Source organism: Microtus pennsylvanicus, chromosome 13 (assembly GCF_037038515.1).
Source record: "Microtus pennsylvanicus isolate mMicPen1 chromosome 13, mMicPen1.hap1, whole genome shotgun sequence".
Lineage (NCBI taxonomy): Eukaryota > Metazoa > Chordata > Mammalia > Rodentia > Cricetidae > Microtus > Microtus pennsylvanicus.
The window spans coordinates 55,735,895-55,879,168 of NC_134591.1; the positions used below are offsets into that span (position 1 = coordinate 55,735,895).

The following is a 143,274-nucleotide window of genomic DNA, read 5'->3' on the forward strand; positions in this document are numbered from 1 at the left end:
AAAACAGATTTCAACTACTCTTCCCCACTCCACTTCACAGAGAAGGGAAAACAGGAGGTGGTGGCCCAAGAAGAAAGCTATGAAAACGTCCTGCCAATGACATGATTCCAGCAGCTGCCAGGAGTCCTTCGAGTTCTTCCTGTCCCTTTGCAGTCAGCATGCTGGGAATAGCAAAACGTGTCTTTTTCTCCAGGCTCGTTTCCACACAGTGTTGTTTTGTCTAAAAATCTAATGTTTGCCATTATTAATATTATAGGGTGGAAAGCCAGGCAGTGGTGGCACATGCCTTTAATCCCAGCTCCCGGGAGGCAGAGGCAGGAGGATCTCTGTGAGTTCGAGGCCAACCTGGTCTATAAGAGCTAGTTCCAGGACAGACTCCAAAGCTACAGAGAAACCCTGTCTCGAAAAACCAAAGACCCAAAGCAAAAACCCCAAAATACTATAGGGTGGAGACGATGAGAATCTAGGAGCACAGAGATTAAAGGATAAACAACTTCCAAGTGTTGGTTTTCCCCTACCTCTGAGAGCTACTGAGAACTAACTCAGGTTTTCAGGTTTGTGTGACAAGCCCTCTTACATTCAGGGTCTTCTGATCCTTCTTAGGGACAAAGCCTCTGTGCTGGCAGCCCTAACAAGCCAGGCCAAGCCAACCATCCCGTGACTCCCCAAGAGAACTCCTTCACACCCAGTGATCTGCCTGGCAGAGCTCACTTCTCGCCTGGCCACACCACGTCTGTGCCCTCCGTGAACCACATCTTCCTAGACACTGACACTTCTAACACCAGCAGACACAGGGCCCAAGGCTACCCTGCTTATGGAGGTCAGCCCAGGTCACAGCCACTTTTCCTCTAGCCCCGCCCATTGCATCATAGACAGGCAAGGTAGCTAAAGTAGTGACTAAAGAGAGTTCACTTTCTCCAAACCTAGGGCAACAGCGGAATGCAGGTGGCAGAGGCTGGTGAACTTGGAAGTGTATTTATCTTGTAGACCGATAGGGCTGAGAGATCTTATAGAGAAATAGTGCGGGATCGATCAGGGACAAAGCCCTGGTCCCCAGGAGCGTGACAGGGAAAATGAAGGGCCAAGAGCTTGGCTCACACAGGAGACTGGAGGCGACCGAAAGGACCCAAAGATGGAGCAGTTCTACGATTTGGCCAAGCGCTGGGGCACATCCTGTTCAGGAAGTGAAAAAAATCCGGAGGTCCCAATCCAAGAGTAGAAGCCAAACAGAGTCACTTCCCCTTTCCCAGAAACCAAGGAAAGGAGAACATCATCACCCCCACCACGCAAGCTCTGCTGCCGAGTGCTGGGACCGTGCCACTGAGGACTTTTCTGCATCCCTCATCACAGAGATGTTACAAAGTGGCTCCATCACTAAACGTCTGGAGTTAGGGACCAGAAGAAGCTCCCTTCCAAATCCAAAGGAGGCGTGGACAGAGAAAAATCCTGAGGCCACAGCCCCGATAGAGACTCAGGGAAAAGGGAGGACAACGGCCTTTCCTAATCAGGGGAATAATCAAGCAGAAAAACCTCAAATACCACAAGTTCAGGGCTGCCAGGACTTGTGGAAGGACATAACCTTAAACTATGGCATTGTGTCACCAAGGAGAGGCCTACAAATGGTGTCCCTATACCCCAAACTAACTGATAATCTTGAAGGGCATGTCCTGGAGGGAAGAAAGATCCACCTGAGATCAAGGCCACCAGCACAGGAAATGTTGTCCTTTTGTGGTGTGGAGGGGGGCCAGGAGGAGGAAGTACAGGCACCAAAGAGGGAGAAAACAAAGACTAAGAGAGCTAGGGAAAGGGAGGCTCAGTACCAGTTCTCGAGAGAAAAGGCTTTCCTCCAGAGAAAACTGAGGGAACTGGGCCCTGTGCCTGGGGGAGGAGCAAGTCTGCTGGACAAGAAAAAGGCCCAGGCCTTAGAGCTGTCAACCAAAGACAACTGTCTGAAGTCAGACCCCAGAGTGCCCAGACGAAACATACAGACGCTTGCTCAGGATGAGAGCGCTAAGGAGACCACAAGAAAACAGTCAAAGATGGAGAAAAGAAAGCTGAGGACAGAGTGGTGGGATCCCACACTCTGGGGTGACCCAGTCACACTGACCAAGCGTGAACAATCTCCTCACAAGACCTGTTCAAGATTCCAGAGTGACCCGTGGAAGCCGAGCTTTCCCATAGGCAGACTAAGTTATAAAAACGCCATTTTGGTGCCTCGAGAAGATTAAAGGTCCTCATTAAGGCCCCGGGGCTGTGGTTTCTGGCCAGGGCAACAGTCTGCTGAAATCCAAAGTTCTCCTAGACACCACCTACAGGGCACCCTCCCTTTCTCCCTCCTGTGTCTCCTGGCTGGCCCTCCTGAGACTATGTCCATCATCCCTCTAGGGATTTCCTGGGACATCACGCTGGTGAGTCTCCCGTTACCCTGGTCTTTCTTTGCCTGTAACCACTGGCTTGAGATGAGGTCCCTAGAGGACACCCCACTCCTGAAGTCCCTTCAAAAAGAAGGTCTTTCTGAAAGTCTGTCCTCCAGACTCTGATCCTCAGGCAAGCTTTATGTGTTATAACACAAGCGAACTATCGCCATAGGAAATCCTTTGGTCCAGTGTCGGGAAATCCTTTGAGGGAAGGACGCCTACTCAGAAGTTGGACCTTGAGACCTGTGCCAGCATTTTCAGACCCTTCTTGTGGAAGGATACCGTTAGGAATGACAGTCTGTGACCCTCTCTCTACAGGACACGGGCCCCTTGGGCCCATCCCTTCAGAGCCATCCTTCTGATTTATTGGGAAGGCCTCAGATGAGTTTAATTCTCAGACCCTGATGAAAGTCACTGTTTCAGGCCTTTGGCTCTCAATGGAGCTGGAGCCTCTTTTTGCTTGCTTTCCTCATTCCTTCTGGACCCTCCCTCAGATTGTGTACTGTGGTGGACGTCTCAGCAAAGGCTGCAGCGCAGCCAGGGCAGGGCAGAGCCCTGAAGGCAGAGCAAATCAGTTGTTTAAGCTGTTCACTGGTCTCTCCCGGAGCAGACTAGAGAGCCACTCTGAGGCCTTCGGACTGACAACATGGTGCTGGCGAGTCCCCAAACCAAGGGCTTGGCTGCTGGGGCTTGGTTGCTTCTGCATTTGGAGCAGGCCAGTGCTTTGTTGCCACTCAGGAGCAAGGAGTGGATGGATACACCAGGCGCACTGTAGTGGGTGGAGTCCTGGGCCACTTCAAGCTGAAGCAGCTCCCTGTCCTGACTTTTAGCTTGAAGTGATGGAGCACTTAGAAAACCCAGCGGCGTGAAAAAAAAGAAAGAAGCTGAGACCACTGCCTATATCGTCAGGCGAGAAGTATGCCTTAGGGGGGTGGCCACAGGTCTGTTGCATCGACCCATTGCTATCCATCACACAAAGTCAGGGCTCCAGCAGCTTTGATGATGGAAACAGCTCATTCAGTGGATGGATACAGTGCTGTGACAGTGGCAGGGTGGCTTCTCACACTGAGGTCACAGGGGGGAATGGATGTGGATGATGCTTGTTCCAGAAGGAAATTTTAAAGTGCCTGCCTGGGATCAGGTGATTCTTTCCTTCCTTTCTTTCTTTCTTTCTTTCTTTCTTTCTTTCTTTCTTTCTTTCTTTCTTTCTTTCCTTTCTTTTCTTCCTTCCTTCCTTCCTTCCTTCCTTCCTTCCTTCCTTCCTTCCTTCCTTCCTTTTCTTTTTTGAGACAGGCTTTCTCTGTGTGTAACATTTCTAGGTATCCTGGAACTTGCTTCATAGACCAGACTGGCTTCAAACTCACAGAGATCCACCTGCATCTGCCTCTCAAGTGCTGGGATTAAAAGCATGTGCCACCACTGCCCGGCTTGGGTGATTCTTCTAAACTCAAATAGGTCAACTCCTAAGTCTCTTGCCTTGCCAGCCCTTCCTGACTTTGCTTTGGGGACTCTCTTGGGAGGTTGGTTCCTCTGGGGTGGAAGTGGGAGCTGACCTCTGTTAGTCACTTTCTTTGAAAGGTGGACTGGCTCCACACGCATATTTTTGTGTGCAATCATTGCTGAACTATTTTTAATATTAGTTGGATATAGTTGTGTTTTTTTTTTTTTTTTTTTTTTGGTTTTTCGAGACAGGGTTTCTCTGTGGTTTTGGAGCCTGTCCTGGAACTAGCTCTGTAGACCAGGCTGGTCTCGAACTCACAGAGATCCGCCTGCCTCTGCCTCCCGAGTGCTGGGTTGGATATAGTTGTGTACATCTACATGCATAATTTAACCATTCAGAGTCTTTCCGGTCCCCTCGGTCATATCTGTACTAACACAGTATCTTATTTTGTGTTTTTAGGGGTGATAGATTGGACACGCTGATTTCGTAGCAAATCGTGGGCATGGAGACTTGATGACATAGTTTTCAGTATGGACCTAGTACTTGACTAAAGAGTTTTTGGTGCAATCTTCTTGTATCCCAGGCCTGAAATTTGGAAGCTTAATAAATCATTCTGACAGTATAAGTGTACCAGTTTGTTCTCTACTATCAATTCCTTAGTACTTAAAGGATATTTTTTCCTGTTAATTCTCTTTTTAAAGAAATGGCTTTTTCCCTTGTTCACTTTTTAAAGATTTATTATGTTTAATTTGCTCAGGTCGGGGGCCTCTGTTGTTCATTTTATTCCTCAGTCAATTCTTTTTTTATGACAGGGCCCTACGGAGCCTAGCCTGGCCTTGAACGAGAAATGTGACTATGTAGCTGTGGATGATTTTGGCTTCCTGATCCTTCTGCCCCTACCTACCAAGTGCTGAGACCCTGAGGTGTGCCACTTTGCCCACGTTCTCTGATTCTGGGGATGGAACCACGGGGTTTCTTTCATAGATGCCCACACCCTTCCCACTAAGGCTTATGTCCAGCAACCTGTCTGGTAATTCTTGACTTTGCCTTTACACAGCCACTAGGGGGCGAGCCTGGTTCCTGGCACCTCTGATAAGCTGGTCTTAACAGCCTGTCCTCAGCAAACCAAAAGACACAGTGAAGTGCAGATAAAGAAAAAAAATTATTTTTCAAGTGTCATTGCTGAAAAGACAGGGATACAACTCCATCGACAGGAGCCCAGGGACTTCCCCTAGACCAGTGGTTCTCAACCTTCCTAACGCTGCTAATGTTTAATACAGTTCCTCATGTTTGATGACCCTGACCACAAAATCATGTTCACTGACATTTCATAACCGTGATTTTGCTACTGTTATGAGCTGTAATGTGAATAGTTGTGGAGAGAGAGGCTTAGGCTTGCCAAAGGAGTCATGACCCACATGTTGAGAACCATTGCCCTAGATTTTAGGGACCTAGAGATTTATGGCTTGGTGCTGAATTTCAGGACTAACCAGTATTAAGGGTTTGAAAGTTTTTAAAGATATGTATATTTTAAAGATTTATTTATTCTATGTGGACAGGTATTTTACCTGCATGTATTCACGTACATCCCTGGTGCCTGGGGAGGTCAGAAGATGGCCTTGGATCCCCTGGAACTGGAGTTGCACCTGGTTGTGAGTTTTCATGTGGGTGCTGGGAACCAAGACTGAGTCCTCTGCAGGAGCAGTGAGCATGCTCTTTACCTGGGAGCCCTCCCTCCACCCCCACTGCAGGAGCAGTGAGCACCCTCTTTACCTGGGAGCCCTCTCTCCACCCCCACTGCAGGAGCAGTGAGCACGCTCTACCTGGGTGCCTTCTCTCCAGTCCCTACAAAAGATCCTTGAGTATAGGCTTCCTTGGCCTACACTTCCAAGTGTCTTTCTCTTAACCCTCAAGCCCCAAGTGAGTGAAGTCCTGAGAGAACGTGTGCTGTGGATATGTGCGTGACCAAGACTCCACCCCACCCCACCCCACCCCCTCCTGCCACGAGGCTCAGAGGGATGGCAAAGGCTTTTGTTGATGTTTGTGTGGATGTTCACAGCATGTACAGAAAATGCCCCCCATGGCTTTCTCCCTCTTGACTCCAGCCTGAACGCTGCTCCCCCACAGAGACCGCTCTGCTCCCACCTTAGATTAGCTAGACTTTACTTCTGCATACCATAAAGCCTGCCTTCTTATTTGGCTGTATGCAATAACCCTATTCTCTGTTCAACTCTATGTAAGGAACACACTGAGCCTCCAGGGTAGTCTGGTTTTATCAGAAAATCCAGACCACCTGATCCCAGCTTTTCTGTGTGTCTGTCTGTGTTCGTCATTTTTTTTTTCTTTCATTCCTTACCACCCTGAGTCAGGTCCAAGTTCCTGAAGCTATGCGAGGATTCAGCACAGAGCATAGGATGACGCATGAACCCCAAGTGAGAGCCAGTGAGAAAGGAAGGCTTTCCCAAGCACGGCGCCATCTCCTTGAGGGATCCCTTGTCATAGCAGCAGCACACATCCTGGCAGTGACTCTCAAACCTCAAAAGTCTGCTAAGAGCTGGGTGGTGGTGGCGCACACCTTTAATCCCAGCACTCGGGGGCAGAGGTGAGGTGGGCAGATCTCTGGGAATTCAAGGCCAGCCTGGTCTACAAGAGCTAGTTCCAGGACAGGAACCAAAACTACAGAGAAACCCTGTCTCGAAAAACCAAAAAAAAAAAAAGTCTGCTAAGAAGTCTTTTCTCTCCTCTCCTGGGACGTGGTTCCGGAGCTGCCCTGGAAGAACTGACAACCTTACTAAGTGAAAGCCGAAGACACCAGTGTCAGGCACGTCCTTTCCCTGGAGGCAGGCAGGTCTCTGGTGAGAGTTCTAGAAAAGTGCAGGTTTGTGGCAATTTTACAGCTCAAGGGCAGAAAGGCCTTTGGCAGCAGATAATTGTGCTAGAATTCTTGCTCAATTCCTGCCTGAGGCTGCAATCCGATTCCAGAGTCAGGGTTTCCCACATACACTGACCTTCACTCCTACCTCAAACAGTCAAAGACGCGTAAGGACGGTCGTACTGGTCATTTTTCTATCGCTGTGATGAAACACCATGACCGAGGCAACTTACAGGAGAAAGAATTTATTTTGGATGTAAACTTCAGAGGGTTGGAGTCCATGGTGGGCTGGGGCAGCAGCTGAGAGCTCACATCTTGAATTGCAATCAGGAGGCAGAGAGTCAGGTGTGTCTCTTTTGCTCTCCAAGCAGGGCCCTAGTGACATACTTCCTCTAGCAAGGCCATACCTTCTAATCTTTCCAAAATAACTCTACCAACTGGGACCGAGCATTCAAACACATGAGCCTAGGGAGGTTCTCATTCAAACCACCACAGCACCCTAAATGAGGATCCAGGGTTCAGACATGATGTTTCAGTGTTGTAGAAACACACATGTATAGTTTGTCCAGCTTTTCTTAAGGAAACACCAATTTCACATTTTCTTTCTTCTTTCTTTTTTTCTTTTTTTCTTTCTTCTTTTCTTCCTTTCTTTTTTCTTTGTGTTATGAAGATTGGTCACTGTGGTGGTTTGAAAGAAAATGGCCCCCAAAGGAAGTGGCACTATTAGGAGGTGAGGCCTCATTCGAGTAGGGGTGGAGGAAGTGTCTCATTATGGGGGTGAACTTTGAGATCTACACTCAAGATCCCACCCTGTGTAACAGACCACTTCCTAGTGCCTGCCTATCAAAATGTAGGGTTTTCATCACCAGCACCATGTCTGCCTGCATGCTACCCTGTTGCACCACGATGAACATAAGCTAAACCTCTGAGAATATAAGCCACCCTAATTAAATGTGTTTCTCTTATAAGAGTTGCTGTGGTCACGGTGTCTCTTCACAGCAACAGAAGCCCTCAGTAAGATAGTCACTTTTGAGCACATCCTGAGGAGTCTGCATGCCCTATGCATGTTCCCTGGATACAACCAGAGAGGTGACTATGCTCTATGTATAAAAAAAAATAGGGGAAGCTGGGCAGTGGTGGTGCACAACTTTAATCCCAGCACTCGGGAGGCAGAGGCAGGTGAATCTCTGTGAGTTTGAGGCCAGCCTGGTCTTTAAGAGCTAGTTCCAGGACAGGCTCCAAAGCTACAAAGAAACCCTGTCTCAAAAAACCAAAAAAAAAGGGGGGGGAATGGTCCCTCATGTGCCTTCCACTTAACTCCTTTCATCTAGCTAACTCCTGTCTAACATTGCTCACTTGAGAGAATTCCTACAGACAGGGGTGATACCTGTCTGGCTGCTGCTTGTTGCTTGGGAACGATAGCAAAGGCTGGCAGCTGATCTAGAGGCCCGTGGCAGAAGCTGGGAGGAGTTTCCATATCTGCTCCCATTGTCAAGCCGACCACAAGAGACAAAGCTGGTTGTCAGGTAGAGCGCTGGGACATCCTCACCAGCAGGCCTAGGAAAGACAGGGGCCCAGTTAGCTTAGGGATCAATGAAGGTACTGAGGTAGTGACTTTTGCAGGGTTGAATGTGTGCCTTTTTATTGTAATATGAGAGGAGCTGACGAGGTTACTGCCCCCTTTTAAAAATAGATTATGCACTAATGGAGAAGTCTTAATATCAGAAGGAGCTGGGAAGTCAAGTCAGAGTAAATCTTCTAGGAAATTCACAAGATAAGCCCCAAGTAAAAGTCTTCAGATAAAGATATGTAGTGGTACGAGCGGCAGGGCTGCATCCCCAACACCCCAGCCGCCTGCTAGCTTATGGCCGAAATAACAACACACAAACGGTATTCATTTAAACACTGCTTGGCCCATTTCTATCTAGCCTCTTCTAGGCCAACTCTCGCACCTGGACTAGCCCATTTCTAATATTCTATGTAGCACAGCTAGGTGCGCTTACCGGGAAGATTCTAGCCTACGTCCATCCTGGGTCGGAGCTTCATCGCGTGTGTCTGCCCAGGAGCGGGGAGCATGGCATCTCTCTGAGGCGTCTGCCCCTGAGAGGAGAGCTGTGGAGTCTGAGCTCACTTCCTCTTCCTCCCAGCAGTCTGTTCTGTTTACTCCTCCCACCTATGTTTTAACCTATGAGGGCCAGCCAAGCAGTTTCTTTATTTTTTTTAACCAATGACCTTCCTCCATCAAAGATACCACCTATGTTTTAACCTATGAGGGCCAGCCAAGCAGTTTCTTTATTTTTTTTAACCAATGACCTTCCTCCATCAAAGATACCACCCATTAACCTTGTTTGAGGTAGTTATAGCACTTAGGAGCAATAGGCTCAAAGATGCAGCAGATGAGGCCGTAAGAGGTAGGGGTAAGGGAATAAGAAAAAGGTCAACATTCCTTGGGCTGGAGAGATGACTCAGTGGTTTGAGGACCTGGGTCCTATAATAATCTCCCTGTGATGTGGAAGCCTGGTCCCACCCAGAGTCACAGCGACTTGAGTGAGATGGGGAGACCCACGCCCACGCCTGGAGCTGTCCACTCTGGGCACCGAGGAGAAAACATGGACCTACCTGGTGCCTTGTAGCTCCAGAGTGGACAGAGGTACGAATGGTTCAGGTCCTATGGACAGAGGTACGATATGGTGTGTTATGGGAGAGAGACAGTCAGACAGACAGACAGAATGGTTCAGGTCCTATGGACAGAGGCAGATCTGAAGAAATTAGAGAGCTAGGGAGCGGGCTGGCACGGTGGGGGAGCTGACCCCGCGATCAGCAGCCACACGCGGGGAAGTGAGCCCTGCACTTGGCCTGGACAGCACAGCAGAGATGATCCTGTTGGTAAGAGCACAGGCGAGCAAACTCTGATGATGGGAGCACCGGCAACCTAACCCCACCCCCGTCTGCAACATAGGAACATGGACTGGGGAGAGATACCCTCCCCCTAAATCAACACCCGGGGCAGGTGGGACTGATGGCCCTGACCCCCACCAGCTGCAGCGCTCGGGGGAGCAGGCACGGCAGCTTGCCAGGGCAGCATTATAGAGTCAACACCGTTAGTGCAGATGTGGCAGAGCCAGCGGCGGAACTCTGGCAATGGGATAGCTGTCCCCACTTCCCATCTGGCAGACCAACCCTAAAGCTGCCCAGGCCCAGACAGAGGGTTACAACTTGGCGCGCCCCAACATCCACCCCATCTATGATCTGCTTGAGCCTGACCCGCAGACCCAAAGCTGCAGATCTCCACAGCACAGGGCATCAACAGAGATGTCCAGGAAGAGTCTTAGTGAGGGTCTTGCATCGATTGTGTAGTGGAGACCAGGGGCCTCGAAGTGGACCAATGAACAGTTGCAAATAGAGCTGTTTGAACAAAACTGTATAGTTTCCAGAGTTATCAGCACCAGACCGAATCCATTTCACAACGAAGCAGACACAAAACCAGTGCTTCAATTAGATGACAATTCAGATAGGCCTCCTTGAAGTCAAATCCTATAAAGCTGGTTTTCATTTTAGTTTCTAAATTCACCCATTTTCACTCACCATGTTTTCAGAGAGAGAGAGAACAATATAAAGACAGTAGTTGCAATTTATTAACTGTCCAAAACTGTCTCCCAAAGACTCACATTTAAACATATATACATATGCTTACACACATACGCCTTTCAAACAGACACATTGAGAATGGAAATTTTAGTTTGCAGATAAGGAAAAATTCACAAATCAGGTGGCCTGGGTTGAGTAGTAAGTTATCTGTGGGCAAGATTGGCTTGGCCCCATGTTGCTTTAGAAATTAGCATAGATTATCAAAGGCTAGTCAGAATTTTTTCTAGGGGGCACTGAGAGTAGGCTTAATATTTTTCATGTTTACATCACTGCAACAGAAATGTCCTCTAAACTCTCATTTCTCTCTCAAATGTGTTAAGGAAGGGGTGCAGGGGGTTGGCTTGGGAAAGGAGCGGCCAACAAATAACCCTTCAGGAATGAGCTTTAGCGGGAGAGGTCTCCATCAAATCAGCAGCATGTTATATCAGAGGACATGACGGGCCTGAAAGGGAAGGAGAGGCTGCCCTTCCAAACTCGAGTGGAGCACCATGAAAAGATAGCTTAAAACACAAGAGTTATTGTGGCCAGGATGGTGCAGGGTTGCAGAACAGAGTTGTGAGATCCCCCCCCCCCCCAAGTGGGTGGTGGTAAGTTTCACACCGTGGGATTTAGTCTGGGATAGCCTACCTGACTATTTGGTCTGGGATAGCCTTCCTTAGCATGGAAGAGCCAGGTATGGGGGAAAACCATAAATTAGGGGATGTAAAAAAAAATTGTAGCACAGTATGACTTCTTCACACTCGATTTTGGAGACATGACATGAGCTATGCCTTAAAAAGTGGTCAAGGAAGACGGTAACAGTAAACGCTGTTTGGTCCCCGTTGCATAAAGTTGCCTAAATCTAGCAAGAAGTAAAAGTCACAGCTTTTCAGTCATTATCATGAGACTCTGAGAAATGAGTCCGATTTCGGGCAGAAAGCTGCAGGGGGGCGTGGTCTGAGTTTTTTAGCCCGTGAGATTTGGCCAGCTTAGGTCTCCAGTGTCTTCCAAAGCCATGCCCGTGATCTAATATGATGACTCGGAGAAGCACAGTGCTCTGAGCAAACCTAACCCGGCTGCTTCTGTCCCACACCAGAAGCCCAAACTTAGCTCTACAAAACTCAAACGGCTCAGATGAACTAGGAAAGATAAAGCTAATCACCACGTGGCAGTCACCAAAAATGGTTTAGATAGCACCCAAAGTGCACAAAAGCGCTCTGACCCAAAGGAAAGCCAAAGCCCAACAGGGGAAAGATGTGGTAAGGGGTCAAGCTTCCTAAAATATTCAAAACGAAGTCCCAATGCTCGCTTCTCTGCTTTACCTAACAGAGCAGATGATGCTGGCTGAAACTGGAGGCTCTAAAAAATCCCTGGAAAAAAGCAATTCTAGAAGCTGTTTGGGGCAGTTCAACTTTTGGTTCTCCATCTGGGGTCAGCTTGCTGCCAGTGGCTGCCACACAAAATGTGTCTTTCCTCCAGGCTGGCTTGACAGCTGTCACTGAGGTTACCAAAGCCAGAGCCTTTGTCCTGGCGGCAATGACTAGTCAGGCTTGGCCACCCACCCTCTAGGTCCCCTGAGAACTCCTTCTCTTGTCCCTGGCCTTCTGCTTGCTATAGCTCCCCTCAGCTACCTATGCCTGCGCCTTGCCACATACAGCTATTAACAGATGCCGTCAGGAGATAGAGGAGCTGAAGATCCAGAGATGAGGAAGTGAAGGTCGCACCAACCTTCGAGGAAAAGGTAGACTTGCTCGTAGGGCAAAGAATCATGAACCTTACAGAAAGCTTTAATAAATAAATAAATTAAAAAAAATAAAAAAAATAAAAAATAAGAGAGATCATAATAACAATGCAAAAAAAAAAAAAAAAGAATCATGAACCTTGTTCCTAGGTAGCTCTGAGCATCCCCTACCCCTGAAACCAAGGGTCAGGTGGCCAAGGATGGACAGGCGCCCTTGCAGTAAAGGAACTCATTTCTTTGAAAGCTGGTGATACTCAAAATTTTATAAAAATATTGGCGTGGATCTCCTAATGAAATTAGTTTTTTTGATGATGTTGGGAGTCTATTTGGCAAATACTTGGATGCCAAGGTACCAAAGCCGTGGGTATGGGAGAAGCAGTGCCCATCATGTGCGTCCTGAGCATGAGGAGAGCCATGCCATCAGGCAGATTTGATGAGGGCTGAGACACTGCCTGGTAGAACGATGCCAACAAGGAAAGGCACTGCCTGTGACTTCTGTGCTCTTGAGCTTCGCTGTCCTTCCTCCCTTTGTCTGAAAAGGACACAGCTGCTTTCTGTTGTTATAACCAGGTCCCTCCTAACTATTTCCACTGTGTGCTGGAGGATTTCTTGCTCCACAGCTTGACAGGACCCCTGGAGCTCAAGACTTTTGCAAGTCCTGTGGTGCACAAACCCTTGGGCAAGAGTGGGTTGCGCAGCAAGGGGCTGTTCCATCCTGAGGGCAATTTAAGGCCTACAGCTTGACAGGGTGGCCACTCAGCATACCTCACAGAGATCATGGCCAAGGGGGTGAATGTGGACTCACTTGCTCTGAACAGAAAATTTTAAATGCCAGGGAATAGCCATTGGGAGGAAATGTTTTAGAGGGTTTTTTCCATTGTATTTTTTTAAATGTGTATGGGTGTTTTGCTTGCATGTATGTTTGTGCACCAAATGCATGCAGTGTCTGTGTAAGCCAGAATAGGATATTAGATTCCCTGGGATTGGAGTTGCAGATAGCTGTGAGTTGCCACGGGAACTGCAGAAATTGAACCTGGGTCTTCTAGAAGAGCAGTCAGGGCTCTTAACCACTGAGCCACCTCCCCAGCCCTCTTCTGCTCATTCTTGATATATACTTTTATGTTCTGGAGCTATTAGGCTAGTGCCTTAGCAGCCCAACAAAGCAGGCTTAGTAATGCATCTTCAAAGCATATTAAAGACAGACTTGATAGTGAAAAGTAGAAAAAGATTTATTCAATGTGGCAGTGTTGGGACATAGGACAAGGGGATGCACTGACCTGGGTCCTTAATGGGTGTCCCGACACGAAGTTTAGGTATAAGAAGTCATGCGCAGCTAAGCCATCCTGGCAGAAGGATGGGTCCATCCAGCACTGACCCTTCCCTGTTTTGGTGGAAGTCTCTTTGCAAGGCGGTCAGACAAGATGTCAGAACGGTGAGAGATCCCTTTCCCTACCCTCAGACAAGTCCCTCCTCCTGTGGGATCCAGGCGTCAATCTCCCGAGTGAAATTTCTAGGGTTAGTCCAGTTTCTTGGCATAGCCTGATGAGGAGGAAGACTGAGGTGGACGCACATGTTTCTTCAGCGGTACACTCCCAGGGGCCTGAAGAAACCTGTCAAGCGGTGGTGGTTTTATCTCTGCCTGGTGTCCTTCCAATAATGGGCTGAGTTTTACCCCTCCAGAAGCAGTGCTTGTGGTTGCTCAGAGAGTTGTTATGTCCTTGTCTTTCTGTTTGTTCATCTTGCCATAGCTGACAAAATATTTCTGGAGAAAGAGTTATACCCTGGCGCTCGCTCTGTAGACCAGATGGCTTTGAACTCACAGAATCTGCTGCCTCTGCCCCTTGAGGGCTGGGATTAAAGGCGTTTGACATCAAGTGTACTTTTTTTTTTTTAATGAGAATTTACCTCAACATTGTGCTAAGTAGTTCTAGAAGAAATGGTTTGTGCTTAACGGTGTATTTGTTCATTTGAGCTGCTTAGAATTTTCCATACGACTTTTTTTAATTTGGTTTGTTTGATTTGTTTGAAATGACTTGTTACAAATAATGGTTGTATTTTATTCTTAACACTAATTGCAGGTTTTAAAATACATATTTTTTTAATTTTTGAGATTATAATTACATCATTTTCCTCTCCCATTAACTGCATTATATATTTTCAGAGCAGGTTTAAAAAATTGTTTTCATGCTGTGCCCCGCCCCCATACCGCCCCTTACAGATGATGCGCCATCTGCTGGCAGAACGGCAGCATAGCTTCAAGATGGTTAGAATGCACCATGCTTAGGTTCATGCGGTCAGGATTGGCAGTTTTGTCAACAAAATTCGAGCACATCTGGACGTTGTACATTTGTTTGTAACCGCAATGAGCTTCCACAGAGATGTGAGCTAATAACCTTCGTCCTCTTCCTGCAGGAGGTGTGCAAAGGGAAACTGCTATGCACGGCTGAGGAAGAGGCCCAGCTAGCTATTACAAGCAATGGACATACTATGTACACTGGCATTTTAGGTACAAACTGCAAATCAAGACGTGTGTTCTGCATGGTTAGAATATTTGTACATCATGTCTCGTCTTTAAAAAAATCAGTAGCCCTCCTGTATACAGATGACAAAAGGGCTGGGGAAGAAATAAGAGAATCAACACCCTTCACAATAGCCACAAATAGCATAAAATATCTTGAAGTAACTCTAACCAAACAAGTGGAAGACTTGTGTGACAAGAACTTTAAATCCTTGAAGAAAAAAACTGAAGAAGACACCAGAAAATGGAAAGACCTCCAATGCTCTTGGGTAGGCAGAATTAATATAGTCAATGGTGACGCACGCCTTTAATCCCAGCACTTGGGAGGCAGAGACAGGTGGATCTCTGTGAGTTCGAGACCAGCCTGGTCTACAGAGCTAGTTCCAGGACAGGCTCCAAAGGCACAGAGAAACCCTGTCTTGAAAAACCAAAAAAAAAAAAAAAAAAAAAAAAAAAAAAAAGCAATCTAAAGATTCAACGCAATACCCAGCAAAATTCTTCAAAGACCTCGAAAGAACGGTACTCCATTTGGAAAAGCAAAAAAAAAAAAAAACAAAAAAAAAACAAAAAAAAAAACAAAAAAAAAACCAAAAAACAAAAAACCAGGACAGCCAAAACAATCCTGGGCAATAAAAGAACTTCTGGAGGCATCACAATCCCTGACTTCAAACTCTACTACAGAGCTACAGTACTGAAAACAGCCTGGTACTGGCACAAGAACAGATAAGAGGACCAATGGAACTGAATAGAAGACCCGGATATCAATCCACACATCTTTGAACACCTGATCTTTGATAAAGAAGCAAAAAATATCAAATGGAAAAAAGAAAGCATAGTTAACAAGTGGTGCTGGCATAACTGGATATCAACATGTAGGAAAATGAAAATAGACCCATATCTATCACCATGCACAAAACTCAAGTCCAAAAGGATCAAAGACCTCAATATAAAGCCAGCCACACTGAACCTTATAGAAGAGAAAGTGGGAAGTACACTTGAACGCATTGGCACAGGGGAACCACTTCCTAAATAGAACCCCAGCTGCACAGACACTGAGAGAAACAATTAATAAATGGGACCTTCTGAAGCTGATAAAGCTTCTGTAAAGCAAAGGACACGGTCAACAAGACGAAACAACAACCTACAGAATGGGAAAAGTTCTTCACTAACCCCACATCAGACAGAGGTCTGATCTCCAAAATATACAAAGAACTCAAGAAATTGGACACCAAAAGATCACATAATCTAATAAAAAATGGAGTACAGACCTAAACAGAGACCTCTCAACAGAGGAATCTAAAATGGTTGAAAGATACTTATGGAAATGTTCAACATCCTTAGTCATCAGAGAAATGCAAATCAAAACAACTCTTGAGATTCCATCTTACACATGTCATAATGGCCAAGATCAAAAACATTGATGACAACTTATGCTGGAGAGGTTGTGGGGAAAAGAGAAGACTTCTACATTGCTGGTGGGAATGCAAGCTGGTACAACCCCTTTGGAGGTAAGTGTGGCGATTTCTCAGAAAATTAGGAAACAACCTTTCTCAAGACCCAGTAATACCACTTTTGGGTATATATCCAAAGGATGCTCAATCGTGCCACGAGGTCATGTGCTCAACTATGTTCATAACAGCTTTGTTTGTCATAGCCAGAACCTGGAAACAACCTAAATGCCCTTCTACTGAAGTATGGATAAGGAAAATGTGGTACATTTACACGATGGAGTACTACACAGGAGAAAAAAATATCGACAGCTTAAAATTTGCAGAAATATGGATGGAGCTAGAAAACATTATTTTGAGTGAGTGAGGTAACCTAGACACAGAAAGACAATTATCACATGTACTCACTCATAGGTGGCTTTTAAACACAAAGCAATGAAAGCCAGCCTACAAACCACAATCCCAGAGAAGTTAGACAACAATGAGGAACCTAAGAGAGACTTACATAGATCTAATCTACATGGAAAGTATAAAGTATAAAAAGACAAGATCTCCTGAGTAAATTGGGAGCATGGGGACTTTGGGGGAGGGTTGAAGAGGGGAGGAAGCAGAGAAAAATGTAGAGCTCAATAAATATCAATAAAAAAAGAGGGGGGAAAGGGAAAAGTTAAATTTTTAAGACTCAGGTGACAGGTTTAGCTGTGAAGATCTGTCAACAACTGTCTCAAGAGAGGGGCTCCTGGGATGATCAAACATTATCTCATTAAGGGAATAATTATTCCTCTCATCTCCTTAGCATGTCTTCAGGCATACTGGCTTTCCTGAGGAGTGGTCTCTTGCTCAAGTGATAGGTTGAACTCACCCTTAAAGCAAGAGACGATAGTATTTACTATTTCAGTTTCTCAAAGATTAAATTATCACGTCTCCAATTAGGGCCAGTGGTCAAAGTCAGATTCCATTCTTTTGACCAGAGGGACACACTTCCCTTTAATGGGCCCCAAGCAAGCCCTGATCTGTCTACCCTTCCTTTCTTCTCCTTTCAGGTCAAACTGCTTTATTACATCTCAAATAATTTAACAGTTTAATACAGCATCTATCTTGCATCTAGTCTCCTTTCAGTACACTAACTTTATCATTAAGTATAAGAGACGAGGGGAGCCCTAGGGAGATAGCTCAGTGGGGGAGGGTGCTTTCTGTCCAAGCATGAGGAGTTCATTACAGGTGAGAGCGTAAGACTCCTGCAGTCTTCAGACCTCCAGCTCTGCCATGGCAGGAATTCCCTTCTCCATCCCATCCCCCAAAAGGAATAAAAAAAATTCCATCTAGATTTTTCTTTGAAATCTAGATAGTGGGGCTTGGGAGACAATATGTATTGAAACATGAATAGACTTAAATCTATTTTTTTAAAATAAATTTTTTGTTTGTTGGTTTTTGAGACAAGGTTTGTGTAGTTCTGGCTGTCCTGGACCAGGCTGGGCTAGAACTCAAATTAGTCTGCCTCCGCCTCCCTAGTGGTGGAATTAAATGCATGTGCCATCACAGCCCAGCGAATAGAATGAATTCTACGCAAAGGAGTCAAAATAAAATCTAGCCAAGTAATGGGTACATCTGCGCCTAGGAAAGTTCTCAGTAGAAAAACAGCAGAAGACCTACGTTTAAATTTATCTTCTGCATTTCCGGAAGCTCCTGAGGATCACAGGATAAAGTGGGACAAGCATTTTGGATGAAGCAAAAGAAACTAAAGAGATATACATGCTTAATACTACCTGTAATTATTTTCAACATATTGGCTCAGATAATAACAAAAACACGCATATTATGTATGGAAAAGAAGTAAACGTTAAATACTGGGGGTAACTAATAATAAAGGTAGGACCACGACTTTTAGAGGTCATTGTTCTAAACCAACATTGCTATAGATAGAAGTCAGCCCGCAGCCCACAAAGCTTTCTCCCAGCTAGCTGTATCTGCAAACCTCACTGGGCTTAGTGCTTACATGTGGGCCCTGAATGTGGAGCCCAACCTAGATTTAAACTCTTTGCGTAGCCGAGGGTGACCTTGAACGTTTCCCTGGTCCTCTTGCTTTCACCACCCCCCCCCCCCCCCATGTTGGGTTTTTTCTTTTCTTTTTTTTTGAGACAGGGTTTCTCTCTGGCTTTGGAGCCTGTCCTGGAACTAGCTCTGTAGACCAGGCTGGTCTCGAACTCACAGAGATCCGCCTGCCTCTGCCTCCCGAGTGCTGGAATTAAAGGCGTGCGCCACCACCGCCCGGATGGTTTTTTTCTGAGAGTCAAGAAACGGGCGTTGGCCGGTCGCCACCAATTCCAAAGACCCTAACAGACAAGGAGTGTGCCCATTACCACGTGGGGGAGGAGTTCGGCAAAGAGCCGCTGACTCCAGGCCACAGCACACAGGACGCTCGCCAGGATTCACCAAAACCTCGCCTCTTGCTAGGCAACAGAATCTCCACGGCGACCGGAAAAGGAAGATGCAGGGCTGCCCGGAACCGCGTAGGGCGGGCGCACGCAGTCTCCCTGGGCTCCGCGGAGACAGGGACACACAGCGTCCCGGTCGCCATGAAAACAGGCCACACCCCGGCTATCCCGGCCCGTGCCTGCCCAGTGCGCAGACGCACATGCCGTCCCGCGCATGAGCAGTGCGGCTTGGAGCCCGCCAGCCCGTGTCTCCGGCGCCAGCTACGCCGCTGTGGCTGTCACTATGGCCCATTACAAAGTGAGGGGGGCGCGGCGTGGCTCGGGGCGTGCGGGCGGCGCCGGGTGGGAGTTGGGGCGCGTGCAGGGCTTGGGGGCGGCGGCGGGGCGCGCCGTCTTCCTGCTCCGGCCCCGGGCTCCGGTCCCTGACCCGCCGTGTCTCCTCAGGCCGCGGACTCGAAGCGCGAGCAGTTCCGGAGGTACTTGGAGAAGTCGGGGGTGCTGGACACGCTGACGAAAGGTGAGCCGGGGCGGGCGGTGGCTGCCAGCACCCGCGCGCTCCCGGCCAGGTGGGGCCCTCCTGGGGACCGGCGAGGCCTTGGGGTCCCGCGGGTCGGGCGCACGCCGGCGGCGGGACGTCGCTCTCAGCCCGGGACTGAAACTCTTGCAGCTGTTGCAAAGTCTCTCCAACTTCCGTTGCTTTCCCTCGAGCAGCCGCAGTGGACACGTTAGCAAGAGACCTTGAGATCCCAATTTCTCCCGCCTTATAGTGTGCGGGACCTCATACATTTTCCTTTGGACGAAAGGCACCTAAGAAAATGACTGGATTTGAAGGAGGGTTACTATTAGTCCTCAAAGCTGGGGATTCATAGACAAGTTGGGTCGTGGCCTTTCCACTCTTTCAAACTGTAGTATTCCTACACTGTATAGATTTTATAATTAAAGTAGAATTAGATTTTGAAGCGCTTCAGAGCACATAAAAATGACTATATTATTCACCTTAAAAAATGGAAGCTCACTGTGAAAGTGAACCTGCATCCCTTCCTTTTTGGGTGTAAGGTTAGAGTGTGGTGGCTGAAACCAGAGGGTCCTCAGAAAGAATACAGCTAAACTAGCCTGACCGTATATTGAATACCTGCTACATGTTACTCAACAAAACGTTGCCCGGTGTTTTCAAGGGAGTAGAATGGAATTCTTGGCAGGGACTGAAACCTTGGTCCTTTTGAGCATGGGAAGTGTCTGGGAAATTATTTGCATCTGCTTTTTAGGGAAACAAAGGCTGGCTAGGGGATATTCTGGGAGAATTTAGCTTCTAATTCCTTCACTTGGATGAGCGGACAGGTTTGAATTACTACCTATTCTCGACTCAGATTTAATTTCCTCTGTCTTTGCAAGTCAGTGTGAGCAAACTGTAAGAACTACTCTGGGAAACCTACTCTGTGGCCTCGGAAGTGTCTCAGATGCTTGGAATTTTGGTAAAAAGCCCCTCATATTTGTTTCTTCCATGGAATGATCTTATCCCAGCCTTGTGTTTTGGGCACCAAGGGTTAGAGCCATGGAAATGTCCCCACTGTCAGGAGCCTGTAACATAGGGATGCACACACCAGAACACAGTGCCAGCGAGTGGTAAATGTATAACTCAAACCATAGCGAGGCTGGGTGATAAAGCTGTGACACTTCACATTGAGTGGAAAGGAAAGACCTTTGAACAGAAGCTAACGTACAGATAAGTAGCCTTAATCTGAAAATTTGAAATCTAAATTGCTCCAAAGCCTGTAATTTGATGTGGAAACTCCCATACCTGACTGCATAAGTTATGTCAGTCAAAATATGGCAGCCGAGAAATATTTGCTTGTACAAGGCCATGCTCACATTATGTGTATTAGGTCCATATGGAACGTAAATAGATTTCATGTTTAGGCTTGGATCTCATCCCCAAGATATCTCATTATGTATGTGTAGATATTCCAAACTTGAGATAAACACTGAAATGCTTTTGGTCCCAGGTATTCTGTGTATGGGGTAGGGTAGGGTTGGATGCAGCAAGGGGACAGAGACGCAGTAAAAGGCAGTGGAGGAGTTGGAGATAACTGAATACAGAGAAGATGTGCAGCTTTCAGGCCGTGTAAGAGACTGGAAACCTTTGCATGCTTCCTTCCTCACGCTTTTTAAATTCTACTTTCCTAAATAACATCAGGCAACATAGATACTATCTATTAATATGATTTAAAACTTAATTTTAAAGGGTCAAACAGATGATTTATATGAATTTACATTTTTCCTATCCAGCAAACATTTCAGAGAGGATTTAAAATGGTTTTTAAGGTCAAAACACTGTAAGAAGCCAGGCATGGCAGCACATTTTTTAGTGCTCTAGTGAGGGAAGGTGGATCTTGCATTTACTGCTTGTCTGGGGTACATAAAAAGACCATTTCAAAAAAGCAAACTAGAGCTAGGAAGGAGCGATAGCTCAGAGCTTCAGACCACCTGATGCACAACCATAAATATCAGAGTTCCCATACGAGCGCTTGTGTAGTAAGTCAGGCAGGGCCTCTGTGTAATCTCAGTGCTGGGAGGGGTGGGGGTGGAGGCAGACACAGGATGATCTCTAAGGCTTGTTGGCTGCTAGTTTAGCAAAATGCAAGCTCCAGGTTCAGTGAGAGACCTTGCCTCAAAGGTCTAAGGCACATGCAGAAGACCATGGTGTCTTGTTTTATTTCTAATTGTACTTGATAGACTGAAGTAGGACGAGTGCTTGAGTCTGAGACCAACCTTGGCTACAGAGTGAGACTACATCTTATAAACAAAAACCAAACCAACCCATCAACTGATAACCAAAAGAGCATCGAGTAAAAAACATAAAGTGATGATGACAAATCATCTGGAGCAGCATTTTATTATTTTGAGCAGGGTATCAACCTATAAAATGCCTGGTTTAAAATAATCTGGCTGCTGGGACCGGCAAGAAGACGGAGCAGGTGAAGATGCTAGCTGCTAAGCCAGAGGGACCTGAGTTTGATTCCTGGAACTCATACCTTAGGAGGCGAGTGTAGAACGTGTCCTCTGACCTGCCCAATCTTCCCCTCCCCCATGTAACTAATAAAAATAAATCTAGCTGCTAGAGCAAAGGGAATATAATTTGGTCAAATTCTCTTCAGATAAAAAATACAGTCATCCCACCGAAAAGCACAAGAAACGTAACACTTTGTAGCATCAGTCTTGCACGAACTGCTGACAGGAATTTGGAAGGAGAAGGCGAGAGCCTTGATAGTCACACCTACAAAGTGTAAATTCTGGCTGACCGGGTACGCTTGGGTGCAGCGCTCACAGAGACAGGCAGTCTCTCCAAGCTAAGGCCATCCTATTTTACATAGTTCCAGGACTACCAGGGCTACATGGAGAGATGCAGTCTTTCAAAACCAGTAAATACAGGTTACAATTCAGTACAGATCAGTGGCAGTAAGTGGAAGAAACACTTTTGAATATATAATTTTTAAAAAAGTAAGTAGGGATTTGAGTATTGTTAGATAAGATGATTGGAAGATAGTGGTGATATAAATGCAATTGCTCAAAAAATTTTTGTGTATTTTGGTGTAAGTTAAAAGTACCTGTTCACTGGCTGTTTTTCATACTGTATTTAATTTATTAAAACTCTTAAAAACCAGAAGAGGACATGTAAATTGGTTTAGAACAGAACTTTTTTGCTTTGTTTTTCGAGACAGGGTTTCTTTGTAGCTTTGGAGCCTGCCCTGAAACTAGCTCTTGTAGACCAGGCTAATTTCAAGCTCACAGAGATGCACCTGTCTCTGCCTCCTGAGTGCTGGGATTAAAGGTTTGTGTCCCGCAGAACAGGACTTCTTAATTTGGACTTTTAAAGTTATACACACTGAACAGTTACACTTTTTGCTTTTGTCAGATTTTCAAAGTTGGGTGTGGTAACACACACCTGTATGGGAGAACTGAGGCAGGAGGACTGCCACAAGTTTGAGGCCAGCCTGGGCTACATAGTAAATTCTAGGCCAGCTTGGGTTACCTGTCATATTTGTTTTTTGAGACAGGGTTTCTCTGTAGCATTGGAGCCTGTCCTGGAACTTGTTCTGTAGACCAAGCTGGCCTCAAACTCACAGAGATCCACCCATCTCTGCCTCCCGAGTGCTGGGATTAAAGGTGTGCACCACTATCGCCTGGTGGGTTATCTGTCTCTACATATAGATTCAGGTGTCTGCAAGCTCAGGAGATGTTTTTAAAGGGTCCTCAGCACCAGTCTGGAGAACTTGCCATGTGAATACTGAGTTGCAAGAGAACTTGTTTGGTAAATGAGTGAGACAGTGTTCACGTGAGGCACTAGTATATTTTTAAATGCCAATCTGAGCATGTTGATTACTGGGAACATTTTGGTTGGTGCCTAGCCTATCATACATAAAACTTAATTCTTGAATATTCTGAATGGAACACTGCAGTTAATTACATAAAATTTCTTTAGTTGGATTACATAGACTTTTTAAAGACAGGGTTCCTTGTAGCTCAGGTCTGTAGTTCACTGCTTTTCCACAAATGAATGACCTCAAACTCCTTATCCCCCTGCCTCACCTCCTAGGTCCTGAGATCACAGGCGTGGGCCACCACACCCAGCTTTCTGAATTGTTCTGCCGTTTTCCATGTCCCACTTCAGTCAGTCTTACAGCCTTCAGAAGTGATCTTGCCACCCCCTGCTTTAAAACTGGTGAAATATTTGTAGCTCCTAGGATCATTTTTCCATCGTCTGACCCTAGCTACCTTTCTGTTTATTACTCACAACATTCTTGACACGTTAATTCCCTAGTATGTGCTCTGAGTGTTCCCGTTTTTATCTGAAACACAGCTAGGTCTCAGGTCTGCCTCTGATGCTAAGCATTTCTCCAGTCTCACTGCGAAACTCAGTAACTACTATTGCAGTTCAATACTCTCTGTGTTCCTTATCTTTTGCAATGGACTGTAAATTTGTTGCAAGCAAGAACACTGAGTATTCACCACTGTATGGACAATCTTAGCAGTCTGCTTGCCCTCTAGCAGGCAGATAGTATTTACTGAGTTTCTGAATATTCAGCCATCTACACTGAACACCTCATTCTTTTCTTTCTCTTTGGTTTGCAGTGTTGGTAGCCTTATATGAAGAGCCAGAGAAGCCCACCAGTGCTCTGGAGTATCCTTTTCATCTCTGAAGTCAAAAAGGCCATATTTTTGACATTTTAATTTATTCAAATATATAATAAGCTTTAAATACTTTGGTTTATTGAAAAGTTCTTTTGAATCTTGACATGACCTTGGATAACTACTGGTGTGTGGTGGGTGACTGTCCCCAGCCTCATTCTCTGTGAGTACATTCTTAACACTGATGTTAGTTTTTTAAAGCATCACTTAGGAGCTGCTACCCCGGAAAGCCCAGAAATAGAGCTGCTTCGCCTAGAATTGGCAGAAATGAAAGAGAAATATGAAGCTACTGTAGAAGAAAATAAAAAACTGAAAGCAAAGGTAAATTTAAAAAAGAAATTCAAATTAAAAACCAATCTTGTCTCTGATGATTATCTGACCAAATCCTCACTACAGGCCAGGGATGTAGGTCAGTGGTAGAGCATCTGTCTGGCATGTGCGAAGGTCCTGGGTTCCATCTGCAGCCTGATAAAACCAGAGTAAACAACTTAACCCAACACTTCACTAAATGGGCAGCAGGGAAGGACAGTTGAGTATAGTTTGAATCAGATACATGGCAAACTTAAGCCTCATCTAGAAAAATCCCAAGACCAACAATAAATAGGGTAAGCAAAGTGTGATCAAGAAGAGGGAATTGAGAACCTGCATCAATAAGAAGGCTGGAATACTTGTTAATACTGCTTAAAGTAAATGGATAATTTTAAGGTTCTTAGGCAGTTCAGGTCAGTCTAGGCCACTGCTTTAAGGGCATCTAGAATGGGACAGTGCACAGTCTGCACTGTCTCAAGCATGCTAGCTCTAGGTACAAGGACAGAAGTAAACTGCCCTCTATAGCTGAAGTTTTCCCTTTGTTCAAACTCTCAAACTTGAACGTCAACGCAGTCTTTGAGGCTTACCACAGTCTGAACTACACAACGCACTTTCCATGTCTGACAGCTAATTGAAAGAAGTCAAATCTTATGAAGGCTAATGTTCTTGTAAAGAGCCATAAGCTTTTTTAAAAGAAAATGTCTTAGATTATCAAAGATGCTGAGATACACTTGGTGTCTCTCTGTGTAGATTAGGCTAGCTTTGAACTCAGATCTGCCTGCCTCTTCCTCCTCAGTGCTCGGATTAAAGGCATGCGCCATGCCAGGGCCCTTCTGGGACTTTTTAAAAGTCAGGCATTAGTTACTTTTCATTGACTATGCTAGTAGAAGTCATGTGACTCTTTGATTTTTTTTAAGGCAAGACAGCTCCATATTACACAGCACAGCAGTTTTAGAAAGCTAGACTGTTATGTACCTAGTATCTGAACAGTTGAGTCATAAATTGAAATTAAAGTTTAGTTCCCCAGCAATGCTAAAGGTTTACATGAAAAGGGATTTTGTTAGGCTTAATTGTGCTCAATCTTAAGTAAGCAAATGGTTTAAGAAGGATAAGTTCAGAAACTGATTACTGACTCAATAACTAAGTTGAATATAATATCTAATTTCATTGTGTTACTAAGTTTTTTACCCAATTTAAATAAAATTCATCTAAATCCTCTGTCTTTGCCCCATAGCTTGCTCAGTATGAGCCACCTCAGGAGGAGAAGCGTGCTGAATAGGATTCTTCTCAGTTGAAAAGACACTGAAAACTGGTTTTGTATCACTTGAATAGCTTGTATAGTATATAATCTTTCCTGAAAAGATGCTATAAACTTTTAATATGTAAAATCCACTCATCACACTTTAATGTTATAAACACATATACATAGAATCACCAATAAAAACTCAATATAACTTTCTTTGGGTCTTAAAGGAGGAGAATCCAAAGTAGATCTCGAAGAAAAGCTAAAGAGCCATGTAACTTTTCACCTTCAAAGACATTTTATTTATTATCCAGTTAGGAATGATGGTACTGGTTGTATTTTAGCTAGGAGATTTAGCATGGAGCTATTCCTTGGTTGAGGACTTGAGCATAGTAGGCACACTCATTCTTGACAGTGTATTCCAAGTAGACAGCTGGACAGATGTGTGATGTAGGATGCTTCTGCATGGGTTCCCATGCGTCTTCTGCTCCCTTATATAATATGGAACAAAGAACTCTTTGCCACCACTTTGCCTTAGATAACTGTGTGCGTGCCAGTGTGAACTCTGACACCACGTTTTCTTTCTATGCAATCCCGCCCATCTGATAATGCTGCCTTGCTGTGCTGTGTGCTTTAGTGCGTCCTGGTTGCACATTAGTCTGTGCTGTTTTCAGTTTGCCCAATGCTGCAGTTACCTTGATTGTAATTTACATAGCTTCCAGTAGGACTACACTCTTACCCTGCCTTACTTAGTTCCTTAGTTGAACACAGAAGAGAGATAATATAAAATTCTGGGTTCATGCACAAGCTGGGATGGGAAGGAGGATGAACCATTATGTCACAGATGATTATAATATGTAATTATATAGTGCTTTTTTCCCCCTTAAAGGTATTTTTTTGAGCCTTGAATTAATTTTATCTTTATTATCCCTGTGAAGGAGGTAGGGCAAGTATGAGGGGACGTTGGGTGCTGAATTTTTAGGCCAAAGACTGACATTTATATGAATTTGTTACTGTTGGCCTCTGGGCAGGTCAGTTAATGGCTTGGAGATTCACTTTCCTTGTCTGTACTATGACCACATGTGCTGCCTACCTCACAGGGTTGTTGTGAGGTCAAATGAGATCATGTACATGAAAGATCTGTAAATGGTAAAGTACCACGTTTTGTTAGTCCTCTTCTTTCTTTTTGGGTAGGGGACAGTCTCACGTCCCCCAGGCTGGCCTTGACGTTCTGATCTTCTTGCCCCCAGCTTCTGGGATTATAGGCCTTCACCACTCCATCTGGCCCTAATCAGTCAGATGTGTTGTTGGTTACTTCCTTTCCTCCCTCACAGTGAAATCCTTCTAGTTCATGTCTTCTGTCCTTATTGTTAGGGAGCTTGTCCTTAAACAGCACACATCCAATCAAAGCTGGTTTAACCAGCGGAGGCACTGGCACCTGCTGGAAACTCTGACCAAGCCATTTACAAGGGCATTGTAATCAGTCATGGCAGGATTGTGGCAATGGTCTGTGTTTCTGCCAGTCTCAAGTTTGTTTCTGGAGGGTGGCCAGCTACTACTGGAAGAACATTCAGCTTAACAGATTCTCTTTACTAAAGTGCCTCCTAGATGGACAGCACTGGGCTAAGTGCTGGTTTGGTAAGGATTCGTTTATTATGAGACATGTATGTAAGCAATGTGCTGGGAACTGTGGAATAGCTAGACAGGCTCATGAAGATTTGGAAGAGAGGCGACTTAGCTTCTTTAGGCAGTTTGTATGGCAGCCGTTTTGTTGAAACAGACAACTAATTTTGTTTTCTGGCAGTTTTCTTCTCTCACAACACTACTGTTATTTATTTATTTATCTAACTATTTATTTATTTATTTATTTATTTATTTATTTATTTATTTATTTATTTATTTATTCTAAGACAGGGCTAACTGTATGTAGCTGTAACTGGCCTGGAACTTACTATGTAGCAGATGGTAGCCTTGAACTCAGGATCCTCCTGCCTCTGCTTCCCAAGTGCTAGGATTAAAGGTGTGTGCCACCATGCCTGGTCTAATGTTCTATTACTCAGTTGTTCTGTGACTGCCTCTTGAATCACCTTTTTGCACATTAGTTACAGTATGTGAGTTAGATTACCACCTGTAGGTGCAACTGACCTGGGCCAGCCATTGATAGTGAAGAATTCAAGGTCCGGGGCTGGAGCAGTGGCTCTGGTTCAGAGCACTGGCTGTTTGCTCTTCCAGAGGTCCTGAGTTCAATTCCCAGCAACCATATGGTGGCTCACAATGTGGAGTACATACAGAGTACTCAGATTTAACAAACATACATCCCCCCCAAAAAACCCCTCCACAAATAAATCCTAAAAAAGAAAAAAAGATTTCAGGGTCACTGGGCATGGTGAGCCACCTGACATGGGTGCTGGGAACCAAATTTGGGTCCTCTCCAAAAGCAGCGCATGAACCCCTTTTCCATCATTTCTATCAATGACTTGAATGAATATTGTATACAAGATGATGCTAAATGGAGTAGGAAATGTAAGTCATCTCTTCAGTTCCTGCTACACTTCTGCTGCTTCATCTAGAATATAAAAATTATGGGCTACAGACATGGGCTAAGTAAGTAGAGGTGTGTGGGCATAGGCCTGAAGAACTCAGCGTAATCCCTGGATCCCACAAGGTGGCAGAAAAATCAGCTTCCAAGAGTTGTCCTTCCACATGTGCTCACAATACATATTAAACAGTTCTGAACAGGTGGGTGGATGGCCCATGCCTGTAATCCTAGCACCTGGAGGGGAGAGCGTGAGGACTTAGTCATCTCTGACTACACAGTAAGTTAAGTGTGTAGCCTTGTCTACGTAAGACCCTGGCTCAATCCCCCCCGATGTGTGTATGTGTACTTTCGCATCTTACCCACCTTACAAAGTTACTGTCAGGATCAGATTAAATACAGTGAGTATCAAAGTGCCTTGCAGACTACAGGGCTCCCTACAGGTGAGTTGTAGTAGTGCCACATCTGTAAATACCATGGAATTGGAAAGGCTGGCTACTTTGGAACAGGTTTTAACCTGATAATCTGGAGTACCTAAGCTGCTGGGCACAAACAAAAAAAGTTACAAATACCAAGTCATATAGCAGTTACAAAATGTAGTTACATAAGCTTACAGAGTAGAGTTTCTGGCAAAATTCTAGTCATAGTGATCACTAATGTGAACCATTTACAGTCCAAGGAAACAAACATCTGGAGAACAAATGTCCAGGTGCTAAAAGAAGTCTGCTTGGAAGCCCTGCTGGTCACTGTGTAGGCACCAGGTAGCTGAGGGACGCTGACGAGCATGAATGCATTTTAAGGAAGAATGATCAACAGGGAGAAGGGATGTGAAAGCATGGCTGAGTGGTTCAGTGTGGTTACCACTAGTTACACAGGGCAGTTCACTCAAAAACAAAAGCTCAGTTCCTCAATCACACCAGCAGCGTTTCTGGCATTCATTCATGTGGCTATCTCGAACAGTACAGACAAAATGGTTCTACTCAAAAGTCGTCTTGAACCGTACTGTAGAAGCAACGACAGAGCAACTGAGGATAGCAGGGAACAGAGAAGACTAGGAGCGCCTGGAGCTCTCTTCTGTGAGGCTGAGAAGACTGGGTGTGTAATGAAGGCTGCCCTGGAATAGCAGAAGGGCTGTTGTGAAGAATTGACTATTTTGTTCCACTTCAGGCACTGAGGAGTATGACTTGGCTTGAAGCCTTTTTTGAGACTGACTGATATTATAGCAGAGAATAACCTTGAACTTCTTTCTGGTCCTCTTGTACTTCCTTGGTACTGTGATTACAGACAGGCATGTGCTACCAGGCCTGGGGTATGCAGTGCTGAGGACAGAATCTAGGATTTCATAAACCTAGGCCAGCATTCCAACAACTACATCTCCAGCCCCTTAAATAAGAAACTTGATAAAGATGTATTTTTATTTTATGTGTATGAGTGTTTTGCCTGCTTGTATGTATGTGTACCCTGTGTGTGTACCTGGTATCCCTGGAGGTCAGAAGAGAGCACTGGATCCCTGACATGGAGTTATGGATGGTTGTGAGCCATTACACGGGAGCTGGGACTGAATGTGGGTTCTCTGCCAGAGCACCAACTGCTTTAATCATTGAGCCATCTCTCCAGTCCAGAATAAAAATTTGAGCTGGCAGAGCTTTGGAGATGGTTCAGTGGGTTAAAGCACTTGTCACATAAATGTGAGGACTTGAGTCTGAATCCCCAGAACTCACGTAAAATTGAGCAGACTAGTGTAATTTCTATAATCCCAGGGCTCCCGTTGTGAGCCGGGAGGTAGACAGGAGTCAACCCAGAAATTTGCAGGCTAGCTAGCTTTGCAAATGTAATGCTCTAAACACCAAAGAAGAAACTGTCCCCAAACTCAAGGTGAAAGGTAAGAAACTATCTGAAGTTGTCCTCTGACCTCTACCTCACCCAAAACTGCTAAAATTTATACCACAGCTACCCTTAAATTTGATTTCCCCTGGCAAACAGTTGGTTCTCTGAATCCATGGACTCAGCCAACTGAATTGGAAATTTTTTTGGGGGGGTGGAGGGAATTGTACTGAGCATAGGTAGACTTTATTCTTGCCCTTATCTATGCAATATGGCATAACAAAGTTACATTTTCCCCCATGACTCCTAGAAAAGTGTTTAGCTCAGGCTGTCCAGGAACTTCATGTGTAGAGCAGGCTGACTTTGAACTAATTGAGGGATTCTGTATCTGCCTCTAAAGTGCTAGGATTTACAGGTGTGTGCCATTGCCATCATACCTGGCTAAGACACCAGTCGTATTTATTGGGTATTATAACTAATGCAGAGCTGACATGAAGTACAGGAGTTGTGTGCATAGGTTCACATGCAAATAGTCTATACAAGGAACTTGACTGTCTTCCAGTCTGACTGTTCATGGGTTTGGATTGTCCTGTAAGCAGTCTTCCATGGACAGTGAGGGACGTGCGCATTTTTCTGTTTGGTTTTTCGAGACAGTTTCTCTGTGAAGTTTTGGAGTGTGTTCTGGAACTCTGTAGCACAGGATGGCTTCAACTCAGATCCACCTGCCTCTGCCTTCAGAGTACTGGGATTAAAGGCGTGCACCACCACCGCCCAGCGGATTTAAGTACATTTAAGTTCATTCTGCCTGCCTGTTAGATACTGCCTTTAACTTACTAGGATCGGGCATAACCAATGTGCCAGGCGTACACCAGCTTACTTTTTTTCTTCACTATCAAGTCTGTCTCTGAGTAGGGCATAAGGCTATGTGGTAGAATTTGCCTAGCATACACAAAAGGCCCAGAATTCTATCCCTGGCCCTGCAAACGACACAGCCACCTTGTAAAACCGAGACCCCTACCCCAACTCCACAGGGCTGTACTTTAAGGCCTGTCAAAATTCCACTTCTGGATTTCAAAACATGAAAACGCTCATACGGCTTTCTGAAGCACATGTTGACAGCAAACATTTGCCGTCATTGTTCCCAATTCCTCTGGTCTCTAATCACAGGGAAGTCAAAGATGTGGCAGTACTCAGTTGCTGGATGGGATAGTGGAGGAGCACTGCCTAGTTGGGAACGGGAAGCTAGAGTCTGCCGACTATAAAGACAGCAGGAACTTATCCGCGATCTCCTTGCAGATACGGTGTTTTAGCACGCTTGTATTTGTTTTCCTTATCGGCTTCAGCTACCAGCTAGGGCAAGTTATCACCGGAACTTATAACTGTCTCTGCCTTCTGACTGGCTCCTACTTTATACACTTTTTCGCACATGCCCACCGCATCATCGGTCAGGACCGGCTCACGACCTCCTGTGGACTTCCTCGCCCAATTCTCGAGCGGTTCATCTGTGCTCATGGCCTTCTCACATATAAAATCTGTACTGAGTCTAGTTACACAGATGTCCAATCTCTGTTAACCTTCAAGCAACTCGAGGGCAGGCAGGGGCAATGCGGTTTCAGTTTCGAGTGCCTTCCGGGTGGTACCCAGGACCTGGCAGGCATCCTATAAATACTGGCTGGGCAGCTGCAACCGGAGGAGGGGGGGGGCAAGGAACTCTTACCCAGACGCCCAGAAGCATCTTCCCTGAGGTGCTCTCGGAGCCCGAAAGGAGGCGGGGAGCGGCGAGCAGCGCGATGCGCGCCGGGCAGGCCGAGGCGGTAGAGGGATGCACCCAGGGCGAAGGCCCGGAGCCCGACAAGAGGCGCGGCCGGGCCGCTCTCCTCGTGACTCCTCCTTCCCCCTCCCCGCAGCAGTCGCTGCAAGTCAGGTGATTCCAGGCACGTGATGCACACCACCTACCCTGCTGCTCCGGAGTGACAACCCATTCAGCCAATAAGGAGCCGGTTCTCGGCGGCAGTCCAATTATCCGGTTTGGGGGCGGGCCCAGCGGCGGCAGCGGCTGCCGGGGGCGGCGGCACCAGCGGCAGCAGGGGGAGGCGGCGGCCTGGCCTGGCCTGGCCTGTCAGGGCGCGGGCGGCGGCGGTCCAGCACCATGTCCCTGCAGTACGGGGCGGAGGAGACGCCCCTGGCCGGCAGTTACGGAGCAGCCGACTCGTTCCCCAAGGACTTCGGCTACGGCGTGGAAGAGGAGGAAGAGGAGGCAGCGGCGGGCGGCGGCGGGGGCGCGGGGGCCAGCGGTGGCTGCGGCCCGGGCGGCGCTGACAGCTCCAAGCCCAGGATCCTACTCATGGGGCTGCGGCGCAGCGGCAAGTCCTCCATCCAGAAGGTGAGCGCCCCGCGCCGGGCCTCCCGCCCTCGGTCTCGCTCCGCCCGCGGCGCTCAGGTGGCGGCCGCCCGGGAGGCCTGAAGAGGGTGGCGGCCTGGCCCTGCGTCCCGGCGCACGGTCCACGCCTGCAAGTGCGGAGCTTGGGCGCCACCCGCCCGGGGTCCCCGACCTGGGCCTCCAACGCCCGACTCCGCGGGCCGAGGGCCGAGCGGGGCAAGGAGGCGACGCTGGCTGGAGGGTGGAGGCAGGTGCCGGGCACCGCCCTACATCTCCGCCCTCTGGGTCGCAGCCCCTGTGGCGTTGAGGAAACCGACTCGTCCTCTCCGGTTCTCACGTGGAGAACTTGGTGAGCGTGCTCCCCTGCAGCTCCTCACTTAGGTGACCCGAGTTTTCAGGGAGTCCCCGCCCAAGCTGCGGGCCGCGGCAACTCCAGAAAGAGTTGTGGCAAAGACATTGGGCAGCGAAGTACCTGCTGTTATTAGTCTGGTGAAGACTTCCGTGACGTTTATTTAGGGGGGGGGGAAGGGAGAGGGTCCCATCACTGCACCGACTTTTAGTTCTTGTTGCCCGGTGATTGCAGCTACAGGTGACAGTCCCCTGTAACTGGTCACACACAGTGCATTCGTTTTCACCTTGGGTCTGTCAAGATCGAGTAGAATGCCTAAGGCGTTTTATTTTCCTTGAACAGGAAAATAGAGGCAGGATTGATTTTATTTCATCAATCGTTCCCATTACAAACTGCGAACTTCTGATAAAACTGGTATCGCTGACACCCAGGCTTTTCCCGTTTCCACTCTGACACAAGGTTTATCCAGATCTTTCTGGTATTTTGTAGATGCGGTGTTTTTTGTTTTTTTGTTTTTGTTTTTTAAGTCGCTACCCTAGCTCTAGCTGGACCGTAGTGGCGCACGCCTTTAGTCCCAGCACTCGAGGCAGAGGCAGGTGGATCTCTGTGAGTTCGAGGCCAGCCTGGTCTACAGCGCTGGTTCCAGGACAGCTAGGGCTGCTACACAGAAAACCCTGTCTCGAAAAAAATAAATAACAGTGACTACCCCCTCCCCCTGCATTTGCTGAACTATTTTATTTACCTTAATTCTTTTGTCAGTCTCAAAATTTGGGCTTTTGGGGGGAAGAAAGGTGCGGACAGTACTTTGTAGGCTTGAACACAGGCCTTACTTTGTAGGTAAGCAAACTGGTACTGCGAATTTTTGTCTCTCTTCCAAGTTAACACTGAGAGGCAAGTTTGCTATATGTTAGGGATTGTATCAGGCAAGCCTTAAAAACTACATCTCCAGCCCTGCTGGTTCCCTCTGTCCCTCCTTCCTTCCAACTTCCTTTTCTTTTTTACATATCTCTGGCTAGCCTTGATTGAATTTCTGGTCCTGAGTCTACCTCCGAGTGCTGAGAGATTACAGGTGTGAGCACGGTGAAGGTTTTACCTGGTGCTCGTTCCCAGCTGTGAGGCTTAACATTTCTTTTCTTGTGCAGCTGCCGCTTCCCTCCTCCCACAGGCCTCCCCACTTCTCACTCTGGACAATTTTGCATTCTGTTCAGATTGGTTTTTTGTTTGTTTGGTTTTTCTTTTTCCTATTTTTTCTTTTCTTTTTTTCTTTTTCTTTTCTTTTTCTAGACAGGGTTTTTCTGTATCTTTGGAGCCTGTCCTGGAACTATCTCGAACTCCCGGAGCTCTGCCTGCCTCTGCCTCTCTAGTGTTGGGATTAAAGGCATGTGCTGTCACCGCCCGGCTCATTCTGTTCAGATTGTGAACTCAGTGAGGGCAGGATCCAATCTATTTTTTTTCTTGTTCCTTACAGGCGGAGGTAAGCATCTGTGTTATTTTTGAATGAGTTAGTTTTAAACTTCATCTAGAATAGTTTCATGATCTTAAAGCAGGTGTTGACAAGTTTAAAACAGTAGAGCCTGATGAAATGGCACTGATTTCAGTACTGGAGGAAGCAAAGAGAATTGAATTTTGAGTCTGGGCTACAGTATAGCTAAGACCCCTTTTCAAAACAAAACCCCTTCCCTCCCAGAATAAAAAATTACAAATACCCTGAATGAAAACCAAACACATGGGAACAGCATAAGCAAGAGATGGTGCCACTAGTAGTAACGTAGTTAAGATAGTAAAAGAAAACTCATTTTACAGTGGGTGAGGGGAGCTGACTCAGCGTCTTCTGTCAGAAATAGAAGAACATTACCAGTGATTTAGCCTCCAATTATTATTTCTTTGGTTTTTGTTGTTGTTATAGGTCAAAATTTTACTGTCAATGATATGGGATTTTTAATATAAATTCTGTAGTTAAATAGTTGTGAAATCGTTTCTGTTTCTCTTAACAGGTGGTGTTTCATAAGATGTCACCAAATGAGACTCTCTTTTTGGAAAGTACAAACAAGATTTATAAAGATGACATTTCCAATAGCTCCTTTGTGAACTTCCAGATTTGGGATTTTCCTGGACAGATGGACTTCTTTGACCCAACCTTTGACTACGAAATGATCTTCAGGGGGACAGGAGCATTGATATATGTCATTGATGCGCAGGTAGTCAGGCATGATATGTGTGCTTTCTTCTCTGGTGGCAAAAAGATGTAGGAACAGAGGAAATTTGTTTGTTTCCTTTGTCACATGCTTGAAGCTTGTCTCTTCCCAGTAGATCCCCTGACAGTGTAAGACAGTCAGCTACAGAGGGATTTTTGGGAGCAGACCTGTTATTGTACAATTCCAGACTCTCAGGTGCTTAGAAGATGTCATTTACATTTCTTGAGTCCCACTTAATGAGCAGTTACCATTGACTTTGTATGTTTATTGGTTAATAGTAGCTGTTGCTGTAGATAGTAGATATTACAGTGGTCACCTCATCCATTGAAGTATCCCCATCAGTGGCCACAGGAAGACTATGAGAAATGAGTCCATTCTACTTTTCCTGATTTAAGTTGAACTTAATCTAGCAGCACACACTAAGGGCCCACTGCATGGTAGGGAGTCAGATGGGCGGGCTGTGTCCCCACCCTTCAGCTTACCTTTTGTAAGCGGAGTTTAGCATCTTAGGGAACGAATGCTTTCTGAGCGCTGCCAGCTCCGTGGTGCGTGCCTTCTCTTATACCATCTGATTTATGGAGTAGTGTGGGTAGTTACCCTTGATTTGAGGTCAGGGTTTAAGCAGTTTACTTAGAGCCACACACCTGACAAATGGCAGAGCTGGGATTACTTTAACAGTTCTATTGGGGAAAATGTGCATTTTGCCTTTCCTTCTGTTATAGTAACAGCATTAAAACTTGAGGCATTGACTTGGTGTTTGATTTTCTATCTTAAGAAATGGAAGAGCTATTTACTGGTTATATGTCAGCACGTCTGAATATTTATGAGTAATTAGGATAGCCTATTTTCTGTGGTTGGGGAAAGAGGTGGTTTGAGGCTTTCTTAACTTGTTACTTCTGTTTTATAAGATTTCTTGTTAAAAATATTTTGTTCTGACTTTCAGGATGACTACATGGAGGCTTTAACACGACTTCACATTACTGTTTCTAAAGCCTACAAAGTTAACCCAGACATGAATTTTGAGGTTTTTATTCACAAAGTTGATGGTCTGTCTGATGATCACAAAATAGAAACACAGAGGGACATTCATCAAAGGGCCAATGATGACCTTGCAGATGCTGGGCTAGAAAAGCTCCATCTTAGGTAACAACATGCGTGTTTGATATGAGAGCCCTGTAAATGTATTCCCATCTCTGTCATTACGCACACCAGCTTTCTGTGACTGGTGGACCCTTCCCCAATTCTGTAATCATTTTGATCTCTTCTTTGTTGAATTCCAAGCTGTTTTGTAAGCTTTGTGTTACTGAGAGATTACTTTCCCCCTTTTCATTTTCCTGGTGGTTGAAGTCATGTGAAGTATTTCCATTGGTGCTTTTGCAAACTCATCTCGAGGGACTGGAATCAGGCTCTTTCCTCATGGCGTGAGTCTGCCTTGGGACTTCTCCCCCTCTTGGTTTCTTCACCTTTTAACCCCAGTTGGCTTTGTGCAAGAAATCTGTCATAATTTTTGTGAAAGTTGAGTTTGGGTCTTGTCAGTGTCTCAGTAGGAAGAGCCCAAGTGTGGACTGATTCTGGTGTGTCTTAGCTTTTCAGACAGCTGTGGTTCTTAGACAGTCTGAGTTAGGTAAGTTGTCTTCTGCGCTTACATAGTGCTGCTACTGAGTTTGAAGGACTGCTGCTTTGCAGTTAAATATCAAGAACTTACCCTAAAGAACACATACTAATATGGAATGATGGTTATGTATTTTGTGTATTTGTATTCTAAAAGTGTATGAGGAATGTTATTGTCTATCTTTTGTGATAATGGAAAGAAATGAATATTTACAGTACATGGGAGGATGTCCACTTGATCATAAAAACAGCTTAAAGGGGAAACCGAGAAGAGTTGCAAGTGTAGTTTCCTTATCCCTGCTCTATTATAAAAACTTCCTTCTGTATTCCAGCCAGTTGTCCTATTCCTAAAGTATCTGGGCCTTAGGCTGTAGAATATTTCAGGTAGTTCTAAGGAAACATGGTAGGGAAAATCCCATTGATCCTCTTAGATTAAAATTGTAAAACATTTCTAGGTAATTTATGCTTAAAAAGAATAAAGTAGAGTCTTTATCAGAGTTGGGCATGGTGTTGTACCTTTGTAATCCCAGCACTTGGGAAACAGAGGCAGGATGATTGTGCAAACTTGAAGTCATCCAACCAAGGCTACTTAGTAAGATCCTGTCTTGAAAGGCAAAAGTAAATACATGTTCATAAGAGAAAGTAAAAGTGCCATCCCATAAAATCTTAGGGATCTGGTAATATAGGTTTTTTTTTTTTAAATTTTATTTTTTGCCAGAACTTAAAGCCTGCTTCCTTATACTGGTGAGGAACCACTGTTATTCTGTCTGCTCCTTGTCAACTCCTGTCGAGCTCTCCAGGACATTCCATGTTTTCCCCTGTACTTAGAAGGCACTACAATAAGCCTAGCCTCGGCAGAATTTTGCATCAGGCTTTTACTGTTTATGTGTGTTGGGAATTGAATCCAGGACCTTGTACATACTCTCTGTAAGCATTTTGCCCTTGAGCTTCTGCCAGCACATCCCAAACCTCTGTTTAGTACCAGCAGTTATATGGGTGAGGTACAGCTTGCTTTTCCATTTCTAGGAACTCAGCTTCTGAACATGATCTGTGCCTTGCAGGTTCTGTGAGTCCCCACCATCTCCAGTCCTCACAGGTCCTGATGACTCTAACATTTCTCAAGTTTTTGCCTAAAGGAAACACTGAAATGCCCCTTCTTTGCTAGTGTCAGGAGTCACGTAGCCTTACTGCCACCTTTAGAGTAGAGCCCCTTCTTGATTAAGTTCTTATGTACTTCCTTCAAATTTTCTTTACATCTGTAAAGTACAAACACAGTTCCTCATTTCTGATGTAATGTTTATATAAAATAGATCATGAATGCAATTAAATAAAAAAATGTCCTTAATGAAAAAAAACAAGTGGAATTGTCCATAGTGTTTAAGGACAAATTTGTGTTTTATTAAATCTACATGAGATTTCTTCACTATAATCCCTTTAGAGTCCAACTCCTACTCTTTATAGTTCTCAGTCTTCCCTAGACTAATTACTTAATCCTGAGGACCAGTGTAGTCATGCAATCAGAAGAGGTCAGGTGTTTCAGGGTGTTATGGCTGCAGACTGATTTGTTTACTCAGCAAATCCTGAACACTATTCAGGCAATGGGCTTGCAACTGTGAGAGATGACAGCTGCTTTTCTCCTGGGGCGCACGATTGAAAGGACACAGCTCGTAAGAAATGTATGGTGGAGTTTAAGTACTTACCAGTGCTGTGAAGAACAAATTATGGCAGAAGGGTAGCAGGAACAGGTTAACTATGTATGTAGGCTGGTAGTGGGAGGAGAGGAAATAACAGGATTTAACTGTATAGTCCTGGAACTCTGTTATGTAGACCAGGCTGGCCTCAAACTCAGAGATCCATCTGCCTTTTCCCAAGGCTGGGATTACAGACTTATATACCACAATGGCTGACAGGAAAGAACTTTTTGAGGTGATGTTTAGTTGAAATGTGAATTGTATTATTTAATAAATACCACATAACTCTGCTTGGTGTGGTGACAAAGGACTGTAATCCCAGCTTTACTTGGGGATGTGGAAGATTAGAAATTCAGGGTCATCCTCAGCTATATAGTGGGCTTGAAGCCAACCTGGGTTCCTGCTACTCTGTCTAAAATAAATAAATACATACATAGATAAAAACAAATGACCCTGTCTCTATCTTGAATTTTAGTCTTGGCTTTTGTCTCGGTTTTGTGCTTGTGAAGTAAGCTTTAAGGGGTGGTTTGCAAAGCGTGTGTGACCCTCTGGGTTTCTCTTTTGATGAGCCTTCTTGGGTGCTCCCTTAATTGCCCTCTGTGTAGTGCAGTCAAGGGGGTGATTGGCACGGCCAGGTTGGGAAATGGTCTTAGCTATCAGAAATGATGGGGATATGAGACAGGATACATCTGAGTGTTAAGAAACGGAAATTATAGGCATTGTGACAGTAGTTGTTGAATTTATGAAGTAACCATCTGGTGTTGAATTTTCCAGCTTTTATTTGACTAGCATCTATGACCATTCAATATTTGAAGCCTTCAGTAAGGTGGTACAGAAACTCATTCCACAACTGCCAACTTTGGAAAACCTATTAAATATTTTTATATCAGTAAGTGAACTATTTACTTTTGATATGATTTTTCAATTCTGTCATCGTTATTAAATGTGTTTGCATTTAATTCTCCACAAAAATGGTACTTGAAATAAAGATCAGTGACTCAATATGTCGGATAGGATAAATAATAGCATAAAGTATAGCTTCAGTTGTTTTCTTGTGTGTTGTTGTTGATGATGGTGGTAGTTGGTGTTTGTTTGTTTGTCTTTTAGGTAAAGTTCCCTGTACTTTTTTAATTGTAAGCTTATTTAATTGAAGGTTGGGATGTAGTTTTGTGGTAGGGCACTGCTTAGTATGTGAAAAGCCATAGGAACAGTTTCTAGCACCGCATACACACAAAAGTAATAATAATAATAATGAATCCTTGCTGGATGTGCTGTGTACACCTGTATTTCCAAAACACAAGACACAGAAGCAGGATGATTGAGATACATGCTTTGTAAGGCTCTGTTTAAGGTCTCCCAACCAAGCATCATTTGTTTTTGGGATGTTTAATTGTATTCTTAAAGGTGATAGGAAGGGTTCAGGTAGAGTTCATTAGTAGAGCATTTATTGAACTCTGCATTCATTATCCCAGAACCATTAAAAAAATGTGGAATATTACTTTTAAAATTAAGAATGTTTTTTCAGTAATTTAAGGCCTTTAAAAAATTGCAAATTGTGATTCCTAAAAGAAACTGAACACTTATCCAATTTTGTTTTCCCAAGAATTCAGGTATTGAAAAAGCTTTTCTCTTTGATGTTGTCAGCAAAATCTACATTGCAACAGACAGTTCTCCTGTGGATATGCAGTCTTACGAACTTTGCTGTGACATGATTGATGTTGTAATTGATGTGTCTTGTATATATGGGTAAGTGCTTACAACTTCCTGCAAGATCCCAGGTAGGCGGGAACCTTATCTAATTCCTACCTCGGGCTTACACTGAATGAAATGTGGAGGCAGAGGCAGGCAGATCTCTGAGTTTGAGGCCAGCCTCATCTACATAGTGAATTTCAGGACAGCCAGGGCTACAAAGTGAGATCTACATCTCTAACTGTCCCCAAGATGTCTGAACAGCCATGTGAGAATCTCAGCCCTGGGAGGATCAGAAGTCGAAGGTAGCCCTATATAACCAAATAACAGTAAATAAAACACACTAAAATGGTGTGAATAAATGCTGTTTCCTAATTTAAACTCAGGTTTCATGGAATGAGGGACTTTGGGATTTGGTTGTTTGGTTGGTTGAGATGGTTTTAATATGTAGCCCTGACTGGCCTATAACTCACTATGTAGACCAGACTGACCTCACAGAGATTCTCCGACCTCTGCTTTCTGAGTGTTGGAACTTAAGGCACATAGCACCACACCTGGTAAAAGGGAGGATTCTTAATCTTAACAGTGTCATAAAAAAAAAAAAATCAGAATTTTAGCTGGGCATGGTGATGCACCCCTTTAACTCCAGCACTCGGGAAGCAAGGGCAGTCCGATCTCTGAATTTGAGTGAGTTCTAGGACAACCAGGGCTACATCATTAATGAGACAGACCATGTTTCAAACAGATAAGCAAAAAAAAAAAAAAAAAAAAAAATCGGAACTTTAGTTGGTAGAAGGACTTGCACATAAAATATCTGATGTATGCATGAGATTCCTGAAATAAGTCTCTTACCATGCACACCTGCCCATCCTGTCTGCGTGCCTGGTTTGTCAGCACCTTCCTTCAGCTGCCTGTGAACAGAATGCCTTACCTTGTCTGTTTCTATCTACTCTCGCTGATTATATGCTGTCCCTTGTACTATTTTCTGTAATAAAACTGAGGTGGTCTGTTACTCAGTAAACTTTCATGTTTTCCATTCTTAAAAATAGATGATCAGAGCATATTGCTTTTAAAAAAAAGAAAACTAGCCAAAAATTTAAAAGCCAGTTTACATTTTTCTAACATTTATTTATTTATTTTGTGTGTGCGTCCTCCATGGTGCTCAATGTGAAGGTCAGATGGCAACTTTCAGGAGTGGGTTCTCACCTTCTGCCTGTTGAGACAGGGTCTCACTGGTTTCTTCCTTGCTTCCTTCCTTCCTTCCTTCCTTCCTTCCTTCCTTCCTTCCTTTCTTTTCTTTCTTTTCTTTCTTTGTTTTGTTTCGAGACAGGGTTTCTCTGTAGCTTTGGAGCCTGTCCTGACACTCGCTTTGCAGACCAGGCTGGTCTCCCACTCACAGAGATCCGCCTGCCTCTGCCTCCCGAGTGCTGGGATTAAAGGCGTGCGCCACCACCGCCCGCCACTCTCTGGTTTCTTATGTGCAGTGTACTCCAGGCTCGATTGGCCCTCGTGTGCTGAACTTCCTGTCTCCACCTTTCCATCTCATCATGCAGCTGTGATGTCAGGCTTTTACAAGCTGAGACAGCTCTGGCCCTGTCATTTGGTTTGTTTGTTTGTTTTGGTTTTGGTTTTTATTTTTTGTTTGGTTTTTCTAGTCAGGGTTTCTCTGTGGAGCCTATCCTGGAACTGGAACTAGCTCTTGTAGAGCAGACTGTCACCTGGGTTTTTTGTGCCCCCCCCCCCTTTTTAAACAAAACAAAACAAAACAAAAAACTACTGTCAGTTTTCATATTTTAGATCTCTCATTTGGAAACTATGTCAGTACAAATAAATATGAGGGAAGGTTTGAAGTCTGCTGTGTGCATCTTCTGTAAGCATGCAAGTGGGATACCGGATACTGCTGGGTCATAGGAGAGATGTGTGTTGACACTTGGCATTCGTTCTTCTAAGGGTATCTGCCGCAGCAGTCTTTTCATTGAGAATTTCAGCACCTGTCAGGTTCCCTTTCCTCTTCTCTCAGCTGAGTTCCTTTAGGTCTTGTTGCTTCTAAATCTTCCTCTTGTCTGGGACCTTCCTGCTTCTGCTTAGACATATTTTGATTAAAATTCGAGTAAGCATACTTGCTTCAAAGGGTTTTTTGTTGTTGTTGTTGGTTTTGTTTTGTTTGTTTTTTGGGAGTCAGGGTCTCAAGTAGCCCAGGCTAGCCTCAAACTTGGTATATTTAGTTGAGGGTGACTTTGGACTTCTGATCCTCCTGTCTCCACCTCCCAAGTGCTAGGATTACAGGTGTCTATCACCACACACACGTGCTTTTCTGTGGTGCTGGGGATGGAAGTCAGCTACATCCCTAATTTAGGCACCTCAAAGTCTTACATAGAGAGTTTGACCCAAAACAGAAACAAACAAAAAAAAACCCTGTAAGTTTTAAGTCTACTTTTTAAGGTCATTAGCATATTTTATTTCTTAACTTTATTAATCATCAAAATCTGTCTAATCTAGACATAAATAGCTGTCTAGATGTCTCTCTTGTTCTCTCTGCCCCTATAGCCTTGCATTTGCTAAGCAAAGTAAGTGCTTATAAATCTGTGTCCCCAGTCAAGGATGTACTTGTAACATTTTTTTTTAATTAAAAAGATTAATGTGTGTGTGTTGTGACACACACATGGAGGTCAGAGGGCAACTTTGGAGTTACTTTTTTTCTTTTACCTTAATGTGGGTTCCAGGGATTGAACTCAGGGCTTCATGACATAACTTTCTCATGTTAGTGTGTGACTTGGAATCATGTGGCTCCACACCGGAGACTGCAACTGCTGGCTATGAGTCCAGCCACAGATGTCCATGCACGTCTGAACTGGCTTGTTGTCAGCTGGTGCCTGCTCTCACTTCCTGTGTGGCACAGAATAGGATCTCCTTGACCTCTGACTATCAGCTGACAGCACAGAGCGTTTCCTCTTCTTCCATCAGGAGGAAGCGGTTTCCTTTTATACTGTGCTCTAAAGCATATGGATCAGACTTCCCTACTGCTTGGGACTGAATGAAAACCCTAAGTTTGAGTCCAGACCTTGCCAGACATATTTTTATTTTTTATGAACTAGAGTTTTATGACTTTATTTGTATTTAGGTTGCTATGTTTTGCTCCACCCCTATGTTAAAGTGGTTAAATAAGGCAGCAGTAACAATTTGTCTCTGGGCTGTGGGAATCAAATTAATTAATGTATGAAAAGGTGAGCTGTAAGATTTAGAGCAATTTGAAAAATAAGTCCTTCTTCATGAGAACAATACATTAGATGGTAAATGCAAGAGAAAACAGGAGGGGAGCCTTGTTTCCTTCCAGATACCTGTTGATAGCATTTTCTTTGTATGTTTCCTTCACTTTTTTTTTTAAACAATTTTTTTGGATTGCTTTTTTTCTGTCTTTGAAACAGTCTTATTTTAGGCCAGGCTTGCCTTGAATTTGTCATCCTCTTCCCTAGACTCTTGAGTGCTGGGCCTTTCATCCTCCTTTGGAAGGCAAAAATACTTCTTTTAAGATGTGTTTTGTTTATTATGAGTATGTGTCTGTGTGCCTGCATGAGTTTATGTGCACCGTGTATGTGTGTGTCCTTGAGACCAGAGGACACCTCAGATTGCTGAAACTGGAATGGCAGGATTCTGAGCTGTCTGATGTGTGTGATGGGAACCAAACCTGGGTCCTCTAGAAGAGAAGTGAGTACTTTTAACTAGTGGGCCATCTTTCCAGCCCCCAAAGAGGCAGTTTTGACGACTGTCAGTTCTGAGCAGGCACGGGTGCATGCATGCTATGGTGCCATGGGTGCCACGGAGGACAAGTGGCAGGAGTCATTCCTGTGTTTCTATTTGTGGCTCAAACTCCACTTGTCAAGCTTAGCACCAAAAACTTTACCTGATAAGTTGCCTCACCAGCCCTGAAACTCCATCTAAAAGTTCTTGATTTTTAACATAATTCCTGTCTGGGACTAGTCTTCTATAGACTTTATGAATTTTCTTGAATTTTTATTTTTGGGGTGGTGAGGATTGAGAAAACAACAAAAGATGTCAGAGAAAGTGTGATTGGATTGACCTGTAGAATATATCCTACAGTAGCTGGCTGACCACCTTACACCAGCTTGAGGGACGTGAGAGAAAGCACGGTCTGGGCAGGCAAGTGGCCTGGCCAGCATGATTTTGGAAATGTCTGTGGTTCAGAGCTACATCATTGCTACCTTTGTTTCTAAATGCTTGATGATGGTAATGCAGAAGGACATGCATAGCTTTGCTGCTAGCAGAGGCTCCTGGGTTATAGTAGGAATCTCTCCCTAAAGTGATGGCTGCCCCAGTATTCAAGGCAGTATTGTTCCTTGTCAAAGGATGTTTAGGATGGGGTGGAAAGGTTTGCTCCTGTACAAAATGCCTAGTTGGGAAACTTGTAATAAATGGTGCTTTCTTTTAAAATAGATTGAAGGAAGACGGAAGTGGAAGTGCCTATGACAAAGAATCGATGGCCATTATCAAGCTGAATAACACAACTGTCCTTTATTTAAAGGAAGTCACTAAATTTTTGGCACTGGTTTGCATTCTTAGGGAAGAAAGCTTTGAACGAAAAGGTAAAGTTTTTTTTCAAGATTTTTAAAAAACTATATTTATTATTCATTGTTTAAATTTCTTTCCTTTTTATTTTTTTACTGTGTGTATGTGTGTGTCTAGGTATACATGTACATGTGCATGTCTATGTATCACATATATGCAGTGCTGGTGGAGGCCAGAAAAAAGCATTGGCTCCCTTTGAACTGGAATTGCAGAGTGTAGGGTTTTGTGAACTATCATTAAAAAGAAAAAAGGCCTGTGGTAGCACACACCTTTAGTTCCAGCATTCAGGAGGCAGAGGCAGGGGAGTCTTTGTGAATTCCAGGGCAGCCAGAGCTGTTGCACAGAGAAACTCTGTCTTAGAAAACTTAAAAAAAAAAAAGGCTTATTATTTTATATGTTTGTATGTATGCCTGAGTATATGTATGAGTACCACAGGGATGCAGGAACCCAAGGTGGGCAAAAGAAGCCATTGGAGCCGCTGGAATGCTGGAGCTATAGGTGCTTTTGAGGCTCCGTTGGGTGCTGGTAATTAAATTTGGTTAAATTTGGGTTCTGTACAAGAGCAGCAAGCACTTTTAACTGTTGAACCATTTCTCTAGCCCTCAAAGAGTTGCTTGTTTGTTTCTCTTTTTTAATTTTTATTATTTTATGTACATATTTTGCTTGCATGTATGTCTGTGAACTACTTGTATGCAGTACCCACAGAAGCCAGAAGCAGGTGTCAGATGCCCTGGAACTGGAATTACAGATGGTTGTAGCCACCATGTGTGTACTAGAAATCAAATCCTGGTCCTCTGGGAAAGCAGCCAGAGCTCTTAACCTCTGAGCCATCTCCAGTTTAAAGAGCTGTTCTTTTGCTGTTGTTTTGAGTTTTGAGGCAGGGTCTCTATCATGGTACTCTGGCTGTTCTTGAACTTGTTACGTAGACCAGGCCAGCCTTGAACTCACAGAAACTCATCTGCCTACTGAATGCTGGTGTTAAAAGCATGGGCCAAAACTCCCAGCTAAAAAGCTGTTAAATTACATTTTTTGTTATGATTTCTCAGGTTCTTGAAAGTAGTATTATGCCATAATACTAATTACTATCATACAAGTGATACTTAAATACTTCCATGCCTTCTGTCTATATATTGCTGTAGCATGATTAATAAAAACCCAGAGTCAGACTTTGGGGTTCAACTTGAAGGTCAGAAAAGCAAAAACAGCCAGCCACTGGCTCTTACCACTACCTTGACCTCAGTCCAAAAATGGCAATCCTGCCTCCAGGAATCTCAGAATGAGACTGTTTCCTCCTGTCTTACTCTCTAGGGCTGGGATTAAAGGTGTGTACCACTACTGCCCAGTTTCTGTGGCAAACTAGTGTGGCTACTGGGATTAAAGGTGTGTCACCACTGCCTGGTCTCTAAGGCTGACCAGTGGGGCTGTTTTACTCTCTGATCTTCAGACAAGCTTTATTTATTAAAATAAAAAATGAAATATCACTCACTACACATAGCCCAGACATTCTCTTTCCTTTTAATCTTATGCTTTAAATCAAGGTTTGATCCCATCCCCTCTTCCTCCATGTACTTGTGTTGGCTGTTCTTGCCTGTGGTTTGTTTTCCATCCGAATCAGTCCTCAGCTATCTTCTCTTGTTTCATCGATGGCCTTTTCTTCTGCAGCCTCCCCAGTCTTCTGGAGCGTGTGGCTGTCAGTCCTTCCTTGAGCAATCACGGCTTTCTTCTCTGGATCACCTTGTGAATTTTTTCTGTTTCCTAATCCTTTCTGGCTGGTTTCTTTTGTCCTTATCCCATGTTCTTCAGAGTCAAATCTTTCTGCTTGCTTCTGTCTCTTCAGGTCAGCTCCTTCAGTAGATGGCTGGAGAGTTTGTTTTCTCCTGCCGTGGGCTCCAGGGATTGAATTTAGGTTGTTAGGCTTAAATGGGGTAGTGCTTTTGCCCATTAAGCTGGCTCTCCAGCCCTAGTTCATGGCTTGGGTTAGTCAGTTTGTGACTGAAAATTTACACCTGCAACTTTATGGAGCTTGTGTTGTAGAACTGTGTGTGGACCTATTAGTGAAGCATCCCCGCTTCAGTATTTGCCAGTGTTCTGGCCGTTGTGTGCATCATCTTTGATGATGACCCCCCACATCTTCTTTTCCCTTCTGATGCTTACCTACCCTGCTTTTGACATACCTTATGTCATTTTTCTCATGTTTAAACTTCAGTTTCTTATGGTAGGTAATTGGTGTTTTTAAGATTTCTTTGTAGATTGGTGTCCATAGATGGGGTTTCATAGTTCCTTTTTTCATTCTTCTGCATTTCTCACATTGAGTTTTTATCAATTATTTCTTTTTTTCTTTTGGCTTTTTCAAGACAGGGTTTCTTGGAACTCACTTTGTAGGCCAGGCTGGCTTTGAACTCACAGAGATCTGCCAGCCTCTGCCTCTGCCTCTGCCTCCTGAATGCTAGAATTCCAGGACAGCTAGAGCTGTTATATAGAGAAACCCTGTCTCAAAAAACACATAAAAAATCTCATTCTTCTGCCTGATCCTTAAAGATTTATATATAAATTTTCCCCATATTAAACAAATTATGTGCATTCATATTAAGAACCAGTGTGGAGTCTGGAGAGGTAGTTGAGTGGTTAAGATCACGTCCTGCTCTTTCAAATGACCCTAGCAGCCAGGCAGGGTAGCTCACAACCACCTATAACTGTAGCTCCAGAATCTGATGCCTCCTGGCCTATATGGGCACTGCATTCAAGTGCATAAATCCACATACACATATGCACATAGCTAAGAAAAGAGCTGGCATGACATTCACCTGCAGTCTTCTGTATATTTTTCTTGATCTAGATTCCTTTTTTGGTGCTGTGTATTTTATTTTTCCTATGCATAATTTATTCTGTTTCGTACCTATCCATAAGCAATATTGTTCAAATGATGCGGAATTGAAGTTAGTTTTTGCAACATCTGTTTTTCTCCTTGTTCAAGGTTATTTTTGAGATTTCCTACCGTTGCATTTTGAAGTTTGTTTTTGTTGCTAGACATTTTAATTTTGTTTTGTTTTGGAGACAGGGTTTCTCTGTGTGGTCTGGGAACTCACTTGTAGACTCACTTGCCTCTGCCTTCCAAGTGCTGGGATAACAAGCTTGCACTACCACTGTCCAGTTCCCATTTGGATTATTTTAAAGGTACAACTAATTTTGTGACAAATACCCATGAGTAAGCTGTATATGATGGCTCATCTCTTTAGTTCCAGCCTTGGAAGGCAGAAGCAGGAGGGTTGTTGTACGCCTAAGGCCAGCTAGGTGTATTAGGGTCTCTGTGCTGTGATCAACACCATGACCATGAACAGCTTTGGGAAGAAAGGGTTTGTTTCAGCTCACAGTTCCAATCACAGTCCATCACTGAGAAAAGTTAGTGCAGGAACTTAAACAGGGCAAGAGCTGATGGCAGAAGTCATTGAGGGGTGTTGCTTACTGGCTTGCTTTGCATGATTTGGTCAGTCTGCTTTCTTATAGAACCCAGGACTACCAGCCCAGGAATGGCACCACCACAAAGGTGGGCCCTCAATCATCAATCAGGAAAGTGTTGTACATACTTTCTACAGGCATCTCCTCAGACAGCATTTTCTTGATAAGATCCCTTCTTTCCAGGAGCAATCGTGTCTCACACCAATAGAACCCTAAACCGGGCGGTGGTGGCACACGCCTTTAATCCCAGCACTTGGGAGGCAGAGGCAGGTGGATCTCTGTGAGTTCGAGACCAGCCTGGTCTACAAGAGCTAGTTCTAGGATAGGCTCCAAAGCCACTGAGAAACCCTGTCTCGAAAAACCCAAAAAAAAAAAAAAAAAAAAACCAAAAACAGAACCCTAAGTTATTTAAATGTCATATTCTACAGTTATTTGGTTATTTGAAGTGTTTGAAGATTATCTACCTATGTAGAATACAATCTCTATGCATCTAAAGAACTTGATTAGTCTAACTATAAGCATGACAAACATGGATGACTATTGGCCTGTATTTCTTAATACCTATATAGCTTAAAGACTAAGACTTCATATTAGAATATTAAACAATCTTTAAACAAATGTGCAGCAAATGAGGAAAGTGACCTCAAAATCTAAACAATATATAAGTATTTTGATCAGAGGTAAAAATGTGTCATATAATATGATAAATATATTCTAAAATTGTATCACTATGCAAAATATCTTAAGCAGAGGTAGAAATATGCATGCATAAAATAGACAAAATAACTTTGCACGGGTGCACAAATGTTATTGACAGAAATAGGAGCATATCCAATATAACAAATATAATTTGAATTTGTATCAATATACAAGAATCTATACTAATGTAAATTATCTATAAATAATAGCTCACAAGTGATCTCACTATTATTCCCTATTATTATTATTGGTTTGAGTAAGCTCACAGTAATCTACCTATTATCCCATCCCATCCATTCCTTTTTTTCTTTTTTCAAGAGAGATCCTTGAGCCTACTTCATTTCCACACCCAACCCCATACCAGTTATAACCAACCCCTAATAATATCCCTAGCCCCGAGGACAAACTTTGTTGGGAGAGGGGACATTGTTTTCTTGAATTACTTCCAGCTCTCATGAAGGTGATGTTCTTTCTATGGGATTACCACGTTAGGCACCATTTTGTAAGCAGAGACTACTTGTTTGTTTCCCAGATGCCCAGACCTGAATAATCACTCAGAAACTGTATTAATTACAACCCGGTTTGGCTAATTACCCAGGCATATTTCTAACTAACTCTTACATCTGAAATTAACTCATTTAATCTATGTATCACCATGAGACTGGCCTACCGGTAGGTTCTTGTGGGTGTCTTTCTCTTTTGGCAGCTACAGGGCATCTCTTTGGCGCCTCCTACTCTCTCTCTATATCTTCCAGCTTGGCTGTATTCTGCCTTGTCATAGACCAAATCAGCTTTATTCGTTAACCAATAAAAGCAACACATATACAGAAGGACCTCCCATTTCAGCTGAGAATGTAACTCCACTGTTAGAGTGTTTCTGTAGCATGTAGGGTTCACAGTCCCTAGCACCACATGAACTGGGTATGGTGGTGCACACCTATAATTCCAGCACGTGGGAGATGGAGATGGGATCAGGAGTTTAAGTCATCCTTGGCTACTTAATGAATTTGAGGCCAGCCTGTGCTGCATGAGACACTGCTCAAAAAAAAAAAAAAAAAAAAAAAGAACAAACAGCAGTAACAGCAACAAACCCCAAGCCAAAGCCAATGTCCATGACCAGATTTGCTTTGTGCCACATCATCTGTTTCTAGGGTGAGTATGCAGGAACAGAATGTGTAGACACATTGACAAAGGGCTCTCCCAAATGACTTCTCCATTTTCACCTTTGCAGCAATGTGAGGGAGTCTCATCATGTTATGTCCTTGATAAGGCTTGATACTGTTGGACTTCCATGTTCTCAGTCTGTAGGTGTGAAATGGTGTCTCTTGTCTACATAGTTAATCTTCAGTTATCTTTTCATAGACAGTCAGCTTTCTTTGGTAACTTGTTTTTGTTTTTAGAATTTTGTTACATTTGTTGATGTGTATGTGTGCACATGTACAAAAGTGAGAGGACTTACTGAAATCTAGCCAGTATATCCAAAGTTCAGCCCCATCTAGGAAGTTTTCACTGCCAGCTTTGCCCTGCCTGCATTTAGCTCTCCCTTCTGTGGACTTGAGCTGGCAGATTGTTTTGATTTGTTGTGTTTTGGCTTTCTGCCCCGGCTAGCATATGCTCGAAAGTGTGGACCTGATGCTGCTGCTTTTGACACGTTACATCCGCTGTCATGCTGTCAATAGGGTTCAGTGACTTATCCAGTCTGCCATAAATTACTGAAAGGTCACATGATGTTTAGGTAGGCCATAGAGTGCTTTTTGGTGTTTGATATGGACAAGTGCAGGTGGGTGGTCTTGCTACGCCAGTGGGTGTATATTGGTGGTTCTAAGAATTGAAGAGCTTGCTGTTCAGTTTGGGCATTTCAGAATTTTAAGCCAAGTGCCTGATGTAGCTCGGGAGGCTGAGAAATGGAGTGTTTTAAGCTCAATATCAGCTGCTCATTCAGAATTGGGGTTCCACATGTAAAAAAAGGCAGGGGGAGACTGTTGACCTGCTTTTCTGTCACAGGAGAAACCTTTGTCCCCCAAAGCCTCAAGTGGATGTTCAGTTTCTAAAACAAATGGAGAGGAAGTCTCCCCTCCTGAAGCTGGGTGCAGGCTGCTGGGTCCTGATGAGCTGCACTCATGCTGCCTCCTGCTTCCTGCATCCCTCACTTCAGGTTTCATTAACGCATCCATCTTCCCACTTGATTATTTATTTTTTTTTCATTTCATTTAATTTGGTTTTTTAGAGACAGGGTTTCTCTGTGTAACAGCTCTGGCTATCTAGGAACAAGCTGGCCTTCAACTCACAGAGATCTGCCTGCCTCTGCTCCTTCCAAGTGCTGGGATTAAAGGTGTGCGCCACCAGCGCAGGGCCCCTCTTGATTTGTTATATTACTGGTCCTTCTTGTCCACTCCTGCTTTAAATTCAACAGTGTCAGCAGCCGAGTTCTTGGTTTATCATGATTGCAGTGTACAGAGTTTCAGAGAGTGGAGAGCTTCACAGTTGACATTAAACAGACGGGCTTTTTTGCTCTCTCACAGGTTTGATAGACTACAACTTCCACTGTTTCCGAAAAGCTATCCATGAGGTGTTTGAGGTGGGTGTGACGTCTCACAGGACTTGCAGTCACCAGACCAGTGCCCCGAGCCTGAAAGCATTGGCACACAATGGCACGCCGCGGAATGCCATCTAGTCTGAATCTCAGCGATCAAGGCCCAGTGCCAGCCCACTCCTCCCTCCAGAGTCGGATGCCATGTGCTACAGGACACGGGAGCTGCTGCCTATGGGAGTCTAGAGACGGTGGTGGAGTTTCTCGTTTAGATGAAAGGCCTTCAGCCTGTGCACCTGAAACTACTATCTCTTTAAAATACGGCACAAAAGAATTACAGAGACCTCAGAACTCAGTGTGTCTTTCTCCTCTTTGGGTCCAACCTTAAATAGTTGGAATAATTTGGACCTGGAGATGATACCAGTTATCCATCTTTACCAGTGAATGTTGCTGTCAGTTCCAGCCTAAAACTATAGGAAAACTGAGTTTTGTATGCTTCCCTTAGGCTCTCACTTGAGTAGTGGCTAAAGACCTTGCTTTGCTTACGTTCTAACACTGCCTCTCAGAGCTCAGGTTTCACTGTACCTCGCAGCCTGTGGAAATGCGTTAACTTGCTGCCTTGGAAGATACTGCAAAGGGTGTTTCTGTGTTTGTCCTGAAGGAGAGAAGAGAGGAGGTGTCTGTGCAGCATCGGGGAGAGCCAGGCTCAACAAGGGCTGCATCAGTTCCCTGGATGTGTCGAGGAAAAAACTGAAACAAGAGGATTTCCACACCCGTGTTTTGGTGGCAGACGGATGTGCTCTCTTTGTGTGGTCGGGGTCATGCACAGTGTAACAAAGGGAATTTAGGACAGAAGGGTTTTCCCCACAGTCCCCGCAGAGAGGGGCAAACTCATTATGTCACTGAAGTGCTTAACTCACTTTTCTTTAATTTTGATGCCCTGTCTTTTATTCTGTGCTCTGTAGGCTCTTTAAGAATTGTTTTTGACGCAGGTGGCCCTGAGGCTCGGGTGGACTGTCCACTGTGGCTTGGACGAAGCATGCAGTGGGCAGTGTGTGTTACTCTACATCCCTGTCTCCGGAGTCCTGACACTAAGTGTCAGCTGAGGGACTTTCCTTTGCCTGGAATATGAATTCATAATTCTTTCTCTTGTTCATGGCTGATACCCTTCCCATTGATTTAGACTTCCACATTGTCTTTGCTGCAGATGCCCAGTAGCCACAGTCCAGGACCGCTGGGCCACATGAGTGCATCAGTGCCGCTGCTGAGTGACGCTCAGGTCTGTACCTAGGCAGTGAGACTGGGAGCGCTTCCTGCAGGTGGCTGACTGTTGAGTATTTACATGGACCATGGTGATATCCAAAGGAAAAATGCTTTTATATTTATAGATTATTTCATTGAACTATATGTAAAATGGGTATCAATAAATGTATTTACTCCAAAAACAGTTTTCCTTGTGTGAAGTGTGAGAATGCTTAGTGGTCAGACATGATGGCTCTCATTCTCTATTAGCCCCTGTCCTTTACTGCCATGTATGGTTACCATTCCTTCTGTTTGAGCACTTTGGGCTCTGTCTTGATGTCCTTTCCATTTCTGCTGTGGGTAGGAGGTGTAGGTTCGGGTGAGAACGTGTTTGGATTTGGGACTTTATGTCACCAGTCCCACTGGTGGTGGGGAGTGTCCAGAACCTGGCATGGCTTGTACATTGCGTGCAAGCTGAGGTGAGGAGACTGAGGTAGAGCAGGAGTCGAGAACCAGGTGAGAGGGCTCAGCTGGGGAAGGTGCTTGCCACCAAGCCTGGTTGCCTAAATTTAGTCCCCAGGACCCACATGGTGGAAGGCAAGAACACACTCATGTCTTTTGACCTCCACACATACACTATAGCTCATGTGTGCCTTTACCCCCCCCCCCCAACAGACACAAGAGAACTCCTAAAATAATGGTACCAAGTCTCCTGGATACTCATTGACCTGGATGTCAGTGTTTACATAAAAGCATAGTTAGGTGAGCCTAAGCTGATTGAAGAGATACTGTTAACCAGAAGAAAGTATTGTTTGAAGGATATTTAATTTCATAATTAGACTAATCAGAATCTTCATAATCAGAAGTTAAGTTTTGAAACTTCAAAAATAGAAGTCACAAGCTGTCTGAAACAAAAAGCTATTAGATGTATGTAACCATTCCCTGTCTCACAGTAGAAACAGGAGAGCTGTGGATCGGATGGTGTGTACCTCAACTCCATGCAGGGATGTCCTTCCTCATGCCTAAGCCACAGTTGTAAAGTGGTGCCAGGGTAAACCAAGATGGCCAGACACCATAGATGCCACTGGTGGCCGGCAGAGCATGGACGGCAGCCTGGCCCCCGTACGTGTTGCCTCTTGCCAGGGCTGGAGATGCTGCTCAAGATTTGCATCGTGCAGCTGTTGTGGCAGAAAGGCCACTTGAGCCAGGAGCTCAAGTCCTCCTCCCCCAAACTGAGATGACAGCAACAACGAGAAGCATAGTTTAATGCTCCGAGGTAGGAGAATTGGAGTTTGAAGCAGCCTGTTGTGCATAGCTCTAGGAAAGCCTGAGTTACAAAGTGGAGACTGTCTTAAAAAACAAACTAATAAGCTATGCACATTATTTAGGGGCTCAATAAATTATTTTTTCTAACTTAACGAAATTAGAAGTGTAGGGGTGATTTAAGAAAGGAAAAGAGTGAAAAATAGTTAAAAAAAAAAAGACGTTTAAAAGAAGGGTGACCTGAAATGTGTGGGTCCCCAGTGGCTGTTTCTCTACAGCTATCTCCAAACTGGGATGGTCGGCCAAGCACCTTTAACTTCCTCTGCAGTGAGGCCGTTAGTTCTCAAAGTGTTGCTTTTCCTGTGCCCACATTCACAGGTGCACAGATGTAAATGCTATATATGGCCATACAGGTTTCAGGTGTTACATTTATAGGTGTGCACATACATAGATGCACACATTATAAATGTATGTATGATATATGTTTTGCATGTGTGCCTATATCAGGATCATCTGTGATGGTTGTTGATTTTACAGAAGCTCTGTGCTGATACAGAGAAATGAATTTAAAAGACATTTTCAACACTTATTTGGAAAAGCCCTGAGATTCATGGACTTTGGGAAGTTTCTGTTTGTCTTTTTTCTTGTTTTGCTTAGGCCAGCTTGGTCTCGAACTCAGACAGCTGCTTGCCTAAGCCTCCCAAGTGCTGGGAATAAAGCAGGGTGTTTCTCTTAACCAGAGGCTTCTCAGTGTTAAGAACTGCCTTATCAGTGTTACAAGACACCCAAGGACATGAGGGAATGGCAACTACCAATCATCTTCATAATGTGAAGTAGCTACTCCATTCCTATTGCACAGATGGGGAAACTGAGGCACAGAGAAGGCAAATTGAAGTGCTGGAGTTAGAATTGGAACTCTGCAGAGTCTCTATCCTTACGCTAATGCATGACCTTGCTGGCTTCAGAGAGAGGGTTTGTTCATGTGGTAGGGCAGAAAAAGAATTCTACAATTCAGGCTGGAGAGATGGCGCAGTGGTTAAGAGCACTGACTGCTCTTCTGGGTGACCCGAGTTCAATTCCCAGCACCTACATGGCAGCTAACAACTGTCTCTAACTCCAAGATCTGACACACTCACCTTGGTGCATCTTCTTAGGCCTGGCTATGCTTTGCATTTCCTAACACACAAGGCCACACTGAAACATTCAGATGGGAGTGGAATTTGACTTTTATCTTTGGCGCTAGGGTGAGGTGAGGGTAGCATACTCACGGAGGCGAGTGCTCGCCCTCTACCTTTGCTCTACACCCCCAACCTGGGACTGATATTTTAATACCATTTTCCAAGTGTCTTGCCTTAAGCAAACTTGTTTCTTGGCTGACTGGTTCTGCACCAGTCTTTGTAGGCAATGAAGGGACGGGCTTATTTGACTAGCCTTTTCTCAACATGCCGAGACTGAGGAAAAGCCTTTGCACACGTGAGCTGCCTCACACTAAGGCTTTGCTTTGAAGGCAAGGTCTCTGCCCTGGTCTGGACAGTAAGTAAATAGCATGCTTCGTGTTTTGTTTGCCCTGTCTGGTGCCTCAGCATCTGGCCTCTAGGTGGCGGTGTTGTACTACGTTAGCACATAGTTTCTTGGCTCCACGCATTTGCTGAGTTCTCTAAGTTTTTATTGCCTGTACTTTCAAGGGCTCACCTAACAGAAACCCAAAGGTTTTCTGATGTTGTTCCTCTGGGAAGATATTCAAGATTTATCTGAGAAATTTTATCGGAAGTGGAGCAGTTTGCAGCTTTCTGTTTTTTAACAAGAGTTAGCTAGGATGAAGGTCACACAATCTTGATTGTGTGTTCAGTTACAAAGGGTCCTTAAGAAGATAGCTCTATCAGAATTCCCATAGGGACCAGAACCTGCTGTGCTCTAAGCTGTTTGTTGTAGATGTGCTGTGAGCGTACTTAAAGACACCCACGGGAGGAAATGCCACATGTTTAAATTAAAATACCAGCTTCCATCGTGTTGCTTTGCCTAAGATGAGGCTTATTGAAATTATTTCACACTTGAACTTGAGAGATAAAAATCCCATAAAGTAAAAGGCCAGCATCACATGACACACTCCAGTGCCTGCCATCGTCCAGGGCTGGTCCTTGCTCTACAACCTGTGCAGTGACTTTGTTCTGCAAAGACAAACTTTAATGTAAAGGAAATAGATAGACCAGTGCACCTCCAGATCTGCTTAAATAGAACTTAGAATATTGTACATGCAGCAACCCCTGTTAAACCCAATGGGGCAGAGACACACACATGAAGGTAGAAGGGGGCCTAGTTGGAAAAGAAGGGGTTCGGAGGTAAGGGAGACAAGAAAAGATAATGGGTGAACAGGAACAAAATACATTTCATATAAAATTGCCAAAAATATACTCCTCTGAGACAATTTCAAAGGACAGAATAAGGGACTGAATGACAGGAAACCACTTTCACTGTCCCCCCATCTCGCCCCCCCACCCCCGCCAACTTCAAAGTGTCTGCATCTACCAACCGCGGCTCACAAGGTGTCACAACGTTCTCCAGAAGTTTCTTACACTTTAAAAAGCACACCTGAGCTAACGTGATCAAACACCGAGGCATCTGGGAGATGATTGGTTTGGTTTGTTGTAACAACCTAAATGACGGACAGAAGTACAGACTGTAAAAACAGAATATTAATGTTCTGCAATACCTTTTCCTCTTCCTTTTTTTTTTTTTTTGAGACAAGCTTTCTCCGTGGTTTTGGAGCCTGTCCTGGAACTAGCTCTTGTAGACCAGGCTGGCCTCAAACTCACAGAGATCCGCCTGCCTCTGCCTCCCGAGTGCTGGGATTAAAGGCATGTGCCACTACTGGCCGGCTGTGTTTGTTTCTTTTTAAATGATTTACTTGGCTTTGTGTGTGTACCTGAGTGTATGTATGTGTGCCATGTGTGTCTGGAGAGGTCAGGTGAGGCGTAGGATCCCCTGGAACTGAAGCTATCTATCGATGGTTGAGAGGTGCCATGTGAGTGCTGGGAACCAAACCTGGGTCCTCTGCAAGAGCAGTAAGTGCTCTTAATTGCTGAGCATCTCTCCAGCTCCGTGTGTCCGGGCACATGCAGTTTGGGTAAGCGGTGCACATCTCTTTCAGCATCCTCTCCTGGCTCCATCCAAATTGCCACACTTTGCATTCTTCGTAATGAGCCAACTCAAAAGGGAATGCTAGTTTATTTGAGCAGACCGGGCCTATATCATTTCAAAAATGCAGTGCTGGAATGCTCTGAATGGAGGCTTTGTTCCAGAAAAGGCCCTAGTTTGGCAGCTGTGGGAGATGGACAGAGGATCAGCCCAGAGCTCCACCCAGAGTTCGTGGACTCTATGTCCCTACTGTATGCCCCTGTGGTAGCCTCTTGGCAGAAATGGGGTAACTGAGAAAGGCATGCTGTTTGGCAAAATGGAATTCCTGTGAGGTCTAGGTGCTGAATTGCAATAGGAATGTCTTTTGACCAGCTGTTTGAGATGAGACTACCTGGTACCACACTGAGAACTGGCCAGACTTGTACTGGGTCAGCAGGTGAAAATGCTATGAGGCAGGAAGCCTTCTTGCCAGGCAGTGGTGGCACACGCCTTTAATCGCAGCACTTAAGAGGCAGAGGCATGCGGATCTCTGTGAGTTAGAGGCCAGCCTGATCTGCAAAGTGATGTCCCAGCACACCCAGAGCTGTAACACACAGAGAAACCCTGTCTTGGGAAAAAAAAAAAAGAAGGAAAGAAAGCCGGGCGGTGGTGGCACATGCCTTTAATCCCAGCACTCGGGAGTCAGAGGCAGGCAGATCTCTGTGAGTTCGAGACCAGCCTGGTCTACAAGAGCTAGTTCCAGGACAGGCTCCAAAACCACAGAGAAACCCTGTCTCGAAAAAAACCAAAAAAAAAAAAAAAAAACCAAAAAAAAAAAAAAAAGAAGGAAAGAAAGAAATGTCCTCTGAGGACCAGAGTGGTGGGAGAAGGCTTTGCCGAGGGTGGACGGTCGCACTGAGCAAGGCAGGCCGTGTACATGCAGGGTAGGCTTAGGGAGGCCTGTGGTCTCACCTGGTAGAAGGAGGGTGACTGGGATAGTAGTTAGGATGCTCTCGATGATAGTGAGGGAAACCAGATGGCTGGAAAGGGATGCTTACCACCAAGTTCAGAGAGCAAGAGCAAATAACAGATCCTAATTTTGACTAGGGATTTTAGTGACCTCAAAAGTCCTTCAAGCCAGAGACCTGGGCTACTGTATGTACCTGGCTGTCTGTATGTGCGCCTCTGGAGGTCCCTCACTCTCCTCTTTCCAGGCACTGTTAGGTCATGAGTTACATATTTTTGACTTTTTTTGCAGGTTCAAGATAATGGTCAGAAAAATGCTTGTTGGCTTGGTATACTCATTCACCCCTAGTCTGTCCCCAAAGCTCCTTTCTTTAGATTATTTTCTTTGATTAAAAATTGCAGAGTCGGGTTGGAGAAATCACTCAGTTGTTAGAGTGCTTGCCGAGCATGCGTGAGGCCCTGGACCTGCTCTTAGCATCACATAAAACTGGGCTTGGTGGTGCACATCTGCAATCTCACCTTGGGAGAAGTGAAGGCAGGTAGATCTCTGAGTTCGAGGCCAGCCTGGTCTACAGAGTGAGTTCCAGGTCAGCCCGGCAGACGCAGTGACATCCTGTCTCGGGGGAAATCCAGGCTAAGTTCTAATGACAGTCACACTATTGTATTATTATAAACAATAGTGCCGAGGGCTCTGCTCCTATCTTTTTACTCCATTTAGCTGAAACCATTGTTACAGGCTATATTACAGATGAGTGAACTGGAACATCTAGAGGAGGAAAGTATTTCCAGGTGTGTGCGTGTGCACGCATACATGTGTATGTGTGTGTTTGAAGCACAATCTCATGTATCCCACCTTAGAGCTGAAACTAAAGACGTGTCACCACAGCCAGCTTCATATTGTTAGATTTTTCTTTTCTTTTTTTCCCATGATGTTAATTTTATTGGCAGAGATTGGGCTTCAAGTCTCATCTGTCGGAGGTTGGGTAGATGGCTCAGAGGTTAAGAGAACTGGCTGCTCTTCCAGAGGTGCCAAGTTCAGTTCCCAGCAACTACATGGTGGCTCACAACCATCTAAGATCTGGTGCCTTCTTCTGGCCTGCAGGCATACATGCAAGCAGAACACTGTGTACATAATAAATAAATAAATCTTTAAAAAAGTCTCATCTGTCCAATGCCAGAGCAAAGCTGCGCCTTCTTGGTAGCAGAAGCTCTACATACAGCGCATCTTGAAACTCTTTGAGGTGGTTGCACCACCCAGGACAGAGGCCCAGCGTCTGGTCGACAAACGCTCCTTTGTCACAAGGAGGGACCTGTGACCAAGTTAGGTGTTCTCAGCCTCTCTTGTAACTAGGAGCTGCTGTTCAAGTTCTAGCAACACATCAGGGATGAAGCAATTCAAACTGCTTCAAGGTCCAGCCCCCAGTCCTGATCCCTCTGCCTAGAGTGTTGCAGATGAGCCCAAAATGCTAAAACTTCAGTTTCCGTGTAGAAGGACCCTAGATATCTGGATTTACTATGGAAGGCCCATCCTAAACCCTCACATTGGATGGATATGTATGCAGGGCAGATTGCTCTGGTGGTGAGCCTTCAAGACCAAGGTCATTGTTACAGCAGCTGGTCTCTGCCTGACAGATAAATCTGCACCCTGTAACCCTCCGTTTGGGTCATGCTCTTGGCTGGGAACTCAGGCAGGTAGTAGGTGGGAAAGGAAGTGATCATTGCCAAGAATCAGGCACAGTGGTGCCTGTAATCTCAACACTCAGGAGGTGGAGGCAGGGGGATTGTGAGTTCAAGGCGAGCTTAGACTATTCAGACCCTGTCCCCTCCATTTTTTAATTTTTCTTTTTTTTGCAAAGAAATGAACTTGAAAGATCCAGTTTTTGTGTCAAGTTAAACACATTCAACACAACGTTAACTCCATGTTTCTCAAATCACAGAATTTGAAGTCCGAGGTCAGGGAAATGCTCTTTAGGATAAACATCTAGTGCAGGGGATTCACCACGTGAGTATAGGGATCAACGGACAGGGTAGAGGGTTTCTGAAAGCCCCCGGACTTGTGTGCAGCATCGTCTGCAGCAGCTAGCCAGACCCTGTTTAGCTTCCCTTGCATTGAGAAGGATGGAGAGCTAGCCATAAGCCTGAACATGAGCCGTCCACAAGGCTCCTCTCAACCGGAAATACAAAATCAGACTTGGCTGCACGTTTAGGATTTGACTTTTTTTTTTCTCCCTTGAGGTTTCCAATTCTGCCCCTATCTATGTAAGATCTATAAAAGGAGAGTTTCTCTTGAAGCTGGTACACTAGCACTTGGCACAAGTGTCATTGAGCAAGTGCAATAGCCTGGGGGAGGAAGTCATGAGTCTAAAACCAACTGTCCTGTGGTCAAGTAGAGCTTTAAGCCCATAGTCTTAGGGACCAAAGCAAGCTTCTGTCATTGCTTTACTTCTTAGCCAACAGCTTCTTCCCCTCTAGATGTCTGAGGTCTTTGTCAGTTTGTTCAGGTCCCTGGCTGGGTTCTTCCCCTAGTGAGCCTTTTAGACTCTGTGTTCCCTTCTTGATTTCTCTTAGTAAGTCTCCTGGTTTACATCTCTGTTTCTCTTTCCCTCCTTCCCTCCTTCCCTCCTTCCCTCCCTCCCTCCTTCCCTTCCTCCCTCCCTCCCTCCCTCCCTCCCTCCCTCCCTCCCTCCCTCCCTCTCTCTCCAATTCCCCTCCTTCCCTCTCTCTTTCTCTCTCCCTCTGTAGGAGGGAGATGATGATGTAGGTCAGATATTACAGTCTTTCTCCTCACTGCTTGAGACTAAGATTCGCTGGACCTGGAGTTCCTTGATCCAGCTAGACCAGTGCAGCCTTCCTAAGGCTGTGGCCCTTTAACACAGTTCCTCATGCTGTGCTGATCCCAACCATAAAATAATTTTCGTTGCTACTTCCTAGTTGTCATTTTGCTACTGTTATGAATCATAATGTAAATACCTGTGTTTTCTGATGGTTTTAAGCGACCCCTGTGAAAGGGTCATTCGACCTTCAAAGGGTCGCAACAACCAGGGTGAAAACCGCAGCAGCCCCAGGGATCCACCTGCCTCTACTTCCCCAGTGCTGAGGTTACAGGTGCATGCTGCCACATCTGGCTTTTTATATGGATGTGGTGAGGCCTAATTTATATCTTCAAGCTTGTAGAGCAAGCACTTAACCTGCTGAGTACCTTCCTAGTTTCTATTAGGTAGTCTACGCTTGCTTGGACCTGCAGTCTTCCTGCCTCGGCCTCCCAAGTGTTAGGATTACAAGTGTACCTTACTGTAGCGAGCTGCGTGGAATCACAACTGATGGAGATGTATAATCAACTCTTATGGCTAAAGTCTGACCTATGCTATGATCACGCAATGATTATCAGCTGCCTGCATATGCGTGAACCTATGGGCAGTGCCCACCTGGCAATCCGGGATTGGCAGCCCATGCCTACTTAAGGGCTGGGAGAGGTTTGCCCAGAGAGAGGAAAAAAGGAGAGAGGTCAAAGAGAGAGGGGAAGAGAGAGAGAAGTGTAAAAAGTCCTGGAATAAAACTGCAGTGAGAAGAGCTTCGGTGGTCACTTCATCCTTGCGGGACGAGGGTGGCCGTGACACCTTACCGTGTCTGGCTCAGCCCCTCTTTTGATGGTATTGATGGCTAAGAAAACCAAACAACCATTTTGTTGGAATATGCTAATTACACATAATAACGGTTTCATTATGACATTTCCATACATGCGCGTAATGTATTTTGCTCATATTCCCCATTGTCTCTTTCCCCGCTTCCACTGATCCTCTTCTCCTACCCAATCAGACCCCTTTCTAGTTTATGTCTTTTTTCTTTCTCTTTTCTCTCTCTCCTTTTTGCTTTTTGAGATGGGATTTCTTTGTGTAGCTCTGACTGTCCTGGAACTTGCTCTGTAGACCAGGCTGGTCTTGAACTCAGAGATCTGCTTGCCTCTGCCTCTAGAGTGCTGGGATTAAAAGCTTGTGCCACTCCCACCCACCTAGTTTGTGTGTGTGTGTGTGTGTGTGTGTGTCTGTATCCATGAATTTAATCAGTTACTTATAGAAGCTTGCCGAGGGCTGTTTCTGGGAGCATGGGCACATTTCCAGGGGTTACACCCCTGAAGGAAGTATCTTTTCCTCCCACAGAAATATTAACTGCTTGTAAGTTCTCAGGGAGGGCTGGGTCTTCACGAACATCCTCCTCCATGACAGAATGTCCATGGAATGAATTCTGTGCACGTAATCACAGCCCGCTGTGGAGAGTCAGACCATGCTCACGCCTGCGTCCTACAACACGCCGCCTTTCCTGCTTTCCTCTGGCTCCTACATTCTTTCTGTTCCCACATCCCCGATGTTTCAGAAGCCTTGGAAGAGCAGAGTGTCCCCCTCAGCGGTCACTTGTGGCATTCTGGGGCTGTGCATTTAATGAAGTCCTAGAAGGTTTAGCACTAGATGGAAAGGCTCCCCTCTCTGCTGCCCTCAGAGCTGGGCTCCCACTTCACATTCAGTCCAGACCTCACTTTACTGAGCTTGGGGGTGATGGGACCACCGTAAACAGGGCTGCCAGAGGTGGCTCCTGCGCGGTGGGAGACCGCTTAGGAGTCGTGATTTCTGGGCTCTGCTGGGGACGACAGTCAGGCTCAATCACAAGTACTGACTTGTCTGCTGTGGGCTAGGATAGAGCCAGATAATTATTCACGCACCCATCATGTATTTATGGAGTGCCTACTGATTGCAGGGCTCTGTTCTGGGCTCTCTCTATATATATCCGCGTGATAAAAGTTAGGATGCAGAGGGGCAAGACAGGGACTCTGGAGAAGCAGCGTGACTTCCCCTACACCACGCAGTGGCTGAGTGAGTGTGGATGTTCTGATTCTGAGTCTTCCAGGCTTACCAACCTACCAAGAGGGGTAGGGGAAGCAAGCTGGGAGAGGGGCCTGAACAACCGTGTTGACTGTGTGTTTGTGTTTATGTAAGAACGAAAGCTTCTTCCTGTCAGGATGTATTATAAACAAAACAAGGGAAGCTGGGAGGAATGTTTGCGGCGCATAATAGACAAAGTTAATATTTTTATACACTTTCACAAATCAGTAAGAATTACACTCCAAAAATAAAACAGGGAAGGGTATTAGTATGTGATATGCATGGATAAAGTAGAAGAGACCAAAAATACGAAGAACCATAAACTCAATAGTGATAGAAGAAAACGCTAACTAGAATAATGAGCGTTCCTTCCCCTTGATCAAATGGGCACCTGTTCAAAGGACGAGACTCATGCCGATGGAGCACAGAGCGGCATCTTTCAGACAAGCTTCGGCAACCAATTTTAGGGTGTTCTTAAATAGATCGATTCTTCTACTTTTTTTTAAAATAACATAGATTTGAAAAGCTTTATAACTTTTGGTTTTTTTAACCATATTAACAGCGTCTTCCAGTTTTTCTGGAGTAAATGAATATGTATCCTTTTTATAATTAACAATATACATATATTCATTTTTTAAAAAAAAGACTACAAAAATAGAAAAGAAAATGAAGGAGATGTTTATTGGTTTTACACGCGTCAGAATAAAGGCTCTCAACTCAGTAGGGGGCAGAGTTTATCATCTGCAGTTTCCAAAGTATCACACTGCCCTTTCTCTGTGTGTCCTTGACTGTCCCTCTGTCAGTCTTTCAGCTCCCGGGTGGAGTCCCACCATCAAAGCCTAGAGTCCTGTGCCTGGGCCATGCAGGGCTCATTCTGTCATTGTTCATGCCTTCCCTGGCTACATGATCCTACCTAGCTGTATTCCCTGGTATCTTGGGGGTGACTTAGATGTAGTGATACAAGGTCATCCCCCGCCAGCCTAGCAAGGCTGTTGCCATGTGACTTACAATGATTTAGTGTAGAGAACTACTGACCTCAGACTGCATCTAGCCATTGTTCTGTGCCCAGGCCTCAGTGGTGGAACAGAAGGTAGGCTTGCTGAGATCAGTGCATCTGACTTCCAGTACTTCAAGCACAAAGGATCAATGTGTGTGTGTGTGTGTGTGTGTGTGTGTGTGTGTGTTTAGTTAGACTAGAGGGTAACTGCAGGAATCAGTTCTGTCTTTCTACCATGTGAGTCCCCGAATGGTGTGTGTGTATGTGTGTGTGTTTAGGTTAGTGGATAATTTGCAGAAGTTGGTTCTGTCCTTCCACCATGGTGTGTGTGTGTGTGTGTGTGTGTGTGTGTGTGTTTATTTAGGTTAGTGGATAATTTGCAGAAGTTGGTTCTGTCCTTCCACCATGGGATGTGTGTGTGTGTGTGTGTGTGTGTGTGTGTGTGTGTGTATTTTTAGGTTAGTGAATAATTTGCAGAAGTTGGTTCTGTCCTTCCACCATGGAATGTGTGTGTGTGTATGTGTTTAGTTAGGTTAGTGGATAACTTGCAGAAGTTGGTTCTGTCCTTCCACCATGGAATGTGTGTGTGTGTGCGTGCGTGTGTGTGTGTGACCCCAAACGGATGCACATGAGGCATCAGATGTGTGCGTGTTAATCAGTACATAGCTCTGTTTTCTTCTAAATTCCTGAGTTGTGACAGCTCACGGTACCAAGAGTTAGTACAGGGGTTATTGCGAAAATTTCAAAGCAAGATGAATTTTGACACACTTAATTAAACAAAGAAATACGCTACATGGCATTACATTGACAGAAGCAATAATTATCCGCCAAGGGTAGCGAACCTCCTCGTTGTTGGCACTGGGTAGGTAACCACTAAACACAGGGTGGATGCATGCATGAGAAGCTGAGCCAGGGTGGATGGCACTCTCCCTTCCTACTTGTGCCTTACTAGACTCTCTAGCCCCTTCAGCCGCTTCAATTCCACGTGGCACCATCAGCTTTCACTTGGGACATAGCTGAATGTCACTGTTTTTTTTTGCCGGGGGTGGGGTGGGGTGGGGAGTAGGGTGTTGTACCTAAGCAACTGGCAAACGCTAAATAATCTTCAAAGTAAACCAACTATGGGCTGAATGTTCAAGAACGTTCATTAAAGAACCTGGGTCTGTGTAGATGGCTGTCATTGTCATTGTCTCCCGATGGGGTGTGTGTGTGTGTGTGTGTTGTTTGTTTTGTTTTTGCTCTTTTTTTGGCAGGGCTGGGTGACAGGGTTTTATATAATCTAGGCTGGCCTCAGACTCTGATGTAGCTAAGGATGACCTTGAACTTTTCATTCTTATGTTCTACTTTTTTTTTTTTTTTTTTTTTTTTTTGCTTTTTTGAGACAGGATTTCTCTGTGGTTTTGGAGCCTGTCCTGGAACTAGCTCTGTAGACCAGGCTGGTCTCCAACTCACAGAGATCCGCCTGCCTCTGCCTCCCCAGTGCTGGGATTAAAGGCGTGCGCCACCACTGCCCGGCAAAAACGTGTAGCCCAGGCTGGCCTCGAACTCGTGATCCTTCTGCCTCTGCCTCCTTCAGCAAATCCTACTGGCGTGCGCTACCACAACCGGCTCTTATGTTTTACTTTCGAGTTAGGGGTATAGGTTATAGGTACCACACCCACTTTCTGCGGTGCTGATCAGCCCAGGGCTTCGTGTATTCCAGGCCAACACCCTCCCAACTGAGCCTCATTCCCGGCTTTTCCTAGTGCTTGTTTAATTTATTATTATTATTATTTTGTGCACCCGCTTTTACTTCCGGGCAACCCTCCTCCCCCTTTCCTTTCTCCTCTGACTGAGGACCCGGAGACACAGGTGGGCACCTCCATAACTTCTCCAGTTGCATCTGCTCTGTAGGCAGGAATGAGAGTATGAAGCAAATGTCACCGCTGCAGCCATAATTTAAGACGTCCTTTAAAAAAAAATTCCAATTTCATCATTTCACAGAAGAATAGATCAATATTTCTACAGTTAAGAGTTTAGTTAAAAACCCTGCTGTGCAATGAAATAATGCATCTGCTATTGGCGTAGAGCAACTGGGATGTTAATTCCTTGGTTTTGTGTCAGTTAAGGGCAAATTAGCCTTCCAGCACTAGTCATGACTCATTATGTCATTATGTAGAAGGCACTTACTGTACCTCCACTACTATGCAATTTAGATCCAATAAAAATTGTGACAGCGTTTTTATCCACTTCATTAAGCTACTAATTTCTTGTAAAAAAATGTACATTAATCTTTTTATAGCTTCATGCAGAGTGGCATATTTTTAGACTCTAACATTGATTAGGTCCTGGTTAAGAATAATTTTCACAGTACTTTTAAGAAATGTAAATAAAGTTACAATAATTTAATTTTTCAACATAGTTATGACAGTATTGATCTTCAAATGAACATGTTGGCTGAATTAAATGTGTAGCCCAAATGAAATACAGGCTGAATATTTAAGCACGCAACAAATTACAAAGCCGGGCTGAGCAATGCCCTGCAAACGGAATGGGGGGAAGAAGCGTGAACCTCGGCAGAACATATTAATTGCTCATATTTGAAAAGATGTAAATGGGGACTTTCTTCTTTGACATCTGACTTTTCTTACCCAAATGTTTAAAAAATACAGTGAAGCAAGTCTCCCCCCTTTGATTTTTCATTCCCTATGAAGTATTAATGGTGCTCCCGTCTCGCCCGCGTGAAGGAAAATACGCTGGGTTCAGAGGAGACAATGTCCAGGGTGTTCAGTGGGCACTGCAGGTGGTCAAGTGGTCAAGGGCAGGCTTGGGCACATGTGCCCTTGGTGTCAGAGCGGTTTCTCTCTGCTCCAAGGACACCGTGTTTGCACAGTGCTGACAGAGCTGTGAGTCACATCCTCACGTCTTCAGTGCTGGAAAGGTGAGCTTGGGTGGGTGGGTGGGTGTGAGCCGCATCCGATGAGCTCACTTCTCAGATCCCCATCCGCCTCTCTCCGCCTATAGCCTTGCTCTCATTGCTGTGGGCTAGGCTCTGACTTTGCCCCGCTCTGCCAACCCAGCTCTGTCTTGTTCCAGGCAGCACAAGTCTGCTGTGTTGCTCCAAGGGCCATGGAAGTTGCTACAGGGCTGATGGCTGGTTAGGCTCTACAGTGGGAGACAGACACTGTATGAATAACATCATATTGAATTCAAAGACCCAGGGTCCCAGAGGGTAGAGGGTCCCCTTTCTCAGCCCGTAGCTGTCTTCTCTAGGAAGGCTTTGTGCTGGGTCATAGCCAAGCGCCCCTCTAGACTCTAGTTCTAGTCTTCCTGGAGGGAGTCTCCGCCTCAAGTACCACAAAGAAAGATCACTTCTTTTAATCTTCTGAATTTTCCCAACCTGTGTGTTTTCAGAAAGGGTGTTTTGTTTTGTTTTTGTTTGTTTGTTTGATTGTTTTGGTTTTTCGAGACAGGGTTTCTCTGTGTAGTTCTGGCTGTTCTGGAACTCACTCTGTAGACCAGGCTGGTCTTGGACTCACTGAGATCTGCCTGCCTCTGCCTCCCGAGTGCTGGGATTAAAAGCGTGCGCCATCATCGCCTGGTAAGAAAGGGTTGAAGGTGAGGGTAGAAAGCGTTTCCTGCCTCATAGCATCTTCTCCTCTGCCCACCCAGTGCAAGTCTGAACAGATCTCAGTGTGGTGCCAACCAGTCCCATCTCAATATGAAAGAGGCTGTAACAGCCAGTAGAGATAGCGACTGTATCCTCTGTGTTCTTTGATTGGGTACCTAATTCTAGAGGTGCGACTTATTTAGGGGCAGAGGCCTTTCCTCAGCATATAGCCCAAGCGTTTCTTTGGACTCTGAGTATTTTCTTGAAAGCCTGTTGGGCTGGCACTGGGTGCCCTGCTTTTGGTCTTACCCCAGAGCCTTGCTTGCCCAGTCCCTTTCCCTGACACTATCTAAAGCCACCCCTTTTTGCCACCAACCCCTTGTCTCTCAGCCATGTTCCTGTGTGTGAAGCCAGATATGACTGGTGTTTTGGTGTTTTCATCTGTAAAATTTGCCCTCCCCCCTTTTTTCTTTTTTAAGGCAGTGTCATGTAGCTCAATCTGGCCTCAGATTCCCTATTTACTTGTACAGCTAATACGGATGACTTTGAAGCTCCTGGTCCTCCTGCCTTTATCTTAAGGGCTGAGATTAGGCATGAGCCCTCACACTGGGTTTATGCAGTATTTGGGGCTGAACCCAGGTTTCTATGCACGTTAGTCGAGCTCTCTACTAACTGAGCTACATCCCTGACTCTCATCTGTATAGTCTTTCCCTGGAGGAAGGCACAGGCTGCCTCAGCCCTCACTGCAGAAGGGCACCCTCGCTGCTGAGAGGCAGAGATGTCCCAGAGAGGCAAAGCAATTCAGTCACGCAGGTGGAACATGGTAGAGTCAGAACCAGGGTCTTGTGCTGCAGACATCAGAGCTTCCACAATGCTTTTGAGTGGGACAGAAAAACGGCTTGGTGCTCAGCACTTGAGTTCAATAGGTGAAGTCTCAAACTCCTTCTCCCCTGCTTCTATGTTAGCTGATTTCTCAGAATCTCTCCTTGTCTTTTTTCTTTTCTTTTTAAATGGGAATAACTACCTTTTAACCTCATGTGATTATGAGGACTAAGCAGAAAAATGTGAATTGATCTTGTGTGTTGAGTAAGGTAGCTGTGCCTGTTTTTATCACGATCCTCCTCACTGTCCTCCTCGCCGTCCATCACTGCTTGTTCTTCTGCATGCCCCAAACCCCCATGCTGCAGGCATGTGTTCCCGGGGAAATTAACTAGCTAACATCCACAGGGGGCAATGCTTAGTGGGATCTCCTCGAAGCTTGCTCCTGAGTTGCTTTCTGTCTGTGCCCAGCAGCATTTCACCAGGGTTCCAGCCTTCTCCCTTCCCTGCAGGAGCCCAGGCTTGAGGATGCTGAGTCTCCTGGCTAGTTGGTTGGTCTCGCGGTCTCAAGGGTTGACCTGATGTGGTGACTGAAGACATAGTTCCAGTCTACAAGAGGAGCCCAGTAGTGCCCCGGGCACCTAACCTCTCCCTCCAGGAAGAGCTGGTGTTCTGGGGTCACAAAGTTATCCCCCACAGAGAGCTCTTCCTGCTTGCTTAAGCACAGGGTTTGGAGTGTGCCGTCTTCAAGGCAGCCCAGGGACTGGCAGGAGGTTAAGTTCTGTTTCTTTGCAAAACAGTGACTCCTCGGAGGTTTCTATAAATACTCAATCAGTTCCCTATTATGACAACAGGAAGGAGTAGTTGGTTGCATCTTCATAATTAAGACTTGAAGAGAAGCCAATGGCAACGGAAAACACTCTACTTCTGTGCTTTTCTCTCTCCCGCAGCCTCCTTTCCCTTGCATTCTGTGGTCCTCTTCCCAGGGCACCACCGTTAGCTTGGGCCCAAGGTCTTCAGGCAGGCCTGGAGCCTCATGCATTGAGCATCAGTGGAGGGAGGAGGAAGCTGTGGGCTGCCCCTCCCCGCCAAGCTGGGAAGTCCCAGAGAAGGAGAGGTTTCAGTCTGTGGGCTCCTTTGCCAGATGGCATTTGATACGAATATTGATGTTAATGGCGTTTGTATAATGACACTGTCTGTGGCGAGGGCTTTATTACCGTTATGAACAGCACAGTCCTGGGGGGAGCCATTCCGTTTAGTTACCTTTGTGTGTGTGTGTGTGTGTGTGTGTGTGTGTTGCAAATGTTTAACAGACAATTACCAGGAGGCTGTGTTCTAGGGGGTTTGTGTGATTGCTGGTTTCTCAGGTAGGTCCTGGAGTCAGTCCAAATGGCAGAGCTGAGGTGTCGTGGAGGGGACTAATGACCGAGGCCACCCACTTTCTTTTCGTGCACCGATGGGTCCCCCAAAGCTTTCCCCAGCACTGCCATTCTTGGAGGGTGAACTCTGTGGCAACCTCTCTCCATAGCCAGATACATCAAAACCCTACCTTTCACACTTCTGGGGGTGGGGGGCTTGAGGTTCTTCCTATTAAAAATGAATAATAAAATCCTCCACTTTCATCCTAATGGGGTTAGTAGGAGGTGCTTAGCTCTTTATAGCAACCTAGCTGATCGAAAAAGGCAGACGAAGCCATCACAAAATTAAGGAAGAGGTCATCGTTAGAAGACCAGAGACGGGGGTCTTTTAAAAGCTTTGCTGGTCTTAATTCAAAGCTCTTCTCTGGAGTGCTCTGGGAAGTAGGCCCGTGCGTTTCCTTTGCTGAACCAAAGCTTTGGTAAGGTGAGGACCATGTAACAGGCTCTTCTCAGAGTTCTGCAGAAGGATTGGTCCCTTCAGAGCAGAGACGACACTTCCAAGACCAATTGTCTGGCGGATGGTTGGGCGTGTTTTCCTACATCCTGCAAAAGCTCGGCCCTTGTGAGAAATGAGGGAACGAATGAATGGGACCTCAGGTGTTTCTGGAGCCTCGTCAAATGGCTTCAGAGCCGGAACTGGTGGTTGCTATGGCCCAAATGCTCCCGGGATCTTAGCTGTCCGGAGACATGGGAAATCAGGAGGCTGGGCAGAACTTCTGGAAATAGCTTGGAAATGGATTGTTGTGAGAGCTCTTGCTGTGGACGGCCTGGCTCTGAATCAGAATACAAAACAGACGGGATGCTCTTTTACCCCTTTCAGACTAATGATTTTGTCCTTTCTCCCTCTCCTCCTCACTTTATTTCTTCATCTATAACGTCTGCAAGAGGGCAGCCAGACTAATAAAACAGTGCTAAGCCTGACTAATGCCAGCCATTGATCCGAGGGTGGGACCCGATTAATCAATGGGATTTTAGCCATGTTCGCTTCCCCGAGGGACAGGAGGCCCAAAGACAGCTCTTGCCCCTGCAGAAGCAAGGATCTGTGAGTCTCCATCTGTGAGGTCTGGGAGGAAGCAAGAAGTGGGTGCCTGCCCTCCCTGGAGCAGTCTTTGTGACCTTTTCAGAGATGTCTGTTTTGGGGTACTCACTGACTCTGGCTTTGTGATGCTACTGAAGAATTTGCTGGGCTCTGGGGACAGGTGTCTAGGATGGGGAAACCTCATTAGACACACAAGGCGCATTTTGCATAGCCAGAGGCCTGGGAAATCGTCTCCTCTATTTTCCCTGGCAGTATACCAGGGGAGACTGAGGCTGACAGAGGAAAAGGCTGTGCCAAAGATCATGCAGTGAGTTAGCAAGGCTATCCCAAACCACCTTTCCATCTTCCCTGTATGTCTGAGGCTGAGCAGAGTTATTAGAAATGGCCATAGCTAACAAAAGGTTACAAGCAATTATAGAGAATTTAGGCCGAGTGCGGATACCCAGACTGAAGAGTTCAGTTTAAGAAAGATGTGTGTGAGGGGGCTGGAGAGATGGCTCAGTGGTTAAGAGCACTGGCTGCTCTTCCAGAGGTCCTGGGTTCAATTCCCAGCAACCACATGGTGGCTCACAGCCATCTGTAATGAGATCTGGTGCCCACTTCTTCTGGCGTGCAGGCATACATGAAGGCAAGATGTTGTATATATAATAAATACATAAATAAATCTTTAAAAAAAAGAAAGATGTGTGTGTGTGTAATAAAAATTTGAAGTTTCCATTTAGTTTATGCAGAGATAGAGGCCACTGGGGATGATGGCAAGTGCCTGTAATTACAACACTTCAGGAGTGGATCTAGGAGAATTCAAGGCTCAGGGTCATCCTCAGCTGTGCTGAGTTCCAGGTCATCCTGAGACTTTGTCTCAAAACAATGAGAATAAGATGGGGTAAGGGCTGAGAGGTGGCTCAGCTGTTTCGAGCACTGGCAGCTTGTGGAGAACCAGGGCTGGTCCCCAGCACCCACACGGCAGCTATAACTCCTGTACCTCCAGATCCAGAGCACCCAGCACCCTCTTCTGGCCTCCTCAGACACTGCACACACACGGTGCACACTCATACATGTAGGCAAAGGTTCAAACACATAAAATAAAAATGAATAAATCTTTTTTTTTAAGTGAGCATTACTCTATGTGTGGTGGCTCATGCCTTTAATCTGGCACTCCGGAGACAGAGGCAGTCAGATCTCTGTAAGTTTGAGGCCAGTCTGGTCTACATAGTGAGTTCTAGGACAGCCAGGGCTACGTAGTGAGACCCTATCTCAAACAAACAAGCAAAAATTTGAGCGAAGCCCAGGTGTGAGCTAAACCTTGGTGTTTAGTGTTTTGTTTTCTTTTTGGCATTTGGTGTTTTGTTTTGTGATGGTGTTGAGAGCAGAACCCAGGGCCTCTGCCAATGCTCGTGAAGGGAGCAGGCAAAAGCCCCTTGGCCTGAACACTGCCATTTTGACTTCAGGTTACGTTTTACCTGCAGACTGAAGTAAAGTTCAGGTTCCCAAGCCCTAGGGGAGCTGAGAACGTTCCAACCTCCCTCTAAGCCAAAGAAATAGTCATCATGCATCTCTAGTTCTCTAGAAACAGTAGGCTGCTCCTAACAACAGAAAGAACAAATGAATCTGATTGGTTTGGCTAAAAGGCTTGCATTGTATGTCAGTTGACAATGATGGAACACACAAGGAAAGCACCTGATCTCTAAACCTGATTGGTGAGTATTGTAACTGTAACCTGGCAACCAATGTTTGTGATTTTTGTGCTTATAACCACCATGTCCGCCCCTGCTCGGGGCTGTCAGGTGACACAAGGCTCCCTAGTCCTTGTCCTGCAGCCCTGATCGATCAGTGACCCGCTTATGGGGTGAGTTATTAGAATCTTTGGAACCCAGAAGTATTGTCTCTCTCCTTCTTTGTGGTATACAAACTGGCTAGGGGTGACACTAGCCAATGACTCTGTGCCTGGATTGTTTTCCTGGTGACCATTTCTTTGTTTGCCTTCATGATTTTACACCCAAATAGCTTCTTCTTGTTTCTTGTGTTTAAACTTTATATAAGTAGAACCACACTGTATATGTGCTTTTCTCTGTTTCGTTTCTTTGATTCAACAGTGCAGAGATCATCCATTTTGTCGTGAGTAGCTGAATTCATTCATTTTCCTTCCTCTTATATTTTTTCCTTTTCCTTTGCATAGAATTTTTAAGATCTTTGGTGTCTGTGTGTGAGTGCAGTCTATGCATGTCATGACGTATGTGGAGTTCAGAGGACAACCTTGGATGTTGGTCCTCTCTGTCCACCCTCTATGGGGCAGTGTCTCCTGATTCTTGGTGTCTACACCAGGGTAGTTGGGCCACAGACTTCCAGGCATTTCCCTGTCTCTACCTTCTATCTTTCAAGTGGAACGTTGGGGTGACATGTTCTACTGTGTCTGTCTTTTCATGGGTTCTGGATCTGAACTCTGAGTCTTAGCCACTGAGCCGCATCCCCAGCCCATAAGAATTAGTATAAAAAATCTATTAGAATTCTGCCACACGAACTGAAGTATGCTCCTCGAGATGACACAGCCTACAGGGTGGGTGTTGGATGCCCCAAAGAGTTTTTTTGTTTGTTTTTTTCTTTTTTAAACCTGTGGTCCTTACTTTTCATTTTATTTTAAGCTTCAGAGACCTGGTTGTTTCATGAATTACCTCAAAACACCCACCAGTTTGAGGAACACACAGCTCTGCTAGGGTCCACAGCTCTGTGATGGAGGACAGGGACAGGTGAATGACAGGATTCCTGGCTTTGCAAAGGAGATTTGACCTAGGCTGTGAGCCCCTATGGTCTACACCTATTTTATCTATCTGATGGTATCTCCAAGGCTCAGAAGCTAGTCGGTACATAGATCAACATGCTTTCCTATGAAGAGAGGAGTACAGTTTTCTGTACAGGCCCCACAGGATGTACACAGTTCCCCAGTAGCGTGATATACAGATCTACCAGTGACCATTAACTGTTTCCTTGGTAACGTGGAGGGTTGTTACAGTGGTGGTGGTGGTGCACGCTTGCAATCCTGGCACTTCAAGGCTCAGACAGGGGGATCATGAGTAGGTTTCTGGTTAGCCTAGGCTACATCTTCTTAATGGAGACATTGAGGGTCCACCCTTGGGTCACTTATATCTTACATCCGAAAGCACCATAGACGCAATGGCTGTGTTAGCCAGAGAATCGCCGTGTCTCCAGAAATCATATAAAAGGAGTCTGGTGAAGAGTTTGCTAAAACCAGCAAAGTCATTGGCATGCCTCTGTGGAGAGTGCCCTAGCCTTTGGTTGAGGGTTTACGGTCACCAGGCCTCTGCAGATGGCTCTGAGCCTGGGGCTGTCTGTAACCTGTCTTTTTCTGTCCTAGCAGCCAGCTCCCAAATAATGACACAGAGACTTATTAATTATGAAAGCTTGGCCTATAGCTTAGGCTTATTCCTAACTAGCTCTTATAACTTGAATTAACCCGTTTACATTAATCTATGTTCTATCACGTGGTGTTACCTTTTTCTGTCTCCCACGCGCCTAGATTCCTCCTTCTCTTTTTTTCTCTCCCCAGAAATCCCGCCTGTATCTCCTGCCTAACTATTATTGTTCAGCCTTTTATTACACCAATTACAGCAATACACCTTCACACAATAAACACACATCCTGTAACAGCAGCCTATTCTCTCGAGTACCTTCTGCTGCATGGGGAGGAGAAGTAGAGCCATCTTTGATGTTTTTGTTAGCTGAATTGCAGGCTTCTGCGCTCCCCCCACCCCCGTCCCTCAGCTTATCTAGCACACCCAAGCATTGGGCACCCAGTGGTAGCCACAGATGTAAACTTGGATGACTTTCAAGTATTTATTTACTTATTTAAGGCTCACCATTTAAAGAACTACATAAGAACAGGTCAAGGCTTACAGAGAGGTCTATGAAAGTTCCTACAATCCTCATGGAATCCAAGCCAGAAGTAAAAGATATCCCACTGTCATGGGGGGGATGATGGACAGGATTTTATGTGTCCAGGGTGGCCTCACACTCCCTAGGTAGGATGATCTGGGACGTCTGATTCTACTGCCTGCACCTCCGGGGGTTGGGAGTCCTGTTTCTGTGTTCCACCACGCTCTGTTTATGCAGCCCTGGGAACGGGACCCAAGGCTTTGTGTTTGCTAAACAGACACTATCAAGTGAGCTACATCTCCTGCCCATCTCCATAATTAAACAAAAATCAGCTTACTGTGTGTGTGTGTGTGTGTGTGTGTGTGTGTGTGTGAGAGAGAGAGAGAGAGAGAGAGAGAGAGAGAGAGAGAGAGAGAGAGAGGAGGAGAGGGAGGTGTGGAAGTCAGTGGACAAATTGCTAGAGTTGACTTTTTCCCCACTATGTGGGTGGTCTCGGGGTTTGAACCCATGTCAGACTTGGCAGCTGGTGTCTTTGCTTCCTGAGCCATTTTGCCAGTCTGATGTAATTTTTAAGTATGTGCTTATTTGTGAGGTTGTTCATTTAATCAAGCTTCCCGAGGAGATGTAAATCCTAAGACCATTTTGACTACCATGGTCGTTGGGGAGAGTTACTTGGGTGAGTGCTGGAAAATTGCTGGCTGGAGGAAAAGACTAGTATGCCAGCCCCGGTTCCAAGGTCTCCGGTAAACACTACGGGAGTCCCCAGTCCGACCCACAGCAAGTGGGGAAGCCCTCGCTGAGCCTAAGGAGGCACAGCAGGAAGGCCCGCCTTCCTGGAAAGCCACGCTTGGAATTGTCTTCAAAAGCTGCAGCGCAGCCCCCGGAGTTTGAGTAGGAATAAATCATTAGCATTTTATTTACAGTTCTGGGTTTACAATTCCTAGAAAATGATCCTGCTGTTCAGAGCGGATCTCTGCTTTGCGGGCTTCCACAGCGCCTCCTTTCATCTCCCCCGTCTGGGGGACCAGATTGGCTGTTTGCTAGCACTGGGAAAGAGTGTGGGGCAGTGGTCTGGAGAAGGAGGATGCGACGACCCTGACTCCCGAATTTTCCGACGGCCGGAATGAAGGAGTCCTGTCCCCTTGGTTTACGGGGAAAGGAAGTTTGGCCCAGAGTGGGCCGGGGGATGAGGTCACCCAGCTGGAACTGGATTTCAAGTCTTGATTTCTAAACCAGCCAAAAAAGTGCAGACTCGGGAACCTTTGGCGCTGGTGCGGACTCGAGTCCCCAACGGCACCCGCCGCACCCGCTAGATGGCAGCCTCGGTCTCCGCCGGGGACCAGCGCTGGAGGCCCCGAGAGTGGCTCCATGGGAGAGCGGCTTTGGCACCCAAGACCCCCGCTTTCAGGATGGCTGAGAGAAGGGAGGGGCTGGGAGCTGCCTCGCAGCTGGGATGGAGCGTCGGCTTGGAAAGCTGCGATGGCTGACCCGTGCCACCTGCCCTGCTTGGGCAGTGACAGATGTGAGACCAGGGAAAGAGGGCACCTTGGATCCAGGCAGCCAGTCTAGAAGGCCATGGCAGGACTCCCGCAGGTTCAGCGACTGTAGTTACATTTGCTCCCCATTCGTGGTTGAGACTTCTCAGTTGTTCTCAACTCTTTCCAGACTTGAGTGTTTTGTGCCTCACACTATCTTGGCCCTCCTCTGAGCCTAAACGATGCCCTTCCCACACCCAGGACCCACATGCCCAGCCCACAGCCACATCTTTAGATAGGCAGAGATTGGAGCATCTCTGGGGCCAGTGAGACTTGAGGTCCTGGGCCTAGCTGCATGAAGAGAACTTGGTGTTGGGGGAACCCCGCTTTTCCTAAGAGAAAGCGGGACCCAGGAGTTGGCTCTGTCCCTGGAGTGTGTGAATTCATGAGTTCATTTTATTGATCTCATTTTTGTTAGGTTCAAAGTCTTAGAATCTGTAATTTCAAGGGCATTACTGTCCCAGGACTGCCTCCTGCACAGATGAGGGCCTCCTGGGCAGATGAGGGCAGACCAGGCCCCCCTCCCCTGCTCTCCAGTGCAGGGCCTTGGCAGGAGGCAACTCCCTTCCCCTCTAAGGGAAGGAGACCTCAGCCTGCCCCTGGCCTGGCCTGCCTACCATCTGTCACCATATCTTGGGTGGCAACAATAGAATTGTGATTCAGGTTCTGAGAAACTGGGAAGTGGGGGCTGTTGAGGCCTGTCTGGTGGAGGCGGGGAGTTGCTGCAGTGGTTGGACTCCTTCCTTCTCTTCTCCCACCCCGGAGCTCAAGCTGCCCCAGAGTCTTCCAGAAAGACTTTCCTGCTTTAATGAAAAATCCTGCATTATCCATTTATTTTGTGTGTAGAAGCACATGTGGACTCAGGGCACCTCCCCCCACCCCCCACTGGCTTCCTTCCTTTAGACCCCCAAGTCCTTCAAGGCTTTGGATTTATTTTGAGAATCGCCTGAAGCCATGATGCCAGTATGCATGGACTATTAGGGTTCAGGGGTTGAGTTGGGTGTCTGGGAGCATGGGTCTCCTTGGGTAAGGGAGAAACCCTAGGCCATACTTTCCCTACAGGTCAAGGTAGAGGACAGCACCTGGAATGGGAGTGGGAAAGCCCCCCCCCATCTTCCCACTCACCCCTATGGAAAGCCTTCCGGCCTGCTAGCCAGCGCAGGGAACTGTGGGAATTGCTATCCAGAGCCGTGGCCCTCGGTTAACATCACAGTTTCCACGACAGAGCTGCTCTCTAACGGAGCCTGTCAACTCAGCTTAGGCCGCAATGGCTCAGAGCACACCGCCTGCAACCCCGCAGCCCCTCAGCAGCCCCGCAGCCCCTCAGCCCCGGGATGTGGGTTCCGAGGCATTAACCCCGCCCAGGGCACTGGGGATGCAGAGCCTGCAGAATGTGATTTCGAAGGGGATCCAGCACCTATCAGGCTCACCACCAAATTAGTCGGTAATCACTACACACTGCCATGTGATTGCCCAGCAGGCAACGGTGGGGGTAGGCGGGGGCTGGGGTGGGGTGGGATGGTGGTGGAAGCGAGTCTCTCCAGGGGTCCCAGAGAGATCTCTGTCCCCCTTTACTCACCAGAAGGCCCCTTTGACAGCACTCAACGGCCAAGAGCAGCCATCCTTATTGGCAAAAGGAGGGCTGTTTAGAGAAATGGAGAAACTCCTGTCTATGGTATCATTCCTGAAAAGGGGGTGGGGGAGCCAAATAGTTTGAAGCTCAAGCTCTGTTTCTTGCTCTGCACCACCGTCCACGGGAGAGGGGCGAAGGAGGGAGGGGGTGACAGAGTTCACATCCCTACCGCTACCTCTCCAGCAGTGATGGATGGCTGTCTGCTCAGGCAGGGGAGCGCCTGTCTGAACAGTTCCCTCTGTGGGGACTTAGCCTCTCACACCCGAGCTGGGGCTTCAGCAAGGAAAGTGCCCAAAGTGCCAGGGAGTGTGACCCTGAGCTGGTTACCTTGGTCAGTCATTTGAATTTGATGAGGCTGTCCCTGTGGCCTTCTTGAGAATCTGTGTCAGGCTTCACCCCTATCTCTCTCTGGCTATGGGCTCGTCTTTTTTATGATACAATTTCATCACCCAGGTTGGCTTAAACTCAGGACAGTAATGCCTCAGCCTCTGACGGAATTACAGGTGTACTCCAAGCTCTTGACTTTTTTGCCACAAAACCAAGGAGTCTTTTGTCCTTCATCCCTTGAGGCTCAGGAGACACCAGGACTCACCTGAGTTTTCTTAGGCTTCACTGGGCTAAAGAGCAGTCTGTCCCTGGGAGGAGACCAGGATGGAGGTTGGTACTGGGCCAGGTTTTCCCTGAAAGGGAATGCATTTTAAGATTCCACTAATTGAGGGTCCTAGTTAATTAGCTAATTGCAGGAATTCGATCCTATTTTGTCTGCCTTTTCTCCCTGAAACATTCTTGGTGAGTTTTTCATAGCTGGGAATTCTGAACTCTAAGCCTAGGGCCGAGGGGGCAGATTTGGGAAGAGGAATGCCTTATCAAGTCTGCTTGCAATTCCAGGGTCAGTCTTGTGGGGTACCATCAATCCTGGGGACCCAGCTGCCTAACCATGACCACACCAACAAGAAGGAGGATGAAAATAATAAAACACAAGGCTGGAGAGATGACTCAGAGGTTACGAGCATTTGCTACTCTTACAGAGGACCAGGGTTCAATTCCCAGCACCCACAGTGTAGCTCACGATCATCTATAGCCCCATCTCCAGGGATCCGACGGGACACTGTGGTACGTAGACATGCATGCAGGTAAAACATTCATACGCAAAAAGTGGAACTGATAAACAAATAATTAAAATATAAAACACGCCACTTGAATTTCTTGGACATCTACCAGGTGCCAGAGGCTGTGTATTTTATGTCAGTTCCCTCATTTTGTCTTGAGAACACACCCAAAGGCACAGGTGTTGGTGTTCCCATTTCACAGAGGTGGAAACTGAGGGCTTGGCAGGTTACTTAGCTTGGGTAAGATGATACAGCTGGATAGGCACAGAGGCAGAAGTTAGCCCAAGACTTCTGATTTCAAAGCCTTGGATCTCAGCTCTCTGCTCTCATTACAGGAACCTTTGGTTGTCTTTATGGCATAAGTGCGCGCGCACGTGTACGTGCGTGCGTGCGTGTGTGTGTTTGCAAGAGTTTCACAAATATTTAGCTTTGCCTCCTCCATTCTTCTCAAATAGAGAAAAATGAGATAATGTAATACAACAACAATAATACAAGCTTCCCACTTCCCCAGGGGTCAAGCGGATCTGAGAAAGAGAAACCCATGGTTCTCATCGCTGGCTTCTGGAGGGGGAAGGCGCCTACAGAGGGCTTTTCTCTGAACTTCGCCACCGCTTCAAGATTCTTTTGCGCTCATCGTGAAGTCACTTGAGTGTCTCCCGTGTGCTGTCTCGATTGTTCTTCGTGTGTCCCCAAGCCTAACTGGGTCTAGGCAAACCTGAGACCCTCCCTCAGCACCCCCAAATGCTTGTCTTTCATCTCTGTAAGGATAGAGAAGGCACCTTGGAGACAGAGCCCTGTGTGGGCTGCTCGGCTGAGCCGTCTGGGAGTTGGCCCAGAGCCATGGAGTGTGAGAAACTTTCAAATTTCAAAACCGCCCTGGGCCAATTTAATAAACTTCTGCCACCTCCATCCTCCCCACAGTTTAGAATTCTCAAATATTCACCCCCCGCCATCTAAGACGTGCACACAGGAATGGGAGAATTTTGGAATGTTAATAATGCAGAATTTTACAGCATAGCAAGGTGAATTCTCAAGGGGTAATGGTTAACATCTGCTTTCTCTTCTCCCAAGGTAACAATGAAGAAACAAATCCACACAGCAAGCAGGAATGCGAGAGATGAGCCCCCTGTCCCTCTGCAAAGGGGTAAGTTGTCCCCAGATCCAGCGCTAGGCACAATAACCCAAACACTTGAGCGTAGTAAGATTGACAGTACAGGGGGATAACGGGCGGGGCACAAACCAAAGTCAGTTTCTCAGGGGGTACCATCTAGTCTGTGAACAAGACCCTTTCTTCTGGGGGGGTCTGAAAGATGACAGGAAACACTCCACTTCCTCTCACTGGAACAATTCTTAGCAGTCAGCATCAGAGCTATGGTCCTGACATGTCCTCAGGGAACACCAAGATGCTGTTGTGTCAGAAGGCAACAAAGTTAGAGCTCCCGCTCTGTTCTAGACACAGGCTCTGGAGCACCCGGGGTCTGAGCATGCGCTCTTTGCAGGTTTCTGCGGTTTCCACTGTCACACGTGCGCTCTGCGAGCCCTAGACACATACAAACCTTGGTCAAGCTCCAGATCTAGGGACCACAGCGTTGATCTAGCGGGTAGGGGGTTGCTGAGGACACAAGGTAGCTGGAGTGCAGCCGGAGAAACGAATTGGTGGTCAAGAACACCCGTTCACTATGTAGCACAGGATAGCTTTGAACTCGAGACGCTCCTCCTGCTCCAGTCGCCCAAGCACTGGGATGGCAGCTGTGAGCCGCTCCTTGCAGCTTATTGTATTTCTTTGGAGTTTCTCATTTTGGTGGAAGAAAAAAAAATTCAATGACTTCAAATCAGCTGACTTAGAACACATAATTTCTCATCTAGCCCTGCCCTCTGGGCTCACTTCAATAGTCCCGTGGAAATGGTCCAGATACAAATCCTGGGGCAGCATAGATATCCCATTTCAGGGACTCTTTGGGTCAGTTTTATCAGTTAAAAAAAATGACCAAGAAGTTATTTTTAAAAATGAAGGGTGCCAAATATGTGACTCTGCAAGGATTTTTGTCACATTCCCTGTTCTTTCTTCTTGCTGAAACAAAGGCTAAGGCTCCCCCGAGGTGCAGTGAGTCTCAGAGAAAGGTGAAGGAATGACTGGCCAAGCTGCCCTGCGCAGATGCAATTGTGGATCTGGGAAACCCTGAACCAGTGCTCAGGCTTTTCTCTCGCGCTTGCATAATGCAATTTAAATCCCTTGTTAATTTCCAGGTCGGGTTTCATTCATGAGGATAATCTTTAATTGATGTTAAATACAGGGATCAAGTGAAGCGCATTATTTCTTTTTTACAAAGTGCTAATTGTTCATGTTCTCATAAATTATTTTCTCCTCTTGTGGAGCGGGTCTTATGAAAGAACTTTCCAGCCACTGCTTTTAACCTCATCGTATGAATATTAGCCTGCAATCATCAGGTCGTTTAGATCCTTCCTGTGCAGATGAGTCTCGCATCACCCTCCAGAGCCGGCGAGGAGAGGAAAGACGAGCGTGGAGCAGGCATACATACGGGTGGCTCGCGGACACTAAAAATATTTATATCCAAACACTTTCAACTTTAAGCAGATCTTTTCAGCTGCTTCTGTTCCCGCAAAGACCCTTGAGAGTTTCGGCCCCAAATGACTCTTTTAATTGAATTTTAAAAACATTTTTTTTTTTAAATTGAGACAGACCCTCACTGTGTAGCTCAGGGTAGCCTCAAACTCATAATCTCCCTGCCTCCACCTCCCAACCATGTTCAGCTTTTAATTAACTGATTAATAAATTAGAACTTGTTTATGTATGTTGTGCATGTGCCACAGAACATGTATGTTGGTCAGAAGACAACATGGGAGCCAGTTTTCTCCTTCTATCATATGAGTCCCGGGGATCAAACTGAGGTTGTCAAGCTTGGCAGCCAGTGCCTTTATTCTCTGAGCCAACCGCTCATCCCTTTTCATTTTAGTTTTAATTTTGTCTTTTTTGACACACACACACGGACAGTTCAGTGGCACCATGTTTGCATGGCTGTGCCACCATCACCTTCTCCAGACTCTAATGACCTCTGACCTCTGTCTGTTAATGACAGCCAGTCCCTCTCATGCCCAGTGGAAAGAGCTCTCGTCCCTGTCTGTAATATTGGTTATTCTAGAAAGTTCCTTACAGAAAGAGACATGCACAATATTTGTCTTCTCTTTCTTTCCTTCTTTCTTTTGTTCCTTTCCTTTTCTTTTTTGTGCCGGCTAGTCTTACGTCAACCTGGCATAGAAACTAGAGTTCTCTTAAAGAAGAAGCCCTAATTGAGAAAATGCCTCTTTAAGATCCAGCTGTAAGGCATTTTCTTAATTATCGATGGGGCAGCCCCAGCCCATTGTGAGTGGTTCCATCCCTGGGCTGGTGATCCTCGGTTGTATAAGGAAACAGGCTGAGTAAGCCATGTAGAGCAAGCCAGTGAGCAGCACCAGCCTCCAGGACCTTGCCCTGTGTGAGTTCCTGTTCTGACTTTCTTTGATGATCAGCCATGCCGTGGAAGTGTAATCCAAATGAACCCTTTCTTCTCCAACCTGTTTTTCAGTCACGGTGTTTGGTCACAGCAATAGGAACCCCAACTAAGACACTTCCTTTCTTTCTTTGACATAGGGTCTCACTATGCAGCCCTGAACTCACTCTGTAGACCAAGCTGGCCTCAAACTCACAGAGACCTGAGAGAGAATAGTGCTCTAGTTCAGGTGCCAGAGCACCTAGGTAGCACACACAGAGCCTTGGTTTGATCCTTACTACTGTGTAAATCATGTACCCTTAACCCAGACCACATACTGTGCTTCATACAAGGATATAGCCTATGTAAGAGCGAGGAAGCGTGCTCTTTGGGAGATCAAAGACGTTGTGGTGAATGTACTGGATGAGATGGCTTTGTTGTTGTTTTGTTCTTTGGTTTCTCTGTGTAACAGTCCTGGTTGTTCTGGAACTCACTTTGTAGACCAAGTTGGCCTCAAACTCAAAGACCTGCCTCTGTCTCCATAGTGCTGGGATTAAAGGTGTTAGCCACTACCCCTCGGCAATGAGATGGTGTTTGGAGGAAGCACTCCTGGGCAGGGTAGAACGGATCCCATGGGAAAGGACATCAGGAACAGAGGTCACACAGGGAGGCAAGAGAGGACCCCAGGGCTGAGGAATGAGCTCAGGCACATGAACACATCCACACACATAGGGATTAACTAAAGAAATAAGTAGCTGAGCGGTGGTGGTGCACGCCTTTCGTCCCAGCACTTGGGAGGCAAAGGCAGGCGGACCTCTGTGAGTTTGATGCCTTGCCTGGTTCTGAGCCAGTCAGGGCTACACAGTGAGTCCCTGCCCCAATAAACAAGCAAAGGAACAAATGCACAAATAAATAAGGAGTGCAGGAGAGTTGTTGAGCAGAGACATAAAAAGGTGAAGGGCACTTGGAAGCACATGGCGATGACAGTCAGGGATGACGACAGTCACTCTGAGGGTGGCTGAAGAAGAGGCTTTGTCCTCAGTAACAACCTGTTCAGGGGTGGGGTGGAGGTCACAGGGGTGGGGTGGAGGCCACAGGGGTGGGGGTCATTGGGGTAGAGTGGAGGCCACAGGGAAGGGGTGGAGACTACAGGGTGGGGGTCACAGGGGTGGGGTGGAGGCCACAGGGGTGGGGTGGAGGCCACAGGGGTGGGGTGGAGGCCACAGGGGTGGGGGTCACAGGGGTGGGGTGGCCACAGCAGCAGCTCTCTTTGACTGTAGGTCCTGCATTGGCTTTAGAACCAGGGAGGATGAAAGGCCGTGTCAGACCCTGGCTTCCGGTGTTGGGATTTGTGTGGCCCTGGGTAGGTCAGAAAGCTGACTGCTCCAGCTGAGGAAACCGAGCACTTTGCTCCTTCACCTCTTCTGTAATTCTTTATGAACGACTTACCAAGGCCACGCTTTTCCTGAGGACTGCTGCCTGCTCCAGGAAATCATCGCAGCACTGCCCAGGCCCGCATTCTCTAGCTCCTACCCAGGGCACAGCCCCTCACAACCTGTCACAGTTTCCGGGTGACTGCTTGTAGCAGGATCTATTTTTGATTCAAGAATGGAATTTTTTTTTTCCTGTTCTCCAAGTTTGCAGCATGCCCTTCCAATTGCCTCTGGAACTCTTGTGCAGGGCCAAGCAGGAGTGATTGGCAGGACGGTACGGTCACCCATGTAAGAGCCAAGCTTCTTGAGGAATTGGTACTGCATGTGTTCGTGGGGGGTTTCTTGGGTAGTGAAACGGGGGAGGACAGAATGGGGAAGTCTCGTAGGTCCCTTCAAAGATTGTAGGAACTCAGGTTCAGGGCGGATGATATGACCGCAGAGCACTGGCCAAGTGGCATGGAGGCAACAGAGCTGTCTGCCAGGGGAGGGGGTGATGATGGAGCCACCGAGCAGCCATCTTCTTGAGTTCAAACAGATGACTAACAAGTGTTCAGAATCCTCTTAGACTTGATATGCCCAAGATCCCAGCGTCCTGGAGCCCCCTTGGGCTAGGGATGAGCCCTGGTAATTATTGACCAAGTTCCCCATAGTTTAGAGGGATGTATAACCCCTCCCCTACACATTGACTTAGAGAAAATGAAAGTATTGCTTGGACTTGCCTTTGAAGATGGAGACTTAGTACCTGCCATGCCCTCCACGTTAGCAGCCCTGTCCCAGAGGAGCACTGAGTGGGAGCTGAGGATTGCCCGTCTGATAGGCGTGCACACCCATCCAGATAGAGTCCTATCTCCAAACTGTGATGGCACCTCTCCCTCCTAGCACCCCGCCCCCACCCCAGTGGCCTCCCTTCAGGATGCCAGGCTGACTTCAAACCATATAGGCATTTATAACCTTGACCTCCTTAATCCTCCTAATACTGAGTGCTAGGGTTACAGGTATGTACCAACACCCCTTCTTTATGGGGTGCTAGGGATCAAACCCAGCAGCCTCATGTGTGTTAGGCAAGCTCTTTACTCACTGACGATGTTCCAGCCCACTGCTGAACTCTTTAAATGACCTTTATCTATATAAGCCATGCTTTACTCCATTCTCTTCTACCTTCTAACTTATTTCAGTTTAAAATTTTATTTTAAAATTTGCAATGCCTGGGATTGAACCTGTGACCTCTTGCATGCTAGACAAGCATGGTATTACTACCCTACAGTTCCAGCTTAGTTGGTTTGGTTTTGTTTCTTTGAGACAAGGTCTTTCACCATATAGCCCAGACTTGTCTCTAATTCTCTTTATAGCCCAGACAGGTCTTAATTTGTAATCCCCCTGCCTCAGTTTTCTCAGTGTTGAGATTACAGGTACCACCACATCCACACCTTCCTTTTTTTTTAACATCTTTAGAAAAATATGTCTATTTATTAATTATTCTGGGGTGTCTGTGCGTGTGTGGAGGTCAGAGGACACTTCTGGGAGTTGACTCTCTCCTTCCAAACCTTTTTGAGGCAAGGTCTCTCGTTTCTGCACACTATGTATTCAGCTCTCAGGCTTCTGGGAGGTTCTGTCTCCATCTCCCTGCGGGTGTACTGGGATCACTCCACACCACTTCATCGTCTTTTTATGTGGGTTTTGGGGACCAAGTTCAGATCATCAGGTCTCCGTGGTAATTGCCCTCTGAGTTCTTTCCCTGCCCCCTTCTAAAAAAAAATCAAAGTTTAATTAGATAGAATTCACATTCCATAAGCTCATCCGTTGGATGTGCACAGTTCAGTGGTCTAAGTGTATTTACAGCCACATAATTTGTAAGCGCTGTCTAATTCCAGAACTTTTAAATCACACCCCCCAAAAACTTGAGACTTGCCCACTGTCCCTCTCCCGATTCAGATCAAGGCTACCTGCTGCCTTTTTGGATTTTCCTGTTCTAGGCATTTCATACAAATGAAGTAACTCATCATGGCCTTTTGTGCTTACTTCTCTCACTTGGTATATTGTCCTGCAAGTTCACTGATTTCAGGCCCTAGTACTTCATATCCTGGTGAACTCATATTCCCTGGCAAATCATATTCCTTTGTGCGGGCAACCCATATTTCACTTACCCATCCACCTTTGGGTTCTCTGTGTTTTAACAATCATGAATAACACTAATAGGAAATTCATGCACATTAAAAAAGATTTATTTTTAATTTACATGTACATGTCTCTTTGTGTATATGTGCACATGCATGTGTGTGCCCATGGAGGCCAGAAGAGGGCACCAGACTCCCTGGAGCTGGAGTTACTGACAGCTGTGTGTCACCTGGTGCTAGGAACTGAACCCAGTACTCTAAGCAATACGTGCTCTTACATGCCAAGCCACCTCCCTAGCCCCCTCAGATATAGGCTTTGTGTATCTATCTGTGGTTTTATCTCTTGATCACACCTTGATCACAGGTGTAGAATGGCTGGGTCATACAGTGACCCTGGCCTCACTTTTTGTGGAGTTGCCAAACTCTTTCCAGTGGTGTTGGCATTTTACATCCGTGTCAGCAATGTGTGAGGGCTCTGGTTTCTCCACATTCTGTCTCTCTGTGGCTTATAGCCTCTCTAGTGAGGGAATTTGCTGCTCATGCCCCTCATATTAATGATACTGAGTAAAGATCTTCTCACGTATTTATCAACCATTTGTATATCTTTTGGAAAATATCTATTTATACTCTAGCCTAGCTAAATTTTTAACTGATATGTAAAATCACTAAAATCTCACATGTTAGTAGAGTACCACCACACAATGTTTCAGTACACATATCCCTTGTGTGATGCGGTTAAACAAATCGATATCCTCAAACATTCATTGGAGGTGTGTCCCGCCTGTGGCTACAGCCAGGAGAACTCTGAATGAACCCGCACAAAATTATAAACGTAAAATATTGTGAGATTTTTGTTTGCAGCTTTTCTTTTGCCCCTCAACTGTGTGATTCTCAAGGGCGAACTTTTAGCTGACAGCATCGTGTCACCTGTCAAAGGGTGGATTGTGTAAACATCCAAACCGCCTTTATGCTAAATCTGAGCTATATAGAGTATAACAGCTGTCTGTGGTCGCCTACAGCTCAAAGACGCTGGAACTTCTGACTCCTATCCTGGTGTGCAGCTTAGCCCTGACTGGCCAGCCTTGCCCCAGCCTGTCTTCTCTCTACTCCCCCAGCCTTTGGTAGCCGCTGCTCTGCTCCTCTCTGAATCAGCTTTTTTACATTCCACATGCGTGAACGTGTGCTACTTGTCCTTCTGGCTTGTTTCATTTAAGCTCCACTGTGTTGTGGCAAATGACAAGTTCTCCTTTTTAATGACTTAGTAGTATTCCTTTATAGCTTTGTAAGGCATGTCTCTGCCCACTCTCAGCTGACGGACACCTACATTGTTTCCTTTCTCGGCTACTGTGAATCCGAGCTGCAATGACCTTGGGAGTGAAGTGGTGGCGTTGACTAACTTCGTCTCCTTTGGACCTAGGGTCCGTGGTGAAGTTGATAGGTCATCAGCTAGTTGTAGTCTTCAGTTTTTTGAAAATTTTCTGCATTGTTTTCCATAATATCTGTGCAATCTCATATAAGCCTGGAGTGTAAGGGTTCCTTTTTCTCCATATCACCACCAGCATGTGTGATTTTGTTTTTGTTTTTTATTTTTTCCTTTCTGGTAGCAGCCATTCTTGCTGGAGTTAGATGACATCTTACATCTGCATTTGTCTGGTAACATTTTGTCATGTTGAACTTTTTTTGTATACGATTGGCTGATGTGGGAGGTCCTTCTGTCTATATGTTGCTTTTATTGGTTAAAGAGTAAAGAAGCTGGTTTGGCCTGTGATAGGACAGAGTAGAGCTAGGCAGGAAAACTAAACTGAATGCTGGGAGAAAGAAGGCTGAGTCAGTGAGATACCATGTAGTTGCTGCTGGAGGAGAAAGTGCCAGAACCTTGCTTGTAGGTACAGAACCTTGTGGTGATGCACAGATTAATAGAGATGGGTTGATTTAAGATGTAAGAGCTAGCTAAAAATACACTTAAACTATTAGCCAAACAGTATTGCAATTAATACAGATTTTTGTGTGATTATTTCGAATCTGAGTGGCTGGGAATGAATGAACAGCCTCTGCCAACAATTGGCCAACAATTGGCCGTTTCTACACTGAAAGAAAGAAAGAAAGAAAGAAAGAAAGAAAAAAAGAAAGAAAGAAAGAAAAAAGGTCTTCTTGGATCTATTGTTCATTTTTATGTTGGGTAATGGGATTCTTTTGGGGGTTGATTTTTTTGAGTCAGGATCTTATTTATCCTGGGCTGGCCTCCAACTTGCTATACAGCTGAGGATGACTTTGAACTTCTGATCCTCATGCCTCTACATTCTAAATGCTGGGATTACAGGTGTGCTCCCCCATGCCCAGTGTATGTAGGACTGAGCATCCACCCTGGGCTGCAGTGTATGAGGAGTGCGCTGCAGGAACTGAGCCACAGCCCTTCCTGCTATTGCTGAGTTTTTAGAGTGACTTACACATAGCGAGCATCTCCTCTCTTCTCTTGATTTGTCTCTTTGTAGTGCTGAAGCTTTCAGTTTGACTGCGATCCTGCTTCTCTGTGGTTTTGCTCCCTGTGCTTTTGGAGTTTTTTTCTAACTAGTGGTCTGTCTTTTTTTACTGAGCAGTAATAGTTCTTTATATGTTCTATTCTAGTAAAAGTCCTGTACTAGATATGCCACTTGTAATTTAAAAAATCACTTTTGGTGTGGCAATTTGAATGAGGCTGGCTCCCATAGGCTCCTATGTTTGAATAATTGGTCCCCGGTTGGCGGAACTGTTTGGGAAGGATTGGAAGGTGAGGTCTTACTGAAGGAGATGTGCCACTGGGGTGGCCTTACCATTCTCAGGGTCTCTCTTTCTTGCTTTGTACTTGTGGACCAGGTGTGAGCTCTCAGCTCTTCCCGCAACCTTGCCTTTTCTCTGCCGTCCTGGACTCTAACCCTTTGAAGCTGTAAGCCCAATTAAATGTTTTCTTTTGTAACTTGCTTTCATCGTGGTATTTTTTCACAGCAATAGAAACATAACTAAGATATTGAGGTTGCCTTTTCACTTTTTTGTAGCACAAAGGTTTTTCATTTTTTTTTAATTTGGAGACAGCTCTTAAGTTTCCTAAGCTATTTTCAAAAGATTCGTTAAGGGCTGGAGAGATGGCTCAGTGGTTAAGAGCACTGACTGCTCTTCCAAAGGTCCTGAGTTCAATTCCCAGCAACCACATGGTGGCTCACAACCATCTGAAATGAGGTCTGGTGCCTTCTTCTGGCCTGCAGGCATACACACAAACAGAATATTGTATACATAATAAGTAAATAAATAAATATTTAAAAAAAAACCAAAAAAACCCAAAAGATTCGTTAAAATCCTTTTAATTATGTGTGTCTGTGTAGTGCATGCAATGCCCATGTATGCCAGAAGAGGGCGCGGGGTTGCAGGAACTTGTGCCCTGCTGAGGTGGATGCTGGAAAGAGAACTCAAGGCCTCTGAAAGCCGGACAAACTCTTATCTCCCATTCCATCTTCCAAGGTTTTTTTTAACTCGGATTTGTTTATTCTTCTTTTTCTTCTTCCTCCTTCATTAGAGCAATGATCCATTTTGAGTTAATTTTTATTCTACCATGGTGCTGGGGGCCTTGATCATGCTAGGCAATTGAGTGCTCTCCCACTCAGCTACTCCCTGATTCTAGTGTTAATTTTCACGTAAAATGGTATATAGATAGGACTCTAGCTGTCTCACCGTTTGCTGAGACTAGCCCTTAGCCCTTCTCCACTGGATTATCTTGGTACCACTGCCAAAAATCAATTGGTGGTCAATGCAATGGCTTATATCTGAAGTCTCGGCTCACCACACCATTGAGTACTATCGATTGTTTTGTCCTCCTCCCCATTCATCCATCCCCTTCCTAGGTGCAGGAACACCTGCCCGGCAGGGTTGGTGAAGATTTTGGGGTGGTGGATAGGGACTGCCACACCCTTTGATGTTGGGGCAGGAGACATGACACACACTCCATTTCCCGGGATCTTAGCTGTTTTTCAAAGATCACTCCTTCTTTCTGTGGCCTCCTTGTTGGAACTGATCAGAAACTTTCCTGGAACTGAGGGCTCTCTTGGGCACCAGGGTGTTGAATCCTGTGCGACATGTAGTTAAATTAGGGTCGTCTGTGAATGCTGTGGACCAGCACCCGTTGGTCTCCACAGGGCCAGAAAGCAAAGCCTGATTCGTGTCCCCAGGGCACAAGGTGCCTTCCTGAGGAGAGCCAGACAGGGGAGGGGCAGATCCAGGCGCAACTTTGTGGCTCTTCCCTTTTTTTTTTTTGTCCGAAGCAGCTGCAGGCTGGGCAGGCAGAAGCCTGGGGGTCCTCTGGGTCCCCGTCGTCCCTGGAGGCAGTGGCCAAGTCTGCAACCCTGCGACTTGGTGGCCTGGTGGCTCAGGATGCGGCCAGGGTGGCGCCAAGCTTCCCTGGTTGGAAAATGAACACAAAAGAACAAACACGGAGGCCTGCACTATGCTAATGCGGCACAGCCCTGGCCACCGTCACGCGGTGCCTCATCATCACTGCCTGGGCCCCGGCCGTGAGCAGCAGGACGCACTGCGGCTGATGGCGGCTCTGATAGCGTGGGGCTCAGCGGGTTTCTCGCCGCTCGGGAGCCCGAATTGCCAGTACAGTTGGGGGTGGGGGGAGCGATGTACCTCCCTGTTAGATTGAAAAAGTGATCGATGCCAGACTAAAAAGTTCACATGGCGCCGTGGCGCACAGAGGGCTAAGTCAGGTCCTTCCACCCCACCTTCCTGAACCCCAGAGCTTACCCTGCTCCCTGACGGCGAGATGACCCTGCAGGATTCTGAATACGCCTAGCGATTTGGCTTTTTCTCATTCTCTCCATCACCAAACGTACTCCTGGTACACAGGCCGGTCTCTCGTTTTCTTCTTTCTCATGGAAGAATGTGCCTGGAGCGGCTTTCCACACTAGCAGGCACAACCCTGTCTAATTCTTTCCAAATGCCACATAATATTCCACAATACCACGGTGAAATAATTAATTTAACTTGTCTCCAACTACTACTAATTAAATGTTTGCTGCACACAAGCCTTTCAACTGAGCCCCTGACTTGTATTGTCTCCTTAAATCCTCAGGAGAGGTTCTAGAAGGCAGGTGTAGCAGTTTATTTCATGAGCCGTGAAGAAGCAGAGGTGCCCGGGTGTGTTTGAGACAGCACAGCTGGCCAGTGGTAAAGTCAGGATTCTTGGTTTTCCACCCCCAACTCCAGGGCTCAGGCCCTGCACAATGTGCCCCTCAGGGCACAGACCTTCAGCTATTTTCGAGTCCTGGCAAACTCCTTATCCTACAAGCAAGCGCTTTTGTTTCTGTGGGATTCTGCAGGTCTCATCCCAGTGGTTCCAGACCAATGATATTCATCTAGGAATTGGAGAGCAGAAACCATCACTTTACACGATAGAGCATCTGGATCGAAAAGAGATGCCCTGTTTCTTCTGCAAAGATACTCCTGTATCTTTCAAGGCATTTTGTGTGTGTTGCATGACACTTTGTGCATACTCTGCGTTTAAAGGAGGGCCTCCAAGGGTGGGGTTGCGGCTCTGTGGGATCGCTATAGCATGCACTGTATCCCCAGCTCAGAAACTGGTCTCAACGCTGTCCTGCTTTCTCCAATTAATAAATATGGAGATCATTCTCTATTGGCATATGTGTGTATCATATATATCATATATAATTTTATGTATATATGCAATTCTTTTTCTTGTATTTTAGATTCAGTTCTGTTTTTTTTAAATTTATTAAGGCATTCAGAAATTCCAAAGTAAAAATAGCAAAATCAGGGATACACTGACTCACTTTTGTTTTGTTAGACACTTTTCATTTCTCTGTGTAATTACATTTGCTAATTTTCAAAACAATTCCTGGGATTTTTTTCTATATATGCCCCAGGAACATACAGGGAAGATCACACTGTTCTCTGAATTTCAAATTATGTGTTCTGTTTTCTGTAGTTATTTCATAAATTCATTATTTGTGTGTGTGTGTGGTATGCATTTGTGTGTATGCATGTTTTTTGTGTGTGCTTGGGTGGGTGGGTGCACATGTGTGGGCGTGTCCGGAAATAGGAGCCTGAGGTTGATGTGGGAAATCGTCCTCCACGGCTCTCCCACCTTATCCACTGAGGGAGGGACTTTCAGTCAAAGCCAGAGTTCACTGATGATGGTGGCCTTGCTGCCCTGCTTGCTCTGGAGATCCCTCCTCCATAAGGGGCTGGAATCACAGGCTGGGAGCCACACCTGCCCGACATTTCTGGCCTCACACTTGTGTAGCAAAGTGTTTTATCCACTGATTCACCTTCCTAGTCATGAATGTATTCGTAATGCTTAAATCTTCCATCCATTGAGCATGGAGTATATGTAAGAGGATACGTAGAGGGATGGGATGCACCTGCTGGTAGAGTGCTTGCCTAGAATGTGTGAGGCCCTGGGTTCCAGCCTAGTACCACATAATCAATAAAAGCTGAAGGAAAGCCAGGGTTGAGCTCCTCATGGACGGGCTAGCTAGCTGAACTAACATTATCAAGTCATCAAAACTGCCCCTCCTTTATTTCTGACAACCAAACCTATACCAAAATACGTGCTGTTTGTCTCCCTCTAGATTCTTTCTTCTCTCCATTGGTTGTTCCATTAATTCATGTTTCTGTAGCAAATTATAATTGCTAATGTTCTCCTATCTATCTATCTATCTATCTATCTATCTATCTATCTATCTATCTCCTATATGTTTGGGTTTTTGAGACACAGTCTCACTACGTAATCTTGACAGTCCTGGAACTCACTATAACCATACTGGCCTCAAGTCACTATATAGTCAAGGATGACCTTGAACTTCTGTTCCTTCTGCCTCTACTTCCAGAGTGCTGGGGTGCCATATATAAGTTACCATGCCCTGCCCTGTATGCTATGTTTGCACAGGAACTTACTATCTAGTACTCGTCTCCCATGAAGTGTTTAACTGATGCTTTAGTGGATTTAGAGGCAGCATTTAGAGGCAGCTCAGGGGCAGAGGACTGGTGTAGATGCACAAGGCCTTGGGTTCGAGAGATTCACTGTCCTTTTCCTCGGCTCAAAGTGTCTTATTTCACTGGCCAGATCCAGTTCTATGGCCTTGACTAACTGAGAAAATGAGAACTCTAGGGGACTCAAGGGATTGCTATAGTGTTTCCCGGGTAGTCATATTGTGATCTTGACTAAGAAGACTCAAGGAAGCTGAGGCAGGAGGACTGCTTGAGTTACCAGCTATCATGGGCTTCATATGGAGCTCTAGTTAGTCAGAAACAAAAACCAGAGGAGCAGGAGGAAGAAGAGGAGGGTCCAAGGGTTGCACATGCAGCTTGTGGGAGTCTCTGTGATCTCCATAGCCAGCAGAGAGAACAGCCAAGGGAGGCAAGAAGGCAGTTTGGTTCAGCACAACCCAATAGCAGGCATCGGTCTAAACTTCCGGATCCTGACCCCAAGTAGTCTATCAAGTACAGCATAATCAGTGATGCATGCATCTTCCTGGGGAACAAAGTAAGCTGAAGAAAGATTGGCTGCGACTCCACTGAAATTCTGTAAGGTACCTGTGGCACCATCCATAAAGATGGGTTCCATAGATTGACCGAGAAAAAGAAGCTATGATAAGAGTCTGGGGACAGTCCAGTGTGGTCTCTGGTCACACAGACAGCTCAAGGTCACCAGGCTAGAAAACATCAGCTCCCAGCCTTCTGGGAAGATAACAGGTTAGACATTCCTTCCACTGAAGGAACAGCAAACCCCGTGTGTGCTGACATTCCAGGTTCCCCTAGTGCTTACCTATGAACACGGGGGCCTCTGTGCCTACTATAACAGGTGACTCCAGGGGAGAATAAATAGGATTTTCTGTCTTAAAACGAAAAGGTATCGGTGCAGTTTCTTCTGAGGCATTGTGTAGCCTTTACTGCCTGGTACTTTGGTAACATTTTAGTTTTACTTTTTAAATTTTATTTATTTATTTATTTATTTATTTATTTATTTATTTATTTATTCTTATGGGTACATGCATGTGCGTGCATGTGTTTGGTGTGTGTGTGTGTGTGTGTGTGTGTGTGTGAAAGGACCTACTTGGGAGAGTATGTTCTTCCTTCTACCATGTGGGTCCTGGGGATTGACTCCACGTCTTCTCATCTGGTTTAGCAGTAAGGCCCTTTTGTCCTCTGAGCTATATCACACACCCCATTTTATTTTATTTTTAATTAATATTTAGTATTTATTTATTGTGTCCTTGTGTGCACATGTGTGTGTGTACATGCCGTGGTGTGAGTGGAGGTCAGAGGACAACTTTTTAAAATTAATTTCATTTTATTTAATTTTGTATGTATGAGTATGCGGATGTGGATGAGTCTGCATGCGACTCTGTGTACCATACGTGTGCCTGGTAACTGTGGAGGCCAGAAGAGGATGCTGGATTCCTTGGAACTGGAGTTACAGATGGTGGAAAGATGCCCTGTGGGTTCTGGGAATAGAACCTGGGTCCTTTGGAAGATCAGCCAGTGCTCTTCGCCTTCCCTCCATACGACAACTTTGGGGAGTTGGTTTCTTCCTTCTCCCATGTGACTCCTAGAGACTGAACTCAGGTCATCAGGGCATGGGGACAAGCATGCTGACCTGCATGGGGACAAGCATGTTGACCTGCATGGGGACAAGCATGCTGACCTGCATGGTGACAAGCATGCTGACCTGCATGGTGACAAGCATGCTGACCTGCATGGGGACAAGCATGCTGACCTGCATGGGGACAAGCATGCTGACCTGCATGGGGACAAGCATGCTGACCTGCATGGGGACAAGCATGCTGACCTGCATGGGGACAAGCATGCTGACCTGCATGGGGACAAGCATGCTGACCTGCATGGGGACAAGCATGCTGACCTGCATGGGGACAAGCATGCTGACCTGCATGGGGACAAGCATGCTGACCTGCATGGGGACAAGCATGCTGACCTGAGTGGGGACAAGCACGCTGACCTGCATGGGGACAAGCACGCTGACCTGCATGGGGACAAGCATGCTGACCTGCATGGGGACAAGCATGCTGACCTGCGTGGGGACAAGCATGCTGACCTGCATGGGGTCAAGCATGCTGACCTGAGTGGGGACAAGCACGCTGACCTGCATGGGGACAAGCATGCTGACCTGCATGGGGACAAGCATGCTGACCTGTATGCTGACCTGCATGGCGACAAGCATGCTGACCTGCATGGGGACAAGCATGCTGACCTGTATGCTGACCTGCATGGGGACAAGCATGCTGACCTGTATGCTGACCTGTATGCTGACCTGCATGGTGACAAGTATGCTGACCTGCATGGTGACAAGTATGCTGACCTGCATGGTGACAAGTATGCTGACCTGCATGGTGACAAGTATGCTGACCTGCATGGTGACAAGCATGCTGACCTGCATGGGGACAAGCATGCTGACCTGTATGCTGACCTGCATGGGGACAAGCATGCTGACCTGTATGCTGACCTGTATGCTGACCTGCATGGTGACAAGTATGCTGACCTGCATGGTGACAAGTATGCTGACCTGCATGGTGACAAGTATGCTGACCTGCATGGTGACAAGTATGCTGACCTGCATGGGGACAAGCATGCTGACCTGCATGGGGACAAGCATGCTGACCTGCATGGTGACAAGCATGCTGACCTGCATGGGGACAAGCATGCTGACCTGTATGCTGACCTGCATGGCGACAAGCATGCTGACCTGCATGGGGACAAGCATGCTGACCTGCATGGGGACAAGCACGCTGACCTGCCGAGCCATCGTGCCAGTCCCTCAGTGACATTTTAAAGTTGGCCTCATGGCCTGCAGCTCCTCACGGTGTTTGTTTCTTTGTTGTCATTGCTATTGTAATTGGATTTCAACTTCATGTGTGTTTTCTAATGGATTGTAATTTATGTATAGTGAAGTTATTCATTTTTACATATTGAATGTATAATCCATCATCATCTTACTGAAATCTCTAGGTTTGCCTATAAAATTCAGTCAGTTAGGGGCTGAAGATGTGGCTCAGCAGGTAGAGTGCTGGTCTTTCAGGAAGCCCTGTGTCTGATGTCCAAGTGTACATCTATAATCCCAGCACTAGGGAGGTAGAGTGGCAAGACGTCAGAAGTTCAAGGTCATCCTCAGTTACACAGAGAGTTCAAGGCCAGCCTCAGGTACGTGAAATCCTTTCTGGAAAGAAAAACAAAACTAACCAACCAACCAACCAACCAACAACAAAGCTTCTTTTGGATTAAGCAGTTTTAGTTTTTTATTCGTGTGTATGTGTACGGCCGTAGGAGGGCGTGGCCCGTGTGTGCAGGTGCTCAGGGAAGCTAGAGGAGGGTGTTGGATTCTGTGGGGCTGGAGCTGTATGAGGCTGTGGCACCTGGCGTAGGAGCTGGGGCCCAAACGCGGGTTCTCCAGAACATTCTTATGAGCATGGAGTTTGGAAGGAAATGAGGGCCAGGTGTGTTTTCTGTATTTTCAAAACAAAATATCTTGAAAAACAAAATGTTCAGGCACATTTACTGAAACCTGGGATTCTGTCTTCTCTGGGAATCTTGGCGGGGTCGGCGGCTGCTGATGTTGCTACAGGGAGCTGAGCCTGGGGTCCAAGAGCAGTCCTCGGAGGAGACTTCAGCCCCTCCCTGCTTTAGAGGACACAAAGGTCCCTAAAGGCATTTGCATTTGAAATGTGGTGGGCACTTTCAGAGTGACATCGTGTAATAACAGTGACAGCAGTCACCCAGGGCTTGCTTACGACCTTGCTGGGGCTGTTTTGTGCTTGACCAGGGGTGAGGCCCATGCAACCCTCTAGCATTTCATTATGGAAAATTTGCAGAAAAGAGGAAAGAGTTGCATGTGCATGGCCCACATCCTGCACCTAGCTGGCGCAATCTGTGTTCTGCCCTAGTTGTTTTAATTATGTAACTAGCATCCGTCCCGCCTTTCATCCACCCTGAAGTGGTCTTCAGTTTTTGACGCATTTCAAAGTGAATTGGAGGCCTCCCTAAATTTTATCTGTGAAAATTTCAGCATGCATATCTTTAGGTAGATCTCAATGCCTATTTTTAGTACTCTGCAAGATTTAAAAAAAAATACATTTATTTATGTGAATATGGGTGTGCTTGTGTGTGTGTATACATGTGTGTGTGCATGTGTGTCGGTGTGTGTACGTGTATACCATGAAGCTCTTGTCAGGAGATGGTTCTCTCCTTCCACCATGTAGGTCCTGGGAATTGAATTCAGGTCATCAGGTTTGGTAGCAGGTGCCTTTACCCTCTGAACCATCTTACCAGACCTGTATTCAGTACTTTTGCTTTTGTTTTTGTTTTTTTTCAAGACAGTGTTTCTCTGTGTAACAGTCCTGGCTGTCCTGGAACTTGCTTTGTAGACAAGGCTGGCCTTGAACTCACTGAGATCTTCTGCCTCCCAAGTGCTGGGATTAAAGGCGTGTGCCACCCCTGCCTACCAAAGGAATTGGTGATTTTTAAAATTTTTTATTTATATTTTATGTATATGAGTGCCCTGCATGTACACCTGCATCCCAGAAGAGGGCATCAGATCCTGTTATGGAGAGCTGTGAGCCACCCTGTGGTTGCTGGGAATTGAACTCAGAACCTTGAAAGAGCAGCCAGTGCTCTTAACCTCTGAGCCACGTCTCCAATCCTGTTATCAGTACTTTTCATCCAAGTAAAATTAGCACCTAATTCAACGTACAAACTTAAGGATGCTCTTCTGTGTGACCTCACAAATTAGTCCCCATTCTGGTTATGCAATAGTCGCATCCTTCTAGAAAGTTCCTTGGTGCTTCTTCCTCGCACAGTCTTCACCTTCACCCCTTCACCTCAGTCAACCACAGCTCAGTTCTTTCCTCCCAATCGATTAATTTGACATATTCTAGAACTCCATGGAAAAGAAATCACACCCCTTCCAGGTTTCCTCATCATGTAAGACACTGAGAAGGTGGTCCTCAGCAGCTCAGGAGCAGAGCCCACACCACAACCTGACCATGTGACCTCCTGGAGCTGGGATTTCCCAGCTTCTAGAATTACTAAGATGAATGTTGGTTATCTGAGCTACCTGGTCTGCTATCTTTTGTTTTTAATAGTGTGAGCTGACTAAAAACACACCATAGACAGACAGACAGGTGCCTGAATTAATTAACTAATTTTTAAATTTGGTTTTTGATAGTTTCATCCATATATGAGATGTATTGTGAACTTGCTCAGCCTGCTGTACTTGTCTGCCTCCCTCTCCTTCGGATAATCACTGCCCTCAACTACAACTAGTCCCCTCCTACCTTTATGACGTACATTTCCGTGCAGGTCTTGTGGAGGTGGCCAGAGCTGCTGTGTTTCATAATTTTATCAGCCTCGTACATCTACAAGGCAGTGTTTCGTGGGATTCCTCCCATCCTCCAGCACTTACAACCTCCCCGTCCCACTCTTTACGATGCTCCCTGGTCTTGCAGAGAGTGACATAAGTGTCCCATCTAGGGACGGACACTCAATAGTATTCATCAGCAACGTTTTCCTGGTTGGGTCTCCGTATTAACCATTGCCCACTGCGAGATGAAGTGTCTATAGGAAGGGTGGGTGACATTGCCGGACTAAGGGTGCAAGTTTAAGTATTTAGAAGGTGGTTTAGCTGCATGGCTGTTTAGTTTTAATATTAGTACAAGTTCCTCTCGAGGGACTGTGACTTCCCCAGTCCTAGATGTTTGCTCAGGTCTCCAGGACCAGACGCCCGAATCCTTTGCGGTTTCTGCGTAGTACGAAAGACAATGTTGGGAGCACTGTGTGCGAGTCTTTTCTGGATGCATTTCTTCCTTCCTCTTGGGAAGATAGTGAGGAGGAGCACAAGTGTTGAGTGGCAAAATGTATGCACAGGTTCCTGGGGAAAGTACCAGAGCTTCTCTCAAAACGCTTTCTATGGCCATCTGCAATGTGTGAAAGCTCTGGCTTTTCCTTAGCTTTGCATATGCTCAATGGTGTAACGTGAATTCTAATTGGTCTTCATAACAAAAACCCGGAGTCAGATATCGGGGTAAATGCTGAAAGATCAGAGAGACAAAGGAGCAAGCCAGAGCCACTTCTTACCTCCCCAACTTTCTAGCCTAAAGGGGGCAAGCTCCTGTCTCCACCAGCCTTATATTCCTCTCTCTGCCCAGCCATATCATTTCCGGTCCCCACCTCCCTAGTGCTGGGATTAAAGACCTGTGCCTCCCAAGTACTGGGATCAAAGGCAAGAGATCCAAGTGCTAGGATTAGAGGTGTGTGCCACCGCTGCCTGGCCTCTATGGTTGACTAGTGGCTAGCTCCACCCTTTGATCTCCAGACAAGCTTCATTTGTTAGAGCACGGACAAAACACCGCCACACAATGGTGTCTGGCCTCTGCTTTGGCACTTAATGGGCATAAATCTTGTATTAGGGAAATACCCTTATCCTAGGAAGAGTTTTCTTTCTTTCCTCAAAGAAAGAAATGTATGGTATGTTAGTCAGCTTTCTGTAAGTGTAACAAATGTTTGAGAAAACCAACTTGAAAAGAAGAAAGGTTTATCTTGACCCAAGTTTTGGAGGGGTCAGGCCACGGTTGGGTAGACCTGTTGGTTTGGGGTCTGTGATGAGGCAGTAGTATATCAAGAAAGGGAATGCTTGGTGGAATAAACTCTTTGTGCTATACTGAAGAGAGAAACATGGAGACACACAGAGATATAGACAGAGACAGGGAGACAGACAGGGATGGAGAGAAACAGAGACAGAGAAAATTAGGAAACAACTTTCCTCAAGACCCAGTAATACCACTTTTGGGTATATATCCAAAGGATGCTCAATCGTGCCACAAGGATATGTGCTCAACTATGTTCATAGCAGCTTTGTTTGTCATAGCCAGAACCTGGAAACAACCTAAATGCCCCTTGACTGAAGAATGGATAAGGAAAATGTGGTACATTTACACAATGGAGTACTACACAGCAGAAAAAAACGACATTTTGAAATTTGAGGGCAAATGGATGGAGCTAGAAAACATCATTTTGAGTGAGGTAACCCAGACCCAGAAAGACCATTATCACATGTACTCACTCATAGGTGGTTTTTAGACATAAAGCAAAGAAAGCCAGTTCACAAATCATAATCCCAGAGAACTCAGACAACAATGAGGACACTAAGAGAGACTTGCATGGATCTAATCTACATGGGAAGAGATTTAAAGGTACACAGATCTGAGTATGGACCCACTGCTGTGATTCCGTGTGGTCTCTGACACATTAGTTCGTCACAGAGCCTCGGTTTTCCCATCTGTGAAATAGTACACCAATTCCTACCACACTGGAGGCCATGAAGAAGAGCGGTACAGCAATGGAGATAGAACACTGTTTCCTTCACTGGGCGATTCCGTGGGCCGGCAGGCTCTCCTTACTGTTCAAGAAGAGAGGCACGGCTGCTTTTAGACTCTGCCCTCACAGCACGCCCCAACCACCCACAATTCAGGTCATGCTGCCTTTGAAATTCCCATTGTTAGAGGATTTCTGTTACACATGAATTATGACTTTACAGCCAGGGACAAATGTCTTCGTGCCGAGTGCTGTTAACTCGTGTGGCTTCTGTTGTATCTGGCTTCCTCGGCAGCTCTCCCTCCAATTCGGTGAGATGAGCGACTTTCATTGGGATGTCCTTTATGGCATAATGACCTCCTTTAGAACAGGAGTCTGGTTTCCTTGAGACCTCACGGAGGTATGAGGAAAGTCAGATCTGAGCACCATTCTATTGTGTTGGGGCAAGAACAAAAGAATGGATCCAAATCCCAGCGCCAGCCATTTTGGGTGATCAGCTAGCAACTTACGACGCATAAATTTCCAAGAGAGAGATTTTTGGGTTTGAAGCACAGGCTTGTCTTGAGGGTTGATGGTTAAACATTATATTCTAGAGTGACAAGATGTAATAACAAAAAAAATTGGGAAAATTTCCCTATAATGGCAGATGGAGATTAAAATGCATTTGGGGAAATTTCCAACATACATGAACATAATGGAAGCAAGCAAGTCCTCAGTCCTAACCTGTGGGAAATGAGCTTTGCCCTCACCTCTCCAGCTGAGAGTGAGCTGGAGACTGGCGGCTGCCCCCAGGGTCTCTGGGTAATGAGATGATGGGGGAGGGTGGCAAACAGCTGCAGTAGGAGGTTAATGAGACAAAGCAATTCTGGAACAGGAAAGGAGTCTGAGACGATGAAACCTGCTGGCCTTGGCGAAGATTTACTCGGTGCCTTGAGGAAGTAGAACGGTACCCACTTTGCAGAGTGGGCATACTGAGGCCTGGAAACTAAGATCTTGAGAGGTTGCCCAAGGAGTCTGGTGTGTCCGAGACAATAATGTTTGTTACTGTCTCTTCTATCTGCCAGGTGGCTCCTGACTATCTGGGGACCAGTTGTACCTGATGCCAGGCTATGCTGACCTGTACACACTTACCTTCTGCTGGTCCCAATTAGCAATGTGGAAAAGAGAGCTCCAGCTCCCAGCAACGGTTGCAACCCATGGACTACATATGACAGAGGTCACCTTCACACACCTGCAGCTGGCCCTCCCTAGAGGTGGTCATATGGGTGACTCAAGGTAGGTCAGGTGAAAACAATTCTGAAAACAATCCAAGAAGACAAGGTGTTCTTGGGGTGGCAGAATATCCAAGGCCACTTGTCAGCTGTGGGATCTTCAGTAGGCTGGGAGGGAGCAGCGAGCTGTGGCATGCTTTGCACTGTCGGACGTGGTTTGTCCCTGTCCTTCTTCCTCTCTTAACATGACACTCACAAGCCTTCCCAAGTTCTACTGGAACCCACGGGTGTTAGTGGATTTCCTGTGGGAGCTGTTCAGGGCCTAAGCTTTGCATCCAGCGTGGTGGAGGTGAGTGTGTGTGTGTGTGTGTGTGTGTGTGTGTGTGTGTGGTGGTGGTGGGGGTGTTTAGAGGGGGTGAGTTTGAGGTCTCAGCATCCAGGAAGGCTGGAGACATCCTTGCTTGTGCCTCTTAGTCTGCAGTGATGTTGAGTTACCGTTGTTAATAGCCTCAATGTACAGTGGGAAAATCAGAACTCAGTTTTTCCCCATCTGAACTTTGGATCTCATGACAGCATTGTAGACTATTTCGGAAATGTCTAATATCTGAGAAAAAGCGGGTTCACCGTTGGGGACTAAGGAGTGACATGGAGAGATGAGGCAGGGACAAGGCCGCCAGGAAATGTGGAACATCTGAAGGTTAGGGCCACTCAACCCAATTCTCCCTGACCAAAGGCCACACCATTGCCCACAGCAGCCCTGGCTTCTGTCTTTTGCCTTGTGCCTCGGACTCTTGGGGACAGACAGCTTTCCGGCGTCCCACTCTCAGGTCCATGCATTGAGCAACCACCAGTGAAGGTGGCAGCCAAAGAAGGGCCTTTTTTTCTCCAGAGTTTTTATTATTATGGGCTAAGGGTACCGGGTGGAGTGCGGGAGAACACTGACTTCCAAATTCTGCTCGGGAAACTAAACCTAATTTCGGGAAGTACAATGTGCCGAAGAGAGATTGCCTCTTAATTCCAGATTCATGCGGAATGCAGGCAGGAAGCAGAATCCCTTAACATAACACGGGCTTTTTGGTGCCCTAACAAAATAATAAATCCTTGAGGAATTCCCCAAGCAAAGGTAAAGCAGGATAATATACATTTCTTAATATTGCAGAAGTTTCCTTAATCTCATTGTTTAAACTTTTCAATAAACTGTAATGTTTATTAGTAGTTTTTCATTTCCCACTGTCAGATAATTCCTTTTGCTAAGTTGGGATAAACAGGGTCCCCCCAGCGCCTCTGGTTTCAGTTACGTGTGATATTTATCTGACCAGACACTTGATGTAATAGAGAACTATTGTGTTTTCTACCACCGTGAACTTAGAGGCGTGTTAATGCAATTGAATTGATTGTAATATTTTATAAAAGTTTCTCCACTGGAAATGTTGTTAGTGATCCGAGTTGTCTGAGGTTAGGAGAGCGCACTTGGAACTTTCTAGAAGCTTCTGGGCAGCTATGGGGCAAGGACAAGGAGGTGTGCTCTGTCCAGAGTTCACATTCTGGCTTCCGAGACATTCTGCATTAGTAATCTTTCTCATCACTGTGACTAAACACCTGACAAGACAACCTTATGAAAGAGAGGTTTATTTGGGCTCATGGTTTAGGGGGATGCAGTCCATCGTGGAGCAGAAGACGTGGCAGTGATGGGGGCTCTAGCTCTGGTGGCGGGGGTATGAGGTGGTTGGTCACATCGCAGTACAGTCCAGAAAGAGAGATGAACATCAATGCTCAGCGATGGTCCTTTCCTCTTGTCCTTCAGCCTGGGTGGGAGCTCAGCCCATGGGGTAGGGCTACCCATATTTAGAGTCCTCATCAGTGAAACCTCTCTTGGAAATGCCCTCACAGACATACCCAGGGGCGTGTCTCCGAGGTCATTCCAAATCTAGTCAAGTTGACAATGATGACTGGCCATCACAGACAGATTCCTTAGAAGGAAGCAAGGGGAGGGAGGCTGGGAAGCTGGCTTGGCAGTTAAGAGCACTTGCTGTTCTTGGAGAGGACCCAAGTTCCGTTTCCAGCGTCCACATCAGATGGCTCAGAACCACCAGCTCCCAGAGGGTCTGATGCCTCCAGCCTCGGCTGACATTTGTGTTCCTGTGTGTAGACATACATGTAAACATAATTTTAAGATACTAAAAATCAATCTGAAAAAGGGAAGCATGGCTCTGCCTTCATCCAGAAAGGTCTGCAGAGGCAGAATGCATTTTTTTTTTTGTAAGATAGGGTCTCTCTATATAGCCCAGAGTGGCTTTGAACTTGAGATTCCCCTGCCTCTGACTCCCGGGTGCTAGGACTACAGGCCTAGGCCATCACACCCATTGACAAAATGCACCTGTATTTTGTAAAGCACTTGTGTTTATCTACTGCTGTCAAACACCCCGAATTTTGGGTTTCCCTCCTGTGAAGTAAGGGGAACTGCATGAACCTGGAGGTTGTACTGAGTCCCAGGCCACGTTTTCAGGGACGTGGTGGGAGACGCAACCTTAATCACTGCAGAGAGAATGTTCTATCAAATGCCTTAGGACCTGTGTTCTTCCCCGGATCCCCATCGGGGAGAATCCTATCTCAAACGATCAGCACAAGGAATGAAGAAATTAATTTTTACTTTTGCTCTCTTTTTTTAATTGATTTTTCCCCCTTTTGAAATGGCAAATAGTTAAACATTGTTAACAAAATTCTTTCCACCCAGTAGTGGGGCGGGGGTGAGGGACTGGTAGAAGGAATCCTACCCAGCTAATGAGGTGTGGAACCCGGCCATTAGTTCTGCTTGAAGTCCCCATCAGCCCCAGATTCAGCTGGTGCCCTTCCAGGTGTTTACAGATTCCTCCGGTTGTGGTCTGTTCACCCTCTTGCCCCCTGCTGTGTGGCTCCCTGCCCCCATTCTGGTTATCAAGAACAAGAAGAGGATGGGGTGGGGTGGATGGCCCCCCCCCAATTTTTTGTGCAGGTGTGGGATGAGGGAGGGCAGATGCTGGGCAGAAGCCTGTAGTTTTCTTCATGCTGGCTCCCTGTTCCCCAGCCTTCTACTATTTAGCGAGAGGAGCAGCCTGAATATCATTTTCCGAAGAGATGAGGCTGAATGGAGCAATCAGGAGAGAAGGGCTCCACGCTCCCCTCCTGTAATTTTATCTTTCTTCATCTTTAAATGATGCTCAAAGATGGTCAGGGCCCTTGGGGGGCTGGAGGCACAGAGGTGAGCCTGTCTTCTTGAACAGGTTGTCCTTGAGCTAAGCCATTCTTGTGCCTTGGGATTTAGAACTATGTTCAGGTCTGGGCTAGGGCCGTATTCACGAGCTACACGTGGCCGTTTAAATTGAAGGTGGTGAAAACAACTGAGAAATTAGAACTAGCCCCTTATTTGTAAAGCTGTATTTTAGATGCTCTTTAGCCTCATGTAGCTAATAGCTACAGAATTAGATAGCACAAAACACAGAAGATGGCCCCAGCCTAGAGAGTTCTACTGAACACCGTCAGCCTGAAGCTCTCAGTCTGGGTACCCAGTCTGGAGGGCTTTATATATGCACAGGACACAGGCCTGGACGCTCCACAGGTCCCTCTAGTTGAAGAGGCAAAGTAAAGGACAGGAAGCTCATGAAGAAGGAAGGAAGGAACGACTCCAGGCCCTCCTTCAGCAGCCCTGGGCCCGCGTGGCATGGAGCTGTACTGTGAGACCAGGCACGTGATCACTGTGATGCTAGAACTCAGTTACTCTCAGCTGGCCTGAAGATTTAGCAGTGAGACAGCCTGCCAGGCCCCATGGAGGGTAGGTAGCCTCTGAAGGGAAGGGTGGCATGCCACATACACTACTAGATTAGTCAGATCTGTACTGCCCCCTTGTATGTGTGTGTGTGTATGTATGTATACTTGTGTTGGGGTGGGGCTTAGAGGTCAGATTTGGGCATCGTTCCTCAAGCGCTGTTCTCCGTGTTTGAGATAGAGTCTCTCACTGGCTAGAGACTTAGTGATTAGTGTAGACTGGCTGGCCAGTGAGCCCTGGAGAGCCATCTGCCTCTGCCTCCCCAGTGCTGGGGTGATCAGTGCATCCTGACTCTTTCACACACCACTTCTATCTATGGTTTGAACTCTGCTTGCATGCTGTGTGGAAGCGCTTTACCGAACGAGCCATCTCCCCAGCTCCTTGCCTTTCTCCTTTCGGCATTATATAAAGTGCTACCATGTTGGAAGTCTTGCTAATGCTGGGTAGACATCACCCCTCCAGGCTAGCTAACTCCTCGAGAACATAACCTTCTATGCACAAAGCGACCAGTCCAGAGATCTCCGGTCACCAACTGCTTCATTTACCCAACTCCCAAACACCAAGCCAGTATGAAGGGCCTTGTCCTAAGTTTCCCCTGGGCCAGGACTGGGCAAATGGAGTCCACCCTACAGACCAGAGCCTGTGGTAATTATTCAAACTCCCTAATCCTGAATTTGCTTAAATGTGTCTTGCCTGTCTCCTCCCATCGAAACCAGAATAAAGCCTCTGGCCCATTGTAGTCTGAATGAAATGGCCCCATAGGCTCATAGGGAGCAGCACTATTAGGAGGTGTGGCCTTGTTAGAGGAAGTGCATCACTGGGGGTGAGTTTTGAGGTCTCAAATGCTTAAGCCAAGCCTGGTGGCTCATTGTCTCTTCCTGTTGCCTGTGGATCCAGATGTAGAAGTCTCAGCTACCTCTCCTGCATCGTGTCTTCCTTGTAGGCTGCTAGGCTCCTGCTGTGACAGAATGGACTGAACCGCTGAACTGTGAACCAGCCTCAGGTAAAGGTTTTCCTTTACAAGAGCTGTTGTGGTCATGGCGTCTCTTCACAGCAAGAGAAACCCTAAGACTTCTGTGTTCTTCCTTCTACTCTCTTTCTTTCAACTGAGCCCGTGTTCCACTATGTGGCCCTATATAGTCTGGGACACCCTATCTCCTAAGAACTACAAGAAGCAAATTCCTTCCCAGACCATTGTCCTGATCTCTGTTACCTTACCATATGTAACGCCTGGAGGAGTGGGTTCGTTAGTGAGTGCCTGGGCAGCTTGCACAAAGCCCTAGCTATTCCAGCTTGAAGAAACTGGGCATGGTAGAGCATGGACTGAAATCCCTTGTTTGGGAGGCTTAGGAGGACGAGACAGGAGGATTAAGAGTTCAAGGTCACCTTCACCTACACAGGAGACTCAAGGCCAGCCTGAGCTTTAGAGACTCTGTCTCAAAAAATAAAACTCCAGGGACGTTTAAGACAATTATTTAGTTACACTGGTGGGAGAGGCTATAAGGAGAAATGCAGGGTGCTAGGACAGTGGCAACTGGAAGCTTTGACTCAGGGAGGGAGTTAGTTGGGGACGGACTTCCCAGAGAAGTAGCAAGGAAGTTGAAACCTAAAGTTTCAGCGGAGTTAGCAAGAACATGCAGGCAGGGCAGGGCATGTTCCTCACAGAGGGAACAGAATGTGCCAGACCTCAAGGAAGGAGGGAGGTGGCATATTCCGGGAAATGGAGGGCTTCAATCTCCCCGAGGAACCAGTGAGGTCAATACCAGCCCAAGAAAGGCATTGCTGTGATTGAACCCATTGTGTGAGGAGGCTGGGCACGGTAGCAACACTGTATTCATAAGACTCCTCCTGCTCAGGACTCCAGACTGCCTGTCCTAGGTGTGACTTGCAAATGAGCCCCTGGTTTCTCATCCTCTCCAGAGCCAGAGTCCTATGGCTTCCCTAGAGATGGTATCAGCCTGTCTTGTAGATTACAGGGGATGGCCAGGGAAGGTGTCATGGCTTGTGGCTTCCAAAGACAGCTGCACCAACAGGTACCTGAGTCCTGCTTTTCTTGACATGGGAGTCTGTCCCTCGACCTCTGCCATTGCTTTGACTAAGAAACACTGGAGGAAATGAGGCTGCCTGACTTTGGAGACCAGAACATAAGAGGCAGCAGGCAGCTGTCTGTTATCTTTCTCTTGTCTCCTCTCACCGTGCCTCGAAGCTCTGGTTGTCACCTGGGGTATCTGACTGCCATGAAGCTGACACACTGGAGAAATTGCAAGAGCCCGAGTAGAGAAAGAGGGATAATGGGGAGACAGCAGCTCCCAGAAATCACTATGCGTAGACAAGGGTCTAGTCTGAACCAGTTGTGACCGGTCTGGTCCAGTCTGGACTGGTCGAGATAGGTCTAAACTGGTCTGGTCCGGTCTGATCTGGTCTTGACCGGTCCAGACCAGACCAGACCAGACCAGTCTCGACTGGTGAAGACCGGACCAGAATGGTTTAGACTATTCTCAACGGTTCCAGACCGGACCAGACTGGTCACGACCGGCTCAGACTGGTTCAGACTGGACCAGACCAGTCCAGATGGATCTCAACTGATTCAGACTGGACCAGATCTGTTTAGACTGGTTTTGAAGGGTCCAGACCAGACCAGACCAGTTTAGACCGGTCCCAACCAGACCAGACTGGTCCAGACTGGTTTAGACCAGTCTCCACTGGTACAGACTGGACCAGAACAGTTTAGACCGGTTCAGACCAGACCAGAACGGTAACCACTGGTTCAGACCAGATCAGATTGGTTCAGACTGGTTTAGACCAGTTCAGATTGGTTTCGACTGGACCAGACCGGTTTAGACCAGTTCAGACAGGACCAGACTGGTTTAGACAACAAAGGATCCCATGGTGTCGCATAAGCACTCTGTATGGTCTCGGGGACTGCAGCAAGGCAGGGCAAGGTTAGTGTAGTCATGGGAATTGCAGCAGGGCAGGGAGTCTGGTAGGGTTCTCATCTTGGGTGGCCTAGAGCATCCCTGGCAGGTGTTGCACACAGCAGGGTGTGCTTTCAAATGCAGTCAGACTCTGATTTCCGGCTCTGGACTTTGGCTTAGTTTCTAACCAAGCGCTGGCTGGACTGCCCTAGAGCACCTTCCGTGAAGAAAAGGTACGCAAAGCAAATGGGAATAGAACCCCACCTTGTCAGAGAGCTGGCTGCTTTGACAGAGATCCAGCTGAGGGGCATCACCTCACACACACAGCCCATGTGTGCTCACCCCCAGGCTGCATCAGTTCACCCAAGCAGGTCCCAGATGGGTAGTTATGGAAACGACAGCCAGGTCTGTAGGCTCATAGCAGGTTTCTCATGCTTCTTAAAATCCAACTCTTACTTGGCATGAATGGATAATGGATGCATCCCCACCAAGAGAGCGTTAACTGTGCCAGGCAAGAGCCAGGCAAGGTGTGTCTATTGAAGGAAGTTCTGGTTTTGATTTTTTTTTTTGAGGCAAAGTCTCACATATATGTACACACACACACACGCATGCACGCACGCACACACACATACACACACATCCCAGATTGGCGCTGAATTCACTAAGTAGCTAGGGTTGACCTTGAACTGCTGGTCCTCTTGCCTCCACCTCCTATGTGCTAGGATTACAGGCGCACCTCCACACCCAATATCTATGATGCTGGGGAGAGTTAGGGCTTTGTTCATGCGGTGTAAGCGCTCTACCCCAGTCCTGGAAGGAGCGTCTGTAATTATCCTAGTTTTGCGCATGAGCAGAGATCATTTCCCAGAGAGGGAAAGCGGTGCGTACTAGGGTGCCCAGAGGGACTTCAGAGTAGGTGGCCATACTTTCAGCCCCTTACAGGAGTCTCAGGCATCTCCCCAAACCCCTTAGCAGAGGGCAGCTGGCACAGTGCTACGGCACCACGACCTGCCCAGCCTGGGACGTGATGCACTTATTTTGATTGCGTCATCTTCAGGGATCAGAGCAGTGGGCTTCGCAACCTTGGAAAGTCATGTCCTCTCTGGGGGATGCTGGGCTTGAAGATCCCTGAGCCCCCTCCCCAGTCTTGTCATGAAGAGGCTCTCTGAACCCAAGTCTCCCACCTCCCAATCCATAGCAAAGATCCACTCAGGTTATAGCTCCTGTTTGCAAAGCGAGCTACACGGATGCCTTAATTAATTATTCAGGCTGACATCGCCAGCTCCCAAATCACAAGGTTGAGAAGAGATCATAGGAATATAATCAATGTGAACTTGAGTGATAATCACTGGTCCCCGGGTGGAGCAAAGAGAAGAAAACCCTCTAAATTGGTCTCTTTCTTCTATTTTAGCCTCGATTCTGCCAGCGGACAAGATAAAAACGCCCTCCTTTAATAATTAACGAGTAGGCACTGGCGCCCCTGGCGTGGGCCCCCAGGAGGCCTCTCGCGGTGGCTTTGCCTCCTGGAAGCCGGGGCGCGTGTGCACAGCCACGTGCGTCAGCCCGGTCTGGGGCGCAGCACTGAGTCACAGCGGCTGACCCAGCAAAGTGCTGAGAGTGTGACCGGAATGAAGGGTTGCTCCGTCTGTCTCCGAGGTGGCGTGGCAGATCAAATCACAGCGGATCAGGCGCCGAGATGTTGCCTTGCTCTGAGTGACAGAAGTTAATAATTAGTGACAATGATTGACAGATACACTCCATCTGCTGCTCCGACGCCTAGGAGCAGTTATTCCACAACTGTCTGCGGGCACAATGAACTCCCCCGGGAGCGCGGGCTGGCCTGTGATTGACAGCTGCCTCCAAGAGAGACAGGCCACTGACGGAAAGTCGCTGTCAGCAGAAGCGCTCTGCCCCCCCCCCCTTGTGTTCCCGCCGAGGCTCACTCGCTGTATACATTTATTCTGTTTCATTTATCATGTCAGCCGCGGTTTTAAATAGATTACTAGCTAGCCTGTTTTTTAACTGGAGAGTTTTCTACCCGTAAATTAGAAATATCCACGTACATGGAGAGCTACTTCCTGAGACTCGAGGCGTCCTCTTGTTCTCTGTGTGGATCCAGGAGAGGTAGCGGGAGCTTCTAGGGTTTTGGATGTACCAAGTCCTTCCATTAAAACCAAGATGGAATGTTTAACCAGAAGCCCTGCAAAATGGTGCCGAGCACCAAGGGGCAAACTTGGGCTCCAAATTCCAAACTAAACTCTGAAAGCACGCCCCCCCCCCCCCCCCGCCACACACACACACACACACACACACACACACCCTTTGGAGAAATACCACGTCTCGAAGTTTGGCTTTCAGTGACTTAACTTGTAACAGTCACTCCTTAATTTTGTATGGTGTTTGCATTTTCAGCTTTTCAGGCAGTGGGGATTCTGGGGCGCCTGGGAATCCAGTGTCCAGGACAATCTGTGACTCACTTCTGGATCTATGGTCAAAGTCTGGTGCTAGATAGATCCTTGAACTTGAGTGAGAGTTCTAGTTCCATCCAGACCAAAGGTCCTGTCCTGTCCTTGCTTCCTCCCGGAATCTTTCCATTCCAAATTCAAACATGGTCTCAAGTAGCCCATGTGGAACTGGGGAGTCAGTACCTTCCAGCTCCATTAGAAGCGGGGAAACAGGAGCACAGGGGGTTTCACTAGATGGATAGTTCCTGCTCCTAATTCGTTTGGTTTTCTGGAAAAGTCCATTTTAGTTTGGCTGCATTTAGGATCCCACATATGTTTTTGGCCACCGCTTGCTCCTCTCTCTTCCTTCCCCCTGATGTCACGGCCTAATGCAAGGGGCTGTTCATCGCGTTATGAATAAAAGCCCACTTGAATCCCACTGTTTAAAATACAGTGAACCCTGTTGATATTGATCTCACTCACAATGCTTTCCCGCATATGATGTCCATCTCTTAAAGTATGGGTCATGTTTCCTCTTAAGATCTTTTCTTATCTCATTCCCCTAAAATGATATAAACAGTTTCAGGATTCTTGATAATTAGGTATTCGGGCAAAGAAGAGACATCCTGTTCTTTCTTTCAAGTTTTTAAATGATCGGGATACCAGAAAATGAAGTCATAGGGAATACAAATGCTTGCTTCTCATCTAGGATCTGCTTTCCTTCCCAATTTTTAAAAAGGAAATGCATGAGCACACAAGCTCCTGGCAGCATCTGAGCCCACCCCTCCTGGTCGCCAAACCAGCCTCATGTTGCCCTGGAATGACCCAATTGTTGGGTCACGCAAGAGTGAATTAAATACGTGTTCAGGCTGTCTGCCTGGCGTCTGTCGTGTCCCCTCCTCCAGACAGACTTTGAAGAGGGCTTGGTGATGGAGCTTGTTTGTTTCCTTTTGTCCCACTGGCTGACGGTTAGCAGTCTCTGTTTTCTCCTAGATCCTGCCCCAGGGGGCGCTGTGGCCAGAGCAGAACACCATGCCCACAGGCAGGAATACTGGAGGGAGTGTGGCGATGTCCTCGGCAACGTTCTCTCTACCGAGGAACTGGATTATCTACAGGAACCAAACTCCTGAAGTATGGGGAACAGCAAAGGCTGAGGGACTCCTCATGGGAGACCCTCAGGACTCGTGGGGTCAAGGAAGGTAGAGGAAGTCAGGGAAACAATTTTGTTGTTGTTGTTTTAAAAAGTAGGGTTGCAGAGAGAGGTGGGGATGCTTTAGTGTAAGAAGAGGTACCCCAAACCCTGATGGAGGACAGCCTTACCCAGAGAGGGGATGACTCACTGAAGGAGAGCAGAAGGAACGAGAAGGGAGCCGAGCCAGACCCTGAGATTGACAGACTTTCTGTGACAGTCTCTAACAGCAATAGAACCCTAACTAAGAAACAAATCTTATGAGGGATACCTTTAGATTGGACCTGGTGGTTCATGCACTTGGGAGGTGGAGGCAGGAGGATCAGGAGTTCAAGGTCAGCCTCACACGGGTAAGGAGTTTGAGACTACCCTGGGCTACATCAGATCCTATCTCAAATGAAAGAAAGGATAAAAGAAAAAGAAGGTATCTTTTCTAACTTCTATGAACATTTACAACTATTCTCCAGACTTCAAACACCTTCATCCATATCCGCTGGGTATTTATTGAGCGCCTGCCTTGTGACAGGTGCTATACTGGATGCCAGGTAAATCAATGAACAAATGGACAAAAATCTCTACTCTCAGGGAGCTTCTAGTCTAGCGAGGACAGACAGTGGCCAATAAACAAACTAGGAAATTATATACTATAAAGTGTTAAGCTGCTTTGAAAAAAAAATCAAAGTTTTTCTTTCATTCTTTTTTTCCTCTCTCACTGAAAACAACAATTAAATGACATTTTCTCTCCTGGAACATGAGGCACCAGGGAAGGGCTCTGGGTTCTGTTGCTGTCCTTGGGTCTGACTTCTTTGTCAGCTCCTTTTGGGATGATTCTATTAGCAGGTGAACTTGGGCCTCCTGGGCTGAGCTCAGAGGTGCTAAGCAATCCCTGCTCCCGCCTGCCTGTATGAAATCCAGCAGAGAGTGAGGGGCTTTTCTTTCCCTTGCTAGCAAAAGCCCCGAGCCCTAAGACCCTCAAAATGAACTGGCTGGGTCCCAAAGACGACAAAGGACCCAGCCAGTTCAATTTGAGGGTCTTAGGACTTGCAAAGGCCCAGTAGGAAGGTGAGCGTTGGTTCCACTTCACAGGAGAGAGGGTCTGAGGTCAGGAGAGAAGAGGGCCATTGACAAGCAGAAACACTCAATCACCACAGTGAGCTCCTAAGTGCTTTCTCTTGAGCCTTTCAAACACTGACTTAGTCTGAGAATCTGTAAATCCAGCTGCCCAGAGAAGGGAGGGGGGCTAGTCAGGGTCTCTTACCATTTAGGGAGCCAGACTCTCTCTCTCTCTCTCTCTCTCTCTCTCTCTCTCTCTCTCTCTCTCTCTAAATCAGGGTCTCATGTGTAACCCAAGAGGACAGCCAATTCACTATGCAGCGAAGAACCTTGAACTTCTGATTTCTGATCCTCCTGCTAAGATTGCAGGCAGCCTGGGGCTCCATGCATGCTAGGCAACCACTCTACCTACCAACTGAGCCATTCCCAGCACGAAGAAAGGGTGTTGCTATATAGCTAGTCCTGGCTACTTGAGACCCTGTCTGAAAACAAAACAAACCCCTCAAAATTCAACAAGGTCAATTTAAAATGGGCACAAGATTTGAATATGATCTGATCTGTCTTCAGTAATTAAGATATGTAAACTGTATTGTACATAAGTCATAGAAAGACACGGAACAATATAAGGCCTTAGGAAATGCAAGTTAAGGTCATGAGTTAGGGGTTGGAGAGGTGGCTCGTTGGTTTAGAGTACTGGCTGCTCTTCCAGAAGACCCGGGTTTGATTCCCAGAACCTACAAGGTAACTCAAAATCACCTGCAACTCCAGTCTCGGGACTGACTGCCCCCTTCGGACCTCCATGACTCTGGACATACACATGGTGCACAGACATACATTTAGGCAAGATACCCACATGGGCTTAAACTCGGTTGCATCCAGCAAGGACGCGTCAAGGCAGAGGACAAGTGAGTTCGAAGGCCTCATCACCCACCGACATATGCCGGGGCTTCAAATGGCTCATACAGCCGAGCACGAGGGAGTTAACAAGGGGCAAAGGACACCTGCTAGATCAGCAGTGCTGACAGTGCATTGACCCAGACAGTTAGAGTCCTGCCTGTGCACCCCTTGCCTCTGACCGCCAAGGAAACTGACCTCTGACCATTTCTGACTTTTAAGACTGCCAGCATGTTTGTACCATTTCACATCTTCACTAGAGGTATAGCCATGATATAGCTTCTCCACATCCTTTCCAACATTTAATATTCTCGGTGCTATTTAGTCTTTAAAAATTTAACTTGTGCATGTGGTGCTGTGCCCGAGTGCACGCATGCGTACCAAGTGCATGCAGCACCCATGGAGGCGGGAAAAGGGTGTTGGAGCCCTTGAAACAGGAGTTAGAGAAGGCTGTGAGCCACCATGCGCGTGTTCGGAACTGAACCCAGGTCCTCTGCAAGAGCAGCCAGTGCTCTTAGCCCCTGAGCCCTCCCTCCAGTCCCAGCCCAGGTTTTAAATCACAGGCAAAATATAAGTTATTTTCTACTTAAAGAAAGAAACTTAAAAACTCGGGACGGATATAGAGCCGCCTTCCTCTCTCCTCTACCTGCTGACACGTTTCTGTTTGAGGTGGCGGGACTGCAGCATCACCCGCACCTGACATGACTAAGGCTTTGGGGCCAGGTCTTTGATAAGACGCTTGTCTGGGGAAGAGAGGCTCAGAGACCAAGCAAAGCAGAGAACAAGTCATCCCTGGGCACTGAGGGCCTGTCCACCATTGGGGGTGATGCTCGTGTTTGGAGGGGGTCATGCACCCCTGGTAAGTACTCTGTCTGTGAAGGCATTCAGTAGGGCTTGCTATCACCAAAAGTGTCAAGAGGCTCACGGAATAGCAGGAGCTCCCACTTTCAGAGTGATCACGTGACTGGTCTGGTTCAGGGCTCCAGTAATTACTTCCTCATTCTCAGAGTGGCTGGTGGGAGAAGTGGGGCAGACAGGCCCTCTGAAAGGGAACAGTGCAGTGTCCAGGTCACATGCAGTGAGCTTGAGGCTAGCTCAGAGATTTATCGAGGGCCACTGTTGGTGAGGGTAATGCTGGCATTTAAATTTAGATTTTAGGTTTGTGGTCCTTTTAGCCACCAGGTTACAACATCTGTTTCAGAGTATAAAGACACTTATAAAATAAGTTTTATTTCTAATTTGTGTGTGTGTGTGTATTTATACATACACTGTGTATGCAATGCTCTTGGAGGCCAGAAGAGGGCATCAGATTTCCCTGGAACTGGAGTCACAGGTGATTGTGAGCTGCCTGATCGGTGTTCTTTTTGTTTTTAAAAGCCTAGGCTTGTCTCAAACTCACAGTCCTCATTTTTACCTTCAGTTCTGGGATTATAGCCACAGCTGCCATGGTTGGCTTCTATAGTGCTGGGGGTGGAACTCGGGGCTTTCTGTATGAGAGGTAAGCACTTTACTAAACCACATCCTTGTTCCCCTGAAGTCACTCTGTGACCCCTGAGCCCTATACAGAGGCCATACTCTAGGTCCTGAAGCAAGCTGATAGGTCCAGGATGAGAATCCAAGTGTCTGGGCTTCTAGATCAGCAAGTTTTCTGACATACTGTGGAGTGACTGAGAACTTAACTCTGAGCGTATCGAGAACTGATTCCTAAAACTTGTCCTACAAGAAACATCGATGGAAGTTTCATCCTAAAACACCTCCTTGCTCCTCTGAGAGCTTGGCATGAGCCCTGCCCTTAGCCCTGCCTCCCTCAGCTGTCTTGATGACCTCATCTCTGTCTTCACTAGGCCAATGTGGTTGAGAGAGGACTGTGCTCAGTCAGCAGGCCTCCCACCCTCCACCATCAGGCCCTTTGCACAGCAAGTCTCTTTGGGGCTTCAGAGATGAAGCCCAGAGAGTCCTGTCATAAACTGGGTCACCTCCTGCATGGGTTGTCACATGGCTGTGTACATAGAGAGGAGCGATCTTTCTGGAGGATTTCCCTCACTCTTGTGAGCATCAGACATTGGACACATGGTAGAATTTTCCATCTGACTCATTTCATCTTGACAGCAGCTCCCCCCGCACCAGGGGAGGAGTTGCTTCAACTCCTATTTTCCAGATGAAGAAAGTAAGCCCCAGCTAGATGAGGGGCTTTCCTAAAAGCCTGGACAAGAAGCAGCAGATTTAAATCCAACTTCAAGAGATCATATCATCCAAGATTGCTTTGCTCTGGGACTCTCTGCCTCTTTTGGGTCCCACCAATTGTGAGGAAAACCTAAAGTGACGTTCTCCCTGCATGTGGCTCATTTGACTTTTTGGATATAGTGGCCACCTCTCCTCTCCATGCTTAAAGAAGGACCAACTGGGGTCCCCAAGAACTGTCCACCTCACTGCCCAAAGGTGATGCAGCCAAATGGTGAAGCTCATCCTACAATTCCTCCTTCACCGAGCCTCTGCCTTCTGCTTGAATACCTAGCAGGTTTTTAAAAGATTCTTCTCTATGTGGGGACTCCTTTCATCTCTGCAGGTGCCATGGTGACTAGTCATGTGCTTTCTGTCTTCCCTCCTCTCCAGGGTTAAGTGTGGAACACAGACAAGGAAACGAGATTACAAGATTCTGTGGTGGGCAGAGCAATGCGAAGATCTCAGGGAGGCCTGCAGGAAGTCAGCCTGGGGTGTCGTGAGGGAAGGCTTCCTGGAGGAGACAAGGCTGAATATATAGGGCAAAGATGGGATAGAAGAGGGCCTGAGGTAAAATCCAAGGAGAAAAGGAAGCTTCCAAGATAGTTCATCCCTTCTCCACTGCATCTTTGCACACATTACTCAGTCAGGCATCTAGGAATGGAGACTGGTTCCTTAGAGACTGCTCTTGGCCTTCACTCTCTTCCCTTTCCTTCTCAGGACACTGTTGTATCTGGATGTGATGCCTGGGGCCACTGCAATTGTGTTGGCACCATGAGGGAGGCCAGTCTGGAGGCAGAACAGATTCACTGTAGATGTGAGATGAGAGAATGAAAAAAAAAAACAACAGCAACAAAACAAACCAACAAAGAACCAAAGCCCTCGATAGTGTGGCAACTTCTGGCTCAGTCAGCCCCAGAACTGAGCTCATCTAGAAGGTTCCTGAGTGAAGTGATCCAGCGTTTGAGAGCATGGGACTGAGTCTGGCTCGGCTATACTTTTGTCATGTGACTTTGGGCAAGGTGTTTGTGAGAGTCACACGTGTTAATGTCATGACGAGAAGCAGGCTAGTCATACTTGGGTGGCTCAGGCTTCTGTAGAGCCTGGCGTTGAGGGCAGTCACTTCTGTAGAGAGGCATGTAGGTGGGGTACGGCCCAAGCAGAGTTTGCAGGTAGAGAAGAGGAGGCAAGCTGGACAGAATTCAGGAGAATCAGTAGTTCAAAGCCATCCGTGGCTATACAGAGTGAATGTGAGACCAGCCTGGGCTACTTAAGACTCTATTAGAACAAAACAAAGCAAAATGAGGAAAGACGTTTCTGCTGTGAGAGCAGCTATTAAGAGTCTGTAGTGCCGCGGGCAGGGCAGGGAGGCAGTGTGCTGGGAACTTCACATATGTTACATGTGTGTGGATCAGGGTCGGTGGTGCTGGAAGCGGGCCTGGGCTAGGTGTGGAAGGCCTAGAGCACCCGTGGTATCGGAGGGACCTCGGTTCTCAGTGTGGTCAGGTCAGGAAGAGAAAGGCTTCAGGCGCTTCCTGGATCACTAACACGCATGCGTGTGAAGGTTCCACAAGTCCTGTAGACTTCGCTTCTCCGGTGTCTTTCGTTTTAAGTTACAAAATTTCCATGAACCCTTTATCCCCTGGCATTCATTGAGGGCGTGTGGGGGGGGGGGCAATATACTTAAGTGTGGGGATGCTCAGGAGTGAGGGGTCAGCACAGTGTACAGCCACAATTCTTCCCAGATATTTAAGCAATAAGGGACTGCATTAAATCCCACGGCAGCCATTTTAATGGTGGCGGCTGCACTTGGCTGTGTCCCTCTCCCTAGTCCCCTGCCTTTCAAATATCCTTATCCGAAGCCGAGAGAGTCCCCAGGATGCACTGCTGCTTCTTCCTGACCTTAGGCGGTGGTGCTTTAAAGTTGAAGGTGAGCTAATTCAGGCCGGGAGCTCAGATTGACACTTGAAAGCTACTGAGGGGCTTCCGGGGGTTAGAGGTTAATAGTCGCCGGAGCTGCGGTTTGACTTGAGAATCGGAAGTCTTTCTCTTTCATTCTTCTCTCCCTCTCCCCTTCCTCGTCTCTCTCTTCCCTTTGCTCTTTCCTTTTCTCTCCATATGGAAAGCTTGCCACCTCTTCCGTCTCTTAGGGCAGCATACACATGGCCACAGCGCTTTGGAGTGTTCTGCCTGTGCTGGGCTGTATTTCTCAGTGGCCCGGAGGCAGGGTTTTTGGAAGGTGCGGGTTCTGAGAGGAACCTGTTAATTGGGTGTTTTGGATGTTTTCTCAAGTTTGAAATCTACAAACCTAGACTTCACTAAAGAGCGTCATTCACCGGTTCCTTACCCGTCCTCATTGCTGTCCAGCACTGCCTGTCCCACGGCCCCTCCGGGTGCCGGCTCCCCCAGGTCTGAGGGCCAGAACCCATCTGCACAGTCTCCAGCTGCAGCACCAACATCTCACCAGCTCCCCTCACAGCAGCCTCCTGATTGGCCTTTGTGTTCTCTAAAAGTCCATTCAAATCACACTATGACTGTCCCGAATTAGGGCCTCAGACTGCGAGCCTTGGTCTAAATTTTCCCGGGAACAGACTCCAAACCCTTTATCACACCAATCTCTGGGCCTTTCTCTGTGGCTCCCCTCCCCTTTCACCCACACCTACCCTCTTCTCTACTGTCTTTTATGTCGCCGGGTGCATTGACTGTCTCCCCCTTCCTATAGCATCTACCTCTTCCCGGCTGCCGCGATGGCTGTGGCATAGTTGTACAAGGCTCTTCTCTGGGGTGTGGCCAGGGGTGGGTGGGTGGGGTCTCAAGTACCGAGTGATCCAGACTCCAATGCTGCCTCCTCGGAAAGGCTTTCTCAAAACCCGATCAGGCTGGAGGTCTGCGTTGCTGTTCCTGATTCATTGACAACATATATCACGGCCTCAGATTTGCTTATTGAGCTACGCTTTACACGGATGTTCTGCTTTCCTTACTAAACTATCGCCAGTACATTTGTTCTACCCGGGACAGTATCTGGCTCATGGTGGGCCTGAGTGGCTGTTGATTCTTTGGTGAAGGACAGCCATTGCCACTACAGGTCTGGGGCTGACAAACCCAGCCTCTACCCCCAAGGGACAGTGACTGCCACCCAGCATGTGGCTCTACAGTCTTACTTGAGCACTGGCCCTCAGGGGCTCCAGAGCCAGGAAACAGCCTCACACCGTTAGTTTTGCCCAAACCTAAGGATGTTTTTAAAGACGTGCCCTTTAATTCCCCCCACTTTCACTATCTCCATACCCAGTCAACCACAAAGACCTACAAATCAATACGAAAAAGACAAATAGCCCCACAGAAAAGGAGCCAGCGTTGGTAAAGAGGCATATGACAGGCAACGGAAATGGAAGAGATGAAGAGATGCTCGCCACATCAGGAAGCTGAAGGAAACCCAAACCAGCCACCTTTCCCTCTCGCCAGGCAGATGGAAATTTATAAATATGGATAACCACCATTTTCATGTTGGGAAGGGGTGAGGAAATGAGTCCTCTCCTGCACGGTGGGTGGTGAGGGGCGCCGGCGGAGTATCTTTGGAGGACCACTTAATAGCATCCATCAAAAGTCAAAACGCTGCAACTGGCCTGCACGCCTAGGCGGCATCTGTCCCAGAGCCATCCTCACAGGAGGCGTCTGAGCAGGGATGGCTTCTGGAAGCTAAAAGTTGGTAGCAATTTAAGTGGCCACCATCAGCATCAGCGGGAAGAGTTAAGTAAACTGGGGGCTAGGTTGGGTGCAGCAAGGCTCTGATGGAGCGGTTTAAAAGAATGAGATGTGTCTTTAAGTGCTGATGTGCAAACATCTCCAGGCAGTGCCGTAGCGCCTACACTACGGGATGGTACATGAGCTGAGAACTAGGCTGGAGATTTAAAAACACATGCATACAGATGGGGTCACGGGTCATCCTTGATACAAGAATGTCCCCTTTATTGTGGTCCAGGGCCGCTTATATAGGGCTCCTTAGCTGATAGCCAGGCCCCAGCCAAACCCACCAGAAACCACTCCCCTGCTATCAGGAACCCCTGAGGGTCTCGTGCTCAGAGCAGCTGCAAGCACAGGAAAACAAGTTGTTTTGTTCAGAGCAGCTGCAAGCATAACAAGTTGTTTACAAGAAATTCAGGGTCTGGGGGTCCACAACCCCAACACACTGCAAGATTCACTGTGAAGTGAAACCCAGAACAATCTGAGCAATTCAATATTTATCTGAGTACAAGAACCACTGGGCATATATGTAATAATAACAGGACTTCCTCACTCTTCCTGCGCCTCATCAAGAACATGAGCCTTCCTGCCTGGGCTTCCTGCCTGGGCTCCTGAGTCAGCCCACTGGTGTCCTCCGGGCAGCTCTCCATGCTCCAGCCTTCCAGTATCAGGCTCCCCTAAGCTTCAGATATGCGAGTCCACCTCCGGAGGCCTTCAGGACACCTCCACATTTGGATACCCTCTTTTCTTCTCACAGTGGTTGATGGAGATGGCACTGGTTGACTTGAGCTAGAAGCTGTGGAGCCCTCTTGGATGCAACCGTACGCTTCAACTCACATCACCACGTAAGCCACCATATTCTGTAAGATGCCACCCTGCCTGCCCGGATGATGGCCCCCAATGATACTTCCTATGAACCTGAAAACATCACTTTCATTTTGCAATCCTGGGCATGGGACCCAGGGATGCATGCACGCTAAGACTGAGCTATATAGCCTTAGCATGAGCCTCTGCAGCTGAGCTATATCCCTAGCCCTCAATGCTACTCTAGATGGTAAAAACCCTTTGCAGATGGGGCTGCACTATGGATTTTGCAATGGAGCAATCACCCTGAATTATCTGGGAGGGTTTAAATACAATCACAAGTGTCCTCATAGAAGGGAGAAGAGAGAGCTTGGATACAGAAGAAGTGACCATGTAAGCAGGAGGTTGAGTGACTTGAGAAAGGGACCCTGAGCCATGGAGGGTGGCCAGTGCCATGTGCTAGGAAAGATGGGGAAATGGATTCTACTTGTGAGGTGATGGCTGTGTGCTCCAAGGATGACTCTGGAAGGGGCACTCAGTTTGGAAGGCTGATGAGCCCCATTTCAAGTTTGGACCAAGGTGGGAACTGGGGACAAAGGGCAAGGAATATTTAGGGAGTCGCTTGAGAGTGGGTAGTGACAGGGACTCTTGCTTTGTGAGATGGGGACAGGGAGGAAAAGAGAGACTTGGGGATGATGTCTGTGGCTTAAGGGGATAGCTGCTTCAGGAGGAGCATCAGGTGGGGGTGCAGAATAGAAAGAAGAATAAGGCTTCGAGAAGGCTGGTTCTGCGTTAACTGAAGACAGGGTCACTCAGATACCCGACGCACGGAGGCAAGAAGGGGAGCAACTTATGAGTGACCTGGATTGTGCCCTGCTCCCATGGCCTCTCCCCAGAGAGAAAACTCTCCTGAGAGCCCTCTTCAAGGACAGGAGCCTCATTTGTTCTATCTCAGAACAGACTCTCACTTGAAGAGAGCATGACGTGGCCATTTTTCATCCCCGTCCTCATCCCCAGCTCCTGCCACGAGCCCTCACCCGTTATCTCTCAGCTTGGCATGGTCATCAGTTTGGACCCAGTCAGGAAACCGTATCTCACGGAGATTTCTTGATATGTTATCAGCACAGGGCTTTCACTTTTTAAGTGTCTCCGAGAGGGTCAGGCCAGCCTGATGGGATGCTAACTCTCTGTGGACTTGAGAAGGCTTCTATATCATAGTCAAATTGTGGGTACCCCTTTTCCTTAACCTGAAGATTCTCCAGAGTCCTGGCACAGAGGGAACTGTGTCTGAATGATATTTGGGCTCACAGATGTAATACCCTGTGGAGGGGGCAACAGGAGTGCCAAGGTCGAGGCTCAAACTATTTCCCTGAGGTAGATGAGGATAAGAGTTAATGAATTGATTCTATATTCATCCACCATTTATTCATCCATCATCCCATCCATTATCCCACCCACCCACCTATCCATCCATCCATCCATCCATCCATCCATCCATCCCATCTATCCATCCACTCATACCAAGAATTGTCATATTAGCTCATACATGTACCAGGGATACATCCAATGGTGTACATAATAGACATGCATCTTGTTGCTTAGACAGGTAAACAGGTCTTACAATACTGAGGGCCAGAAGTTCAAGTGTGGATGTGGCATACGACTAAGAAATACCTAGGTAGAAAAAGGAAACAGGTAAAGAATATTATGGAAAGGGGCTGTAGTACATATGAAGACTCTGATGTTAGGGGATGTATAGGAGGAGAAAGTGATGGGTTTAGGGGTAGTTTGGCACGGCTAGAGTTAGTGTTCACGCATGTGTGTACACATGTGTGTCTCTGTCTCTGTTCTGTTGCTGTGATGAGACAGCATGACCATGGCAACTCTTATGACAGAAAGAATTTCATTGGGCTTGCTTTCATTTTCAAAGGTTTAATAAGTCATCATGGCAGGGAGGAGGCAGACATGGTGCTAGAGAAGTAGCTGAGAGTTCTATATCTGGCTCTGCAGACAGCAGGAAGAGTGAGACACTGGGCTGGTGGGAGCTTTTGAAACCTCTAAGCCCACCCCCAGCGACACACTTCCTCCAACAAGCCACACCTCCTCTTCTTTGTCAAGCAGCACTGCTCCTTGATTACTAAGCATTCAAATATATGAACCTATGGGGGCCATTCTTGTTCAAACTACCACAGTGTGTATGCATACATCTGGACAGATGTATGCATGCGTGTGCATACACATGGACAGGCATAGGCATGTGTGAATGCGTGGACATGAGAGCATGCAGGTTTGTGAAGACAGATGTCTGCTGCAGGAGCATGCAAACATATAGGTGTATGTGTGCATGTATACATAATGTGTACGTGTAAATGAGTGATGACACAATTTGTAGTCTTGTGTGCATGTACATATATGCGTGTGTGTATCTCTGTGTGTGATGACACAGATGTATGTGTGCTGCTGCATGCAGGTGTGTGTGTACACGTGTTCACATATGCACACGTGTATGCATCTATCTATGCATGTGTGACCACAGATGTCTGCATGTAGGTTCGTGCACATCTATGTGTGTATGCATACGTATGTAAATGTATATACAAAGGTGTATTTGTTCAAAGCATGTGTGTTGTAGGGTACTGCAATCATGGGAGATTCTTACAGACTCTCCTTAAAGAGCGAAGTGTTTAAGGAAAAAAATCCAGAAGGGAAAACTCATTTGAAGGGAACCTCTAATCCCCTCTGGACCATTGGTCCTCAGAAAACCTCCTCAAGGGAAGGGGGCGTGGGAGAACCTGGTCACTGGCTCAACATGGGCAAGATAGGACAACAAAGAGAAGAAGCCTGTGGGTAATTGCTCTGCTCACCTGGCCACTCCACAGGGCTGGAAAAGGTTAGAAAGATCACCAGCTCTGTTCGGCCTTGCTCTTGTCTTCCCAACACTACACCACTGGGCTGGCCCACACTGGTGGGTCCCATCTCTCATCAAAGAGTGCAGACTGCTAAACCGTTTCCCAGGCCAGTGGCTGGACAACTTAGTTACACATTTGCAGGAAAGCATACAGGCCAAGGGCTCACTCTGCTCTTGACCTGGCTTCTCAGGCATGTGGGTTCATTGTTTATCTAGAACATTTCCTCCTCCTCTGAGAGTCTAGATTCTAAGCAGGAATGTGTACTCAAGTGCACAACACACACACACACACACACACACACACACACACACACACACACCCCTAACTGTAAGCATGTAAGGCTACACTCCTGAGTCAGCATGAGGGCCTAGCATTATTGTAGATGTTTCCATAACGACAAGGGTATTTATGAATGAGAATAACAGTGGTCAGCTGTGAGTTGTGTAAGTGGACCTTACCCCATCTGTTGATGGCATTCTGTTGCATATGGCCCTCTGACTTGAACAACAGTAGTAAATTCCTGGGTCTCCAGACTATTGGCCCACTCCGGAGATTTTAGACTCTTTTTGGCCTCCATAATAATGTGAACCGATTTCTTCACAGGTCCACATCCAATGGAAGTGACCTCGGCAGGAACAGGGTTGAGGGCCACTGCCACATGCGCAGATGTGGAAGCTGGGCCACATCTGGACCATCCATATGGTCACCTGCCGTATGTGGAGGACGCTAGGAGGCAGGTGTCTTTTCTTCCAAGGGGGTTGTTGCTGTGTCTTCCCAGTAAGAGTTTTCCCAAGGATCCCACTCGTCAGGATAGAAGGGGGCCTCACAGGACATTGTTTGGGTTAAGGCTTCACCCCAGCCCCTGGCTTCCATATACCCAAGGAGTCTGGAATGTTTGGGTTAAGGCTTCACCCCAGCCCCTGCCATCCATATATCCAGAGTCTGGAATGTTTGGGTGGAAAGTTCCAACCCAAGCCCCATCCCTGGGAGATGCCTCAGTCCAGACTTCACCAAAAAGTGACTCCTCCTCAGAGATGCTCAAGACCACTCCCAGGGGGTATTTAAACTGCCCCCATCCCCCAGAGAACAAACACCCATCTCCTCTCTGAGGGCCTGGAATGCCACCCGGGAGCACTGGCATCCATTAAACCTGGCTGTCGGTTTGATTTGGTCTGATTCGGATTATTGCCTCGGCTGGGGAGAGGTTTATCAGGGTGTAAAAACTTTTCAGCCACCAGGGTAGACGGTGCAGGAAGAAGTCTTGAGAGAGAGGCAGGAACTGGAAACCAGAGCCTTGTTGGCAAGCTTTTCTCGGCTCATCTCATGCTCCCTGACTTTCCTCTCTCGGGGGTGACTCGACTTTCTCCCATTGGGTGTTGACTTTGAATGTCTTCCGTCTTCCTTGCTTAAAGCGGCTACCTGCTAACTTCTATTTGCATCTCCTCAGTTGGAACTGCAAGAGGAACCTGATTGGCTGGTGGAGAGCCAATGCACCGCCCTCTCTGGGTCAGATGCTTCCCTTCTCAAGAAGCAGCTGGGGCTTGGGGGAGCTCTGGGATACAGGGTCTTGTACTGCTTCCTTCCAGGGTTTTGAGTGGAGCAGGTTCAAGTTCAAGCTAAGGGAACCAATGATAATGAAGGGGCAGTACCATGGCAGCCTGTGGAACACAGAGGGTTGTACTAATAAATGAGGCGGGGCGGGGAGGCGGGGGGAGGCGGGGGGTTGAGGTTAGACCATGGAGGCTCCTGAACACTAGGTCAGAGACTTTAATTTTTTTTTTTTTAAATTCTTGTGGCCAGAACCTGTGGGGGGACTTTAATCAACAGCGCCAACCCTCGGGTCACTCTGAAGTGGCTCATTTACTTGGCAAAGTGGCACAGTTTGAAGGCGGTAGCTAGCTGGGGAGCGCTCTGCCGAGGAGCCTCTTTTGATGGACGCCTGAAAGGAGGCTCAGGCTTTGGAATGATGTACTTCAAGGACTCTTGGCTTTTGTATGTTTCAGTCTCGATTGCAACACTACACGAACGTGGGGTTTTTTGCATCGAATTAAAATTAATCTAATACTTGACAACTCTGGCTGGATGCCTGCCAAATATGGAGACTTGAGATGCTTCCTGTAAATTCTGCCACAGAACATTCTTACAATTCAGGGAACATCTCATTTTCCTCACCGCCGTGCACTCCCGACCCGGACTCTCCAGGGACCTCCTTCTGGAAGCCCCTCTTGCATAAATGTGAACACACTGTGTGGCAGCTACTTTTTCAAATCCAAATCCTCTCTGGGGAGCAGGGTGATCTGGGGTGCAGGGAATGGGTCATTTAGATGAACCACCTCTGCTCCAAGTCAGTCTTGGAATTTTTCCAGTAATAATCTCTTTCGTCATTAATGGCCTGCTGGGTGAATCTTATTATATCTCCTTGAAATAATTTAGATGCTAATATCTCGCAGTGACCATCACGCAGGGAATTGGAGGCTGGAGGTGCTGGTGAGGAGGCATGAAGGCTGTCTAATGCTGGGGTCCTTTACACAGCTGGAGACTGGCATTTGCCGGGCTAGGCGAAAACACCCTAGTAACCAGGCTTTGCTATCCTCACAGCTGAAGGGTCTTGGGTGGGGTGTCCCACAGTTCTTTCTAACATGAGGAGGTGGATTCCTGATAACTGACACAAATGGCTTCTAAGTGAATAGTTCAGAGGAATTCTGGGTAAATGATGGAGGGGAAATTATGGTTTTATAAGCTCGAGGGTGGAGTACAGAAGGCATGAAGGAAAGGGCTTTTACTGGGCTAGGAACTGAGATGTATGACTTCTAGGGTTTTCTTTATTTTTTTTTATTTTACTTTTTTGATAGAGAGTCTCATGTAGCCCAGGCTGACCTACAATTTGTCAGGGAGCTGCTCTACTTTCTTTCTGTTGTGATCAAACAGTCTGACCAAAAGCAACATGGCTTCATGGGTGTTAGAGAAGGGCTTATTTGGTTTACACTTCCAGGTCATAGACCATCTCTGTGGAAAGTCAGGGCAGGAACTCCAGGGGAGAGCTTGAAGCAGGAGTCATAGAGAAATGTTGCTTGCTGACTGGCTTTCTGGATTTCTCAGCCAGCTTTCTCATACAGCCCGAGTCCACCTGCCCAGGGAAGATGCTATGTTGTTGGAGGGGTTTCTGTCCTGTCTGGTTCCCGCAGTTGTTAAGTCCCAAAGAAAATCACACAGAGGTCTACATTAGTTATAAACTTATTGGCTCATCAGCTCAGGCTTCTTATTAACTCTTATAACTTATATTAGCCCATTTTTCTGGTATATATTAGGCACATGGCTTGGTACCTTTCTCAGCAGGGTAGGTCACATCTTCCTTCTGTGTCTGAGCAGGACTGCAGAGGAATGGGCTTTCCTCTTCCCAGAATTCTCTTGTTCTCATTGCCCCGCCTCTACTTCCTGTCTGGTTGGCCCGCTTATACTTCCTGCCTGGCTACTGGCCAATCAGCGTTTATTTAAAACATAATTGATGGAATACAGAATTTTCCCACACCACTTCCCCCTCTTTTTTTTTTAACAAAGGAAAATATCCATAGTCCAATTTTTGGGAATGTGGGCATAGTATTCCAGGCTACTTCCTGCTGGTTGGGGGTGCTGATAATCTTATGGGGACCTAAAGAAAATTTTGAATTATGATCAAGTCCTGACTACAGTATCCTGTGAGTCTTGATAATCTCAGGAAGCAGTCTTGAACCTGTTCTGGATGTAGAACTCTGACATCTAGGCCATCTGATCCTACCAGAGATTTCTCAGGTGGTCTTCCTTGATCAAACCTGATTATTCTTAACTCAGAATGAACCCACAGCCTCTCATTTCCTGTGAAAACAAAAGCAAAACCTCTTCTCCAAAGTAACATACCGTTTGACTTCAATTTTGAAGTCAAGGTATTTTCAAAATACCTATCTTGGATTAATTCAGCAGCATTTATAAACGAATATCTTTTAGCAGCTGTTGCTCCTTCCTCAGCATTCAAACAATTCAAAGAGAACATATAACTGTAATTCTTATTTGATACCTGTTTTGTTATATGTAATTTTACTATGTTAAAGTTAAAGCCTTTCTTTTTGTTTAAACAGAAAAGGGAAAATGGTGCAAGAGGTTCTTTTGTTCATGTGTTGCTTTCATTGGTTGATGAATAAAGAAACTACCTTATCCTAGCTGATAGGGGCAGAACTTAGGTAGGCAGAGAAAACAGAACTGAATGCAGGGAGGAAGAAGGCAGAGGAGGGAAGCCATGGATCTTCTGCCTGAAATGGATGCTGGTTAGAATCTTGCCGGTAAGTCACAGTCATGTGGCAATACACAGATTAATAGAAATGGGTTAAATTAAGATGTAAAAATTAGCCAATAAGAAACTAGAGCTAATGGGCCAAGCAGTGTTTTAATGAATATAGTTTCTGTGTGGTTGTTTCAGGGCTAAGCTAGTTGGGTGGCCAGGACAAACAGGAGCCCTCTCCTGTAACAATGCTACTCTCAGTGGGCTGTGCTCTCCAACATCAATCATCATTCAAGACAATCTAATTAGTCTAATACTTGACAAATCCCAGACATGGCAACAGGCCAACATGATCCGAGCAAGTCCTCAAAAGGCCCAGGCAGTTTCTTTCTTTATTAACCAATGAAAGCAACACACAAACAGAAGGAACTCCTACATATGTATGTATTATGTGTTTGTATAATACATTTATGTATGCATATATGCATGTATACATATGCATGCACGTATTGTGTATGTACATATATACTGCATGTATTTCTTTATATGTATGTGTATGTATATATATTGTGTTTGTATATATGTATGATACACAAATATTTGTGTATATATGTACATGTATAATATATGTGCATATATGTATACATGTGTGTGTTTATGTATATGTACATGTATGTAGGTCTACATTGTGAAAAACAAGGTTTTTTTTTCTGTCAAAGGTAGTTATCCCTGCAAGAACTCATATTTCCCCCAACTGACCCCTTCCCCTTTGCACAGATTAGCCAAGGACAGAAGATTGTAAAGTTGGGCTCTCGCCAGTGGGATGAGATGCACTCACCAACAGCAGCGGATGGATGCCATTTTGGCCAAGCATGCTTGTTAACCCGGTTTGGGACTTGGCACATGCTTTATGAAGAAATAGAAAAGGTCTTACTGAGCTACTTTTGTTTTGTTCATATGCTCCTTTGTGTGACAGAGTGTTCTTCATTTGTTTCTAGAGTATGTGTGTATGAGTGTATGTGTTTATGTGCATATGTGTGCATGTGCCACGGACAATGTGTGGAGGTCAGGGGACAACTTTCAGGATCGGTTCTCTCCTTCCACTGTGTGAATCAAAGTCAGGCCGTTAGGCCTGAGCATAGCAGGCTTTCTTTGACCACCAGCCCCTGAAACACAACACAGAGACTTGTTATGAAAACTCAGTCTTAGTTTACTTAGGTTTGTTTCTAATTAGTTCTTATAACTTAAATTAACCCATTTCCATTAATATATCTGCTGCCATGTGGTTCATGGCTTTTCTCTCTCCTCCTACATGTCCTGTTTCTTTTCTGTCTCCTTTGGCATTTCCCCCATGCCTAGATTCATCTCCTCTTCTTTTCTTTCTGCCTGGAAGTCCCACCTAATCTCTTCCTGTCTAGATATTGGCCATTCAGCTCTTTATTACACCACCCGCAGTGACACATCTACACACAGTGTAAAGGAATATTCTGCCACAATCCAGTTCCACCACCTGAGTACAGGGATTATAGGCACGTACCGCCATGCTTGGTTTGTGTAGATCTGGGGATTGAACTCAGGGCTCTGGGAGTGTTAGGCAAGCCCTTTACCACTGAGCTATATCTCTAGCCCTGTGAGAGCCATCTCCAGCCCTATTGTATATATGGGGGCTAGAGGTCTATGTCAAGTGTTTTCCTCTATCACTGTCTGCCGTATCTTTTTGAGACAAGGTATTTTCACTGAGCCTGGAGTTCACCAATTGGCTAGACTGGCTGGGCAGCAAGCCCCCAGGATCCACCTGTTTCTATATCCATGGAACTGAAGTTACAAATGCAGGCCACCATGCCTGGCTTTTCTGTAAATGCTGAGGATCTGAACTCAAGTCCTCTTGTTGGCATGGCCCTTTCTCCAGTGAGCCATGTCCCCAGCCCACTTATGTGGACAGATTTGTAAGTGTTTGAAAAGTTACATGTTTTCTCCTCCCCGCAGTTCCCTTTAGTGGTGTGATTTCCCTGCTCACTTTCCTTCGGGACAAACTCACTCTTTCACAGGTGGTTCCGGCAGCTGGATGAGCATTGTTAGTTCTTCTTCCTAGGCAGACGCCATTAAATAAAAACCTGGTCACTGGATTCAGCCTAAATTCAAACCGAGTGTCACCTAGTAGCTATGTGACCTTGGCAAGTGCTCTCTGACCCTTGGGTTTCTCCAGCAGGGCTTATATTGGTCTCCATCTTGAAGCACTGTCGTGGGGATTCCTGCTGTAAGGGAGGCACACAGAAGGCCCTGGAAATGCTGTCTGATCCTCCCTTCTGGCCACAAAGGTTGTTTCCTCAGCTCTGCTGGGAAGGGGACACTCCCTTGAACTCATTATGTAGTGTTAAACCATCGGGTAAGAATACAACCATTAGCATAATTTTTGAGCCAAATTGGAAGCAAGATTTACTAAATACTGGCCAGGATGATGGACCCTGGGCCAGATTCGTATCTAGGGTTCCCAGACAATGGCAGTGAATTATGGTAGTCGGTGGTGTGTAAAGGCAAAGCCCACAGGGCTATGTACTTCCTCCATCCAACTGGGGGTGGGGCAAGCATGCATTCTGATATACTTCCTGCCTACATACCTGCAGCCTATGTGTGATCAGGTACATCCTGTGCGGTTGGGGTAACCAAGCTTGTTTATAGAACTGAAAATATATGGCTTGCCATCTGACATGAACAACAGCCCCCAGCATTCCAGGGAGTTATCTGTCCCTAGGCATGTGGGGTTTGCAGGCTAGAGCATTTGTGTTTCATAGCTCTCTCTCTCTCTCTCTCTCTCTCTCTCTCTCTCTCTCTCTCTTTTTGATTTTCGAGACAGGGTTTTTCCGTAGCTTTTTTTGGTTCCTGTCCTGGAATTAGCTCTTGTAGACCAGGCTGGCCTCTTACTCACAGAGATCCGCCTGCCTCTGCCTCCTGAGTGCTGGGATTAAAGGCGTGTGCCACCACCGCCCGGCTCATAGATCTCTTAAGCACAGTAATTGAAACTTAAAATAGAACCTTAGCCCTCAAGGTAGCCCAGGCTGGCCTTGAACTCACGACATTCCTCCTGCCACAGCCTCTTGAGCATTGGGCTTGCAGGAGTGCATCACCACGCGCACCTATAGCACAAATTACACCCCACCCCACCCCAACCCAACCCTTTTCATTTGCCTTCTTACTTTCTTCATTAAATATTTAAGGTCTCAGTGAGTTACAGAGGCACTGTGCCGGGTTAGGAACACAACTCAGCAAAGAACAGGAGGCTAGGCTGGAGTCAGCAAGCAAGAAACAGGCCACAGTTCCATGAAGAAGGTAGGTACATCCGAGGCCATGCAGAGCAGCTAGAGGAGAACTCTTAGGGGAGGTGACGGGTAAGCTGATGGCTAAGGGACTAGAGAAGCTGGTTACCTTGTGGGGGGAGGTCCAGAGATGACAGGGAGTCATGCTGGGACCATGAGGGGCTGTGAGGGAGAGGCCAAACTGGAAAGGACTGACCCTGGGGACAGTGCCACCAGCAATGAGGACTAAGAAGAGAGGGTGGCACTGGGCAGGAGACCAAGGAGGTTAAAGTGATGCGGGCTGCAGGCAAGCATCTTGCAGAGGGCATTGAAGACAGGAAAAGAGGTGAGCTTGCTGTGTGAGATGGTAGGACAAGCAGGAAGCCCTGCTAGGCTCTGGAACCTTTCTCCTGAGGTTCCCCAGAGCTTCCCCAGCAGTTTGGGCCAGGGTCCCCTCTGTTCTGGCCTCACACTGGCCCACCTAAAGGGTGTTCTTTGGGAGACTCTGGCCTAATTGCGCTCATTGATCACAAACAATTTTTCCTAATTTAGTTGGCGGTCTTTAAGAGCATCCTCATTTGTACATATGAATACATTAGCATACGTGTTCCACCGTGGCCTCCCAGCCTTGGTACACCTGTCCCGCCCCTTCCACCCTGCTCTTTCTCCAGGAGGCTGGCCAGCCAGCTTCCCTGCTAATGCGACCAGGGGACTAAAAGCAAAACTATTTGAATTTCTTCCACAGCTGATTCCAGAGTCCCGAGACCTGTCTTCCAGGTGGGCAGGCTATGATATTAGGGAGGTAGCTCTCTTAGCCGAGATGAAAGGGCCCAGCCTGCTACAGAACGCACCGGTGCCTGCACCCGGCTCCCGAGAAATGACTTCAAAGGCCTCCCAGCCACTGCCCGCCCCTTCCAGCTGTGGGGAAAATGGGCTCATTAGAACCGAGAGCGAGCGGTGTTTACATTAGGCGTTGCTGATTTACAAGCCCTGGGCTGCCGTTTCTCCCACACCTCGAGCCGGGACTCCGGAGAGCCCTCTACTTGCCTGCCCTGGCTCCTTTGAAGGCTCAGCAGGCTCCTGAAGAGGATCAGGAGGCCACCCCTCCTTCTCCTCGTGCCTCTCTGCACTAATTAGGCTCCTTCCAATTGAGCGCTGTCTAGGGGTGGGCAGAGACTAGCAGGGGACTCTCGGTAGAGGCCTCGGCATAATTGTGTTGATTAAGAAGCACGAGGCTGGCGAGGCTGTCTCCCTTCAAGGTCAAGTCCCTGCACTTGTGGGAGTCTTGATTTTTCTGGGCCAATTTGTTTGGGTTGGCCTAATTGCCCGGGGAAGAACATTTCTCACAGAAACCCAGCCTGTGGGATTCGGTGGGAGTCTACAGCCCTAAGCCCCAGGTTTGGGATGGGTACCATGAAGTCTTGTCTTTGGGTACCAGGCTAAGAGCGGGGCAGCTTTGGGGACGGTCTTGCTGGGTGTGTCGGAGGCAGAATAGGCAATTGGGATAAGCAGAAGGACTCCTGAGCTCCAGCTTCCCTGGCAATTGATCGGGAGTCACGTGACTGTTGTCGGCCAATGGCGTCCTCTCTGTGAGGAGCCGCAGAAGGAATCAATAGGAACCTGACAGCGACAAAGGAACTCTGATGACACTTCTGTCAAAGACACTGAGCTGTGTTGAGAATGTCGGAGGACAAGGTGAACCAGGGGAAGTGGCATGTGGCCCCAGGAGAAGTTACAACTGCTCCCGGCCTGTGAAGAGACTTTGTGTACAAGCTGCATCATTCCCACCTGCCCCCCCCCAGACTTTGAGATGTAAGAAGGGATTATTGTTTGTGGATTTGAAGAGATGGGCTCAGAGAGGTCAAGCCATCAACCCAAGGTTTTACATCTAGAACTGGTGAGTCCAGGAATTGAACCTGAGTCTGGCTGGCTCCAAAGCACTTCCATGCCCCGTGTGTAGTCTCTCTACTCTGTCTTGACTCCCCCTGACCTTTCCCACAGTCCTCTAGCCCTATGTTTTTTTTCTTTCCACACTCTGGTTGTTTCCTGAGCTTTTCCAGCCTAGGACCTTGACATCTGACAATCATTAGGCCCCCAGCACTTGATCCTTCCTCGGTTTGTAGGTCTTAGCTTAAGGCCACTTCTCTGACCTCTAGTCAGATCTGCAACTGTGGCTTCTCAGAACATCCCACTGCCCCATGAGTTGGTCATTCTTCCATTTATCTGCAGTAATTTGTGTCCACTGGGATCCAGGAGGGCCGAGGATGGAGGGGGTTATTCTCAGCTGTATCCTGGTGTAGGTACAAGGAAGTACTTCTGTTTATGGGCCACTCCGCCCAGGCTAGCTTTATCCTTCCTGACTCTGAGCTCTTCCCTCCTGTGGCCTCCACATCTTAGTGTCTACTGCGTGGGCTCTGTGACATGTTGGTTGGGCATCAGTCCTCCACCCAGGCCTTGTTCCTGCCTGAGGGAGGCTGGGGAAGGCTCCTGAAGGGACAAGGAGAGGCCAGCCAGGGGCTGGATATATCTTTAGGGCATTTGTGACCTGGGGACAGAGATGCCTTGGCCTCGTGAGATACTGTGCACTGACATTTGCCCCTTGAAGATCTGTGCCCTACACAGGCAGTAGATGTGAGCGCCACGTCAGCTTTGAAACTGGACAACATTCTTGACATTTCCGCCCAGATGCCCGAGCCAGGAAGAGTTTCCCTCCTGTTGTGTACCTCCAAACAGACCCAAGCACAATGGAACTTGACTTACGGGCCCACGGCGGCTTGCTCGCAATTCTAATAACTGTCTCGAATTAGATCACTTCACGTTCACCTTATCTCTTCCCTCATTCATCTTCTGGTCAGGTCATTAGGAGCTCCGTGAGTCTTCCCCAAACCCTGGCGTTCTATTATTTATATATCATACACATTTCTCTACGGAGACCCTGCGACGCGGTGACAGAGCCAGCAAGGCAGGGCTTCTTCTCTGGAGGACAGCTAGGATATGTTTTTTTCCTTTGTTCGCAGACCCATTTAATTCACTGGTATTTGAAATTTTCCAACTTGTGACTCAGCAAGTTGAGGTGGGGATCTTGTTGCTGGGGATCTGAGCTCCATGCCTGAAACCCACATGGTAGAAGGGAGGAACTGACTCCAGAAAGCGCTCTCTCTCTCTCTCTCTCACACACACACACACACGCACGCACGCACGCACACACACACACACACACACACATGCTCGCTGACAAAATGAACGAATAAATCTAATTTTAAAAATTCCAACTCAAAGCAGGATTAAAGGGCTTTTTTGTAGGGCTAAGCGAGTTTGGAACAGGTCTGGGGATATAGGCCAATAGCACAACTGAGCAAGAAAACTGGGAAAGGCAGTGTGGACTGTCCAGCATTGGGTGGCCCTGAATAGGGTTTTAGACGCTGGTATGTTGACATGTCCATTTTATGGCAAAAGATGTTTAATGTGGCCACACCAGCACAGAATAACGGGCTGGACTTTTCCTATACTTTCATTCTGTGTGCTTATGAGTGTGGAGGTCGGAGGTGGATGAGGGAGTCTTCTCCAGTTGTTCTCCACTTTAGTGCAGTGAGGGTAGCTGGCCAGTGAGCTCCAGAGATCAACCTGTCTGCCATCCCCCTGCAGTGGTAACAGGGATGTACCAGCCCCGCACTTGTGGGGTCTCCATCCACACCCAGGTCCTCGTGTGTGCACGGCAAGTGCTGGCCGAGTCTGTCCGCCAGCCTGAAATCCACTGTTTGAACGTGAAATGTATCTTTATTACTTGCTTGTTTTTCCTGGACTAAAGAAACACTTATGGGAAAAATCCCCTAAATCTTACAAAACTGTGGAGTGTAGAGTGTGGACATGTCTCCTAGCTCCATCCCTTGTAGGGAAAATGCTGTGGGCAGTATCCTAGACTGTTTGCTCACACATATGCAACCTAAGCCAGGATGTAATGACCTAATGCTTATTACACAGTTATGATTTAAAATGATGTAACCCAAAGGCAGCCTGGGTCCTCCCTCCAATCACACCGTTCCGTTTCACCAAGCTCGCGAGGGTGGAGTTAACAACTGGGCGACGATGCCGAACACCCACTGTGTCAGTAATAAAAGCGATGAAATATTAATTCTCTTCGCCTCAGTCCCTGTCAAGATGGCTTTGTCCAGGGACCAAGTTAAAAATGCTCTGCCTGTCCAGTCTCATCTCCTGTGGCTACTAAGCTCACTCCTTGCTTAAAATGTTTTCATCACGTTTGTGTGTACGTGTGTGTGCGCGCACATGCGTGTGTGCATGCATGTGCTCCCTCGTGTATGTGTGGAAGTCAGAGGACAACTTTAGGGAGCTGGTTTTCACCTTCCACTATGTGGGTCTCAGGGATAGAGTTCAGGTTTGTCAGACTTGGTGGCAGGTGTCTACCTGTTGAGTCACAATGGTCCTCACTCCATGGAGCCTCATGCAACTCCCAGTCCCAAGGGCCACCAGTGTCAAACTTCATCTCTTCCAGAGAGGTTCCTTATATTGTTTCTCTTGGGTTTCCCTAATCTGCTTCTAGGACCCAGGACAATGCAGAGAGAAGGTGGCAAGCTACCTCTATACTTCACCACAATTCTCTCTCTTTTCAAATCCCAACCTTCTCCTTGAGACGTCACCTTCCTGAAAATCCAACAAAAACCTTGTTTCCCATAAACTTCCAAGCTTGTGTTTCCAGACAGTCTTCCTAATACACAAGGTTAAGATCAATTATCACTAAGGTCTTGTCATCAGGAAGGCTGCCCACTTCCTGTAAACCAGGGTCTGCCACTGGCCCAAAGTTGACCAGCGTCGGGACTACAGTACACACCATCATACCTGGCACTTCTGTATGGTGCTGGGAGTCAAATTCAGAACTTCTCATTTACAAGGCCAGCACTTTGTCAAATGAGTCACTTCCCACCCCAGACAGCCAGGATGAATTCTAATCTGCCCCTACTTTGTGTGTTAAGAACCACTGTACAGGGCAAGAGTTACCTGACCGGCTGAGCATGGGCAATGTGGCCATGCATGTGGGTACTTGACCCTCTGCTGCAAGGATCAGGTTCTTAATCTATTGAACATATGTCCACACACAAATTTAACACCTTGAATGGCAGAACAGACAGGCTCACTGCTCAGTCTTTTCTTCAGGAACCAAAAGTGGTAACAACTATAAAAAGGTAAGACAGTGTGCGGGAGAGCAGAATGAGTAGACTCTTGTGATGGCGGTGGCTCAGCCTCTTCTGTAAGTCATTGCTCAAGCGAGAGGCCTTCATGTCCATAGTGCACACTGGACCACGAGAAGACTGTGGTGGGAATTCATTCTGCCAGTAGCCTTGGGGTACCAGCCTTAGGGCGGGGCTTCTCGTCTGCGGATATGACTACTTGAGAGGGAGGTGGTTGTGCCCTCCCTTGGGTTGTGAAGACTGGGCAGGTGGGCTGAAGCAGTCTGTGGTCAGTTCTCAGCTCCCTTGAGCAAAATGAAAGGATTCTGCAACTGGGTGTACCTTGTCCTGTATCCTTGAGTCTGCACCCCTTAATAAATTGACATATGTACATTTTATGTTTTCTGGGTTCTATAACAAAGATGCCAGTAAGCAGCACCCCTCTATGGCTTCTCTATCAGCTCCTGCCTCCAGGTTCCTGCCTTGTTTGAGCTCCTGTCCTGACTTCCTTCAATGATGAACAGTGATGTGGAAGTGTAAGCCAAATAAATCCTTTCCTCCCCAACTTGCTTTTTGGTCCTGGTGTTTTGTCACAATAATGGAAACCCTGAGACAAGTTGGTTCCAGCGTAGAGGGATATTGCTGTGGCAGACCGGACCAGGTTTTGGGGAGGGCTGTGGAAGGACTTTGGAACTTTGGCTAGAAAAGCCATTGGGTGTTGAGAGCTCAGTGGAATGCTCTGTGGGAGTTTGGAAGAAGGTTGAGAGCAGTGTAGAAGATGGAGGACTGGGCTTTTGAAGTTTCAGAGGGAAGTTTAAAGACTATCAGGGCCATTTGCTATTTTCAACAGAGATTTTGTTGTTTTGGTCAGCTGGGGCTGGAGTCAGCCATAATTAACAAGAGGCTGGAGACACTGAAGTGAAACCCTTGTGTGACTGGGACAGTTGATTCTGGTCAGCTGGAGCTAAGACATGAGTGGTGATTGAGGTAAAATCTTCTGGAAAGTGTTTGCTCAAGGCCAGCACACCCAAGCTGTACTCTAGAGGTGGCCAAGGTTATACCTTGTGCTGAAAGAGTCACGGACAGCAGCTGAGGCCTGGCACCAAGAGAGGTCTGGAGAGGCCGCTGGTGAAGGGACAGCCTCAATAGCAGTCGAAGGCTCAGGACTGAAGGGGGCATGCAGAAAAATTGAGGCTTCACGCCATGAGAAGAGCCCAGGAGAGGCTATTGGTGAAAACGCAGCCTAGCTGTAGTAGAAGACCCCAGCATTTTGGAGATGCCCGTCCCGTGGGATGCCCACCAGGAATAGCAGCAGTGGAGCGGAGCCCACTGGAGCCTAGCAAACAGCTGTGTGTGTGCTGCAGAAGGCAGAGCTGGGGAAGTGACCCAAGCTCCTTAGAGGAACTCAGAAAATCGTGAGTGCATCCCGGATGATTGGATATTGAGTTATTTATACTGTTGGGGTTTTGTTTTGCTTAGTTAAGCTTGTGACTGTGCCTTGGTTTGTTCATCTTAAAGAAGGTATTTAATTCATTCCTACAGTTGAAAAACTTTGAATTTTATAAGACTGGATTTTAAAGAAAGATTGGCTATTTTAAAGGGACTGAAATTTTAACGGGTTTGAATTTGTAAAGACTGGGACTTTTAAACTTATTTATGTTTTTAATGAGAGATCTTGGAGACAGATAAGAAAGGAAGGGTTGTGGCTTAATAGTGATGTGTTTGTGTTCAAGTTGACAAGCGGTCAGTTGTGCTGGCTCGTCTTATGCCAACTTGACACAAGCTAGAGTTAACTGAAGGGAGGGTTTCGTTGCAATAATAGAAACTCTAAGACAAACGTCTATTCACTAATAACTGTAAAACAACAACAAAACAACAAAAAAAAAGAAAAACCAACTCTTTAAAAAATTGTCACAGATAGGGCTGGGGATGGCAGTGGTAGAATGATCACCTAACATTTAAGAAACTTTGGGTTCAATCCTCAGTGTCAGGAGCCATTTCCCCCAAAAATCATTACAGGAACCATCACCCTGAGGAGTTTGCAAAGAGCTCCACACCCTAACAATTGTTTTATTGGCAGAGCCTATCCCACACCCAATTATCTGTTCATAGAGAGCTATCTGTTAGCGGAATCCGCCCCACACTCCAATTATCTAGAGAACTAGGAGTGTCAACTTGCGACTTCCTGACCGAGGACTCGTGACCTGACCGACCGTAACCTCCTGGCCAAGGACCTCGCGACCGGCTGGAACCACCGCTGCAAGATTCCTTCCTGCCCATGCCCCTGCCCCCCAAATTCTTCATCCTACATAAGCTGTAACCATGACTCTAATAAACGGAGGCTTTGACAAATCTGCTTGGCCTCCTTCCTTTCTCCCGCCCATATCTTCCAGATAGTGCCTCTCCAGGACCATGGAATAACTGATCAGCCAGGCAGGTTACAATCCCTAGACTCACTGACCCGCCAGGTGGTCTACACCTCAGCACCACATAAACTGGGCACAGTGCATGTCTGAGATCCCAGCACTCCAAAGGTAGGGACAGGAGGATCCGAAGTTCAAAGCCATCCTCAGCTACATATTGAGACCCCTGACCCATCCTACCTGGGCCTTACTTCCCTGCCACTCCCCTGCTCTTGGGTCTTCAAGCCGAGCAGTGTTGGGGAATATTATTTTCAGGTGTATGACTTTTGTTTACACTGCATTTGTTTAACTCTGTGAAGCTGTGATTCTTTGCCTGTCTAAAACACCTGATGGTCTAATAAAGAGCTGAACAGACAATAGCGAGGCAGGAGCAAGGATAGGTGGGGCTGGCAGAAAGAGAGGATAAATAGAAGGAGAAACAAAGACAAGAGGAGCAGAAAGAGGACAAGGAGAGGAGGACATCAGGGGCCAGCCACCCAGTCAGCCACAGAGAAAGAAGGGAAGTAAGATACACAGAAGTAAGAAAGATAAAGCTCAGAGGCAAAAAGTAGTCAGGATAATTTAAGAAAAGCTGGCAAGAAACAAGCCAAGCTAAAGCCTCCGTTTTATTTGGGATTTATTTATTTGGGAGCTGGGTGACGCCCCCCCCCCCAAAGAAGTAAGACGAATAAAACATCATACAACAGGGCAGTTTCTGAAGAATGGGAGACCTATGGCCTTCCATTTTCATTGACTCCAATCCTGATCAGCAGCAGGGATGGAGGGCTTGCTCTACAGGGGGCCTAGGCCTGTGATGAAGGTTGAACTGGGGATAAAAGATGTTTGGGTGCTGTAGGCATGCTATGGAGGTTAGAGTAAAGACACAGCAAGGATCTGGAAACCCTCCAAGGGCTCTGCCTGGCACCCCACCCTGGTAGCTGTTGCAGCCCTTGCTTGTCAGTCAGTCTCTCCTGAGTTTATTCTCTTGGCAAATCTGCTGAGTTTGGTCAGGCACCGGTGAGTCCCAGCAGCCCAGGAGTGGGGCAGGCAGAGCAGAAACTCAGTCTCTGGGGAGGTGAGGTCTGTCTTACTATTTTTGCTGATTCTGCTTCCTTCTTAACACTGTGTTTCAGTGCTGGGATCAAACCTAGGGCTTTGAGAATGTGGGGCACCGGCTCCCCCACTGAGCTGTACCTGGGGCTCCTTCCTGACTCTAATCTCCCTCCTGCCTCGCTGCCTTCACTTTCCCCTTGGATGATCCCACCCACTTTCTAATTCTCCTTCCCGCCTCCCAGCATCCCCGGTGGACGGCATCTAATATCTACACATAACTCCTGGCTCTTCGGACGTCACTCTTCTCCTCACGAGACCATGAGATGCCCTCCGGCCCGCTCTCACCACGATCTGCCCCATGGTTGCACCAGGTGCCTCCACACCTTTAGGTCCCTGTCATTCCCTCTACCAGGAGTGTCTTACCTTTCTGTAAGATTCCTCTGAAACTCAGCTCATTAATCGAATCTTCTGACCAGACCCACTGAGCTCTCCTATTTGTGCACGCGTGTTCTCGTGCACACTTCTGTATGTGGTGGGGAGAGGTCTCGGGTGTGCTAGGCTGGTCTTGAATCCCTAAGTAGCTGAGAACGATCCTCCGGTCTCCATATCCTAAGTGCGTGTGCCACCATACCTGATTTACATGTGTCTAGGGCTTGGACCTGGGTTCTCTGTAAGAACATCCAGTGCTTTTAACCACTGAGCCACCCACACTCCCTTCCCCCGGCAATCGTAAATGGATGTCCATGATGCATTCCGCTTAGTGCCAAGGTGAAGTAAAACAGAAGCAGTGTCGTGTCTGACCTGGTGGAGGGAGTCTTGCAGATTATGGGAGTGGCCAGCATAATGAGAGGACAGGTTCTCTGGAAGGGTGCAGCCAGGGCTCCTCCCAAGGCGTGGGGCAGCTACAGGCTCTCTTTTCTACTGAGTTCTCTCCCATCCCCCTCAGCAGGTGGGTTGACCCGGTATGAAAACCACTGGTGACTGACGCTCCCCCAGATCAGCAGCCTGCAGAGCCAGGAACTGAAGCAGGGTTTCTCTTCACCCAACAAAAGAACAGGATCTGAGTCTGTTTCTGACTCCAAATGAAGAGGACACACTGAGCTTCCTGGAAGACTGTCAGATTCTGATCTCATGACTACGAGAGTTCATCTAAATGAGCCTGCCCACCCTGGATGGAAGTACCCTCCTGCCCATTCTAGGGACTTTAGAAATGGCATCAGGCCTGCCTCAAACGCAGATCGCCACAGTGGTCTCTTCAGCCACTGCCCTCACCCCTTGGGTGTGCTTTCTCCCACTCTGCAGTAAACCTTGTCTGTCTTCCACGTGGTACTCTGTGTGTCTCCTTTAGGTGGAGAGCACAGGACCAGGAAGCTGAGTGGGGTCCAAATGATATCTCAGTGGTAGTGGCAGCACCTTGGGGTCATTTGCCTTGTCCCCTGGCTCCCCGTGTCAGGTTGGCTCTGTGGTCTTTGGTTGTGACAACACACTTCATTACTACTAGACTCCTCCAGGGGGAGTCTGCCCGGTGCCTAGTAATCTTCCCCAATCACCCTCCTCATCCTTAATATAATTCTCATCATTGTGTCTGTGCCACGTGACCTCATCATCGTGTCTGTGCCACGTGACCTCATCATCATCGTGTCTGTGCCACGTGACATCATCATCGTGTCTGTGCCACGTGACATCATCATCATCGTGTCTGTGCCACGTGACATCATCATCATCGTGTCTGTGCCACGTGACCTCATCATCGTGTCTGTGCCACGTGACGTCATCATCATCGTGTCTGTGCCACGTGACCTCATCATCATCGTGTCTGTGCCACGTGACATCATCATCATCGTGTCTGTGCCACGTGACATCATCATCATCATGTCTGTGCCACGTGACATCATCATCATCGTGTCTGTGCCACGTGACCTCATCATCGTGTCTGTGCCACGTGACGTCATCATCATCGTGTCTGTGCCACGTGACGTCATCATCATCGTGTCTGTGCCACGTGACGTCATCATCGTGTCTGTGCCACGTGACGTCATCATCATCTTGTCTGTGCCACGTGACCTCATCATCGTGTCTGTGCCACGTGACCTCATCATCATCGTGTCTGTGCCACGTGACATCATCATCGTGTCTGTGCCACGTGACATCATCATCATCATGTCTGTGCCACGTGACCTCATCATCATCGTGTCTGTGCCACGTGACCTCATCATCGTGTCTGTGCCACGTGACGTCATCATCATCGTGTCTGTGCCACGTGACGTCATCATCATCGTGTCTGTGCCACGTGACGTCATCATCATCGTGTCTGTGCCACGTGACGTCATCATTGTGTCTGTGCCACGTGACCTCATCATCGTGTCTGTGCCACGTGACCTCATCATCGTGTCTGTGCCACGTGACCTCATCATCGTGTCTGTGCCACGTGACCTCATCATCGTGTCTGTGCCACGTGACCTCATCATTATCGTGTCTGTGCCACGTGACCTCATCATTATCGTGTCTGTGCCATGTGACCTCATCATTATCGTGTCTGTGCCATGTGACCTCATCATCGTGTCTGTGCCACGTGACGTCATCATCGTGTCTGTGCCACGTGACCTCATCATCGTGTCTGTGCCATGTGACCTTTGCATGGTCTTGATGGATGCCTGACTCACATTGGGTGAATCAGGTTTTCCTTGAACAGGATTTCTCTGTGTAGCCTTGGCTGTCCTGGAACTCTCTCTGTAGACCAGGCTAGCTGCAACAAATCTTCCTCAGACTGCCATAATGTAGGCAGGAGCTTGGGAACACAAGCTTGCCGTTTCTCTCTACCCCATGAACTGATAAGCAACAGTGTGGAGCAGAACAGGAGAGAGGAGAGAGAGAGAGAGAGAGAGAGAGAGAGAGAGAGAGAGAGAGAGAGAGAGAGAGAGGTGTGTGTGGGTCCTTCCTGGAGGCTCCCTGTTGTTTTTGCCCTTGAGTTCTGGGGAATAGTTCCTGAACCCCTGAATCCGGCTTTGCTGCCTCAGCTTAGCTTATGTGGGTTTCTAGTTCCTGTAGCTTCAGAACTCTGGCTGCTCAGTCTTCCCTGCAGCAGGTTGAGGGGTAGTAGTCAGAGATCGCAGAGAAGACATGGAGGGAACGGCTTAAGCTGAGTCAACCAGTGGACTCAGAGACAAGGCAGGGTGTGCCTGTCAGGCCCTGAAATGTTTTACTGGTTGTTTGGGTATCCTATGCAGCCCAAGTCTCCTCCAAAATGGAACTACCCAGAAATCTGCAATGAGTCCATTAGTAAAAAGATTTTTTTTTTCTAATCCTAATGTTGGGTTGGTACCTGTGTATATATCTCCTATTTTTACTACGGTGGCCCTGTGAACTCTTAGAGGGCTGGGTTCACTCTGTGGAGTGAATGGTTTTATGAATGACCCTCGCAAGGTCATGGATACCACAGAGGCATTGTTTCCCATCTTTAGAAAATCATTTATAATGAATGTATTTGTGTTTGTGTGTCTATGTGTGGATGCTTGTGTGGGGTATGCATGTGTATGTGTGGGGGTGCTTGTGTGTGGGGTGTACATGTGTATGTATGTGGGTGCTTGTGTGGAGGTTTGCACGTGTATGTGTGTGGGTCCTTGTATGGGGGTGTGCATGTGGAGGCTGGAGGGAAGCCACAGGAATCATCTTCAGGAATGTGTCTATTTGAGGAAGGCTCCCTTACTGGCTGGAAGCTTACCTCTTAGGCTAGACTGCTAGGCCAATAAGGCCCAGAGATCCTCCTGTCTTAGCCTCCTTGGTGCTAGGGATATGGTGTGGATTACCATGTACAATTTTTCAAATAAGGCTTCTGAAGATTGAACTAGTATTCCTTGTACTTTATCTACTGAATCACCTCCCTAACCCCAGCCCTACTTTTAACTTTTTTTAAAATTGAATTCCCAGCCAGGCATGATGTTGTACACTGTAAATCCCAGCACTCAAGGAGGCCGAGGCAGGAAGGGAGTTCAAGATTTGCATGATGCATTCCAGGTTAGCTAGGGCTACACAGTAAAACCCTCTCCAAAAGAAGAAAACATTTCCTGGGGCTGGCTCATTGGTCAAGATCAGGTGCTCCTCTTGCAGAGGAGCTGAGTGATTCCCATCACCCCTATCAGGTGGCTCACAACTGCCTGTAACTCTGCCTCCAGGGGACTCTGATTCTTCTGGACTTGTCAGGCATTGGCACTCATGTGCAGATACCCACCGTGATGG

The 143,274-nt window shown here is 46.7% G+C and overlaps 2 protein-coding genes and 2 long non-coding RNA genes across 4 annotated transcripts; 3 read left to right on the forward strand and 1 right to left on the reverse strand.

Moving 5' to 3' along the window:
* Positions 1–6,959: 6,959 nt before the first annotated feature.
* LOC142833765 (uncharacterized) lies at positions 6,960–31,560 on the reverse strand. The gene is made up of 3 exons (XR_012907444.1): positions 31,316–31,560; positions 9,350–9,398; positions 6,960–8,287 (listed from the first exon to the last, which is right to left on the reverse strand). It is a non-coding gene; the product is annotated as an uncharacterized LOC142833765 (long non-coding RNA).
* Mycbp (MYC binding protein) lies at positions 18,687–26,428 on the forward strand. The gene is made up of 5 exons (XM_075945493.1): positions 18,687–18,797; positions 18,944–19,016; positions 23,630–23,678; positions 23,878–24,007; positions 25,230–26,428. The coding sequence occupies exons 1-5, from the start codon at positions 18,714–18,716 to the stop codon at positions 25,272–25,274; spliced, it is 381 nt and encodes a 126-aa protein (XP_075801608.1). The 5' UTR covers positions 18,687–18,713; the 3' UTR covers positions 25,275–26,428.
* A 187-nt stretch (positions 31,561–31,747) lies between the features above and the next one.
* Rragc (Ras related GTP binding C) lies at positions 31,748–52,229 on the forward strand. The gene is made up of 7 exons (XM_075945488.1): positions 31,748–31,981; positions 34,322–34,525; positions 35,466–35,665; positions 38,599–38,713; positions 39,428–39,570; positions 43,966–44,114; positions 50,775–52,229. The coding sequence occupies exons 1-7, from the start codon at positions 31,748–31,750 to the stop codon at positions 50,924–50,926; spliced, it is 1,197 nt and encodes a 398-aa protein (XP_075801603.1). The 3' UTR covers positions 50,927–52,229.
* A 53,356-nt stretch (positions 52,230–105,585) lies between these two features.
* Positions 105,586–109,469, forward strand: LOC142834391 (uncharacterized). The gene is made up of 3 exons (XR_012907578.1): positions 105,586–105,689; positions 106,607–106,719; positions 109,013–109,469. It is a non-coding gene; the product is annotated as an uncharacterized LOC142834391 (long non-coding RNA).
* The last annotated feature ends 33,805 nt before the right edge of the window (positions 109,470–143,274 follow it).

Bases quoted from the DNA above. Each gene is read 5' to 3' on its own strand.
- Mycbp (XM_075945493.1), top strand. From the start codon at position 18,714: ATGAGCAGTGCGGCTTGGAGCCCGCCAGCCCGTGTCTCCGGCGCCAGC. The intron at 23,679-23,877 runs GTATCCTTTTCA...CACTGATGTTAG, and splicing joins AAGCCCACCAGTGCTCTGGA to TTTTTTAAAGCATCACTTAG. The intron at 24,008-25,229 runs GTAAATTTAAAA...TTTGCCCCATAG, and splicing joins ATAAAAAACTGAAAGCAAAG to CTTGCTCAGTATGAGCCACC.
- Rragc (XM_075945488.1), top strand. From the start codon at position 31,748: ATGTCCCTGCAGTACGGGGCGGAGGAGACGCCCCTGGCCGGCAGTTAC. The intron at 38,714-39,427 runs GTAAGTGAACTA...TGTTTTCCCAAG, and splicing joins TATTAAATATTTTTATATCA to AATTCAGGTATTGAAAAAGC. The intron at 39,571-43,965 runs GTAAGTGCTTAC...CTTTTAAAATAG, and splicing joins GATGTGTCTTGTATATATGG to ATTGAAGGAAGACGGAAGTG.